Genomic DNA, 144,179 nt, shown 5'->3' on the forward strand with positions numbered 1-144,179 from the left:
AGGGGACAGAAACGGATGCCAGCCTCTGAGGTAAAGGAGAACTGAACTTAATAGACAGTTGAGCAGCCATTGCAAGGTAATTGTGCATGGAACAGGTCTGTGAATAGTATGCACTTGTAAGGCTTTGGGTTTCATAGCTAAGTGGTTGAGCTAGAGACTACAGACACCCAACATACTAAAGAGACAGATTGGCCATGTATTAAAGGACTATTGGGCAAATCTATTAAGACTGGTGTTTTAGACACCACTCTTAATAAAGGCCCTGCGCTGGTGGAGGATCCGCTGATATTACGAAGAGGCGCCGGCCTCTGCATAACTTCCGTGCACCAGCGCCAGTCTAAGGCTACTTTCACACTTTCGTTTTGGGCGGATCCGTCATGGATCTGCAAAAACTGATCCGTTAAAATAATACAACTGTATGCATCCGTCATGAACGGATCCGTTTGTATTATCTGTAACATAGTCAAGATAGATCCGTCATGAACTCCATTGAAAGTCAACAATGGGAGACGGATCTGTTTTCTATTCTGCCAGATTGTGTCTGAGAAAATGGATTCGTCCCCATTGACTTACATTGTGTGCCAGGACGGATCCGTTTGGCTCAGTTTCGTCAAGTGAGCGGAATGGAGACTGATTGGAGGCAAACTGATGCATTCTGAATGGATCCTTTTCCATTCAGAATGCATTAGGGCAAAACTGATCCGTTTTGGACCGCGTGTGAGAGCCCATGACGGATCTCACAAACGGAAAGCCAAAACGTGAGTGTGAAAGTAGCCTAAATGTAAGATAGCTTCCTTGCTGTCTTACATTTAGACCATTTTCTATGCCTAAAACAGACTTAGAAAATGGTAAATGAGACAGGTCTGCTGGCCCGGGGAGAACTTGCAGATAGTGGTGCAACTAGCTGTTGCGCTGCAATCTGCGCCTGAAATATGCCTAATTTAAGATTGTATTTTAGATTGATAAATGACCCCCTATATATTTAGAGATATTGTACCCCATTAGCTGAAACAGAAAGATAGCTTGGTTTATTAGAGAGTGAATCAGAGAGAGAGCCAGAGAGAGAACCCCTGGCTTGTTCACCTCATATTCACAGTCTCAGGATATACTGTCCACCACAACCATGGACAAGAATTGTGCCTACTGTAGACTGTACTTAATAAGAACTGTGTATTTGCACTTTGCCGAGAAGTTTCAGTAAAGACAAATATCGGTATCACCAAAACCAGCCTTATCATGGCTTGCTAGTCACCAACACCAAGAGCACCCCAAACCACCCCTAGGCAGGAGACCGTCACCAGTCTCCAGGGAGGTTCATAGCCACTGGGTGGACTACCACCCCCACCACCCCCTATTACAACTCCCACCCTCTTGTCTTCTGCCTGGTCTCGCTGCATCAGTACCCAGTTTTAATTGGTGAATACAATCCCATTATGCAGAGATGAACTTTTTATTTTATTTTATTAGCATTTTAGGTTCCACAGGGGGTTCGGTCAAGCTTCCATCAGTTTAGACAGTAAGCATAGCACGCCATACTGTCAAAAGTATGTGACCCTGAGGAAACCCATTATAAGTAAGGCACTGCTTAGAATCATCATATGACAGATCTGAGAAAGCATCATGGCCTCTGTTAGAAATGGAAGCCTTGTGAACATAGTCTTACAATATTTAATGTGGATTTTAGAAAATGTGTTGTAAAGGTAACATAAATATGGTCCAAACACTCCAATTTGAGTGGTTTCAGACATAATTATTATTGCAAAAAAGGTGTATTTTTAGTGTAAAAAATGCCATGGCCACATGTTATCTGTAAGTCAATAAAACATTCTGAAACACACTATAAACATTTTTGTGAAATTTGTTTTTCAATTGCCTTTCATTTTTGGATATTTGTTCAAAACATAGTGGGAGATTTATCAAAATTGGTATGAAGGGAAACTGGCTTAGTTTCCCAAAGGAGCCAATCATATTCCACCTCATTTTTCAGAGCTCCTCCTCCATCCTTCTCCATCCTGATCCCACACACGCCCCTTTCCTCCCATTGACACCCGGTATACCCACTTTCTAAAGTGAGCATGGTGTAAAAGTAGCACTTTTGCACAAATTATTTTACCTTTCTACACCAGAAAGAAGGCTTAACCCTTAGAAGTCATCTATTTAAATATGGCGCTTGCTTGCAAGTTCCACTGGCGCCATAGCTGCCGGGTTTCTGATGTTTCATACAACAGACACCCTGGGCTAAAGTCTGCGATCAGCTATAATGTCGATCGCAGATATTTAACCACTCAGATGCCTTGGTCAAATGTGACCACAGTATCTGAGTGGTGAAAATGTGGGGGTGATGCACTGGTAACAGCTTCCCCTGGTAATGCTAGGCCACAGCCTGCCTCCAGCAGACTATACGAGTATGTCCACACGCCCCAAAGCACAGCACCAAATATGCACCAAATAGTTGATTCCACAGGTTTGCATTGCAAATGATGAAATCAGTATTTAAAACCAGCAACGTAAATTGAAATTTTTCTGATTTAAAACCCCCACCACAGGACAAGCTATGTGCAGATTTTGTTAAAGAGATTTTTCGCAGCATATGGATGATGATTTTTAAGATTTTTTGCACTTTGCTGATCTTGTAAGGCTATGGCTACACGGCGACCCAAAACTAAGTGCTAGTTGTCTGCAACTTGTTGTGCAACTATTTCAGAGCTGGAATTTGTATGTGAAAGTGTAACGTGTGGCGCGACTTACATTGAAGTCAATGGAGTCAAGGCACGACTACACAGTGATACAGATCTTTTTGTGGGGTCGATTTTGCGGCACACATGTGACTGGCGCTGCAACCCTATTTATTTCTATGGGATCACTGCTACACTGCAATGTCCCACACAACCAGGGTCGCCATGTAGCTGCACCCTTAAAGTCACGTACAATAAGCAACTTGTCGCACAAAATCCAGCAGTATTGGATTTTATGCAACTATGGCGTCATAGTCGCAACATGTCACACTGCGACACCATTGACATACAGTATATGAAATGTCAGGCAACATATGTCCCTAATATTCTGTGAATTTTCCATATGACACTCCGCTGCAGAAAATCAATAGCATATATGCCCCATGTGGCTGTAACATTACAGTTTGCTATGCCAGGCAATGATGGATCCCATGCCTCTAATTAATATGCCAATATTCAGTGGTAATTTATATAAATTCGAATTAAACTGTATACACCACTGCATGTACAGCTCAAAAACTCTACTGAGATAGGAGACAATACTTATGATAAAATCCTGTGTGACAGACTAATGCATTATTGATTTTTTTCCAGTCTCTCCCGATCTATTCCTCATACTCTGCCTGGTGTATTGACCCTGAGTGCGCAGAAGATATTGGCATGCTCTGGAATTTAATTAAAACGACCACAGAAATGGACAGGTAAACGACAGGCTTAAAACAGTCAAATCGTGCAGCAAGCTGTTGTGCTGGCTATCAGTCATGGATTATTAACCCACTAGGCCGATTAACTGATGCAGCAGACAATTTAATGCTGTCAAATTACCAGACCAGATACAAAAATCTGGACACACAGTCACTGATTGCAGGGCTGGGATGAGAAGCAAACTAAAATTATAAAAGCCATCTCTTAGGCTGAGGCTACATGGTGGCATATTGCACACAACATGAAAATTACACGACGTTGCTTCTAATGATTGTCAATGATGTTGCAGTGTGACACGTGGCAACTGTGACAATCAAAGAAAATCCATCACTGACAGAATTTTGGGCACAGGGAAAAGCCAAGATAAGGCTTTGCTATCATAGAGCACAATGCAAATCACTGCAACTTACCTGCAACTTACCTACAGCGAGAGAGAGGCAGAGAGACACACAGAGATGTAACCATTAGCAGTAGAACGTTTTTTTCTCAATCTCACACCAGTGCTGGATTCACTACCACACTGCCCACTACTGCTGTGTAATGTCCTCCATGCTGCTCCTGTAAGAAACAGTCATGTAATGTGTCTAAGTTTCATTATCCTGGTAAACTGTGTTAAAATGTAATGTATAATGCCATTTCAGTAATACAGATTAATGTAAATGCCTGCAGTATTCGTTTGGTCAGTAGATGGCAGCATAGGACCAATTTGCATTGAAGTTTACCATAGAGAAAATGTATTAATGTGATACTGGCTCTTTAAGGCAGCAGTTAAGTGTTGAAGTGATACGCCCCTTATGATGTCAGCCTGCCTCAGTGTGAGCAGGAAGAAAGAGGAAGAGAGACTGGAACTATAACGGCTGCCATGTTGGCAAGATAGAAAACAAGTTCTGTGCTGTGTAAGACGTGTGTGGAGATACTAAAGGACTTTCCTGTGCAGCCAAGCTGTGTGAACTTCAGTCTAGAGACGGATGGAGTATAAAGGAACCGTGCATTTAGTGAAGCCAAGTTAAAAAGGACTGTGCAGCAACTAACCTGTGGAGCCGACATTCTGTGCAGCAACTAACCTGTGGAGCCGACATTGGACTGAGTGGATTGCTCCAAACCGTAAAGAGACTCACAGTGCTGTCGAGGTACCGGACAGTAACTGTAATAATCCTGGATTATATTCAACTGGTTTTCCGGCCTGCTGAGGAGGACTTCTTTGTGGCGGATCCTGCGCTGGTTAAAGGAAAAGGACGACATCGGGCCCCACCGTGCACTTCCACAAACTGTAAGAGGTCCACTTGGACCACTGGGATAAGGGGGGTGCGCACCCGCTTGAAAGTTAGGGTCAGTTAGGGATAGTTCCTGGGACTGTTCGTTCTTAGTGTCCGCACTGCGAATACGGACACAGCAAAGGTGAAAATTGTTGCAGTATCTGACTTGTATTGTTTATACTGTTTTGAATATTTTGCTTGTCTTTATCTCTGTAACTTCACTGTTAACCTGCTTTTATTAATTTATAGTAAATGCAATTTTCTTAATCTTAACTTCTGCGTACGCACTCTTTTCTGGTTGCGGAGTCAAACCACCTGCCTTGCTCTCGGTTCACACTCCTTCTGAGGCTATGTCACAGAGAGATGGGGAGCAGGATCTCCCCTTCTCTGTGTGCTGTGTATATGGGAGAAATCATAGCAGCTACTATCTACCCAGTTTGAAATTGAGCTCAGGGAAAACTGACAATTAGAGATGGAGCATACAGGGGGGTAAACTGGTGGAAAATGGCAAATACAAGTCATATAATAGCCAGAGAAAGTGATATTTCTCATGACTCAACAGCTTACTCTGAAAGGTCCTCTCTATAATCTGACCCTGTATGAATGTCATGTCGAATGATAGTTTAAAAAAATCCTGTAGTCTTCTAATAGAATAATCTCCCTCTATTGGAAGTGTCTTATGTCTCCCAGTTATGTCTTATGTCTCCAGTGCCATAATAGATGACTGTTTTTAAGCTATACCCTCATCTAAATCCTCTTTTAGTGTTCTAATTACATTTGATGGCAAACTAAGCTGTAGAAACCAGTGCTGCTGCTGCCAAGGCTAATAAGATAATGGATTGCATGAAAAGGGGCATAGACATAGTCTTGCCACTTTACAAATCACTAGTCCAGGGGTGGCCAACCTGTGGCTCTTGAGCTGCATGCGGCTCTTTGCTTCTTCAAGTGTGTCTCTAGCTGTGGAGCCGGGAAGCAGTCAGACGGCTTACTCTCCACCCCATGCTCAGATCTCTTTACCTGATCTGGCACTGTTGCTACTTTGAAGTTCCAGCTCACTCTCCACTACATCCTGATGCACACAGTGTGAGAACGTAGTACGTGGAGACACGCGCTTTGACCTGATGTTGTGCTCATCGGGTCACAGTCGAGAGCGTGTCAGACCTGCAGAGTAGCAGGTGCTCGAGCAGGAGCCCAGTGCCTGTTCAGGAGAGGGAAGAGATTTTTTTAAATTACAGAACTGAGCATTGGGGTTTGATCTAAGCATGGGAGGATCTGATCTGAGCATAGGGGGGTCCTGATCTGAGCATAGGGGGGTTTGATCTGAGCAATAGGGGTCTGATCTAAGAAATGGGGTTCATATCTGAGCATGGGGCTCAGATCTGAGCATGGGGGGGTAAAATCTGAGCATGGGGGTCAGATCTGAGAAGGGGGAAGATCTGAGCATGGGGGAGGGAGATCTGACACTGGGAGTCTGATTTGTGTTGTCTGATCCGAGCATTGGCGGTCTTATTTTAGGGATCTTATTTTAGGTCAGATGAGGATTGGGGATCTGATTTAGGAGTTTGATCTGAGGTCTGATGAAAAATATATTTTTTCTTTTTTTCTCTGCTAATGAAAAATAAGGAAAAATTTTTTTATCAGACCTCAGATCAGATGGAAAATATTTTTTCTCTCTTATTTTTCTTTTTTAAAACCTAGGTGCAACTTGTAGGGCGAAAAATACGGTGACTAATGTGTAAATGTACACGTGGAGTACTGTGTACAGTTCTGGTCTCCTGCGAACAAGGCAGACATAGCAGAGCTGGAGAGGGTTCAAGGGAGGGCAAATAAAGTAATAACTGGAATGGGTGGACTACAGTACCCAGAAAGATTATCAAAATTAGGGTTATTCACCTTAGAAAAAAGACGACTATGGGGAAATCTAATTACTATGTATAAATATATCAGTGGACAGTACAGAGATCTCTCCCATCATCTATTTACCCCGGGACTGTGACTGTGAAGAGGTGACATCCTCTGCGCCTGGAGGAAAGAAGGTTTGGGGTTTGAGCAGTTACCCCATATTTGCCACTATATTTCTGTGGTTTTGTTTTATATCTATTGAATGTGCCTTTACCTGGCATTTAAACATTCTTTTGCACCTGGTAACCTCCATCAGACCGTCTGATATGGGTGTGGCTTACAGTCTTGCTTTATTCACATTGCATTAGTTGTCCTGCTACTCGATTGTGTGGAAGCTTGGCTGTGAGCTGGATTTCATCACCCTCAGACCGTGTTCACACCGTAGGACCCTTGCCATGCCGAGAGACCGTGACGAGGTGCATGATGGGCAACGAAGTGTTCCTGACAGGAAAATATTGGCAAAAGTCTCAGCTTTTAATATCTGCTTGTATAACTAGCTAGTATAGTCAGTGGCATATGCGTTTGGTGCATTTTTTTTGGTGATTTAACCCTTTAGGGACCCATGATGTACCGGTACGGCAAGGATCTCGAGTCCTTAAGGACCCATGATGTACCAGTACGTCATAGCTTTAATTCGTGATTCCGGCGCCGCGGGGGTTAATTGGAACGGGATGCAGGCTGAAATCATTCAGCCGGCATCCCGTAACAACGCAGGGGGGGGGTCATTTGACCCCCCGTATCGGCGATCGCAGAAAACCGAAGGTCAATTCAGACCTGCGGTTTTCTGCGTTTCCGGTCCATTCGGGTGTCTGGTGACCCGATGAACCGGAAAAAGACTGCAATCGGTGGCGTGATTACACACCACCAATCGCAGTATGAAGATTTGAAGAGGCGGTGCTGGCCCTGGTGCTGAACACTGCTGTCCAGGGTGCTGATTGGTGCAGGGGAGAGAGGCGCGAGATTCAAACTTCCTGCGCTCCTCTCTCCCCTCCTCTTCCTGTCCAGCACCCTCACCGTGTAGCACCGTTCAGCACCAGCTCCTGCGTCCCCCTAATCGTAATCCATCACCCTCCTGCACCCATCGCCACTCAGGTAGGTTAGGGTCAGTGAGGGAGAGGCACCATTAGGAAGGGAAAAGTTAGTTAGGAAAAAAATAACTTTTACCCTAAACTTTCTTTGATCCATCTATCAGACCCCAGACCCCCCCCCCCCCTGCCACTTGCCGCCCCCACCTGTTCGTCGCTCAAAACCCAGGCTCATTTTTGGCTAGACCCGGTGGCTGGACGCCGGTCAGTGCAGCCGAGATGAGGACATTTTGGGGCCTCGTTCTGCATATGGGTCTAGTCTAAAAACCCTCCAATACTGGAGTGGGGACATCCTATACCAGACCCCACTGTACAGTATGGCCATGACACGTCCCCGGTTTGAGGCCATCCGGAAATGTCTGCATTATTCCGATAATGCAGCATGTCCCCCCCGAGGTGATCCTGCCTATGACCGTCTGTATAAGATACGGCCGGTCATCAATCACTTTGGGGCCAAATTCATGGAGGCCTACGTACCTGGAAGGGAGGTCGCGGTTGATGAGTCTCTCGTTGCGTTCAAGGGGAGACTCAGTTTCCGCCAATATATTCCCACAAAGCGGGCGAGGTATGGCGTGAAGCTATACAAAATTTGTGAGAGTACCTCAGGGTACACTTACAAATTTTGTGTGTACGAGGGGCGAGATTCCCGTATTCAACCCCCAGAATGTCCCCCCACTCTGGGTGTTAGCGGGAAACTCGTGTGGGACCTTATGTACCCACTGCTGGATAACGGTTACCACTTGTACGTGGATAACTTTTATACCAGCATTCCCTTGTTCAGGTCCCTTGCCGCCAGATCCACGTTCGCTTGTGGGACCGAGCGGAAAAATCAACTCGGCCTCCCTGCCCACCCCCTCCAGGTACCTATTCCCAGGGGTGAGACCCATGCACTTACCAGTGGAAACCTGTTGCTGGTCAGGTATAAGGACAACAGGGATGTCATTATGCTGTCCACAATCCACGGTAACAGTACCACCCCCATCTCTGTGCGAGGTACCGCGGCAACGGTCCTCAAGCCCGATTGTATCGTCGACTACAATCAGTATATGGGAGGAGTTGATCTCTCTGATCAAGTCCTCAAGCCATATAATGCCATGCGCAAAACCCGGGCATGGTACAAAAAAGTTGCGATCTACTTGGTACAGGTTGCCATGTACAACTCTTTTGTACTATCCCGAAGCGCTGGCAGCACAGGGACATTCCTCCAGTTCTATGAGGTAGTCCTCAAGGCCCTGATCTTTTCGGACCGGGAAAGAGCAGGCCGGAGTACCTCGGGAACTGGAGGCGCCCGGATCGTCCCTGGCCAACACTTTCCAGGTGTGGTCCCCCATACTGGAAAGAAGGGACGAACCCAAAAAAGATGCAGAGTGTGTCACAAGAGGGGGATACGGAAGGACACCACCACTCAGTGTGACACGTGCCCCGATCATCCGGGCCTCTGCGTTATCGATTGCTTCAGGGAGTATCACACTTCCATGGAGTACAAAATTTTTATAATCCCCAACAGTCCACTAGAGAACATAAAAAACTATGGCTCTCAGACTTTGGAGACACGGAAACAGAGCAGGCATCCTCAAACTGCGGCCCTCCAGATGTTGTAAAACTATAACTCCCAGCATACCCAGACAACCTACAGCCATCAGCAGGGCATGGTGGGAATTGTAGTTTTACAACATCTGGAGGGCCGCAGTTTTTAGGATGCCTGCTTAGTGTCTCCAAAGTCTGAGAGCCATACATATTGGGTATCGTCGCGTGCGTAAAAGTCGTCGCTATAAAAATAACTTTTGACCAAACGCCTCGGATGAACGGTGTTAAATATATAAAATAGAAACGGTGCCAAAACACCCATTTTTGGGCAAAATTTCCATTTGAATCCTTTTTGCCGGTAATAAAGCAAGGGTTAACAGCCAAACAAAACTAAATATTTATTGCCCTGATTCTGTAGTTTGCAGAAACACCCCATATGTGGTCGTAAATAGCTATATAGCTGCACGGCAGGGCATAGAATGAAGGGAACTCCATACGGTTTCTGGAAGGCAATTTTGATGGACTTTTTTTTTTTTTACACCATGTCCCATTAGAACCCCCCCCCTGATGTAGCCTAGACTAGAAACTCCAAAAAAGTGACCCCATCTAAGAAACTACACCCCTCAAGGTATTCAAAAGTTACTTTACAAACTATGTTAACCCTTTAGGTGTTCCACAAAACTAAATTGCGAATGTAGAAACAATTTTAGAATTAAATTTTTTTGTTACCTTGCCTCAAAAAAGTGTAATATAGAGCAACCAAAAATCATATTTACCCCTAAAATAGTCCCAAAACAACAACCACCTTATCCTGTAGTTTCCTAGATGGGGTCACTTTTATGGAGTTTCTACTCTAGGGGTGCATCAGGAGCTTGAAAGGGTACATGGTGTAAATAAACCCGTCCAGCAAAATCTGCCTTCCAAAAACCATATGGCGTTCCCCTTCTTCTATGTCCTGCCGTTTAGCCAAATAGTAGTTTACGACCACATATGGGGTGTTTCTGCAAACTACAGAATCAGGGCAACCCATTTTGAGTTTTGTTTGGCTGTTAACCTATTTTTTCCAATAATAAAGTAAGGGTTAAAATGGAAAATTTTCCAAAAAATAGAAATTTCTAAATTGTTTCTCCATCTGCCATTAAATCTTGTGGAACACCTAAAGGGTTAACAAAGTTTGTAAACCCAGTTTTGAATACCTTGAGGGGTGTACTTTCTTAGATGGAGTAACTTTTTTGAAATTTATATTCAAGGGGTGCAACAGGGGGCTTCAAATGGGACATGGTATAAACAAAACCAGTCCTGGAAAATCTGCCTTCCAAAACCCATATGGTGTTCCCCTCCTTCTATGTGCTCCCGTTTGGCCAAACAGTAGTTTACGACCACATATGGGGTGTTTTTGCAAACTACAGAATCAGGGCAACCCATATTAAGTTTTGTTTGGCAGTTAACCCTTGTTTTACTCCTGGAAAAAATTGATTATATTGGAAAATTTTCAAAAAAATAGAAATTTCAAAATTGTTTTTCCATCTGCCGGTAACTCTTGTGGAACACATAAAGGGTTAACAAAGTTTGTAAACCCAGTTTTGAATACCTTGAGGGGTGTACTTTCTTAGATGGAGTAACTTTTTTGAAATTTCTATTCTAGGGGTGCAACAGGGGGCTTCAAATGGGACATGGTATAAACAAAACCAGTCCTGCAAAATCTGCCTTCCAAAACCCATATGGTGTTCCCCTCCTTCTATGTCCTCCCGTTCGGCCAAACAGTAGTTTACGACCACATATGGGGTGTTTCTACAAACTACAGAATCAGGGCAACCCATTTTGAGTTTTGTTTGGCAGTTAACCCTTGTTTTATTCCTGGAAAAAAATTGATTATATTGGAAAATTTTCCAAAAAATAGAAATTTCGAAATTGTTTCTCAATCTGCCATTAACTCTTGTGGAAGACCTAAAGGGTTAATAAAGTTTGAAAAAACTGTTTTGAATACCTTGAGGGGTGTAGTTTCGGGATGTTTCTATTAATTAAGCCTCACAATATGACTTCAAACCTGAACTGGTCCATAAAAAGTGGGATTTTGAAGATTTCTGAAAAATTTCAAAATTTGCTTCTAAACTTCTAAGCCTTATAACATCCCCAAAAAATAAAATATCATTCCCAAAATGCTACAAACATGAAGTAGACTAATGGGGAATGTAAAGTCATCACAATTTTTGGGGGTATTACTATGTATTACAGAAGTAGAGAAACTGAAACTTTGAAATGTACTAATTTTTTTAATTTTTTGGTAAATATGGTATTTTTTTATGCAAAAAAATTCACTTTTTTGACCCAATTTTAGCAGTGTCATGAAGTACAATATGTGACGAAAAAACTATCAGAACGGCCTGGGTAAGTCAAAGCGTTTTAAAGTGACACTGGTCAGATTTGCAAAAAATGGCCAAGTCCTTAGGGTGAAATAGGGCTGAGTCCTTAAGGGGTTAAGGAAAGAAGGTTTGTACACAAACATAGAGGAGGATTCTTTACTGTAAGAGCAGTGAGATTATGGAACTCTCTGCCTGAGGAGGTGGTGATGGTGAGTTCACTAAAAGAGTTCGAGAGGGGCCTGGATGTATTTCTGGAGTGTAAGATTAATACAGGCTAAAGCTACTAGAGATGGGTTGTTGATCAAGGGAGTTATTCTGATTGCCTGATCGGAGTCGAGTCGGGAAGGAATTTTTTTCCCTAAAGTGGGGAAAATTGGCTTCTACCTCACAGTTTTTTGTTTTTTTTTGCCTTCCTCTGGATGAACTTGCAGGATAACAGGCCGAACTTGATGGACAGATGTCTTTTTTCAGCCTTATAAACTATGTTACTATGTAAACTAAGTAGAGTGCATACCCTGGTCTGTTCCCCAAGTTTAGACCCCTTCTCTGGAGTATAATACAGACTTAAAATCATGCATGTACACCAGCAGAATAGTGATTACAGTTCTGGAAGATAATACAGACTGTAACTCATAATTATTATACAAGATAAGTAATGTACATACTGTATATAGCACTAACAGTGGTTCCATGCTGGTTTCATGGAATTTTACTGCTCAGATTGCAGAAACATCAGGAGCATAGTTGATGTAAGGGCATGCCGGGAGTAATTTCCCAGCAGCCAGAGAGTCACCTATTGTCTGCCAGTAGCCTTTATTATTGTGTGTCTATGAGTCGTTTTAAAATGGGGTAGTGGCAAAAAACATGTGCTCCATTGGGTAACAAACTAGCTTTCCAAAGGTCTAGTTATGTGGTTGTATTGATAGTATCGAGGTGGACTGGCCAATAGACCTTATTCCCTTACAGGGAAATTTCCCAGTGGGCGAATCCCCAGGGGGCTGCCCAAGCCCTCCTCTCTGCTTCTGGCCAGGTACATAATGAGCTTTCAGCAGTAACTAACACTGTGAGAATCAAATGTGGCCACATCCCACCTCCTAATCACCCTACTCCATATCTTAATCAAAGGCGACTGTTAGAGGAGGACAGAAAATGGCAGATATTAATGACCACCACAAAGGGACAGATTTTGGGGCAATATATTGTGCTGAACTGTGGTATATGGTTGTGCTGGGATGGTATTTTGTGCTATGGTATTGCTGACACCATCTATTTGTGTAGTAGTAATGCACTCTGTGCCCCCTTTGTAGTAGTATTGCCCTCTGTGCCCCCTTTGTAGTAGTAATGCCCTCTGTGCCCACTTTGTTGTAGTAATGCCCTTTGTGCCCTCTTTGTAGTAATAATGCCCTCTGTGCCCCCTTTGTAGTAGTAATAATGCCCTCTGTGCCCCCTTTGTAGTAATTTTGCCCTCTGTGCCCCCTCCATGGTAGAAATACCCTCTGTGCACCCACCATGATAGAAATGCCCTCTGTTAAATAAAAATAAAAAACTACCTACTCAACTTGTCCCGTTCCTGAAGTCCACAGTCCTTTCTCCCCTACAGACACAGATAGCTCTGCAGCACTGTGTGGGCGGAACTTATGCAGATTTCCGGTCTGCAGGCTCCACCCACACAGGCCGGCAGTGCGATCTGTGCCTGCAGGCTGAATGGTGGAGCAGGGAGAAGTCTTCCTGCTTCACCATTCAGTGCGGAAGAGACAGAGCGCAGGGAGCTGAGTGACAGGACCACAGCTCCCTGTGCTCCAGCAATGAACGCTTCCATCTATACTCATGGAAGCTCTCATTGCTTCTAGGCTCTGGCACCCCCTGAGAGCCGGCACCTGGGGTGGACCCAAACCCCCCCGGGCACGCCACTGCCCCCGGAGCCTCTTTGTAGTAAAAGATGTGAAGAATTATGCTTCTGAGCATTTCTGCAGTTTAGTTAATGTGAGTTTTGTTACTTCTGTATGCTTATTACATGCCCCTGATCTGTGGTTTGAATAGCCACGTGTGCAAGCAATGACATGCAGAAGCCCCTGCTGGCGGCTGCACCACCAATTAGTGTTCAAAAGTAATCACAATGGGTGAGACAAACACAGATCCTGACTTCAGTCTCAACAGGAAATCTGGCAGCTGCGTGATCTCACTATTGTTGATGGTTATCATATGGGCGGTTTGGGCCACATTAGCACCCCAGGGCTGGGCAGCCGCCTAAGCCAGCCATATGATAATTTGTAGCTAACTACTTCACATGTATGAAAGTATTAGGTGAAAACTGCACTGCATGAACCATAATCCAGCTTTGATCCTGAGTACCCAACCACATTTGTCTGCAGGGCCGTCAATATGCACAGATTTCTCATGGCTAATGGAAAAGCATGCCTGGCAGCACCCTTACTAATTTAACAAGAGACTGCAAAAGGCAGGTTCTAAGAAAATTTTTATGAGCGTAATATTTGCTAGTTGCAATCAGTGAAAATTGATTAAACAATTATACTGACACAATAGGTATCAACATTGAAATGATCTGTTACCTGAAAACTCATGAAGTCATTTTCTATTCGCTTTGTAGGGATATTTTTAGAGATGAGAAAAGTCTAGAAAATTTTGATTCTGCAGTTTCACCTAAGTTTCATAAGAAATTTGATTTGTTACAAATTAATTTGTCTAGAATCGGTATAAATCAGGTATACCCAGGCCACTATGCGTTAGGGTACGGCCACATGTAGCTGCTGTGCCTCAGGCAGGTTGCAGCCATGCTCCAGTGAAAGACAGTGTGGCCAATTAGCCTAGCCTGCAGCTGCCTTTCATTTAATAACATAGACCGCACTGTATAGTTCGTCTTCATTGTTAATGGCCACGACACCTTTAATACATCTTAAAACAGGGGCTGTACCCACTTCTCCAACCCCAGCGCTCTCCTTCCCTACAGGTGAGAGACCTTCTTCTACCATCTGCTTTTCCTCCTTTTTCACATCATCTAATATCGATGAGGCTATGTCATCAGGAACATCCAGCTCCTCCTCTCTCTGCATCTTTCTGACTTTTCTAGCACATGGAGACTTTGAAAGATGATTTTGAAGAAGTAAAGCCAGCAAAAGATAAGAATGGTCACCATTAAGACCTGGCCGCCCTAAGTAGTGCAGACTGGATGGTATTGGTTGGCACACTGGCAGTGGAATAATAAAGGCTTCCATCTTAATGGTATTGAATTACATATCTTAGTTTACGGCTGATGTAGGAATAAGTAAATGTAGGAATAAATAAAACTGACACAGAATAAGTCTCCCTGCACTCTCCCTCTCCAATATTCATCTGTTAATAGTTTTTCAGCAATGCTGTCCCCAGCATATGAGCATGGGATGAGGGTTTTATAGGGTTGTGACATCACAGGGCATGCTTATCTGCAGATTGGCTGGCTCCTCTACACTTAGTTTCGCTTTGTAACATTGGCAGCCGCCATTTTAGGAAAACCTGATTCATTACCACGAAGTGTGAGAAAACTTGGATCTGTTGCAAATCAAAGTTTTCCTAAACTTCGGACCAAATTCTGCTTCAAATGCTTCACTTCGCTCAACCCTAGATTTTTTTACACACACTGATGAGCAAAAGGGTAACAATGTTTTGGCCTTTAGAATTTCAGGCTCCATATCTCATCATCCACTACAGCTTCAAACGTGAGACCATAATTTTATAGACAATCATCTTGGCTATCTCATACATAAATTGGACCTGCAACTATTTAGCATATGATTTGTTATGCAGATTATTGTCATGTAACTGCATTGTTACTGTTTTGCTTCTGAAATTCTACATTAAAATTTTTATTATTTTGTTAGTATTTTGTAAATCCATCTTTGGATTTCAATACTGCCTGAATCCTTCTGGGCATGTTCTTAATCAGATTCCAGCATGTCTTGACCGAAATCTGTTCGTTGCCGTGCTGGAACACCATGTCATCCTTTTCATACCCATAGTACTCAAGTGTACGAAGTAACTCGTCTTGTAGGATACTCATACATAGCTCAGCATTGAGACCATCAATGCTGCTCAAGTATCCAACACCTTTGGCTGGGAAACAACTCCATATCATTAGAATTCCTCTACCAAACTTGACAGTTCCTTCAATTTCTTGATCTGTTAGCCCATCAGAGCCCAGTGTATTGACTTTTGTCTCATCGCTCCAAATCACCCATTTCCAAACTTCTACTTTCCACTGCTCATACTTTCTTGCAACTGAACCGATGCTTCTTGATATTGAAGTCGAGGTTTCTTCAACTTTTTTCGGGTGACCATTCCAGACTTGTGTAATGCGCGTCTGTGATCTCACTATTATGAAGCATATGAGTGGATGGTGAGATATGGAGCCTGAAAGTCAAAAGTTGAAAACATTGTTATCCTTTTGCTCGTCAATGTTCTCGCATTGTTCAGACTGAATGTCTAACTTATACACTACCATGTAGGGAGTTCACTAGATATTACAGCCTAATCAGATTACTGAAAAAAACATAAAGAAATAGATTGCGAAAATCGATTTATGGGCTCACAATAATTATAGGTGACACTTATGGGTCATTTACATGAGTGCGAGAGATGCATTTAATAAAAGTCAGATAACCAAGGTCACATGTTGCTTATAACTAAGTCAGTTGACATTTTACAGAGTAAGGGCAATCAAATTGCATTGGCCCCTGAAACACAGGACTTTCACATTAAGTATAGACAGTGGCAGATCTCCTGACTTGCCCACATTCAGGAATGCGTATTAAGTCATCCCCCTCTCCTGTTGATAACATACAGTTGCCAATTAACCCCCTAGTGACAAACCTGTTTTGGGCCTTTGTGACCAAGCAATTGTTTTTTAAATTTTTCATTGTTACATTCTAAGAGCTATAACTTTTGTTTTTTACAGGTTTTTTTACACCCTTTTCAGGTACACATAACTCACTCATTAACTGTTATTAAACAGGAAAACAACAGCAATACTACCACTGAGTTTTTACATTATGAATTTTGTGGTGTTCATTTTTTGGTATAAAAACCATGATACTTTTATTCTGTAAGTCAGTACAATTACAGCAATACCATATATATATATATATATATATATATATATATACTGTATATATATTATTTTTTTTGCACAATAAAAACCTTTTTTTCTTAAAAAAAAAGAAAAATGTGTTTTCATTGGTGCATCCCAAAAAACTACTTTTTTTTTATTTTACTTTCTACAGAGCTGTGTGAAGGCTTGATTTTTGCAGAATGACTTTATTCATTTTATTTTATTTTTTGTATAGTGCATGTCATTTCAGGTGTGGTGATACCAAATATGTGGAGGGGATTTTATTTTTGCAATTTGTTCCATTGAAAAGTCATTTTTTTTATAACTTTTTTATTTTTATAAAATTGTATTTAGTACTAATACATTTTATTGAATAGCTCAGGGGCTATACTAAATTTAATTATATGCAATTACAAATTTATTCAGATCAAGGTGCTCGTTTGAAAAATCTAGAATATTTTTTGTGGGAAAACCCCTTTAACTGGCGACTACATGCACCAAAATGTAGCCAAAGTCCCTCTCTATTCATTTTTATGACACTGACATATGAGACTCTCATAGGAATGAATACAGAAATGGACTTCCTGTCTACAAAGCAGACTCTGTGTGATCCAGTGATTCTCATTGGTGGTCACATGATCTAACTGCCAAAAATAATGTAGGTTTAAAAAGATCTATAAATCAATATATAATTTTGTTAAATGATTATGTATACCTGCACCCTTACAAATGGGGCCGGCAAACATTTTTTTTCTAGGAGTGTCTCTTAAAAGCATAGATTTTTACAGAGCTTTACTCTATGACATTTCAAATTCTTTCAATCGTTGCCTGGCAACAATTTACTGGTCCACGACATGTTAAAAATGTGGTAGCTTGCAGTTATTATGCGCTCCCGCCGTGGGAGGAATCCTGTTCACTCAGCGGTGGGACCCAGCGCAGAGCGGAGAGTCCCCCCCCCCCTGCTCTCTGCAGCAGTATCGTAGGGGGATAGGGGGAAAAAAGACGAGGGAAAAAATTAGGAGGAGGAAAGGTGCCGGTATCGGCTGATTCCGCACACTTTTTCTAATTGGTTACAGGCATTAGCGATTAGCAAGCGTAGTTGGGGAAAAGACACTGAAATGCTGTTCGGCGTTATTTTGTTATTTGGATGCGATGGGGAAGCGTATAGGATGGCTCCGTTATGACAAGCAATTTAGACAGAGGAAGTCAGTGCGGCCCAATATGCGGTGGGATCACAAAGATATTGGGCTCTGGCTAAGAGTAACGGCGCCATCAGCGGTCGGGGCAGCCCTCTCGGGGGGAGGTTGGGGGGCCCGGGCAAGGGAGTTTTGCGGCGGCATCAGCAAGAGGTTTGTGTTTCCTATTTATCTTGCGCATATTTTGAGACTTTTAGTTCGTTCCTCGAATGGGTAGTGGTTGACGTGTCAGGTTGTTCGTCCATTACTTAGATGATTTTCTGTGCCTGGGGCTGGCAGGTTTATGGGTCTGTTCGTTGTTGTTGCATACAGTACAGTCAGTTTCTGAACAGTTTGGGGTGCATCTGGCAGTGGAAAAGACGGTAGGGCCTGCGACTGACTAAGTTGTGCTTCATGGGAATTGTGATTGACACGGTTAAAATGGAGTGTAGGTAGCCGGAAGACAAGTTGTTGAATTTGCAGCAGGAAGTTGGTTGGGCGAGGAGATTGGCAAAGATTAGATTGTGGGATTTGCAGTCCTTGTTTTGCTTGCAGATTATGCGGGAATAGCCGCACCGCATAATTTTTTTCAGTTGTGTAAAGAGTTAAGTGGGGATTTATAGAGGTTTATAATGGCGGAATGTTGGTCATGGGTGACGTTTGTAACAATTTTGACTTCGAATTGTATTCGGACGCTGCTGGGGGTGGGTGGGTTATGGGGCATATTGCCATGGTCAATGGTGTGCAGGACGTTGAAGAAATTTGGTTCTTTTGGAGCTTTTTCCAATTGTCATAGTGGAAGTGTTGTGGGAAGAGCGATTTGCAAATAGGAAAGTTCGCTTCCACTGTGACAATCTTGGGGTAGGGTAGTGCAGGCGATCAATAGTTTGACGGCATCTTCTCCCCCGGTGGTTAGGATGTTGCAATATTTGGGGCTCAGATTTGGGGGAATTGGTGAGTAATAGTGTTAATAGAGCTGGGGGGTTGAAGCTTGAGGATATAGACATGTATGCGGATAGGGTGGTGGTTCGAATCAGGAAGTCTCAAACAGATCAGGAAGGAAAGGGTAGGCAGTTGACTTTGTTTGAGGTCCCAGGTTGTTTTCTTTGTCCTGTTAAATGCTTACAGCGCTATGGGGGGGGGGGGGGGGGTTGGGGAGGGCCCCGTTCCTCTTCTTAGGCATAAGGACGTATCGTTCCTGTCATGGTTCCAATTTCTTGCCAGTTTTAGGAGATGTTTGAAGATCTTAGGGATTAGTTAGGAGGGTTATACGGGGCATTCATTTAGGATTAGGGCATCAATGGAAGCAGCTCGTTTAGGTTTAAGTGAGGATATGATAAAAAGAATAGGTTGTTGGAAATCTATTTAATTTCAATCATATGTGAGAGTGGGTGGGCTGCGAGTAACGATCATTGTAATGGTTAACGTTTCGTGTTTCTTTTACTGATCTTAGGTTTACAGGTGGCATTGGTTTGGATCCTGGGACATTCGTTCGTGTTCTGGGGGGGGCGATAAGGGCGGACATCAGACAGAATGGGTGCCAACTGGGTTTCAGGCGGGACGTGGCAGTGTTGCAGTGGCTGGGTATTAGAGGTATGTTATGGGGTGGGGTGTTGCGGGAGGTACATCACTGAGGTTGGATTGTCCCCCTAGACAATTTAGTGTTACATGTTGGGGGCAATGATTTAGGGGCTCGGCCATTCCGGGAGTTAATTCGGGATATTAAATTTGATTTTCTGAGGTTGTGGGCGTTATTCCCAAAAATGATTATGGTGTGGTCGGACATCGTGCCGAGGCGGTATTGGAGGGGTGTGAGATCGGTCGAGCGACTTAATAAAGCTCGGATCAAGGTGAATGGGGCGGTGGGTAGATTTGTGGCAAGGAATGGGGCGGTTGTGGTGCGGTATTCAGAATTGGAGGCGGATGGAGAGCAGATGGGGTGCACCTCAATGCTGTAGGTATAGATTTGTGGGTATTCAGGGAGGAATCAAAACAGCTTTGAGAATGTGGAGCGACGCGCAAACTTAAGTGGGTCAAGTTGCGCATTGTTGGCAGTGGGGAGGTCCTCGAAGTTAGGTGAATATGATGGTAGTTGAAATTGGGAGGGCCCCACGAGTGGGGCTGGACTCTCATGATTGAACTGGAGTGGAGGAATTAGGTGTCCATCAGTTGGAGCCTCCAAGCTGGCGTTCATCGGCTGGGGGCAAGATGTAGTTGCCAGCTTATTTGGGTGCTGTGGTGTTATCGGGGCTTCTAGGACATACCTCATCATTTACTCAGGTTTCTGCGGGTTAAGGTAAGGTTATTTATGTTGGATGCTTATTTGTTATTTAATAAAACAGCTGCTGTCGCCAATTCAATCCGAACCGTTGTCTGGGTGTTATTTCAATGGTGGGGGGTATATAAGGTGGGGGTTAGTGAAACCCGAGCGGTCTAACCAATACCATTGTCAAGTGGGGCCGGACTGGGGGAGAAGAACTAAAGGGATGCCATCATGACGATGATTTGGTCAGTGAGGGAAGCAGTAAAGAGTTAATGGGTCCTATAGTTAGTTAAGGGGAGGGCGTTGCTAGGGTAATGGGGGAGTGCTTGGGAGGCTATATATAGGGGGTACTGGGGGTAAAGGAGCACCACTTTAGCTGATTAGCCAAGCAAAGTCCCGCCGATTGAATAGGAAAGGTAGGTTGGGGAGTTCCTCATATTTAATAGAGTGAGAAAAAGGGGTTAATAATAATAGGAACTATCAATAGTTTTTGTTTGATTTAAAAAAATAAATAAAAATATATATATATATATATATATATAAAAGGGGGGGTTAATTTTACAGTTAATTGTCACGGCAGTCGTGACGGTGGGGGGTTCCTTGAAGTTGGTGAATATGGTGGTAGTTGAGAATGGGTGGGCCACACAGGTGGAGCTGGACTCCCATGGTTGAACTGGAGTGAAGGAATTAGGTGTCCATCAGTTGGTGCCTCCAAGCTGGCGTTCATCAGCTGGGGGCAAGATGGAGTTGCCAGCTTATTTGGGTGCAGTGGTGTTATGGGGGCTTCTAGGACCTCCCTCATCATTTACTCGGTTTTCTGCAGGTTAAGGTTAAGTTATTTATGTTGGATGCTTATTTGTTATTTAATAAAACAGCTGCTGTGGCCAATTCAATCCGAACCATTGACTGGGTGTTATTTTAATGGTGGGAGGTATGAAGGTGGAAGTTAGTGACACGAGCGGTCTAACCAATACCATTGTCATGAAACACGTCAATGTGCATTTAAAAATCTGCTTTCATGTAATAATTCTGTAGGATTTGTTCCTGCCAATTATTATGCTAACATGTTTCTAAATTTGGAAGTACAATAAAGACTTGAATGTTTAACCGGAATGGTGCCAGCCCTCCTTGCAGCTTTTGAAAGGTGAGGTTAGGTGAGTTGACACTCCTTCTAAATATATTGCCTCAAGAACTGACTGTTGCCTTGGTACATAATATATTCCACCCCTTGACTTGTTACTAAGTTTAATACTGGGGCATTATTCTTTTTAATTCTCAAATTGAAAATGTTACGGATAGCTTACACTCCAGAGTAAATCCGTACAGCGTCTCCAAAAATCCAAGTAAATATGAAAGTGTTGTGAATATTTAGCTCCCAATTCCCCCTAAACAGGAGCCAAGACTTCAGGAAGGGGTAAAACGATCTCTTTTATTGATGGCCACAGCTCGGCCTTTTATGGCAAATCCTCCGGCAAGGGTTACTCCCACGGGGACCTTGTGGAGGACAGGCACACAAAATACAGTCACCAATTAATATACAGTAAGATGAAATACACTCCCACATGAAAAGTAAAATCCCTCCTCTCTATCCTGGAGATAATTGGATAAAGGGGCCAGACATAGTTCCATGCAGTTGACGACAAAGCCCGTTGTGTTTTCAAGTGTATCACAGGCAATGCCCATTGTGTTCGCTAACTGCGTCACAGGCAAAGGGGGTGGTTTGTGTACATTTAAAGGGCGAAATAGGGCTAACTACACGAACAGCAGACGAAATACAAAAGGCTGGGCATTCCTAAAACAGGGGTTGTCACAGAAGATATTAACATTACACGAACACAAGAAGATATACGTTATAAAGTGATGAAAAAATAATTTATTATGGATGTCTTTACAGTACCTGGACAATTTATACTGTACATATGTGACATGTAAAGATACAGATAAATATTAGGAAGCTTCTTATACAAGATTAAGTAAACCAAGAGATAAGCCAGCACAATACATTCTGTATGTCAACTAAGAAGGATTAATTTCTCTATAGAGATCCTGAAATACACTATTATATGGCACATAGCTAAAAATATGACTTTTCTATAAATATTTACAAGCATTTGCTTCTGTGTGTCAAAACTAAAGACATTTTCTGGGTTTTATGTCAATGGACAGATACCCTGTTAATCGCTACTATTACCTAAATACAAATCTTATACACAACTAATAACTATCATATATCTTGTTGACATAGAGCACTGACACTCATGAAAAGGTATGTAACATACTAGTAAACATAAAAATACCACATTACATGTGGCGAATGCATGTTACTGATACTACCAAAAATACAGAGAACATTAAGCAGGTTAGAAGCAACAAGTACAGTCTTGCCATAAATGTCATTCATTGTATTTTAATTTGGGGTCAGCATATGTTTGGAAAGCTTTGCAGACATACAACTTAAAAAAAAAAAAAAATTGCTGCATCCCTTACTCTACATTGACATCTTCATTGTGAAATCCAGCAGGCTGTTCCAGTGGAGGAACATCCTTCCGGAGATCACCATCTCTGGCTTTAGTCCTGCATGCAGGACTTTCTCTCCAACGAAAAGCCAGCAGTTATGCCAGAAAGTGGCGGGATCCCCATCAGATCTCATTGTAGTCAATGGGGATTTGGTGGTTAACCGCATTATCTGGCTATGCCAAATATGGTGAACTTTGGTGGATTTCAAAATGCAGATGTAAACGTTGCTTAACCAATTGGTTTATTTATATACTGTGCTGTTGTCCTTGCCTATTGTCAAAACTATATATCTGTTTTCTAATCCACAGTACATACATCACATGTGAGAAGGAAGTTTATGCGTTCAGTAGAAAGGTGCTAAACATCAGATCTAAGTATATCAACTAATCATAATGGTGTGCCACAAAATTAGAAAAAAAAAATTTACACAAATTTGGCGTTTAGGTTACATGTTGCCACCAGGGTAACATGCAAAGTACACTATAGTAATATTCACAGTTAACATTTTCAGCTGAAGTTTTAGGCTACTTTCACACTCGCATTTGGTGCGGATCAGTCATGGATCTGCACGAACGCATCCTTTCAGATAATACAACCGCATGCATCCATTCAGAACGGATCCGTTTGTATGATCTTTGTATCCGTTTGGCTCAGTTTTGTCAGACGGACACCAAAACGCTGCAAGCAGCGTTTTGGCGTCCGCCTCCAAAGCGTAATAGAGGTGAAACGGAGCCAAACTGATGCATTCTGAGCAGATCCTTATCCATTCAGAATGCATTAAGGACAAAACTGATCCGTTTTGGACCGCTTGTGAGATCCCTGAACGGATCTCACAAACAAAAACAAAAACGCCAGTGTGAAAGTAGCCTAACATGTTACATATCTGTGTGTAACAAATGAAGGGGTAAGCTACAAAATGACTGTATCTCCAATCAGGTTAATGGGAAAAAAAAACACGGGATCACAAAATCTCAGCAATTTTTCCCTGGATTTGGTTCTTCAGTTTAAATGATGTACTTATTCCTGAAAAATAAAGAGAAAAATAATAAAACAATATAATGCATGCAGAATATATTTTAGCACACTCATAAAAACAAATGGTTTTTCTCTTAGTTTCGGAGACTAAAGCTACAAAGACCGTCACTCTCTCTCTAGCAGCACACCCTTACATTACATGGACAGCACACTTATTGCAATAAAAACTGTGTAATGTTTGATTTCCCCTGTGGTGGCGCTTCAGGTAAATAGCCTAGCTGCCAAGTTCTCCTGCAGATTTCAGGTGATAATTGCAGATTTTAACTGATCAAGATTTTTGAAGGTGTATACTTTTAATATCAGCCATATTATTCAGTGTTTCAGCTGCACAGCTAGATGCATTTCACTCAGAAACAGGGTATCTCCCTTCTGTGGATTTTGCCAGCACTGTACTGCTGTGACATCATGTCCCTTACTTCCCACTATGTTTGTTTTCAACTTTGGAGGTCACAGAACAGATAAGATGGGAAGAAATCACACTTACAAACAGGAGATTCCGATAAACTTCAAAAGCTGTGTAGAAGCAGTTCTTTTATCAGTATCAGGAGCTCAACTAACTCTGGAATGCTCTCATTTCTGAGTCTCTGTTACTAGGTACGAATCTTGTCTGACAACAGGCAGGGGACTGCAAATTAGGTGGAAGTGAGACCCCTAGTGGCCATGACTTTACAACCTTTTATCAGGTGCATGCAACCATATTTCTTAAATTAAGTGACTTAAAAATCTGCTAATTATACAATTCCCTATTCAATTTAATGAAAATGTGTGAAAGTACAGTGACTCTTTAAACTGAAATGTGTTATAAAATGTTTCTCTCAGTCAAAATAAATGTTCATTGTACAATGTTGAAGAATAGCTGGGCAGAATTAGAGGGTAATATTTAGACATATGAATCATTCACTAACAATGATTTATAACTCCAGATTTAATTTTAACTAAAAACATGTTAACTGTTTAGATTAGAGCAGATTAGTCATACCTCTGTTTCTGCAGTCTTTCTGGATAAAAACCACACTTGCATTGGATCTGTTTTACCCTTCATGCTCACTGGTCCTCTATATTGTAAATGAAACTGGGGGTCGGCATTTTCTGGACTCATAAGACATCTGAACAATTAAGATAAAGAGAATATTAGACCAAAGATGGAGTTCAGATAGCATCTACAAAACATCTACAATAATAACACCACTTAATATTGCATCTGATGTAGTGGGGGGCTGGTAAAAAATTTAAAACAGGGTGGAATTGGAAAAAATCTAATTCCACCACAGTTTTATAGGTTTCATTTTTACAGCATTCTTATGCATTTAAACTGACCTTCTAACTTCATTCTCTGGGTCAGAACAATTACAGCGATACCACATTTTTATAGTTTTTCTCGGTTTTTAAAGTACCACAGCGCCATTCAATAGATGGATCCATGATTATTATATGAGCCACATCCTAGGTACATTTGACCTATGGATACACAGTGGTTGGCTCATCCTGGACCCATTGCACTTTTCACCGTATGGGACGTCTAAGGGGCCATCTGGGTCTGTCAGAAAGACATGGGTCTTTCACATTTTCCCATACAGGGTTTCCTGTTTCACAGGGTCACCTGATGTTTTCCACAATTTTACTATTCTATTTAATTAGCTGCCTTTTTTTTAAAATATAAGATTAAAGGTTACGTTTTAACGCTACAAATCTCAGGGTGGATGGAGTGGGAGTAACACCAATCTGATATTGATGGCCTATCCAAGATCATTAATGTCAAAATATTGGAAAACCCAGGAGGATTTGTCACATTTAGTGATGAGCGAACTTGTGTTTCTAGTTCAGCATACAAGGTTCAAAGTTATGTTCCGTGGTAGTGGAATCCATAACGAAATTCTTAGATAACCCAAACCCAAACCTTGTACACCGAACTTGAAACACAAGTTCACTCAACACCAGTCACATTCTCAAGTTCAACAGACTGCATACCTTTGCAGCTGATCATCACTGATTTCTGTTACTTCTAGCTTCTACCAACCTGCCAAGACTGGTGTTGTTAGTTTTTGGTGCCCAATAGCAGTGAACTGTCACGTGGGAAGTCCTGTGTAAGTGGATGATGTGACGTCCTATTGACACTAGTATTGGAAACTACCCACCTCACAGATTACTGCTATTGGGTGCTGAAACTAATGGCACCAATAGTGGCCGAACGGGAAATGCTATAAAAACAAGAAAAACACTGCCTACGTCAGCAATCATTCGAATACAAAGTATGTAGTCTGTGAGGATGTGACAAGTGCACAGTATGCAATGCTTCCTGATATGACAGCGATAATCACGACATCATGTTTCACAATACGTGTAATATTGTAATGCGGCTTACCGCGCATATTGATTGTCTATTCAAACAATGTGGCACCCTGGCCATAAAGACCTGATGCTCCATTAATTTCAGGGGGAAGGCTTGCGGGCTGTGTGCATGGGCGTAGCTATAGGGGGTGCAGAGGTAGCAGTTTCTACCGGGCCCAGGAGCCGGAGGGGGCCCAAAGACCTTTGTGCCACATAAGAAGACACAAGTATTATAGAAAGTGCATGCTGTTCAAGTTACACCTCTGGCTGGAGGGAAGGGGTAATGTCAAGAATTTGTACAGGGGTGTGCCGTTTCAATGTTTGCCTTAGGCAGCACAAAGGTAATGTGCTTCCCTGCCCCTGGCCATAAAGCACTGAGGGACGGGGGCCCAAGCTTAACTCTTGCACCAGGGCCTTTGAGTCTTTAGCTACGCCCCTGGCTGTGTGGTTCCCCTTCTCATGATCAGTGGGGGTCCCAGCAATAGGTCCACCATTGATCTGTTATCCCCTATCCTGTAAGTAGAGGATAACTTGCTACAACCGGAATACCCCATTAATATGATCTCACATAGAAAGGTGAAGGGAGGTAGAAGGGCATTATGAAATAAAACAAAGCTGAATTTTATAGTCTCGACAACCTTGGCATTAGGTGTATATTCTTGTTTTTGACTGTTCTTTATTATTCCTTGAAAACATGCCATTTCATATTTGGAAAGTCAAAATCTTCAGCTTTTAAGCTCCATGATCAGTCACTTAGATTAATGATCTCACTAGTCATTTTACCACACACATTTATTTTAGTGAATAATTGTGCAATTCTCCATTCCATGCCCGGTATAGCTATGTCTCATAAATCTGTCATGATGGGCTTAGTATCTAGTTACTTGTGTCTCCATATACTCTTCAGCTGAAGATGAGAAGAAAATCTTTTCAGTTGGAGATTTCAGCCCTTAAGATATAACACCCCATTAAGCTTTTATTGTGCATTCCTTTCTTTAATCTAGATAAGTGCTAGATGTCACTGCCTGTCTGATCGAAAGTCCTTAAAGGAGTTGTCTGATCCCAGAACAAATGTTAGTGAGGGCTGGGAGAATATTTAAATGAAATAATGAATGCATTTAGGGATGAGCGAATCGACTTCGGATGAAACATCCAAAGTCGATCCCCATAAAACTTTGTTTCAATACTATATGGAGCATGAGATCCGTACAGTATTAGAATGTATTGGCTCCGATGAGCCGAAGTTATTACTTCACGAAGTCTCGCGAGACTTCACGTAATAACTTCATAAATTCATTTATACTGTAAAAAAAAACTGAACTCAGGTTCGGTTCCAAGGTACTTCGGAGCCAATACATTCTAATACTCAGAGGTGGCTCTTCCATTAGGCCACTTAGGCTGCCGCCTAAGGCTTCGCGCTGGTGGGGGCCTCGCTCTGGCTCTCACCCGACACCGCCGCAAGTACAACTATTGGCTTCCGCCCGGGGGCAGACTGATTTTTGGATGTGGTCCATTGTGAAAGCGTTCATCTCCATAATCATCTGTATCAGCATCCTTAGGACAGAGATACAGATGGCTGTGCTGTGGGACAGGGGAGGGAGAGGCGTCTCCCTTCCCTGTTCCTCTGAAGGAGAGAGGCACTTGATACTGGCATGGGGGGGGGGGGGGAGAGAGGCACTTGATACTGGCAAATGGGGGGAGTGGAGAGGCACTTGATACTAGCACATGAGGGGGAAGGAGAGAGGCACTTGATACTGGCACATGGGGGGGAAGGAGAGAGGCACTTGATACTGGCACATGGGGGGAAGGAGAGAGACACTTGATACTGGCACATGGGGGGTAGGGAAGGAGAGAGGCACTTGATAATGGCATATGGGGGGAGGAGAGAGGCACTTGATACTGGCACATGGGGGGAAGGAGAGAGGCACTTGATACTGGCACATGGGGGGAAGGAGAGAGGCACTTGATACTGGCACATGGGGGGAAGGAGAGAGGCACTTGATACTGGCACATGGGGGGGGAGAGAGGCACTTGTTACTGGCACATGGGGGGGAGAGGCACTTGTTACTGGCACATGGGGGAGAGGCACTTGTTACTGGCACATGGGGGGAGATAGCCACTTGTTACTGGCACATGGGGGGAGATAGCCACTTGTTACTGGCACATGGGGGGAGAGGCACTTGTTACTGGCACATGGGGGGGAGAGGCACTTGTTACTGGCACATTATTATGGGGCACTATGGGGGCTTCTACTAAGGCCACAAAGAAGGGGTATTTTATATGGGGGGCTCTGTGTGGTACTAGTATTATCAGGGGTATTATCTGTTTCTATAGTATTGGGGTGCACAGCAGCAGAGTATTGGCGGTAGTAGGATGATTTGTCCAGAAGATGGGAAGATGATGGAAAAGTAGTAAACTAAGATTTTTTTGGTTGTCAATCTGCAGAGACGGAAAATGGCGACAAAATGGTGGTCTGGTCTGAAAGGAGAAGACGAGGACAGAGAACATCTACATCAAAGGAGACGTTACTGGATGTAAGAGGTATGGGGCGCTGTATTTCTGTAGTGATCGGATCAGGGGAGTAACGATCAGGTTGTGACCGCGGGGTGGAGGCGGGATATGGGCGTGGTTGGCGGCAGAGCATGGGCGTGGCTGGAGGCGGAGCATGGGTGGGGCCTCTATTTTGCCCGGGGTCCCTGAGGGTTCTCAGTCCACCCCTGTGCACAGGCACGTCTTCTGAATGTTGCCAGCCCTGCCCCCAGAGTGCTGCGCAGCCACACAGGGGAGAAGAGGAAGAAGCCAGGGCCCTCACCTCAGTCCGTGTCTGGCTGCCGCCCACAGACAGACAGTGGTGCCCAACCAGTGAATATAAGCCCAAGGTGTGTGCGTGTGTCTCACTGCTGCCGCCCTGCCCAGTGCCCACTCCAGTATACCCTGTACTGTCATGTCACTCACTGTGAATGTTAACCCTGTACTGTTAGTCACAATACAGGGTTAATATGCACAGTGATGTCACATACAGTACAGCCAGCCCGGGGTTAATATGCAATGTGACATCACAGTACAGGGTTAATATGCACTGTGACATCTGAGTATAGCCAGGGTTAATGCAAAGTGTTAATATGCACTGTGAATATAAGCCCTGTAATGTGTTGACAACAAGCCCCCTCCATGTATCTCTTTGGGAGAGTCGGAGAAACACGAACGCTGTATCTCTGTCTCTCCAATAGAGATGAATGGAGGAGGCGTGCCGCTCTGAAGCCTAGCAGAGCCGGCGTTCTGGGCGCTGGGCAGCAGATTGGGGCGTGCCCCCCATGATCAGACATCTTATTTCCTATCCTGTAGATAGAGAATATCTTGTGTTCGTGGGGGCCTCATGTTTGAGTTTCGCCTAAGGCCTCACAAAGTCTATAGCCGCCTCTGCTAATACTGTACAGAGCTCCTACTCCGTACAGTATGGGAACAAAGTTTTATGTAAATCGACTTCGGATGTTTCATCTGAAGTCGATTCGCTCATCCCTAAATGCATTCATCTACTGAATGCCCACCCGACCACGGATGTGATGTCACGCTTCCAGTCCACCTGGGACCAGAGGGAGTAGAGATGTGAGCCTTATTTCCAGAAAGGAGCAGCATTTAGTAAGTGGGTGCATATATATTTTTTTCATTTAAACACCTCCCCAGCCTTTAATATAATTAGTTTTGGGGTCAGACACCCCTTTAATGGTATTATACTCACTCGCAGTTGAAAACAGAAAAAAAAAAATTTGCATGATTTTTTTAAATTTGTCGTGAAGGAGTGGCACTTTCAGGTGTGAATGCACTTCTGTCCTAGGATTAGCACTCATGTACACTTTTGTCCCACCTCCTCTCATCGGTTTCTGGTGCACACAGAGTTAACTAGGAGCAGCACACTATATGTGCAGGGTCTGCTCTCCTGAATATAGATGCATAATGGCATAGGTAGGTTTAGAGTAGGAGCTGCCTGACAGACCACAGTGGTGCATAGATGTGTTTTGATCGAAATATATTGGCTAAGAGTCTTAGATTTTATAATTAGAGTGAGGGCTTAGTCCAGATGTTATGTTTGCATTTATTGCTATAGTGCATTATTTTCCGTGAATTACTCACGGTTGAACACAAACAGCAGAGGACCCGTGTGCAAAGAATGTTCTTTCAGTCCTCTCCCAAAATTTCTGATTCCAGATGTTGCTATGTGGTGGCACTGTTAATCGAAGACTTTTTGCCTGAGTGACTTCTGTGTGCAACGTGTCACTGCAGGGCGATCAAGTTCCAGTGTTTAGGAATGCCAAGTAGTGATGTGGCCTGATAGTTTTGTGTCACGGTGCTCCTACCCGGATACTGTCACTCCCCAGGGTTAGACTCCATAGCAACAAAGGAGTCCAGACTAGGTAAAGTTTAACGGTTTTACTTGAACAACCTTGCAATAAACTGGTATCATCAAGACGATATTTGAACTTTCTCTTGGCTCCAGCAGGCTCACAGTAAACTGGCAGGTGAACTGAAATACTTTGCTTTCTCTCTCTGCTATGCTAATCTCTGAGTTCAGTCTGGTTACCGGACTTTTTAGATGTCCTGGTACGGTTGAGTGGGGTGGCCATTGACCCCCTCATAATACTCAGTCTATAAACTGCAATTAGTGGGGGTGCTTTACTAGGGGCGCCTGCAGCAGAGGGGTAAAATGCTCCCTCACTGCGCCATGTTGTGTGGTCTCCTTCCAATTCTCAACTAACTACAGCTTCCTGCAACCCCTCCCTTGGTAGAAAGCGGGACTATCCCACTTCTGCCCAAAAGGGGGGGGGGGAGAAAGAAATGGTAAGTTCCATTCTGTCTAAAGATCTCTGCCAGATACACTACCACCTGTTGGACAACCAGGCACATTACATGAACATAACAGTTTTTGCATATAACACTCTGGTGGGTGGTTGTACAGTTGGTGGTCCAAACCAATGTGTGCTGTATATGCCTAGTTCTGGTCACAAATTACTGCCTGACAGCTGTGTACATTTTTGGCACATGTCACCAAGGCACTAGCTAACGTCATTTAATATTTACTAATGAGGAAAGTAGGGTCCTTACAGGCTCTGGCTTTCCAGAAAAAAATACATTCCTAGTTCTCTCAGTCAACAGCACGTGTTCATTTGTCAGACCTGTCTACTCCTAGTGCAACTTTCCTCTGGTGGTTGGGACTCCCTGGCTAGGCAAATGCTTGCACATCATCAAGAGTCATCCAATCACAGAGGTGCATAAACAGCAAGGTCTCTCATTCGCTGACTGGGGAGGAGTCAAAAGTGTTGACTCATGCAGAGGATTACTGTAGGGGGAGGCCGAGGCAGTGGCGTTTATAAGATATTTGACACCCAGGGCTGGTACTTTCTCTGCCCCCCTTTCCAAATGCAGTGAATGGGGCTCAGCTGCGAAACCAAGCACAGCCACTATCAAATGGACAGCTCTGGTGAGCAGAGAGAAGGCAAGAAAATGAAATGTCCCCCTCCCCATGCCAAATTCTCAACCCACCCCCTCCTCCCAGCCTCATTGTTAAAGAGATATGTGAAAGAACATTACATACATCGCTAGGAAACATACAGGAGAATACAGCAACACATACATCTTACATCCAGTGATGTCTCTATTGACATAGATGTTCTATTTCCTCATCTTTTCCATTCGGAGATCAGACTGCCTTGGCCATGTCTGCTCTCTGCAGAGTTTACCGCATGAATCTCTTTTCTACCAACTTCCTGTGCACCTAGCCTTTCTGCTGCCTGAGGCGAAAACTGAAATGGCACCCCCTCTTTCCCAATGTAAATTTCTTAACCTAACTCCTTCCTTTCAGCCCATGGCCCTTTGGCTGCCCCCCTCTTGCCCCAACCTGGTGCTGCCTGAGGCGATCGCCTTACCTGGCTTCATTGGTGGTGCCCCGCTGCCCTCACAGTAGTATTGCCCTCATTGTATAACCTTTACAGTAGTTTTGTCCAGATATGTGCCCCCTCACAGTAGTTATGCCTATATTGTGCCCACACGGTAGTTATGCCGACACTTTGCTCCCTCACAGTATTATGCCCTAACTGTACAACCTCACAAGAGTTATGCCCACATTGTGCCCTCTTAAAGTATCTTATCCCTTCATTGTGCCCCCTTCACAGTTGTAATGCCCTCTTTGTTCCCCTTCACAGTAGTAATGCCCTTTCTGTGCCTCTTCACAGTTGTAATGCCCTCTCTGTTCCCCTTCAGAGTAGTGATGCCCTCACTGTGCCCACATAACAGTAGTAATACCCCCTGTGCCCCATTTACAGTAGTAATTCCCATTGTGTCACTTTAATAATGATAATTCCTACTCTGTGCCCCATAATAGTTATGCCCCCCTCTTTACAGGAGTAATGCCATCTATGCCCCCTTCATAGTAGTAATGCCCATTTTGCCCCCTTCATATTAGTAATGCCCATTGTGCCCCTTCACAGTCGTAATTCCCATTGTCCCCCTTAATAGTAATAATGCCCTCTGTGCCCCTTTGTTGTAGTAATGCCCTAAATGCCCCCTTTGTAGTAGTAATGCCCTAAATGCCCCATTTGTAGTAGTAATGTCCTCTGTGCCTCCTCCATGGTAGAAATGCCTATTGTGCCGACTTCACAGTAGTAATGCCCATTGTGCCCCTTTCACAGTAGTAATACCCATTGCACCCCCTTCATAGTAATAATGCCCATTGTGCCCCCTTCATAATAGTAAAGCCCATTGTGCCCCTTCACAATAGTAATGCCCATTGTGCCCCTTCACAGTAGTAATACCCATTGTGTCCCATTCATAGTAATAATGCTCACTGTGTCCCCTCCATAGTAGTAATGCCCATTGTGCCCCTTCCACAGTAGTAATGCCCATTGTACCCCCTTCATAGTAGTACTGCCCATTGTGCCCCCTTAATAGTAGTAGTGCCCTCTGTGCCTCACAGGCCGGCAGCACCATCTGTGCCTGCAGGGCTGAATGGTGGTCTCCCTGCTTCACCATTCAGCGCAGGAGAGACGGAGCGCGGGAAGCTGAGTGACAAGAATAGATGTGCCTATGTCCTCTGAGTGAATGGAATGAAGGTCAGTTATACAAGTTGCTGCTCATAGATGAGACTGCCCAAGAAAAGCAGAGTACAGCTCTTGGTTATATCCTGCAGGTCCACAGAGATTAATAGAGTTGTAGGGCGCAAGAGTAAGCATCACTCCCTTCACTTGAAGGACTCTGGGATGCCTAATCTCATGATTAGTGGGGGACCCAGCAGTTGGACCTGCACTGATCAGACACATCACATATCCTGTGGATAGGTTTTAAGCTTTTATGGTGGACCAATCCCTTTAAGCAAATGCATGACACAACATATGCTAGTTAGTCTGTAAAACTGGCTCCAGCTCTCTTAAAGTTAAGGCTACTTTCACATTTGCGCTTTCCCTTTCCGCTATTGAGTTCCGTCATAGGATCTCAATAGCGGGGGAAAACGCTTCTGTTTTGCCCCATTCATTGTCAATGAGGACAAGACTGAACTGAACGAAACTGAATGCTCCAGAATGGATTCCGTTCCATTTGGTTGCGTCCCCATCGCGGAAAGAATAACCCTGCAAGCAGCAGTTTTTCTGTCCAGGATGTGGTGCGGAGCAAGTCATGACTCACAATGTAAGTCAATTGAGACGAATCCGTTTTCTGCAACACAATAGAAAACGGATCCGTCCCCTATTGGCTTTCAATGGTGTTCATGACGGATCCGTCTTGGCTATTTTAAGGATAATACAACAGGATCTGTTCATATAGGATGCAGGCAGTTATATTAGAGTACTTTCACACCAGTGTTATTCTTTTCCGGTATTGAAATCCGGTAAAGGGTCTTAATATGGGAAAAAAACGCAGTTTTATCCTAATGCATTCTGAATGGAAAGCAATTCATTCAGTATGCATCAGGATGTCTTCCGTTCCATCCCTTGTACAGTATTCGACCGGACAAAATACAGTAGCTCGCTGCAGTATTTTTTCCGGCCAGAATCCCAGAACAATACCGCAGTTGCTGGATCCGGTATTAATTTCCATAGAGAAGTATTAATGCTGTGTTCTGGAAATTGCAGCATCGCCGGATATGGTTTTCCAATCTGCGCATGTGCCAGGATATAGGAGGAGCTAGTTTTGCTTTTGATCTTTGAAAAAATATAAATACCGGATCCGTTATTCCGGATGAGACGGATCCAGTATATCACCGGATCTGTCTAACGCAGGCATGCTCAACCTGCGGCCCCCCAGCTGTTGCAAAACTACAACTCCCAGCATGCCTGAACAGCCTACAGCTATCAGCCTACAGCAAGGCATTGTGGGAGTTGTAGTTGAGGGCCGCAGGTTGAGCATGCCTGGTTTAACGGATCCAAAAGGGGAAAAAAAAAGCTAGCCGTTTGTATATGGCTTGCTAGATCAGGCAGGCAGTTCCATTGCCAGAACTGCCTGCCGGATTCCAACAACGCTACTGTGAAAGTACCCTTATCAGAACGAAAGCGTTTTTGCTGATCCATGACGGATCCAGCAAAAACACTGGTGTGAAAGTAGCCTAACATACAATATATCAATAAAGAATGGTTATAGCACCCAGTCTAGGCAGCTGTGCTCAGTAATGGTGGGACTAATAGCTTACTTGCATAGATCAAACCCACACTACCACTTTATCACCCTCTAATACTGGAACTCCCATTAAGAGACACTTTGGACACGTTCACTCAAAAACTGAGTTTTTTCTATTAAGTAAAGTTTAGTATGATTAAGCATTTATAGTTCATTAAATTCTTTTTTCTCAATTGTATCTTTACCTGTATGTATATTCTGATACATTTATCTTCCCCTTCTCTCCAGTTGTCTCCGTTCTGCTAGTCAAATTGACGGTGTTTCCAAACAGGCAGTAGCGTGGCATCCTCTGACCAATAACGCCTGTCACCACTTCTCCTGTATGTATGCCAATTGTAATCTAGGAAGACAGAAATAAGTTCTTTGTAATTAAAGTAACTCTTTTTTTGTATTAGTCCACTGTAGTCAATAGATAAGTATCTATAATAGATCATTTCTGTCCTGAGAGGCTGGCTGGACACACGAAATGATGATCAGTTGTCCATGTGATTGTTCACAACATGTACAGTGTCCAATTGCTACACAGAGCTCCACTTAAAGAGGCTCTGTCACCAGGATTAACACTATTAAACCAGACCTGGTAGAGCTCATCATGCTGATTTAAACAATACCTTTCTTTTGTCTGTACGATAAACAGCTGCAGAGAAATCTGTGTTTTTATTCATATGCATTTAAGCAATTCGAGCACCAAAAAGCGGGGCTGAATCATCTGAGTACTGCTATGTAGCACCCCCTGTACCCTGCACACTTCCCCCTTAACTTGATTGACAGGGCTAGAGATGCTGAGGGCAGAGTCCTGTCCAAGAGCTGTGTGCTAGCATGTAAATATCATATATACTATATACTATAGCTTGACCACACTGAGATCTGCCCGGAGAGCTAATATACATATTACTGCTGTATTCACAAGCACAATACATGATTATAGACACCAGTAATGTGTGTTAGCCTATAAGCATAGAAAAAACATCTCTCTCTATGTGGTAATGTTATAGCTCAGAAGTGAAACTGTTGGTTTTACATGTAGAGATCCCAGATTTGAATCCCACAAGAAAAGTCTATGTCCTTATTATATTGAGAATAATGTTTTTTTAGGAAGTTAATAAATATAACTTGCTTCTTTATAATCATGCATTGTGTCTGTGAATAAACCAGTCATAGGTTTTAGCAAAAGAAAAAAAAAACACTATTCTCAATATAGTAAGGTCTTTATCAGTATATAATTATATATTATTTATTATATTATAGCCTTTTAATATGGTTTTAAAAGAGAAAAAAAATATAGAAAGAAAACATTCATCTCTCCTGGGACTTTAAACCACACATACATACAGGGGCGACCAATAAACCACTAAGCTAAAACACTACCACATAGAGATATCAGTTTTTTCTATGTTTATAAGCTAACACATATTCCCAGTGTCTGTATGATCATATATTGTGCTTGTGAATACAGCAGTAATATGTACATTAGCTTTCTGAGCAGATCTCAGTGTGGTGAAGCTATAGTACATAGTGATATGATATGCCCACACACAGCCCTGTCAATCAAGGGTAGAGGGGAAGTGTGCAGAGCACAGGGGGTGTTACAGAGCAGTGCTCAGAATATTCAGCCCTGCCTCTTGTGCTCTAATTGTTTGTTTGCATATGCATATAAAAAAAACGCATATATCTCTGCAGCTGTTTATTGTACAGACAAAAGAAAGGTATAGTTTTAATCAGCATGACGAGCCCTACCATCCTGAGGATTGCACATATGGTATTAACACCAGCCTTACAAACAGTAGTTAGGTGTTGGCTGCTGGATGCTCCACCCACTCCCTCAATTGCTGCCTCAATTAGCTAGTGCAGAAACTGGAAGAAGCAGCATCAGATAGAAGGAAACGGAGCCTAACCACCTCCCTCTAAGGAATCATATTAGAATTTATTCTGATGGTAAAGGAAAACATATTAGGCACTGGGCAGTCATAAAAGGGGGCCACCCTTTGGCTCTACTGGGAAGAAAACACTGTTTATTCAGAGAGTACCTTGGGATAGTTGACCTGTCTACCCCATACTGCATCCTCATATTTGATATTACTGTATGACAATAACTGTGCCTAACTTTACAAGTGCATACGTGAATTGAATAACAAGCTACTCTAGTAAAGACTGTTTGTTGGTTCACTAACATCAGCCTCATCATTGCACTGTAGCACCTTTTGCATCACCATAGCTTTCCACGGGCCACCCACAGGATGCCTGCATTGCACCTCAAAAACTCATCTCCACCAAGGGTATCCCACCTAACACCAGGAAAGTGCCCCAAAACCAGCGAGTGCCCCTAAGGGAGGAAAAGGTGCTCCCTTCCCATCATTTCATGGCTCTATGGAGTGTGGACTGCCACTGTGAATAACCATTACTCCCATTTGCTACCACCACCCCTGTCCTCCTTCCTGACCGGCCCTGTTCACATGCCAGACTAACCTGGCCTTTTAACAGTCATTTTTTTAAAATCATTTTTGTTTAAAAAACTATGGGGCACATTTATTAAGACCAGCATTTTAGATGTCGGCCTTAATAAGGCCCTGCACTGGCAGTGAATACGCAAAAGTCATTTCTAAATGTAAGACAGCTTCCTAGCTGTCGCACATTTAGACCATTTTCTACGCCTAAAACAGGTGTAGAAAATTGTAAATGAGAGGGGCCTGCTTGTCTGTCCCCTTCCCCGCCACACCTACTTTTTTAGACCTGGCATGAGTGGAGAAAAGTTGCAGATTGAAGGTCCTTTGTGCCGCAGCAATCTGTGCCAGAAATACTTCTAATATAGGTGTATTTCTGTTTAATAATTGACCCCTATGATCTCATGTATGGACAGCTTTAGCTTCTGTAGGAGATAATAGGGACACATCTACAAGCTTGCTCAATATGCTCTTATTTAAATTGTTACAAATGTCAGTCTAAAACAGACTACGCATTTCAATAATTAGTACCCAATGTTACATATGTGAATGTAAAAACTGGTTTATATGACTAAAGATATTTGTATTTGTAACTAATAGCCTTGTAGTACAAAGATTACAAAATGTGTTCATTTCCAGGTTGCCTTTTTATACAGGGTCTCAGTCTGTTATATGGCCTACACTTATGATAAGTTATCAGTGATTAGTTGGGATTTGACATCCGGGGATGGATCAGCACTGTGAATGGGTCAAGCTGGCAAGGTTCAAGGACTGACAAAGAAATCCTTTGCTACTGAAAAATACCTATAACATGGCTACTTACCTGTACAGATTCCCCATCTATTTGAACTTGTCCAGCAATTTCCATCATGTCTAATGCCAAGTGGCAAATAGACCTTGCATGGTGGACACATCGTTCTGGAAGGCCACTCACTGTCATGTATTTGTCACCAACGGTTTCAACCTTAAAATAGAATTACACATCATTTCAAGCTGCAATGATATCTAAGTGAACTGTATAATTGGGCATGACAAGCAGATTGGGACCAGGAACCATTGATACAATCCCTTATAACAGGGGCGAGGGGCCCATCTGTTAGATGTAGAGAGAGACCCCACCAGATTTCATTAAGACTTTTTAAGACTTTTGCTAGATAGATAGATAGATAAATAGTAAATATTTTATATATATTTGTGGCTGAGGTGATAAAATATGTTGTCCCTTTCGCCTAAGAGAAGAGTGCAAGCTTTTTGCAGTGACAATGCTTTGTGCTATTGACAACTGGAGTCCCTATTTCTCTCCATTGCAGCTAAGATTGTAATGGTGTCACAGGTGCTTTAGTCTATACAGCTTAATGCCGCACACATTCTTAGGGGATGTCAAATCTGAAAGCTGTGAGGAAGACCCTGGACTTATTTTATTTCAAAGGGGGTTTGTTGACTTTAACCCCAATTTGAATTAATCCCTGGAAAGTGTTTAACATAAAGTAAAAAATCTGCACATAAATTCCCCCACCATTCCAGTGCCAAGGCTCCTGACCCTGCTCCTGTAAGTCCCCAGGGTGTGACACCCATAGGGGGTCATGTGCACCATTGCAGCCATTCACTAGCCTCAGTGGTGATGTGGCGCCAAGTGGCACTCGTCCAGAAATCACACTCTGGAGACTAGAAGGAGCCTCGGCACTGCAAAGCGGTAGGAGATTAGGTGAGCAGATTTTTACTTTATGATAAACACATTCCAGGGCCTAAGTGAAACTGGGCTTGAAGTCGGAAAACCCCTTTAAGGCATTTAGTGGCCCATTTAAGATCTGTGCATCGCTTGTAATCAATGTTGTTGCCTATCCGTAAGTAGTCTGAACACTGCTTCTGACTTGTAAGCCTTGTTAAACTGCCATATTGTTGAGTGCATTTGACCTGTCTCTGAGCCATTTGTAACTGGACCTTGTCCCACTTAGTGGGAAATGGCTCCATTGCATCAGTAGGGGCTGTCTCTGTGGTTCTTACTATATACCCTAGCAATCATTTAAGGGCTCAAACCGTTATCACCTTGTGTGTTTTATAAAGAACATTAGACCATCAAAGCTAGTAATGGGTTACCCGTATAATGCCAACCTTTGTATCTTTTATCCTGTCCCCTGGCACTTCATGTCTTCATGATTGACAATTGCAATCAATAAAATAAGTAAGAAATGTTAACTACATTAAAAGGAGTCTGTCACCTAGAAATTTACTGACCAATGCTTTGTAGGGCTAGCTTAGCTGAATGTAACGATATATTTCACGTAGTGATCTGTTGCTTCATTCTGGAGCAAAAGTACTTTTAATCCATATACAAATGAGCAGTTAAGTGCACTGAGAGCGGGCCCAAGTCCCTCTGTGCACCCTTGCTACTCCTGCTTCCTCTGCCATACCCTCCCTTTCCTTCATGGCCAGGTAAGTTGACTATGCAGGATCCTGGCCCTGTCAGAAAGTTGGTGCACTCAACTGCTCATTTGTTTATGAATGAAGCAAAGGATCACTAAGTAAAATGCATCATTACATTCAGCTGAGCTAGACCTGCAAAATATTGTGCCTGGTTTATCCGTGAATTTCTTGGTTATAGCAACATATATGTAATGTTCTCAGTCGATACCACATGGTGAGTTTTGTCAAATCATTTTATGAATAAATATATTTATGTTTTATTTACCGACAACTAAGAATATATTTGATATCACAATTTATAAAGCAGAGCTAATCTGGGCACAGCAGGCATGTGATGATTCAATGCAAAAGAATGTGCCTACAATTTGTGCTACAGATTGTAATACAAAAGATGTCATGGAACTTCCATTACCCATTACCGTGGATATCATTTAGATGTAACGCTAAGTATGATACTTAAACTGCATACGAGAAACCTTCTGATGCAGTAGACTTGTTTCTGCTTAAAGAGATATTTATACACAAATGTACAGTATGTAATTCGCATTCATGCTTTAAACATTACCATAATGGGACTGTAATGTCATGTCGGATCCGTCAAATATTTCGAATATTTTATACTTCTTACCGTAATGACAGCAATAGCAAATAATGTTGGAGGGACACTGACATATATGGCTATGGGTAAATGCATGTTTGATGGTGTTAACGAACAGCGTGTTCAAAAATACACTGTACTGTTGCATGTGTTATGCTTTTTCATATTAGAATGCTTCCAAAAATTGTCCCTTATCGGGGGCAGATGATGTTTAAACACGCACACAGTGTTATGTGATAAAAAACAATGACCTATTGGGTTCAAGCATCTAAAGATTATGCTTTAACAGGGGGAGAGCCATGTTAATGTCATGATAAACAGTGGCTTTTCTGCACAAGCATACAAAAATTATGCATTAAAAGGGGCAGAATGCCTGTCCGTATTTATACATGCACAAGTATTAACTGTAAAAAGAAACAGTGGCTTGTTCTGAACAAGCCTGCAAAAATTCTCCCTTTTAATTGGGAGCAGCAACAGTACAGTATGGATGTGGAAAAGATGAGGTCATAATGGCATCTGCTTGCAATAGCAATGGCAGCAGTAGCAACATAGCATAGAACAGACAAGGCAGTAGATGTGTGTGGCTATTTAGGGGTACTGGTAGTAGTGATGGTTGTTTAGCAGTAGGGGTAAAGCAAGTGGTGCCAGGGGGATTAGCAGCAGGATCTAGCAGCTGCAGTGGCGGCAGCAGTAGCAGCAGCCATATGGTATGGAACATAATAGTACGCAGTCAGACAGCGGCAGTGGCAGGATGGGGTGCCATCAGCATGTGCAGATCTATTTATTGGCTTCAGCCGGAGGTGTTTGAAAATCCTCATGGATCCATGCCTCGTTCATTTTGAAAAAACTGCTTGTTGTTTTGTACACTGGTGGAAAACAACTTTGGGTGACACAATGCTACCTACCACCTTTAAAAAAAAAAAAAAAAAAGGACAGCTGGGGAAATTTACAAATACAATACAGCAGGATTACATATTGGTGAAGATGCGGAACTGTGCCACTACGGACACCTGGTCAAAAGTCTCAGTGATGGGATATGGCAAAAACTACAGCAGATGGCATTGAGCAGAATTGAATTTTACAGAAGAATGCATTTTGTTGAAGGTGTGCAACTGCACAACTATGGACACCTGGGCAAAAGTACAACTGATGTAACATTGGAAATACTGCGGCTGATGGCATACAGAAGAATTAAATTTCACAGATGAGTTACATTTTAGGGAAGGTATGAACATGCACTACATTTACCACAACTAAGCGGTACCGCCAGCAACTTGGCCAAGTGTCAGTTAAGCTAATTGCTTGCCGCAAATAGTTTTCTCATGGACACAAATTCCATTATGGTTTGAATATAATAAACTGGCACTCTTCACTTGGTCGGACACACAGAGAGCAATGTATGTAAAATGTACATTTAAACGTCAATCGTAGAGGTAGTTTCTTTTTAGTAAAAGAAAAATCACTTCAAAAGAAATATCACTTAAAGAAAGAGGAGGGGTATTACCCTTCCATAAAATGGTACAAAAAACTGATAAAAATAGTACATATAGTTAATACATGGTAAAATTATAAAATTGCATAGATTAATACATGGTGGGATTATAAAAGTGTGTATCCTGGTTTCACCCTTTTAGTAATTGTAGTGACGCGTCAATGGAAGATGTGGTTTTCCTCAATGGTAGCCTATAATCAGGCGCAAGATGTTTTTTTGTGAATGGTAATGTGCAAATATATAGGTAGCAGAGTGAATGGTCATTCAGCGAACATTTCCACCATATATTTGCTATCCATTAATCCAATCCCCCAATAGAAAAATCGGTCATAAAGATGGCTTTCAATGCAATAAGTTCGATGGTTAGAGGGTTAATAGTCTATTGTTGCCTTACTTTAGGTGTGGAACTGCACCACTATGGACACCTGGGCAAAAGTACAACTGATGTAACATGGGAAATACTGCGGCTGATGGCATACAGAAGAATTAAATTTTACAGAAGAGTTACATTTTAGGGAAGGTATGAAAATGCACAACATTTACCACAACTAAGCGGTACTTGGCCAAGTGGAAGTTCAGCTAATTGCTTGCCGCAAATAGTTTTCTCCTGGACACACATTCCATTATGAATGTCTCAAAATGGAGCAGAGGACAAGAAGGAGGAGGAGTCTGAACAGAAGAAGAAGCAGCTGATGATGATGAAATGGACACTTTACTGCTTGGGGATGTGGCCTGGCTGCCACAAAGAAGACCGGGAGAAGGAGGATAGACTTGTCCCAATGTAGAATGCTGGCCAGTCCTATTTTCCTACAGGATCCAGTGACGCTGCCTCATGTGCTGCAATAGAGCCCTGGTACCTATGTTTATGTTGGAAAGCCCATGGCATTTTTTTAATTCTGCGGATATTTCAAATGGATGTGGTTTTGTGTGCTGAACAGAACTAAATGCAGCCAAGATTGGCCTTGGACTGGCATATTTTGAGCTTGCACCCACAGTATCAGCAGCATCACTAGTTCCTGACTTGACCAGATATATTTTGTGTTTTTGGACGTATGTTGCCAATGCTCTTTATTGTCACCGCGGCCACCACCCTTTTCCTCTCATGTCTACTCCTCGGCACCACAATTCAGTTCCCGAGTCCTGTCCAACACACAATCATTATCATATTCCCAAGTCCTGTCCAACACTGGTATTGTAAATTTACTTTGGAAATGCAAATTTTGCAGTGCAATTATGTTGAACTATATAGTCTGTTGCAGTAATGTGATCACTAACATGAATTCTAACAATGCAATGTCTGCAGTAAAATGTATTTAAACTGTGCCTTCAATAGCACAGATATAAGAACGCAATTTTTGTAATAAAATATCTTTGAACTACAAGGTTAAATGCAGTAATGCGTTCACTAACACGGATATAACAATGCAATGTTTACAGAAAATAGTTTTTGAGTTATACATTTAATATTAAGGATGTAACAAGGTAATATTTGTAGTAAAATTTGTCTTTGAACTACACATCTGATGCAGTAATGTATTCGCTAACATGGATATAACAATTCAATGTTTGCAGTAAAATGTCTCTTAACTATGTATTCAATATCATAAGTATAATAATGCAATTTGTATAGTAAAATGTATTTGAAACTACACAGTCTGATGCAGTAATGTGTTCACCAACACAGATATAACAATGCAATGTTTGTGATAAAATGTCTAAACTATGCTTTCAATATCATGGCTATAACAATGCAATTTGTGTGTTGAAATGTCTTTAAACTACATAGTCTGATGCACTAATGTGTTTGCAAATATGGATATGACAATGCAATTTTTGCAGTAAAATGTCTGAACAATGCGTTCAATATCAGGGGTATAAAAATGTGGTTTTGTAGTAAAGAAAATCTGGAATTAAACCATAGGAGATTTTTTCATTTTTGCGTTTTCATTTTTCTTCCCTATCTTCCCTGAGCCATAACCTTTTTATTTTTCCATTCACATAGCTGTATGAGGCCTTATTTTTTGTAGGACTAGTTGTACATTCTAATGCCACCATTTAATATGGCATACAATGTAGTAGGAAGCTGGAAAAAAATGCAAATGCCTACTTGTTCTTGAGGCATTTTCCCTTCAGTTTTGTCTTCAGCAAGTGAAATGTATGCTCAATCGGATTCAGGTCAGGTGATTGACTTGGCCATTGCATAACATTCCACTTTTTTTCCTTAAAAAACTCTGTGGTTGCTGTTGCAGTATGCTTTGGGTCATTGTCCATCTGCACTGTGAAGCGCCGTCCAATGAGTTCTGAAACATTTGGCTGAATATGAGCAGGTATTATTGCCCGAAACACTTCAGAGTTCATCGTGCTGCTTTGGTCAGCAGTCACATCATCAATAAATACAAGAGAACCAGTTCCATTAGCAGTCATACATGCCCACGCCATGACACGACCACCAGCATGCTTCACTAATGAGGTGGTATGATTAGGATCATGAACAGTTCCTTTCCTTCTCCATACTCTTCTCTTCCCATCACTCTGGTACAAGTCGATCTTGGTCTCATCTGTTCATAGGATGTTGTTCCAGAACTGTGAAGGCTTTTTTAGATGTCGTTTGGCAAACTCTAATCTGGCCTTCCTGTTTTTGAGGCTCACCAATGGTATACATCTTGTGGTAAATCACTCTGATGAACTCTTCTCTTGATTGTTGACTTTGACACACATATACTTACCTCTGGAGAGTGTTCTTGATCTGGCCAACTGTTGTAAAGGGTGTTTTCTTCACCAGGAAAATAATTCTTTGGTCATCCACCACAGTTGTTTTCCGTGGTCTTCTGGGTTTTTTGGTGTTGCTGAGCTCACTGATGCTTTCCTTCTTTTTAAGAATGTTCCAAACAGTTGCTTTGGCCACGCCTAATGTTTTTGATATCTCTCTGATGGGTTTGTTTTGTTTTTTCAGCCTAATGATGGCTTGCTTCACTGATAGTGACAGCTCTTTGGATCTTATCTTGAGAGTTTACAGCAACAGATTCCAAATGCAAAAAGCACACTTGAAATTAACTCTGGACCTTTTATCTGCTCATTGTATTTGGGATAATGAGGGAATAACACACACCTGGCCATGGAAGAGCTGAGAAGCCAATTGTCCCATTACTTTTGGCCCCTTAACAAGTGGGAGGCACATATGCAAACTGTTGTAATTCCTACACCATTCACCTGATTTGGATGTAAATACACTCAAATGTAAAGCTGACAGTCTGCAGTTAAAGCACATATTGTTTGTTTTATTTCAAATCCATTGTGGTGGTGTATAGAGCCAAACATTTTAGAATTGTGTCGATGTCCCAATATTTATGGACCTGACTGTATACTGGGCTGTGTTTTTATTGATACCATTTTGGATTGTGTGTAACTTTTTGATCACATTTTATAAAAAATTTTGGGCAAGAGAAGCAATGAAAAAATTGCAAATTGGCTATTTTGACCTTTTTTCCATTACGCCATTTACCGTATTGGAAAATAATTTTTATATTTTAATAGTATGGGAGCTTTTGGACGCGGTGATGGTCATGATTTTTATATTTTTTGCTACTTTTGTATTTGTTTTTTTATTCTAAGAAAAGGTGGGTGATTTAAGCTTTTATATTGTTTTAATATTTTATATATTTTTAAACAGTTTTTTTTTACTTTTTTCATTATTTTGAAGCTGGTATTTAAGCCTACAAAACCATATTTTTTTTTTTTATTCTGAACCCTCGAGTCTTCTTGACCCATAATTTGAGGAGAATTGGTTATTTCTTATGTTGGCTACCTGCTGGCCAAAATAAGAATTGCAGCTTCAATACCCTGGGTCTCTTCAGAGAGACCCAGCATATTGAAACAAATTACAGTCATCCTCATTGGCCGCAGAGGATGCCAATTTTCACCCTTTAGATGCCATGATCTCACTTGATCACGGTATCTAAAGACTTTAATGACCGCAATCAGCATTATTGCCAGTCGTGGTGATTAGCCATGGGTCTCTGCTATTTGGAACAGCGGAGACCTACCGCCCATGAAGCCCGCTGCACACGCGAACGGGCGCCATTGTTTGCACTTTGCTTCAGTGCCGTACAAAACAGGACCTGTAACCTTCCTTGATATGTAAGTGAGTTTGAGCAACTACTTGCTTTCACCATGTGACAACAATTCTGGAATATCTTTTCTTATGACTCTATTTTGTACAATTCCTTTATTATTCCTTCTAAAAGATATGAATGAATTGCAAGCAGTCTGCAGTGAAGTTCCAGGTGGGTGCTACCATTTGGGGGGGTGTTCTAGCACCGTCTGACACTAGCAGCACTGATTGGATCGTGTCAGACTATACAGGTAACCCCATCCGTCCCCGCCCTCACACACACACACACACACACACACACAAACTTTGCAAACTGCTAGCAATTGATAGCATAGTTGCCCCAGAATTGTTATTAAATGGGGAAAGCACTTTGAATGGTCTAATAAAATCATGTACAGTACATATAGTGTAGAGTGGAATATGCATTATAACAACAAAAAAAGTTCAGCTTTTCTGGTTTACGAACAGATTAAATAAAATAGACTAAAGTACTAGACATCCAAAATAGTTTCATTGTTTTCACTGAAAATGTAATAGATTTTTACCTTATAGACAAAAGGATTCTTTCTCGAGTCAGTTAAAATATCAAATCGTGTGTATACGTCATTTAGAAGGTTTACAATCTTCATGGCTCCTTCCCCGGAAGCATGCTTGCTGCAGAACGCATTAAATCCTACAATGCCACTAAACAGAATTGTGACATTGTCATATCGCTTGGCTGCAACTGGGCGCTTATGTCTGAGCTCATTAGCAACAGTAGGTGGAAGCACAGAATACAGCAAGCTGAAAATAGAAAGAAAAAGGACACTGAAATGCAATAGACATGTACCGACTGTCGGTAATTACATAATGGAGAAAGGCTGACTAAAGGTCCCTTTACACGGGCCGAGCATTGGGCAGATAAGCGCTAACAAGTGTTTGTAGGAACGCTTGTTAGTGATGATCCGCTGGTGGACAGGTGTTGCCGATTACCCGATGAATGAGCGAAATGCTTGTTCATCGGGCAATAAGATCATTTGTGCAGTCACCGAAATCGTCGTTTTCTGACAGCAAATCGTTCCATCTAAACGGCAATCTGCTGGCGGAAAACATTATTAGGGATCGCACCACCCCATACTGTGGAGGAGATCACTGCATGTATCACTGCAGGTCTCCTTAACTGACGAGCAGGCTATTGTAAGGAAGGAACGCTTCCTTCCCGACACCATCTGCTCAATTGAGCAGTGTAAAGGGGCTTTTAGGGTACGGCTACACGTTCAGGTTTCTTCATCCTCAGGGTAGGTCATCAATACCAATCAATACTGACTTCTGACACCCCCACTGATCAGACGTTTGAAAAGGCTGCAGTGCTGTCAAGGAACCATGAACCGGACGTACAACAAGAGATAAGTGGAAATAAGAAGGCTTTATTGAAAATCAAGCTGTAAGGCAAAAGTCCAAACGGATGGCTAAACCGAAGCAGGGTCTTGCGAAGCCAGAGGTCAGGAACCAGAAGGGTAGTCAGACGAAGCCTGGATCGGGAACCAGCAGGGTAGTCAGATGAAGCCTGGATCAGGAACCAGCAGGGTAGTCAGACGAAGCCAGGATCAGGAACCAGAAGCAGCAGCAGTCTTAGAAGCATGTGAACACAGGAGGACCAAGCAAGGAACTGAAGCCACAGACCTCCTATATATATGAGCTAGGCATCCAGCTCCTCCCAGTGGGAAGGAGAAGCCGCAGGGTGGAAGGCTACAAGAACCCCAGAAACCAAGATGGCCGCCAGCACATGTCAAACGAAGGAGAACAGCAAGAAGGTAAGACCATGACAGTACCTCCCCCTCAAGGGCCCCTCCTCCGCGGAGTAAAGAACGGTTTCTGAGGGAAGCGTGCGTGGAAGGCTCGGAGCAAGGCAGGAGCATGGACATCTGCGGAGGGAACCCAGGAACGCTCCTCTGGACCATAACCACGCCAATGAACCAAAAACTGCACCCGACCGCGGACCAGGCGTGAGTCCAGGATATTGCTCACCTCATACTCCTCACGATTGCCCACTTGGACCGGACGAGGCCGAGGAACCGAGGAAGTGAAACGATTACACACCAGTGGCTTCAACAGGGAGACATGAAACACGTTGGAGATCCGCATGCCAGGAGGAAGCGCAAGGGCATAGGCTACCGGGTTTACCCTGCGAAGCACTCGGAAGGGACCAACAAAGCGAGGCGCCAGCTTGGGAGTGGGCACTCGAAGGTTGAGGTTGCGGGTGGACAACCATACGCGGTCTCCGACCTGGTAGGAAGGAGCGGGCGCTCGTCTGCGATCAGCCTGGAGTCTCTGGCGCTGCGCAGAGACCTCAAGGGACCTCTGGATCTGTACCCAAGAAGCACGTAGGACGGAAAGGTGATCCTCCACAGCCGGAATATCCTGGGGAGAGAATACCTCCGGTAACACGGCAGGTTGGAACCCATAATTGGCCATGAAGGGAGACGTCCCAGAGGAAGAGTTCACCGCCGTGTTCCTGGCAAACTCAGCCCAAGGCAGGAGGTCAACCCAATTGTCTTGGTGATCGGAGACATAGCAACGAAGGAATTGCTCCAAGGCCTGATTGGATCGTTCTGCGGCCCCATTGGACTGAGGGTGGTAGGCCGAGGAGAAAGAGAGATGAATCCCCAACTGGGAGCAAAAGGCGCGCCAGAACCTGGACACAAACTGACTCCCCCGATCCGACACAATCTCCTTGGGCAAACCGTGCAACCGGAAGACCTCCCTGGCAAAAATCGTGGCCAACTCTTGTGCAGAGGGTAACTTCTTGAGAGGAACACAGTGGCACATTTTGGAAAACCGATCCACAATCATGAGAATGACCGTATGGCCTCGGGATGCAGGGAGGTCCACAATGAAATCCATCCCCAGGTGTGACCATGGACGCTCCCCGGTGGCTATGGGTTGCAAAAGGCCCAACGGAAGGTGCCGAGGGGACTTACTCTGGGCACAAACGGAGCATGCCGCTACATATGCGGCGATGTCGGAACGTAGAGAAGGCCACCAGAACAGACGTGAAACAGCCCAGGACAGCTGATTCTTTCCAGGATGCCCCCGCGGCCTTGGAGTTATGGTAGGTTCGCAACAACCGAGTGCGCAACTCCTCAGGCACAAAACATCTGCCGTTGGGTCTCCCAGAGGGAGCACCAGATTGAGCCGCCAAAATCTGCTCACCCAGGGGAGAGGTCAGGCTGGTGCGAATGGCGGCCAGGATCTGATTCGGAGGTATGACCGAAGTCGGAATCGACTCCTCCCCGGACAGCTCGGAGTACTGCCGTGATAAGGCATCCGCTCTGATGTTCTTGGAACCGGGTAGGTAGGAGACCACGTAATTAAAACGTGACAAGAACAGAACCCATCTGGCCTGACGTGGTGTCAATCTCTTGGCCTCAGAGAGGTAGGTCAGATTCTTGTGGTCCGTCAGGATGAGAACCGGAACCACCGAGCCCTCGAGCAAGTGCCTCCATTCTTTAAGGGCCTGCACGATGGCCAATAACTCCCTGTCACCAATCTGATAGTTGCACTCCGCGGAAGACAGTTTCCGGGAGTAAAACCCACAAGGAAGCAGAGGACCCTCTGGTGTTCTACGCTGAGACAGAAGGGCGCCTACTCCCGTCTCAGACGCGTCCACCTCGAGAACAAAGGGCAACCCAGGGTTGGGATGCGACAGAATCGGAGCCGACACAAAGGCGGACTTTAGAGCCTCAAAAGCTCGGATGGCCTCGAGCGGCCAGACCTGGGGATTACTGCCCTTCCTGGTCAGATCCGTGAGAGGCTTGGCTAGCATGGAAAAGTCCCTGATGAACTTCCGATAATAATTGGCGAAGCCCAAAAAGCGCTGCAGGGCACGAAGACCACTGGGCTGGGGCCACTGTAAGACAGCCGAAACCTTCTCAGGATCCATGGAGAACCCCTCAGCGGAAATGATGTAACCTAAGAAGGTTACCTGGGATCGGTGAAATTCGCATTTCTCAAGCTTACCGAACAGCTTGTTCTCTCGTAACCGTTGCAACACTCGTCTGACATCCAGAATGTGGGCCTCCATGGATTCAGAATATACCAAGATGTCATCCAAATAGACCACCACACACTGCTGCAACAGGTCACGGAAAACATCGTTGATGAATTCCTGGAAGACTGCGGGCGCATTGCACAACCCAAAGGGCATAACCAAGGATTCATAATGACCGGTCCTGGTGTTAAACGCGGTCTTCCACTCATCGCCCGCCTTGATCCTTACCAGGTTATATGCCGCCCTCAGGTCGAGTTTGGTAAAGACCGTGGCCCCTTTGAGGCGATCGAACAGTTCGGAAATCAAGGGTATCGGGTAAGCGTTCTTGATCGTGATGCGATTGAGACCCCTGTAATCAATGCAAGGCCTCAACTCACCGCCCTTCTTTTTCACAAAGAAAAATCCAGCCCCTGCCGGGGACGAGGATTTGCGAATGTGTCCGCGTGAAAGCGCCTCCCTGACGTACTCCCTTCATGGCCTCATTCTCCGCTACCGACAGTGGATAGACTTTGCCACGAGGAGGAACGGCACCAGGTTGTAACTCTATGGCACAATCGTATGGGCGGTGCGGAGGTAGGGCAACCGCACGCACCTTATCGAATACATCCCGGTACTCCTCGTATTCAGGAGGCAACAGAGAGTCCGAGGAAGTACACAGCAACTTGACAGGCCCATGGATGCAACTAGCCCCACACTGCGGTGACCACGAGAGGATCTCGGCAGAACTCCAATCGAAAGTCGGATTATGCTTCTGGAGCCAGGGGTACCCCAAGACCACCGAGTAGTGTGGAGACGAAATAACCTGGAGACAGACCGACTCTCTGTGAACGGCACCAATGGCCATCCCCACTGGAAGGGTCTCCTGAGTCACGTGTGGCGGCAGAAGGGGTCTGCCGTCTATCGCCTCAAGAGCCAGTGGGGAACCTCGAGGCTGCAGAGGAATGGAATTGGCGGCAGCGAACACACTATCAATGAACAAACCACCAGCACCAGAGTCCACCAACGCCTGGGTCGTCACCGAGCCCCCGACCCAGGAGAGGACAACAGTAATCAGTGGTTTGTCAACACGGGAAACCGGGGACGAGGAGACTCCACCCAAGATCTGCCCCCGACAGGATCTCAGGTGCGAGCGTTTCCCGGACGGTTCGGGCATGCCAACCGAAAATGCCCACCGAGACCACAGTACATGCATCGGCCCTCGCGTCTCCGGAGTGCCCTCTCCCCCTCGGACAGGCGAGCAAACCCCAGCTGCATGGGTTCACCCCCAGACAAGTCATCCCCAGGAGGCGTGGGAGGAGAGGGAGGCACGGGTGGGACAGCAAACGTAGGCGCCAATCTGTTAGAAGACCTCCGCAGGCTCTCCTTAAAGGAAGGTCTCTCCCTGAGTCTGGTGTCAATCAAAATCAGGAAAGAAATAAGAGACTCGAGCTCCACTGGTAGGTCCTTAGCTGCAACCTCATCCTTCAAGGCATCCGAGAGACCATGAGAGAAAGCAGCAACCAGAGCCTCATTATTCCAGCCCACCTCTGCTGCCAGGGTACGAAACTCAATGGCGTATTCAGCTACGGATCGTGAACCCTGTCTGATGGACATAAGGAGCTTCGCAGCAGAGGCAGCACGAGCCAGCACATCGAATACCTTCCGAAGAGAAGCAACAAAACCGGAAAACTCGAGCAAAAACCGGATTGTTGTTCTCCCATAAAGGGCTGGCCCAGGCCAAGGCCTTGTCCGAGAGCAGCGAGATCAAGAAGCCCACCTTTGATCTCTCAGTAGGAAAGGCATGTGGCAGCAACTCGAAATAAATGCCCACCTGGTTAAGGAAACCTCGGCACTGAGTTGGCTCTCCCCCAAAGCGCTGTGGAAGGGGGGCAGAACCGGTCATACCCCGAAACACCGCAGGCGCAGCAACAGGTGTCGGGGTAGACTCTGGCGCAACAACCGGAGCGGCAGTAGGAGCGGGCCCAGGAGCGACAACCGACCCATCGGCAACGGAAGCTAAATGAGCCGTGCGTTCAAGCAGGGTTTGCAACGCCACAGCGAACCGACCCAACAGGTGATCCTGCTGATCAAGTCTGGCAACCAGCGTAGGTAGCGAGGATGGCCCTGTACCATCAGAATTCATGGCTTGGTCCTAATGTCAAGGAACCATGAACCGGACGTACAACAAGAGATAAGTGGAAATAAGAAGGCTTTATTGAAAATCAAGCTGTAAGGCAAAAGTCCAAACGGATGGCTAAACCGAAGCAGGGTCTTGCGAAGCCAGAGGTCAGGAACCAGAAGGGTAGTCAGACGAAGCCTGGATTGGGAACCAGCAGGGTAGTCAGATGAAGCCTGGATCAGGAACCAGCAGGGTAGTCAGACGAAGCCAGGATCAGGAACCAGAAGCAGCAGCAGTCTTAGAAGCATGTGAACACAGGAGGACCAAGCAAGGAACTGAAGCCACAGACCTCCTATATATATATGAGCTAGGCATCCAGCTCCTCCCAGTGGGAAGGAGAAGCCGCAGGGTGAAAGGCTACAAGAACCCCAGAAACCAAGATGGCCGCCAGCACATGTCAAACGAAGGAGAACAGCAAGAAGGTAAGACCATGACAAGTGCTCACCTATGCCTCCTCACAGCAAACCAAGCACAATGCTGTACGATGCTGTATAGTGACTGTGCTTGGTATTGCAGCCCAGGCCTATTCACTTGAAAGGGACTGAGCTCCAGGTAGGCCAGGTGACAGATGGACGTGACATTACTCGCCTAGAAAAAGGTCACATCGCCCACCAGAGCACCATGGTCTATTCAAATAGTTGTTAGTTGATCGCCAGGAGGTGTCCAGATTGCATCCCTACTAATCAGATATTAATGACTTCTCGACGATAGATGATCAATATTCTACTTCTTGAAAACCCCTTTAATACTATAATTTCTTTAATGATCTACACCTCATTTTGGCTTTCAAAATGTCATCTAAAAAAGCTGACCGTGAGGTCATACACTTATAATCATCTTCATTACATTTCTGATGCCACCATTACATGCTGTCACTGCTAGCATAAAATGCAAAAGAAACTCTTACGTATCAGTCTTCTTCTTCTCATCTTCCAGGGCCCTAAGGGTGTGCTGCAGTCGGTCAGTAAGTATTTCCAGTTCTTGAGTCAACTTATATTCTTCTCTGAACTGTTCTCCAAGAAGTACTAGGTCACGAGTTGCATCATGAAGGGGGATGTCACTGAGATACAGGCCTCTTCTTGTCAAGTCATCCAAGTTCATCACACTTGAATTAATTAGATATGTCATCAATTCAGCATATTACAGTTTACAAGTTAAGCCAATACATATTTTTGTAAAAATTACAGCTCTGCTAATGCACTTCATGAGTGCCTGTTGCTAGTCTAATGGAAGCGGTACTACGCATTTGGAATTTATTGTCTTCTGACAAGGGCAAACACAGGATTATAAAGCTCAGGAACACATTTGGGAAACCAAAATGGACCTCATTATGGTTGATATGTCAACTTTTTACATTTACTACATTCATATTTACTACATACATTTACTACGTTCGTATCACATGTTTTTTATATAGGATAACATTTAGCAAAATCATGTCACTGTCTTCCTGGCAGCAATAGAGTTACAGTAATTAAACCCCCTACAGCCCTGAGCCATAAATATACGGTACTAGCATCTGGTAGTTAACACGATGCATTGTACCGGGATAGAGTGGTGCTTAAACTTACATCCATGCCATCAATGAGTGTCAGCAGAAAGCATGCTGCAATGGCTGCTTTCAGTATGGCCATTTTACCCCTTAGATGACTGCATCAGCAGCTAAGCAGTTAGAGGGACGGGACTCTCTCTTTCACCCCCTTGGTGACTCTGCAACATAATTACTGGGTGCCAATGTGTTTCTATGACAAATGGGGCCTATTGAAAGATCCAGGTCCGCCATCATTATACTGCTTCTCCCCATCTCCCAATCACTAATCAAAGACACGGGAAGATAAAAAAGAGCACCGCTGTCACGATCCAGAACTGGCAGATAAACTGTAATATTACTCTTAGGAAGCTCAGTTATACATTTTGAGAGGCAGGACTGGGGTAAGGAGGCACAGGCTAGCGCAGGGAGACCAAAGAAAGGATGAGAACCTTACCTCTGCCTTTTAAAATTATGCATGGTCTTCAGCGTTCAGTAGAATGCCCCCCGGGTGCCCGCTCTCAGGGAGGTGCCAGAAGCAATGAGTGCTTCCATCAATACAGATCCTGTCACTCACCGCTCAGCCCCTGCGCTCCTCCCCTCCTTCAGGCCAGCGTCGCACAGAATGGTGAAGCAGAGAGACTTCTTCCTGCTCCACCATTCAGCCTGCAGGCACAGATCGCGCTGCTGGCATGTGTGGGTGGAGCCTGAAGCCCGGAAATGTGCATAAGATCCGCCCACACAGTGCTGCAGAGCGATCTGTGCCTGCAGGGAAGAGAGGTATGTGAGCTTCAGGAATTACAATTGTGAAAGGGGCACAATGTGGGCAGAGAAAGGACCCCCCCCCCCCCCCAGGTGCCAAACACCCTAGGCACACCACTGCTGAAGACAGATTCTTCTTAGCAATGCAGAATTAGAGGATTACTAAGGGGAGACTTCATACAGTTTTCTAATAAAAATTTACATATTCCCCTAGAAAATTGCATTAGAAGAACACTTACACATACTGCCCTTACAAATAAAAAAAATGAAATCACAGTTACACTTGAAGAGCTTAAAAGGTTTTGTATATATATATATATCAATACCTTGGAGAGCAGAGGAAAAGAATGTTATCGGCTTCCGGCAAGTAGATCATCTGTCCTTTTAGGCGTAGACAACTTATTTCGGTTAGAGTCAGTTCATCCTCGGTCTCTGATTTTTCCACATCAAGCAAACCTTCCTTTATTAAATAACATGATATTAATGAAACATTTCAGTAATTTAAACTATATAGGTTGTATTAGATAGAAATATAGCAGACATCCTTAAAGGGGTTTCCACCTTTTAGTAAGTGATTGCTTATACCCAAGATAGGCCATCACTAGCTGATCGGTGGTGGTCAGCCTGCACTCTCGCCGATCAGCTATTCGGGTGTAGCTCCATCACGGGAAGCAGATACTCTACTTTGTAGTGGACTGAGCTTGTTACTTTAGTACTGCTCCCATTGACTTCAGGGACCTTCACTGATCAGCTGAAGATAGTCCATCACTGAAAAAAGGTGGACAACCCATCTAATGCAAGCAAGACATAAGATAATTGGCCAGTACAACAACGTTGTCATTATGTGTAGAATGCTTTGCATCCTGCACCCCCACTGATCAGCTGTTTGAGGGGAGTTCTGTGGCCACCTTCCAGCTTAACAAGCACAGCACCATCCATTGGATAGCGGCTGTTCTTGGTATTGCAGCTTGGCCCCATTCACTTGAATGTATCTGAGCTGCACCTTGGCCATGTGACCAATGAACATGACGTGGCTGGTCTAAGAAGAGGCCGCAGCCTCTTCAGACAGCTGATTGATGGGGTGCTGATCGCCGGGTGATGTGACGATCTGTTGTTTCCTGTATTAAACTGACAACAAAAGTCACGAGACCAGCTATTCTAAGAACATCCCTTTCATCTATATTAATGGAAAGTCAGCAATTAAACGTTTGACCATCACAATAAAAGGAAGGGCCACTTCATTACGGCTGCTGGGCACTGGGTGACATGTAAACATTGTACAGCAATCTTGGGTTGCTGTGATCCTATGTAGTCCAAATAAAATTTTGCTGTAAATTTTAAAATGTATTTTCCATTTTGTTTTTCCTGTGCTGAGATGTTTGAACTGTGGGTAAACATAACCTTATTAGGACATTTTTCTGCTTGAAACATAGTATAAATGAGAGCTGGCTGTGAACTAGAGTGTGAACAAATTAAAATGTAAATTCATTTTTGCAAAGATTTCCCTTGGGCTCCTCAGCAACAGGCTTTTTTCTGATCATAAACATTCCCAGTTTGCAGCTAACAGAAAATTAGGAATCTTTCCAAAAGAGAAGCTCAGGTGTAAGTTCACATACAATTTCTAAATGACATTTTAAATGGATGGTTCTTGTGGTGTCATAATGGGGCTAGTCATCAAATTAAAAGGGGTATTCCAGCAAGAAAAAGGAATTCTAATAAATGCAACCTAAAAAAAACGGAGGCAGCGAATAAGGGTTCATGAACACGTCCGTTGGGTGTTTAGCGACCCGCAAATTCTGGAAACGCAAAACACGGAAACCGTCCGTGTGCATTCCACATGTTGTGGAACGGAAGGGCCAGCCCTTATTAGAACAGTTCTATCCTTGTCCGTTTGCAGATCGGCCATGAGGACATACAAAGAATGCCTACTGAGTCATTTCTTCTTTTTGCTGCACCATTGAAATGAATGTTTCCGCAAACAGGCCGAAAAAAACAGAACTGACATGGAAAAAAAATGCACTCATATGTATGAGCCCTGATATACATTTATATGGTAAACCAGCATTTCACCTCTTTTTCAATGGACTCACAGCTGGACAAAAGCTACCTGCTAGGACTGTGACAACATTATGAGAGGGGGAGAGAACACAGTGATATATAGGATCTAGGGATGAGCGAAGAAAGCTTCGGATCATAGATCCAAAGTTGCTTAGCTCAAAACTTTGTTTTAATGCCCCCCTTAAGGCTTTTAATATTAGGGACTGGGTCACATAGTCGTTTAGCCATTTTGATTTTTTTCTCTGTTTTCTACCATATATTTTCAAAAAGTTCCATAATGACAATAGGGGATTTAAACATTCCATTATTTCCTACCAAATTTATCTACACTAACCAAAAATATAAACGCAACACTTTCGGTTTTGCTCGCATTTTGCATGAGCTGAACTCAAAGATCTGAAACATTTTCTACATACACAAAAGACCCATTACTCTCAAATATTGTTCACAAATCTGTGTTAGTGAGCACTTCTTTACCGGAATAATCCATCCCACCTCACAGGTGTCGCATATCAAGGTGCTGATTAGACAGCATGAATATTGCACAGGTGTGCCTTAGACTGCCCACAATAAAAGGCCACTCTAAAATGTGCACAGGTTTGCCTTACTGGGGAGGGGGGGGGGGACCAGTCAGTATCTGGTGTGGCCACCATTTGCCTCATGCAGTGCAACACATCTCCGTCGCATAGAGTTGATCAGGTTGTTGATTGTGGCCTGTGGATTGTTGGTCCACTCCTCTTCAATAGCTGTGCGAAGTTGCAGAAGATTGGCAGGAACTGGAACACGCTGTCGTATACGCCGATCGAGAGCATCCCAAACATGCTCAGTGGATGACAGGTCTGGTGAGTATGCTGGCCATGCAAGAACTGAGATGTTTTAAGCTTCCAGGAATTGTGCACAGATCCTTGCAACATAAGGTGCTGGTCGTGGATGAATGGCACAACAATGGGCCTTAGGATTTCGTCACAGTATCTTTGTGCATTTAAAATGCCATCAATAAAATGCACCTGTGTTCGTTGTCCATAACATATGCCTGCCCATAGCATAACCCCACTGCCACCATGGGCCACTCAATCCACAACGTTGACGTCAGCAAACCTCTCACCAACACGACGCCACACACGCTGTCTGCCATCTGCCCTGAATAGTGAAAACCGGGACTCATCCGTGAACAGAACGCCTCTCCAACGTGCCAGACGCCATCGAATGTGAGCATTTGCCCACTCGTCGGTTACGACGACGAACTGCAGTCAGGTCCAGACCCTGATGAGGACGACAAGCATGCGGATGAGGTTCCCTGAGACGGTTTCTGACAGTTTGTGCAGAAATTCTTTGGTTATGCAAACCGATTGTTCCTTCAGCTGTCCGGGTGGCTGGTCTCAGATGATCATGGAGGTGAACATGCTGGATGTGGAGGTCCTGGGCTGGTGTGGTTACATGTGGTCTGCGGTTGTGAGGCCGGTTGCATGTACTGCCAAATTCTCTGAAACGCCTTTGGAGACGGCTTATGGTAGAGAAATGAACATTCATTGCATGGGCAACAGCTCTGGTAGACATTCCTGCAGTCAGCATGCCAAATGCACGCTCCCTCAAACGTTGCGACTTCTGTGGCATTGTGCTGTGTGATTAAACTGCACATTTCAGAGTTGGCTTTTATTGTGGGCAGTCTAAGGCACACCTGTGCAATATTCATGCTGTCTAATCAGCACCTTGATATGCCACACCTGTGAGGTGGGATGGATTATCTCGGCAAAGGAGAAGTGCTCACTAACACAGATTTAGAAAGATTTGTGAACAATATTTGAAAGTAGATAAGTAAAAAGGATAGACGGCTTATTTGAAAGTAATGGGTCTTTTGTGTATGTAGAAGATGTTTCAGATCTTTGAGTTCAGCTCATGCAAAATGGGAGCAAAACCGAAAGTGTTGCGTTTATATTTTTGGTCAGTGTAATTCAACGTGATTCCCTAACAGAACTCGTGTTTTGTCATTCAAAGGAGTTGGCATATCCTCAGGATTTGTCACTTCTTCCTAATCAATAGGCTCTGACTACCAGGACCACCATCATTCTTTAGAATGAAGTTGCTGCAGTGTTAACCAAGTGGCTCCTTTACTGATTTTCCCTGCACATAGACAACCTCAACTACAACATTTGCCCATTAGCTTTCAGAATCTGGGGGTCTGATCCACCCCCCCCCCCCCCCCCCCCCCATTCCCACCCCACACACTGATCATCATATTGCTATACTGGCCACATGCCTAAACATTATTGGATAGGACTATCCTTTTCAAACAAAAAAAAATCCTTCCTTCTTTTGATGGATACCACATCAAAGAGTTACAACATTTTAGTGGTTATATGGTTCTCCTTCATGTCACAAACAAACTAGACAATACCCCTCCTCTTCAGATATGTTTCTCAAATTGTTTCTGCTCATTTATTAAGGCTGGTGTCCTTTGTTATAGCTCTATGTACATGAGGTATATTATACAGCCACAGTCATTATGTATAGCAGATGATTACCTGATATTAATTTTCTTCTAATCTTGCTGCTTGGCTGCTTTTTAGCTCATCTTCATTAGGACACAGCTGTGATCTGTGACTACTGAATAGCTACAGTGCATACTGGAAGTCTGAAGTAGTCTAAGCCACACCTCCTGTCTCCTTATTGGTTCATGCCACTGCTATCTCCCTCCTCCCGGCAGCTCTGCCTCCTCAGATAGGTTGCAGTGTGTAAGCACAAGTCTATCTCAGGCACACCAGGAAGTCTGGGTGTGATTTCCATTACAGTAAGGACAGAATGGTTATGTATAGAAGGCTGAATTGCCAATTTAAAAAAAACATCAGATAATTTCTCTACATGTGCAGAGGTAAATGCGCATTAGTAAGCTGGAACCTAAAGGGCAGGTTACCGGTTACACTTTTTTTGTCATGTTTTTGATTCACAAATCCTTACTTTCTCATGCAATGCAGCATTCTCATATTCAACATGTTAACTGATTGAACTTAGCTAATGCCATGTCTGTACATTTTCAGAGATTCACAGTGAAGAATATATGTGCACCCATAACTCCACTAATCACTCTTACCTTACTTCTCAGGACAAACACAGTGTTGATATGAGACAGGATTCCATGGAAGCTAATGTCAATATGGGGTCGTACCAAGGAGAATACTGACAGCAGGTTACAGTTTCCAGGCTGGAGCTATACATTTCAGAGGAAAGGAACATTAATATGGATGATCTGTGTTATACATAGAAGAAAGGTATGACAAATCAGCCTAGAGAAAATGCCACAAATAAAACAATTGGTCAATTATTACAAACTGTTCCTCCAACTAAACCATGTAAGAATTGTCTAACATATACGTCCCTATTTGACACTAGACCGGATCATGGAGTATTTACAATGTGAGAGACTAGTGTACTCTACTTGCAGAAATGTGGTGACTACACGTGTACGTCTGTTGTATCTGCTCTAAGAATCTAGGGCTATTAGCTTGCAGGAAAAAACAGCCTCTCATTACTTGGCAGCTTGTATTTAACTAATAACAGGAAGCAATCCTAGCAGAGAAAACAAGGCCAGCATTCCCAAAGGAAAGGTTTAAGAATGTTCTTCATGTTCTCTTTTCTGGTATGTATTCCCACTATTAGTTAAAACTGATAAACTAAAATCTGCCCCATTGCATGTTATTACGGCTCAACTATTTCTTACAGATGTTAAAATGGAATTAAAGATAGATACCTGGGGAAGAACTCTGTAGATGGCATTTCCACACTGGGTGACAACAAGATCTCTGTCAAACATTATATGAAAAGGGAACGCTTTGCAGAACGTGTAAGGACTGATACGGGATTCTTGAGTTCCATTTTCCTCAAATCTGTCCAGGTCTTCATAAAAGTCTTCCTCTTTGGAATCCTTTTCTTCTATCAAGAATTGTGTGTGGTCAAACTCCTCATTTCTTTGTTGAATGACCTTAATAAAACATCAAAAAGTAGACACATTTTGATGTTTTATATTACAAGCGCATAATGAAAAATATTAAAATTCCAGATAATGGAAGTTACGCATAAATTTGCATGAGAGGCCTAGGTTAGAAATCGGGGGATACTATATCTCCTTATGGAGAGCGCCTAATTGGCAGAAATCCCAGAAATCCAGAGCAGCATTGCCTGGCCTATAAGACTCCTGTACTGTACCGCACATGGATACAGAGATCTCCCCATTCATTGCTCTGCTAGATTTATATTAAGCTGAAAGCTCAAGGGGAGTGTAATTTCTGCTTCAGCTGAGGGGGCGTGTCCATGATCTCCCTATCACGGCTCAGGAGGCAGTTGAAGGATGAAACTGAGCATGTGCAGCCTTACCAGTAAGTAGGTCAAAGGAATAAGAAAAGAAAAAAAACAGCAGGTGGCGCTATACAGATACATTTTATTTAATATCTCACTGGCTATACAAAATTTTTAATTACATGCAATTACAAATGTTTTCAGATCCAGGTGCTTCTTTAAAAATTGTTGAATATTTTTCCCAGGTCAACCCCCTTTATGAGACCAAACAGTGAAGTGAGTCAATTTAAAAGTTAACTTTATTGCAGTTTAAAATTAAATGCTAACACATTTTGGAAAACTACTTTAAAATGTACTGAAAGGGTTCAAGATAAATCCCTTTCTTACAAATAAAAGGGAATCAGTTCTGGACTATCAATTAACTGAAGAATAGTAGAGTCTAATGCTTGTCATACACATAACATAGCTTATTTGGCTGACAGCCATCACTCTTGATCCCCTCATACATGTCTGCTTGGCTCAGCCAAGTAAGCATGTCTTCTCAGTAGGAAGGAGAGAAAACACCACTACCAGACTCCCAACTGTGGTTTATCTGCCCTCCTCCCCCCCCCCCCCAAAAAAAAAAGGATCTTCTCTGACATGTTAGCGGAGGTCCTGATGCACACTAGATGGTCAGCCAGTTGGCTGGCTCGGCTGACATATGTTTAATGTGTATGGCCAGCTTTAAGCTACAAGTTGCTGACATTGATAGGGTTGTCACAGCTAGGTGGCCCCTTCTTACCATGAAGCTGTAACAGGGGCATAGCTATAGGGGTTGCAGAAGTAGAAAATTCACACCTGGATCCTAGGGCCTGAGGGGACCCAGAAGCTGTGTAAGAAGATGACAATATTATAAATGGCACATGGTAAGTGGGGGAACTGTTACTGTGCATTTTGGCATGGGAGCTGTGTGCAGCCGATGCAAGGGAAACATAGTATTGCCTAGTGCCCATAATGAGTGCAACAGCAAAAGTTACTCTTTGCTGCAAGGAGCCCTGCACTGAGATGTCCATGTGTTCCCTGACAGGCATACAGAAAAGGGTTATCTCACTAGATTCTAACTATTTCACATTACTCAGCTTAATGGTCATATGTTCCCATCTTTCCATAGCCAAATCATACTCATTTGGTCCATGGGAGCAACAGTAAAGCAGACAGAAATGACAGCAGAAGTACGACACTGCTAAAACCAAACCTTAGGTGTTGCATTGCAGCTCCAAGACATTTCCAAAATATGCCAACTGATTTCCATGTATGACTGTATTGTATCTTTAACAACTGCTTTAATGGGCATTTTCAGAAGATGGAAGACAGACTATGAGAATGACTGTAGGGTACTATAAACGTATTCGCTCTTTCAATGGCAATATAAGCTCCAAGCACAAAATGTCAATAATACCCTAAGAAGCAGAACAGCAATGTGATCGTACCGACAGCTGTTTCGAGTATGACACCTCAGTGAAGTAACACATCAACAGTCACGTCAGTAACAGCTGTCTGTGGTTAAGATCCACTCTTCAAGTACATGCTTAGTCTTCATGTATTAATATTCATTATGCTGATTATGTCAGATGCTACTCTACATTTATTTCCATGATTTTATGCAAAGGCTCCGCTATTTTTTATTAGTCTGTATTTTATGTTTCAATCATGGAACCAGGTCAACTAACAATATTTAAGGCAATTAATTCTATGCAAAGTCTCAACCATGTAAATTCTGAATGAATAGAAGCATATTCCTCCCAAGTAAGGAGACTACTTAAGAGAAAAACACTCTGGAATAGTAATGAATTAATAAAAGTGTGACTGATAGTATATAAAGCAGATGCCCAAGCATTTCTAAAAATATTTTAATTAACTGCTAATTTTTAATTTGGTGAAGAGCCTCCTAATACTGGAGAAGATGTCAAACATAATTACTAAAATATTAGATTAGATGTCATTTTTTCAAATTATTCTATGCTGTACATGAAGAGGTTTCCCCACTATAGGTGTCACAGACATTCCCGCGATCGGTGGAAGGAGATTGGTCAGACTGGCAACACGTGGTTTGAGCTGACATGTTTTTCGTTTGGATCAAATGAGGTCTGTTGTTTCTGGTGCTTGCCACACCTTCTTTCCCCAGGTGTGGCTATTGTGGTCATTTAACCATCTCTATTTATTGTTGTTTCTCACACTATGTTATGTTTATAGCTTCAGTTTTAGTTGTGGATAGCTGGTGTGTGGATCTTGGCTGAGTTCCTGGTGGTGACATAGCCATTTGAAGTTAAGTGTTTTCTTTCGCTTTTGTATTTTGTTTGGGTTATTTTGTGTGTTGCATTTCCCTGTCATTTGTATTAAGGCCTGAGGGAGACTCCTGTTCGTCCTTTCTTTTTGAGTAACAGGTTGTCTCAGTCCTGACATTAGTACCAGGGTCCTATTTGGTGAGTTAGGACATCAGGTATTCCTGTGTATGAACTCACATACCTCTGGGGTCTGTTCCTACTGGTAGGTATTCAGGACTTTGATTAGAGTTTTACTAGGAGGTATCCATCTCCTTTCCTTAGTTTCCAGGCCTTATTCCCACACCCCTTTCCCTCCTATGTTTGGTGTTGTGTTTCCCTTCCACACCCAAACATGACAATAGTGTAAGATAACTATGACATGCCTTCACTTTCACACTGGTGGAGGCCTGACTGCTGGAAGCTGACCAATCCTCAAAATGAAGAGGTTTCAATTCTAGGGTACTACATATGCAGGTCATTGAGAGGCATTTACTAATGTCTTTACGCCCCAATAGTGGTGTAAAAAAGTAGCAAATTATGGCTTAAACCATATGTGCAGAATAATTTAAAACCTTTGAATTTGTGAGAAAAGAAGCAGGGCTTAGTAAAAAAGGTGGGGCTTAGCACGGCCCACCAGATTTAATATAGCATGCCAGAAACTTGCATAAGTTATGGCTGAAGTCTATGCCAGCCCCTGAAATACAGTATATGAGTTGGCTATCCAGTAGTGCTACTCCTGTGTGCAAGCCATACTGCATTACCAGGCTGGATAGCCCAAAGGTGACGCTGTCGGAATAAAGAAAAACATGATAAGCCGGAACGTGAAAACTCACCTTCATATCTATTTCTGTTCCATGGATCTGCTGCGCCACTGTCTTGGTGATCCCAATAACAATATCTTGAAGTCCTTCTCTCTCTGAATAGTAGTGTAATATAAGTCCTTTCCCCTTTTCTGCATCTGTACATCTAAATGATGGAGCACGCATACCTGGATAGATGGTACCCAAGTGATCGTGCAGAGCATCTAGGTTCTAAAAATGTAAAAAGAATGGTAAAATGAGATTTATTAAAATAAATTCTCCTCTTACCACAACAAATAATGCATAAGAATATCTATAAATGGAGGACTGTTCAGTGATTGGTGGATTATCATAAGGGAAATCAGGTCCATTTCCTCTTGGCACCCACTGGTAGCCAGCTGTTTTTATTGTGCAATATAGGAATTCAAATATCACTTATTCTATGGTCAATAAATCTTCATGTGATCTATTCCTAGGGTGACCGTCCATGAGGCAGGTGGGCGCTAAAATTGATCTGTACAGACCAAAAAAAGGGATTTATTATTAGACAGTGGACAATGTGAAAACTACAGGTTTTATATTTTTTTTAAACCTAGAAACATGGAAAATTACATATAACATCAATAAAAAATTCCTTAAACTTTTGCACATAACATACAAACTAGATTTAAACAACAGGTCCTTATCTGATGAGATATCTCGCTTTAAGGAGAACAGAGATCTACTAAGTAGAATACCACAACAATCTTACCACAGCATTTCATTTGCTGTTATAGTGTATACTGGATGCCGCTATTCATTCTTCTCACATTTCAGCTTAATTGATTTCCTTTTTAGTTTGCAGCCCTTAAAAGCTCACTTGAGACTTCTTCACTGATCCGAGAGTCACTGACTGTCATCTTGTTTTTCATAACCGTTATTGATTTTTTTTTTTACGTTTCAGAAATAACATGGTTTATCTATATATGTGTGTGCGTGCGTGTTTTAGTATTCGTGGTCGCAGCAAGTGCCAGAAAAATGATTATCTGCTGTAATTTATAACTTTCCGTTGAGCTTTTTTGTGTGCAACAAAACAGGAACTGACCTGCAAGAACTCTCTGACATTGGATCCAAGTACCCGCAGAATTGTGTCATATCCAGATTCTTGGCAAAAAACAAAAAACATATTGCCAAACATTTGGAGAATATCGCTGGCATTTAGATCTGTAGAACAATAAAAAAAATTAAAAAAAATAAAGCTTGATTTAAAGTGTACACAGGACAGTTTAGGATTATGGGAAAAGAAACATATAGCACAATTCAAACCTAAGAGATACATTTGCCATATACTGTGTTACAAAGATGGTACAAAAATCCCTAAGTAGAAACAGGTATGAGACACTAGGAAAAAATCAATCTAAAAAATAGATCACAATTATTACAACAGTCTAGAAAATACAGGCAGAATACCTGTTACCTTCAGCACTAGTCAGGGCCAATTCTGCTGCCTGAGGTGAAAAATAAATTGGCGCCCCCTCTTCCCCCTCCCTCGGTGCTTTGTGGCTAGGGGCAGGGGAGCACCTAGCCTTTCTGCTGCCTGAGGTAAAAATTGAAACGTCACCCACATGCTAAATTTTCAACCTAACCCATTCCCTCCAGATCGGTATGGGTCCAACACCTGGCAACCCCTCCGATCAGCTGTTTGAAGAGAGGGCAGCGCTCATATGAGAGCTGCTTTCTCTGCTCTGTTTACCTGCTCACCTCAGCATTTGCAGTGATGAGCAGGTAAACAGAGCAGAGAAGGCAGTGCTCGCTAGAAAAAAAAAAAAAGAAGGAGACAACCCCTTTAAAGACATACATAAAAAACAGTACATACAGCCCTACAGAATGTACAGGGTAATACAGTTCACATACCTCTTTCATCCAGTGACGTCTCCTCTCTGATGTACATGTTCTCTTTCTTCATCTTCTCCATTCAGACCAGACCACCATGATGATTTCTTTCAGCCATCCCTTCTCTCTGCAGAGTTTGACAAACAGACATCTTAGTTTCCTACTTTTCCATCCTCCTCCTCACTTTCTGAACACCACATCCTGCCACCTCTAATACTGTGCCTGCTGTGCTCCCCAATACTATACTGCAGTTCCCTTGAAAATACTGGTACCACACAGATAGTGCGCCAGTACAAACAAATTCCTGCTTACCTTTCAGATCAGACCCCCATATCAAAGCTCAGAGGAGACCCCTCATCTCAGACCAGACCTTCTTTAGACGTCTATGTCAGACCCCATATCAGACCTCAGATCAGACCCCTATTAGACCTCCTCGTCAGAAACCCCCCATCTCAGACCAAACCCCTCATGTATCAGACCTCGGACCAAACCTCCAGACCCCCATATCAGACCCCATTAGACTTCCAGACCCCCATATCAGACCTCAGGCCAGACCTTCAGACCCAAATTAGACCTGCAGACCCCTATATCAGACCCCCATTAGACCTCCAGACCCCAATATTTGACCTCTCTAGACCCCCAGTCAGACCTCCAGACCCCCATTAGACCTTTCCAGACCCCCAGTCAGACCTCCAGACCCCCAATTAGACCCTTCAGAACCCCATATCAGACTGTAAAATAATAAAGTAACTTACCTCTTCTGCCGCTACTCTCCCTGTCCTGGCTCTCTTCTATTCTCGGGGCCCATGCTGCAGTCACTTGACCTCCTGCAGCATCAGGTCACAGCGCGCTCTGTACGTCCTGATGCTGCAGGCAGCCAGGACACAGCGGCGCGGAGAGAAGAGCGAGCAGGAGGAGGGGTAAGTACAGCGCTCACAGTGCTTCACTCCCCCACCACCTGCATGCTAGTAAGCTCTTCCATAATGGAAGCGCTCACTAGCGCCGATGCCAGCCCTTCAAAGCCAGCATAAGATGCTGCCTGAGGCGAGATTCTTATCTCGCCTCATGGCAAAAGCAGGCCTGGCACCAGTTATCCTCTAGACCAGTGATGGCGAACCTTTTATAGACCGGGTGCCCAAACTGCAACCCAAAACCCACTTATTTATCGCAAAGTGCCAACACGGCAATTTAACCTGAATACTACAGTCCAATATAGTATATCTTCCATGTATTTTATCACTTATCTATAATAGCCTGCCTACATTCAGTGTGCTGCCTGTGCTGTTCATAGTGCGTTCTGTGCTGATGAATGGCAGAAAAAGTCTAAGGAATATTGGTACACTATAGATGTTTTCCAGGGTGTGGGTGCCACATAGGTTTGCCACCACTGCTCTAGACACAGTCAGTGTTAGCAAGTCTCCACTGATATGTAAACAGAAAACAGAGGAGCGTTGCTAAGGCTCAAAATGGGCCACTTTAGAGCTATTTTTCTAAAAGAAATGTACAATTTCAATAATTAAAGTATATTATAAAAATGGTCAGCATCAATGCCCCTATACATTACAAAAATAAAAAAATAATTACCGTCACACTTTAAGTTCATTGGACTGTGGGAGCTGTGGATCTTATTATCACTGTTTGAAACCTGCCAAAGTGATATTTGCAAGCTTCACAGATATTATACCTAAGGCCTCATGCACACGGCTGTTGTTTGGGTCCGCATCCGAGCTGCCGATTTTGTGGCTCAGATGCAGACCCATTCACTTCAATGGGGCTGCAAAAGATTGCTTCATGACTAAATATTTTGTCACAAAGTGCATTTCTTTGTATCTAACATAGTAACATAGTTTATGAGGCCGAAAAAAGACATCTGTCCATCTAGTTCAGCCTGTCATCAGAAACTGTGAATGATAAAACTACGGGGTTAACACGACTATAACTTAACTTCAGTGTTTTTCTATAGAAAAAAAATTGCAAAAAAGCTTGTGATTATGAAAAACATCTGAAAACTCCAGCATGAACCGGAGCTGTAATGTCTATATTAGCTCAACCTGACAAGGTTACTAACGAAAGCAGTGGTCTTGATTTTGAGCTAAATTACTACGAGCGCAATGCTCAACTCGATTTTATCCTAAACTACTAACCTATGAGAACAGTACCCTCCTTGATTTTGTCCTAAATGACTTCCTTATGAAAGAAGTGCTCTCCTCAGTTTTGTCCCAAACTACTACTCCATGAGAGCAGTGTTCTCCCCGACTATGTATCCTAATCTACTTCCACATGATACCAGTGCTTGGATCGATTATGAGGAAATCAATGGCATTACATGAAGTCATAGAGGTCAACTCTGGCACACTCTACGATATGTTTTACCCATAGGTTAAAATTTTTAACTGATCCAATTTTTACCTCCACAATCTACTTGGCCATGTTTTAAATAAAGAATGAGCGCCTCATTACCCTTCTTTAAACTCACAATGTGGTGGGAGCAATGATGGGGAATGGCGATTGCGTCGCACCCCATCATTGAACCCCTCAGATGTCACGTTCATCACTGATGGCAGCATCTGAGATTAATATTAAGGCCTTTCAGGGATTAATCATTAAAAAAAAGTTGTACTTACCTTATTGATTTGAGCACGAAGAGGCTCCCGCAGTCATCTTGCTTGAAAATCCAGCGGGATGACGTCATTACGCTGGCCGATGTGGTGATGTCATACGTCACCGTTTATGAGATTTCGTAAAGGATGATCAAGCAAGATGGCCGAGGCAGCCTCTTTGCTCTTAAATAGATGAGGTGAGTATGATTTTTTACCACCATTTCAGGGAAAATTGATTCGTTACCATGAAGCACAAGGAAGTTCGCCTCTGCTGCGAATCGAATTTTCCCAGAAATTCAGATCGAAGTCCACTTCAGATACTTCACTACAGATGTTTCGCTCAATACTAAATGCAGGGTATTACAAATTTGTCTCTTTCACTTGAATTGGATAAAGCTGCAATATGCTGCTACTAAGTAGATGGTGGGCAGGTAGATAGGCCAACGTAAGAAATGAAAAGGGCTGCTGTGCTTGCATAAGCACCACAGCCCCTTCAAACATCTGATCAGATGGGAAGCCTTATCCTAAGGTCTCCTGCACACGAACGTGTCCTGCCCATTGCCATATTGCGGACTACATTTGCAGATCCCCAAAACACGGGCACCGTTCCGTGGGCATTCACTTCAATGGGTCTGCAAATCCGGAGATGCGGAATGGTGCGGAACGGAAGCAAGGAATGGAACCCTACGAAAGCACTATGGAGTGCTTCTGTGGGGTTTCGTCCCGTACTTCCATTCCGCAAAAAGATAGAACATGTCCTATATTTTTGCAGAACGGGCGGATCGCAAACCCATTAATGTGAATGGGTCTGTGATCCGCTGCGGCTGCCCCACGGTCAGTGTTCGTGCAAATTGCGGGCTGCAGCACGGCCACAGGGCACACACGTTCGTGTGCAGGAGGACTAAGGATAAGCCATTAATATCCCAGAAAACTCATTTAAGATGCATTGGAGCAACAACATTTAAAAAGTACACATACCCTACCCTAAGGATACATGCACACGAACGTCGTTTGTTTCCGTGTCCATTCCGTTCTTTTTTTGCAAAAAATGCGGACAGCACACCGTGTGCTATCCGCATCAGTATGTCAATTCCGTAGCCCCGCGAAAAAAATATAGAACATGTCCTATTCTTGTCCGTTTTAGGCATTGTTACAATGGATCCGCAAAAAAAAAAAAACGGATGGCATACGGATTTCATCAGTTTTTTTTTGTGGATCTGCAATTTGTGGACCGCAAAACACATACGGTCGTGTGCATGTAGTCTAATGCTACATGTTAGTCTTCAGTTATAACTTAAGTTGTCAGTATATGCTCGGACATATTCTTTTGAAATACAGAGATTGATTTCACGGTAACGCCACATAGTTCAGCGCTAGATATATATTTTACAATATCCTGGGACTAATATACAGCTACCAGTCCAAACCTATTATAAGCAGCATAACAGCTCCATGGAAACAAAGGTCTGCAACTCCATTATATTTTCCATTGCATTTGGGAGTTTGTACTCGGTTGGTTTATTAGTTTACATGGTCCACCCTCATAGGACTCATAAGTCACATTTACATGTAACATTATTATTTTTTTTAAATCAAGGGGGACATTTGTCAAGACTCCACGATAAATGGATCAGATTCCATGCTTTATATACAAAGGGAAAACATAAGTGGATTTCAGAAACGCTGTCTTAAAATGCCCCGTGGCTTAGGCTGCAGATGATATTTAAAAGTCTGTCTTGAAAGAATGCAACGTTGTCTTATTGTAACGAGCTCAGTAATAACACTGCAAGTTAAATATATTCACTACATAAACTTCAGGTTTATTAAAGAAACACAGAAGAGTAAAAATATACTGGAAGCCATGAACGTGAATTGCCTTCCTCCCAAACTTCCTGTAACAGTTATCGCAGTTTTACAGTAGTCCACGTGTTACTTACTGAGCACTTTGCATGCAGCTGCTACAAGGTCATAGGTTTTGGAGTCATCATAAATGATTCTCACCAAGAACTGCCCCTCTTCATCCAGTTGTGCTTCTCGTCTAGAAATTTAAAGGGCAGCTAGGTTATAGCATCCTTAAAACATTACATTTTTCTTATTAACAAGATTCAAACAGTTCGGCAAGGCCTCGTGCACACGACCTTAGTTTTGGTCTGCGTCTGATCGGCATATTTTGCAGATCGCACGCAGAGCCATTCATTTCTATTGGTGAGTAAAAAAAATCTGCATGTGTGGTCTGCATTTATGTAACCGATCCTCAATATATAGAACATGTCCTATTATGGCTGTTTTGTGGACAATAATAGGCAGTTCTACTGATAGGAGTGAGAAAATTGTGGAATATTGTATCCGTATTTTCTGGAGCTGCAGTTTGTGGACTACAAAATGAATACATTGTGTGCATGAGGCCTAAATCAATAACTGGCTGCAGCTAACATTACTAAGGCCCCTTTCACATGGGCGAGTTTTGCAATGAATCCGGACTCATTAATTTCTATGGGGCTGTGTACATGAGCGATTGTTTTCATGCATCACTTATGCGTTGCATGAAAATCGCAGTAGGGTCTATATTCTGTGTTATTCACGCAAAGCAGGCCCCATAGAAGTGTACGGGGCTGCGTGAATGTGCAAACATCCAATGTTTGGTATTGTCACGTCCGTAATAACCTGCTCTATAAAAATACCACATGATGTAACCTGTCAGATGAACACTAAGTAACAAAAAATAAAAACAGCGCCAAAACAGCTATTTTTTTGTTACCTTGCCTCACAAAAAGTGTAATATAGAACAACCATAAATCAGAGTTTCTATTCTAGGTGTGCCTCAGGGGGTCTTCAAATGTGACATGGTAGCTTAATATTATCCCAGTGAAATCTGCCTTCCAAAAACCATATGACGTTCCTCTGGTTTCTATTATGTAAGCCTCACAAAGTGACTTCAGACCTGAACTGGTCCTTAAAAAGTGGGTTTTGGAAATTTTTTGAAAAATTTCAAGATTTGCTTCTAAACTTCTAAGCCTTCTAACGTTTCCAAAAAATAAAATGTCATTTTCAAAATGATCCAAACATGAAGTAGACATATGGGGAATGTAAAGTAATAACTATTTTTGGAGGTATTACTATCTATTATAAAAGTGCAGAAATAAAAATTTGGAAATTTGCTAATTTTTCCACATTTTTGGTAAATTTGGTATTTTTTTGTATAAATAAAAATGAATTTTTTTGACTCATGAAGTACAATATGTGACAGAAAACTGTCTCAGAATGGCCTGGATAAGTAAAAGCGTTTTAAAGTTATTGCCACATAAAGTGACATATGTCGGATTTGCAAAAAATGGCCTGGGCAGAAAGGTGAAAACTGGCCCAGGGTAGAAAGGGTTAAAGAGGGTTCTACTTGCTGTTCATTTTTGCGCTTACTATACTTGAATATACTTTTTGCTTTTGATCAACTTATTTCATGTGTCTCACTTGTGCATTCCTCTGGCGTAGTCCAGGTTTTAGGACTATATATGGACTGACACATTAGAAAACTAAGCACATTTTTCTGGAATGATTTAGCTTCTATAAATCTAAGCATGCCAGTAAGTTAATTATTATTTAGAATTTTGGGAATGTCCATGAACAACAGCCTAATAAAACTGATATGTTTTTAAAACGTTGCTACTGCTCCCTTACCATCACAACCCTGCTAAGGGTGGGTTCACACATAGGTCCTTGGGTTCGTTTCTGAGCTAAAGCGAGAAGAGGATTGAGCACGAAGAAGGAGGCTTTCTTTTATATTTTTTCATTCCCTTTTATTCCACGTTGTTGTGGTAAAAATAATAATAGTTGTAATCAGCTCACATCAAAGTTTGTGTAAGGAAAAAGGTAAGTCCATCTTCCCTCAGCCGCAGCCAGAGAACCACCCAAATGCTACCATCTTGATTGAATTCTCCTGAGCATCTCCTCCCTCCTCCTTGCCCAGTCCGTCTTTTATTGACTAAACAAAAGGTGTACAAGGGGCTGGCCCAAGACAAGGATACAGGAAGTGATGACATATCAAAGGACAGGGAGGGGCAGACAATGTGGCAGGGCAGACAATGGACACACCCCATCCCCGTATAAGGAAGGATGAGTCATGCCCATTACCCGACCAGCCAGGTGGCCGTCCACCCCCATCACTGTCAGCATGGACCTCATTTAATACTGCTCCAGAGTGATCAGTATCTAATAAAGATCATTCTACTGGTTCTCATAGGTTTGAGATTATCTGCGAGGCATTGCTACGGCTATTGTCAGTATACGGTACAAGTATACCGACAAGGCAGATATGCATGTCTTAAAAGCAGATATATCCAGAAAGGGATAGCGCTCCAAGCCCACGAGAAGGTTTTCATACTGACGGTTTTGCCACTGGTCCCGATTCAGCCAAAGTACCCTCTGCTAGAGTGCTCTTTGGCTAAATCCGACACAGGGAGACAGATGACAATCTATAAAACACACACACATCCTAAGATAAAATGTCCGCATAATAAAATTTCCACAACAACGTCTTGCTTTGGGCTTATAAAAACTGCCACAAAAGACTACGTGTGAACCCTCCCTAAAGGTAATGTACGCATTGCATACAGTAAACAATCATATATGGTTGGTTGCTAAGTCTATTAGTAGTGCGGGATACTTAATATTAGAGTATGAACTTTCAATGTGATTTTCTATTTATGCCAGCAACATAATTTCTATGACTTCAGCAAAATAATCCTACAATACATAGATAATTCATTAGAGGGGTTGTCTAATCATGGACAATCCCTTTAAAATGAGTCGCTGCTCATAATTCTTAAAGGAATTGCCTTCCTCCTTAGCTCCAGCAGTTCCATTGCTTCGCTACTTGTTAAGATTGTGTATGTGTACCCCTTTCTCACAGTCGTTCATTGAACAAGCCTTTGGCCTCTTTCAGACAAGTGTGTCCAGTGTGGAAAACAGTGTTGGAGCGCGATTTCCCATTATGGACACTGCTCGTTTCACAAGATCGTACGCCATTATAATGATTTACAATGCCGTCAGTATAATTCAGTAGATGCAAGGTCGGACAGAGACACCCAATATTGTAAATCATTATAATGCCGTCCAATCCTATGAAAGGAGCAGTGTCTATAATGGGAAATCACGCTCACAAACACAGGGAGCTTTCCATACTGGATATGTTCATCTGAAAGAGGCCTATGTTCAGAACCAAAGGGGTTGGCCAACATAACATCAAAATTAGCCACCGAGAGGAAAGTGTGTACACCAAAAAAAAAAAAAAAAAAAAAACCATTCATCTATTAAATGGCCCACGATCGCAACACCATGGCTGAAGTAATAAGGTCACGAGGCTGCTGCAGCCAATCACTGGCCTCAGAGGTGACATGTGCAAGAGTGGCACGTCACAGCAGCTGTAATGTGACCTCACCACTTCTTGCCCAGTGTGGAGTCAAAACAGCAAGGATGAGAGCCTTGGTGCCTAAGCGACAGGTCTTTGAACCGATGAGTGGTGTGTTGTTTTTTTTGGGTAAACATACTTTATTCCTGATGGTTAATTTTGCTCTTATGTCAGACAATCCCTTTAAGAGCTGCTGCAATGTCTAAGAAGAAAAAGGAGGACTTTTTTTTAACAAATATTTTATTGAAAGGCCGCTTTATTCCTCAAGAATAAGAGGGATAAAAAAAAAACCAGAAAAGCGGAACAAAGGAGAGTAAACCATTTTGTCTTCTTGACTCTATTATCCAGAGTGAATTTACAACTGGCAACCACAGGACCACAAAAGACCAAACAGATCTTAAACATGTACATAGTACATGAATATCAGTGTCTGATGAATTCTTTATATCAAGCACACATGCATTAGAAATAATGTAATACAGTAATACACGCTGTATAAAGAATAGTAATACACACTGTATAAAGAAAAGTAATACACGCTGTATATAGAAAAGTAATACACGCTGTATATAGAAAAGTAATACATGCTGTATAAAGAATAGTAATACACACTGTATAAAGAATAGTAATATACGCTGTATAAAGAATAGTAATATACGCTGTATAAAGAATAGTAATACACACTGTATAAAAGAATAGTAATACACACTGTATATAGAAAAGTAATACACGCTGTATATAGAAAAGTAATACACGCTGTATAAAGAATAGTAATACACACTGTATAAAGGATAGTAATACACGCTGTATATAGAAAAGTAATACACGCTGTATAAAGAATAGTAATACACGCTGTATAAAGGATAGTAATACACACTGTATAAATGATAGTAATACACACTGTATAAAGGATAGTAATACACACTGTATAAAGGATAGTAATACACACTGTATAAAAGAATAGTAATACACACTGTATATAGAAAAGTAATACACGCTGTATATAGAAAAGTAATACACGCTGTATAAAGAATAGTAATACACACTGTATAAAAGAATAGTAATACACACTGTATAAAGGATAGTAATACACACTGTATAAAGGATAGTAATACACACTGTATAAAGAATAGTAATACACGCTGTATAAAGAATAGTAATACACGCTGTATAAAGGATAGCAATACACACTGTATAAAGGATAGTAATACACACTGTATAAAGAATAGTAATATACGCTGTATAAAGAATAGTAATACACATTGTATAAAGGATAGTAATACACATTGTATAAAGGATAGTAATACACACTGTATAAAGAATAGTAATACACGCTAAATAAAGTATAGCAATACACACTGTATAAAGGATAGTAATACACACTGTATAAAGGATAGTAATACACACTGTATAAAGGATAGTAATACACGCTGTATAAAGAATAGTAATACACGCTGTATAAAGGATAGTAATACACACTGTATAAAGGATAGTAATACACACTGTATAAAGGATAGTAATACACACTGTATAAAGGATAGTAATACACGCTGTATAAAGAATAGTAATACACGCTGTATAAAGAATAGTAATACACACTGTATAAAGGATAGTAATACACACTATATAAAGGATAGTAATACACACTGTATAAAGAATAGTAATATACGCTGTATAAAGAATAGTAATACACATTGTATAAAGGATAGTAATACACATTGTATAAAGGATAGTAATACACATTGTATAAAGGATAGTAATACACACTGTATAAAGGATAGTAATACACACTGTATAAAGGATAGTAATACACACTGTATAAAGGATAGTAATACACGCTGTATAAAGAATAGTAATACACGCTGTATAAAGGATAGTAATACACACTGTATAAAGGATAGTAATACACACTGTATAAAGGATAGTAATACACGCTGTATAAAGGATAGTAATACACGCTGTATAAAGAATAGTAATACACACTGTATAAAGGATAGTAATACACACTGTATAAAGGATAGTAATACACACTGTATAAAGAATAGTAATAAACGCTGTATAAAGAATAGTAATACACACTGTATAAAGGATAGTAATACACACTGTATAAAGAATAGTAATACACACTGTATAAAGAATAGTAATATACGCTGTATAAAGAATAGTAATACACATTGTATAAAGGATAGTAATACACGCTGTATAAAGAATAGTAATACACGCTGTATAAAGGATAGTACTACACGCTGTATAAAGGATAGTAATACACACTGTATAAAGAATAGTAATATACGCTGTATAAAGAATAGTAATACACATTGTATAAAGGATAGTAATACACATTGTATAAAGGATAGTAATACACATTGTATAAAGGATAGTAATACACGCTGTATAAAGGATAGTACTACACGCTGTATAAAGGATAGTAATACACACTGTATAAAGGATAGTAATACACACTATATAAAGGATAGTAATACACGCTGTATAAAGGATAGTAATACACACTATATAAAGGATAGTAATACACGCTGTATAAAGGATAGTAATACACACTATATAAAGAATAGTAATACACACTGTATAAAGGATAGTAATACACACTATATAAAGGATAGTAATACACGCTGTATAAAGGATAGTAATACACGCTGTATAAAGGATAGTAATACACGCTGTATAAAGAATAGTAATACACACTGTATAAAGGATAGTAATACACACTGTATAAAGGATAGTAATACACACTGTATAAAGAATAGTAATAAACGCTGTATAAAGAATAGTAATACACACTGTATAAAGGATAGTAATACACACTGTATAAAGAATAGTAATACACACTGTATAAAGAATAGTAATATACGCTGTATAAAGAATAGTAATACACATTGTATAAAGGATAGTAATACACGCTGTATAAAGAATAGTAATACACACTGTATAAAGGATAGTAATACACGCTGTATAAAGAATAGTAATACACACTGTATAAAGGATAGTAATACACACTATATAAAGGATAGTAATACACACTATATAAAGGATAGTAATACACGCTGTATAAAGGATAGTAATACACGCTGTATAAAGAATAGTAATACACGCTGTATAAAGGATAGTAATACACACTGTATAAAGGATAGTAATACACGCTGTATAAAGGATAGTAATACACGCTGTATAAAGAATAGTAATACACGCTGTATAAAGGATAGTAATACACGCTGTATAAAGAATAGTAATACACGCTGTATAAAGGATAGTAATACACGCTGTATAAAGAATAGTAATACACGCTGTATAAAGGATAGTAATACACGCTGTATAAAGGATAGTAATACACGCTGTATAAAGAATAGTAATACACACTGTATAAAGGATAGTAATACACGCTGTATAAAGAATAGTAATACACACTGTATAAAGGATAGTAATACACACTATATAAAGGATAGTAATACACACTATATAAAGGATAGTAATACACACTGTATAAAGGATAGTATTACACACTATATAAAGGAAGTGTTCATTGTGCTTAAACCAGGATTAGCAGCACCCACATAAAGTCATTCATAGGCAGGAAACATTTTCATGTCTTTATTTTCCTAAGGAAATCGAGTAGGCAGTCATTTCAATATTGTATTTGTCTCTTGTATTTCTCTACCTAATTATTAACAAGATAATGTCAATTACAATGAGTGATTAAAGCAATCTATTTTGAACCTACAGTATGTCAAGAAAGGGGAACTGATAGCAACAAAGATGTGAGGCCATGTTGCTGAAATGTGCTCAGGACATAAATGACTTCCATTGCAGCTGGTGGCAAGTTACATCAATGGTAATAAAAGTTCTAAGGTGCACATTTATTGAGACTGGCGTTTTAGACGCCAGTCTTAGTAAAGCCCTAAGCTGCTAGTGGATCTGCCAAAGTTATGAAGAGGCGCAGGCCTCTCCATAACTTTGGCGCATCCAGCGCCATTTCTAAATGTAAGACAGCTTCCTTCAATGCATTCCCATGTATGTGAACGAAAACGATCTAGGTATCTGTCATAAGGTCTACAAAATATTCCCTAGAGTTTTCTTTGAAGTCTTTGCCCTACCCTTTGCTGAAGGAGTCCAAATCTCCTGCATGCAGTAACTTCTTCCCCTGAAGATGTCAACACTGGAGCACATATTTGGGAGAGAAAATCCAGCTTTCTTTGTGCATATTGCTCAAGGTGTGATTTCAATCCTAATAGAATTTCTTTGGATAACAGCAGGGGCGGACATACTGCTGGTTCAGCTGCACAGGGGCCCGCAGTGCCAGCAGAGGTGTTTTTTTCTTAAATTTATTTTTATTATTTTCTTCACTCCCTTCCAACAGGGTATAAGAATTCTAAATGCCAGTACAAAGGAACGGAGGTCAGTATAGGCCATGGCGCTCAGTGGTGTTGCTTGCCATTTCTGAACCAGTGTCTTGCATTCAATCAGCAATATTTCTACCACTGGTTGGAGGACAGAGGCTGACTAACTGGCCTCTCCCCCTCAACTGCTGCCCACATTTCCTTTTCACAAGGGCTGTGGTGGCAGTTAACATAGGTGGCTATACTAGGAGAGTGTACAATCCTGCTCATCTAGATCTTAGGGCGCCTTTTCTCCTTGTGAAGAGCTCCAGAGCGGGTATAGGTAATCTTACAGGTGAGACTACATGGCAAAAAGGTTATGCATATTTGCTTTCTTCTGAAAGAAGGAAAACTGCCTCTCTAGTGGCACCTAGTGGAGGTAGCTGCACTATAGTCGATTAGGGCTGCAGCAAACGATTATTTTAGAAGAACAGCCAGCCAGAATGTACCATATTGGGTATAGCTGGATACTGCCGGCTGCTGCAGCGATTGACTGTAATGGGGTCCGGCCTTGTTACAGCATTCAAGCTGAGTTTTGGCTGGACAAAAAAAACCACTTTGGACGATACCCAGCATGTATGCCGGAACATGGCCACCTTATAGTCAATGAGAGCATATAGCTGGTTGTATCCGGCTATACCCAATACGGTATACTCCAGCAGGCTGTTCTTCTGCCAGAATGTGTATCTAAGGTATGCCCTTCAATGCCATCCATTGCCAGCCCAATTGCCATATCTCCCACTCCCCAAGTGCCATCAAATCAGCACCCTCCTTGCCATGTCCCCCACTCCCCCAGTGCCATCCATTGCCATGCCCCCCTTCCCCAGTGCCTCAATGCTATCCACCATGTCCTCCACCCCCAGTGCCATCATATCAGCCCCACCATGCCATGTCCATCACTCCCCCAGTGCCATCAGCCCCTCCATTGCCATGCTCCCCTTCCCCAGTGCCCCCAAGCCATCCACCATGTCCCCCACTCTCCCAGTGCCATCAGCACCTCCATGACATCCATTGCCAGCCTAATTGCCATGTCTCCCACTCCCCCAGTGCCATCAGATCAGCCCCTGCCTCCATGCCATGTCCCCCACTCCCCCAGTGCCATCTGCCCCTCCATGCCATCCATTGTGTCCATGTGCCTCCATGTGCCGTCTGAGCGTGAGCTGCAGGGAGAAAGTCACCCTCCCTCCCGCCCCTGCAGCTGACAGAAGTAGATTTTTACCTTCATTTTTTCAATCCCCCATCGGGTGCTGAGTGGGGAGTGGTTGGGGCATGGCCTAACTGGGTCAGGGCGTGGCTTAGCAGGATCGGGGGAGGGGCTTGCCTATTCTCATCCGCAAAATGGACAAGAATAGGACATGTTCTATTTTTTTTTGTGGGGTCACGGAACAGAGCAACGGATATGGGTAGCACACGGAGTGCTGTTCGCATCTTTTGCGGCCCCATTGAAATGAATGGCTCCACATCTGAGCTGCAAAAAATCCGGCTTGGATGCGGAACAAAACAACATTCACGTGCATATCTCTATGATCTGAAGTTAATCAGCACAGCAGCAGCCACTACTACTACTACTGCTGCTGCTATTGCTTCTACTACTACTACAACCACTACTACTGCTACTACTACTACTATTACTGCTACTAATACTACTACTACTGCAATCGCTACTACTACAGCTGCTACTGCTGTTACTACTGCTACTACTACTGCTACTACTACTACTGCTGCTACTGCTACTACTACTACTACTGCTGCTAGTGATGTCCCGAACTATTAGCCGGCGAACATGGCTTGTTCGCGTTCGCCATGGCGGGCGAACATATGCGATGCTTGGTCCGCCCCCTATATATCATCATTGAGCAAACTTTGACCCTGTACCTCAGTCAGCAGACACATTCCAGCCAATCAGCAGCAGACCCTCCCTCCCAGACCCTCCCACCTCCTGGACAGCATCTATTGTAGATTAATTCGGAAGCTGCATTCTCAGTGAGAGGAGGGACAGTGCTGCTGCTGCTGATCTAATAGGGAAAGCGTTAGCTAGGGCAGTGTTCTGTGTCTACAGACTCATCTGCTGTAAGGACAGCGTCCTGACAGCGCCCCAAAAAGCCCTTTTTAGGGCTGGTACATCAGTCAGCTTTTTTTATTTTTATATATATATATATATATATATATATAGAGAGAGAGAGAGAGAGAGAGAGAGAGAGATACAAACCGGATTCCAAAAAAGTTGGGACACTATACAAATTGTGAATACAAACTGAATGCAATGTTGTGGAGGTGCCAACTTCTAATATTTTATTCAGAATAGAACATAAATCACGGAACAAAAGTTTAAACTGAGAAAATGTACCATTTTAAGGGAAAAATATGTTGAATCAGAATTTCATGGTGTCAACAAATCCCCAAAAAGTTGGGACAAGGCCATTTTCACCACTGTGTGGCATCTCCCCTTCTTCTTACAACACTCAACAGACGTCTGGGGACCGAGGAGACCAGTTTCTCAAGTTTAGAAATAGGAATGCTCACCCATTCTTGTCTAATACAGGCCTTTAACTGTTCAATCGTCTTGGGCCTTCTTTGTTGCACCTTCCTCTTTATGATGCGCCAAATGTTCTCTATAGGTGAAAGATCTGGACTGCAGACTGGCCATTTCAGTACCCGGATCCTTCTCCTACGCAGCCATGATGTTGTGATTGATGCAGAACGTGGTCTGGCATTATCTTGTTGAAAAATGCAGGGTCTTCCCTGAAAGAGATGACGTCTGGATGGGAGCATATGTTGTTCTAGAACGTGAATATATTTTTCTGCATTGATGGTGCCTTTCCAGACATGCAAGCTGCCCATGCCACACGCACTCATGCAACCCCATACCATCAGAGATGCAGGCTTCTGAACTGAGCGTTGATAACAACTTGGGTTGTCCTTGTCCTCTTTGGTCCGGATGACATGGCGTCCCAGATTTCCAAAAAGAACTTCGAATCGTGACTCGTCTGACTACAGAACAGTCTTCCATTTTGCCACACTCCATTTTAAATGATCCCTGGCCCAGTGAAAACGCCTGAGCTTGTGGATCTTGCTTAGAAATGGCTTCTTCTTTGCACTGTAAAGTTTTAGCTGGCAACGGCGGATGGCACGGTGGATTGTGTTCACTAGCAATGGTTTCTGGAAGTATTCCTGAGCCCATTCTGTGATTTCCTTTACAGTAGCATTCCTGTTTGTGGTGCAGTGTCGTTTAAGGGCCCGGAGATCAGGGGCATCCAGTATGGTTTTACGGCCTTGACCCTTACGCACAGAGATCGTTCCAGATTCTCTGAATCTTCGGATGATGTTATGCACAGTTGATGATGATAGATGCAAAGTCTTTGCAATTTTTCGCTGGGTAACACCTTTCTGATATTGCTCCACTATCTTTCTGCGCAACATTGTGGGAATTGGTGAGCCTCTACCCATCTTGGCTTCTGAGAGACACTGCCACTCTGAGAAGCTCTTTTTATACCCAATCATGTTGCCAATTGACCTAATTAGTGTTAATTGGTCTTCCAGCTATTCGTTATGCTCAAATTTACTTTTTCCAGCATCTTATTGCTACTTGTCCCAACTTTTTTGGGATTTGTTGACACCGTGAAAATTTGAATCAACGTATTTTTCCTTTAAAATGATACATTTACTCGGATTAAACGTTTGATCTGTCATCTACGTTCTATTACAAATAAAATATTGACATTTGCCATCTCCACATCATTGCATTCAGTTTTTATTCACAATTTGTTTAGTGTCCCAACTTTTTTGGAATCCGGTTTGTATATATTGCAGTTGCCTGCCCGTGTGTGAGAGGCTGCAGGCTCACAGACAGTACTGTGTGCACACCATTCATACAGGGTGTCAGACAATACCTTGCAGATAAAAAAAGTCAATGTATTATTTATCTGTGATATAATCGCAGTTGCAAGCCAGTGAGTGTCTGGCCCACAGACTGTACTGTGGCCACTGGCTTGGCCACTGGCTAGGCCACCACTCATACCGTTACAGGGTGTCACTAACAAATTCCAATATCTTGCAGATAAAAAAAATTCTATGTATTATTTATCCGTGATATAATCGCAGTTGCAAGCCAGTGAGTGACTGTCTGGCTCACAGACTGTACTGTATGCACACCATTCATACAGGGTGTCACAGACAATACCTTGCAGATAAAAAAAATTATATTTATTATTTATCTGTGATATAATCACAGTTGCAAGCCAGTGAGTGTCTGGCCCACAGATTGTACTGTGGCCACTGGCTAGGCCACCACTCATACCGTTACAGGGTGTCACTCTCAAATCCCAATACCTTGCAGATAAAAAAAAATCTATTTATAATTTATCTGTGATATAATCGCAGTTGCAAGCCAGTGAGTGACTGTCTGTCCCACAGACTGTACTGTGCCCAGTGGCCAGGCCACCACTCATACCGCTACAGGGTGTCACTCACAATACTTTGCAGATAAAAAAAAATGCAAATAATTTTTTCACTGTGATATAATCGCAGTTGCAAGCCAGTGTGTGTCAGGCCCACACAGACTGTACTGTGCCCACTGCCCACCACTTATATAGGGTGGCACAGTACCTTGCACGCATAGTACCACTTATTAAAAAAAAATGACAGGCAGAGGCAGGCCACCCCGCAGGGGCCGTCGTGGTGCTGTAATTTCCACTGGCCCTGGAATAATGCCCAGTGTTCAGAGGCCATGTACCCTAAACCCGAAAAAATTCTGAGAACATAGTTGACTGGCTTACACAGGACACCCAATCTTCAACAGCTTCCGCTAAGAACTTTGACGCACCATCCTCCTCCAGCTCAGCTGTGGTCACCTGCTCTCAAGTTACCACTCTCCCACCCGCCGCCACCACCACCACTACCACCACAGCCGCTTCACTTGATCCGTCAGAGGAGTTATTTACACATCAGTTGGATGAAATTAGTGATGCGCAACCATTAGTGCCAGAGGATGTAGATAACAGGGATATGTCTCAGTCAGGCAGCATTACACACATGGACGTACAGTGTGATGATGATGATGTTGTACCCGCTGCTGCTTCCTTTGCTGAGGTGTCAGATACAAGTGAAATGGTTGATGATGACGATGTGTCATCGTCTGCTCGAAGAGAAGAAGAAGAGGGGGAAAGTTAAGAAGGGGAGACAGAGAGAAGGAGGAGACGAGTTGGAAGCAGGGGGAGGTCATCGCAAGGAGCTAGTAGCACAGTCAGACAGCATGTATAGGCACCCGGGGTCAGCCAGACAGCACGCCAATCAACGCATGCTGTTGCCACCACCAGAATGCCGTCATTGCAAAGCTCAACAGTGTGGCATTTTTTTTGTGTGTCTGCCTCTGATAACAGCAATGCCATCTGCAACCTGTGCCAAAAGAAACTGAGTCGTGGGAAGTCCAACACCCACCTCGGTACAACTGCTTTGCGAAGGCACATGATCTCACATCACAAACGCCAATGGGATCAACACATGAGTACAAGCAGCACACAAACTCAAAGCCACCATCCTCCTCCTGGTTCAGCATCTTCAGCCACCTCAACCACTGCTGTCCTCCTTGCCCCCTCTCAACCACCCGCCACTCCGCCTGTCACCTTCAGCAGTTCCATCTCATCTGCCCACAGTCAGGTGTCTGTCAAGGAAATGTTTGAGTGTAAGAAGCCAATGTCACAGAGTCACCCCCTTGCCCAGCGTCTGACAGCTGGCTTGACGGAACTCTTAGCCCGCCAGCTTTTACCATACCAGCTGGTGGAGTCTGAGGCCTTCATAAAATTTGTCGCTATTGGGACACCACAGTGGAAGGTACCCGGACGAATATTTTTTTTCAAAAAAGGCAATCCCAAACCTCTACTCAGTTATTGAAAAGGAAGTCATGGCATCTCTGGCATACAGTGTTGGGGCAAGGGTCCATCTGACCACTGATACCTGGTCTGCAAAGCACGGTCAGGGCAGGTATATCACATACACTGCGCATTGGGTCAACCTGCTGACGGCTGCCAAGCATGGAATGCGTGGCTCTGCAGCGGAGTTAGTGACACCGCCACGACTTGCAGGCAGGCCTACTGCCACCTCCTCTACTCCATCCTCTTCGATAACCTCCTCGGCTGAGTCCTCTTCTGCTGCGGCGTCTGGCTGCACATCAACTGAATCCCCCAGCTCCCCAGGGGCTATTCCACATCCCGGATACGACAGTGTCATGCTGTCTTGGGATTGACTTGCCTGAAAGCAGAGAGCCACACCTGACCAGCACTACTGTCCACCCTGAACGCACAGGTGGATCAGTGGCTGACCCCGCACCAACTGGAGATCGGCAAAGTGGTGTGTGACAATGGAAGCAATTTGTTGGCGGCATTGAATTTGGACAAGTTGTCACATGTTCCGTGCATGGCTCATCCCATTTGTTTTCTTCCTGGAGCGTGCCCTGTGAAGAGTGCTGGATCAGGCTGTAGATGAGCGTGAAGAGGAAGAGTTGTGGTCACCATCACCACCAGAAACAGCCTTGTCATCATCGCTTGCCGGACCTGCGGCAACGCTGCAAGAGGAGTATGAGGAAGAGGAGGAATGTGGCTTTGAGGAGGAGGAAGACCAACCACAGCAGGCATCCCAGGGTGCTCGTTGTTGTCACCTAACTGGGACCCATGGTGTTGTACGTGGCTGGGGGGAAGAACAGACCGTCAATGACATCAGTGAGGACGAGGAACGGGAAATGAGTAGCTCGGCATCCAACCTTGTGCAAATGGGGTCTTTCATGCTGCATGTCTGTTAAGGGACCCTCATATAAAAAGGATGAAGGAGAACAACCTGTACTGGGTGGCCCTGCTACTAGACCCCCGGTATAAGCAGAAAGTGGCGGAAATGTTACCAAATTACCGAAAGTCAGAAAGGATGCAGCAGTTCAAAACCAAACAAAAAAATATGCTTTACACAGCTTATAAGGGGGATGTCACAGCACAACGGGAATCTAACTAGGGAAGAGGTGAAAGTAATCCTCCTCCTACCATGACCACGGCGGCAAAGACAGGACGCTTTACAGATGTGTTGTTGATGGAGGACATGCAGAGCTTTTTCAGTCCTACACATCGCCACAGCCCTTCGGGATCCAGCCTTAGAGAACGACTCGACCAACAGGTAGCAGACTACCTCGCCTTAACTGCAGATATCGACAGTCTGAGGAGCAATGAACCCCTTGACTACTGGGTGTGCAGGCTTGACCTGTGGCCTGAGCTATCCCAGTTTGCGATAGAACTTCTGGCCTGCCCCACTTCAAGTGTCCTGTCAGAAAGGACCTTCAGTGCAGCAGGAGGCATTGTCACTGACAAAAGAAGTCGCCTCGGTCAAAAAAGTGTTGATTACCTCACCTTCATTAAGATGAATGAGGCATGAATCCCGAAGGGACTGACAGTGGGGGATACGTTTGACTAACAAAAGGCCTGATGACATGCCTTGGCCTCAAAATGGTCCCCATGCTGCTGTATTTAATGTCTGCATACCGGATGACTTTCGTGAATTCTCCGCCACCAACTAGGGTTCAAGCCGCAATGTTTTAGTCACCCTTCTGCCTGGAAAACATAAATTTTTCCGGCCGCTGCTACAACAGCGGCTGCAACAATACCATTGTTTTTCAGGCATGTGTACATGCCTAATTTTTCTAGCCTCTGGTGCTGCACTGTGGCTGCAAAAACAAAACAAACAAAAAAGGCACATACAAGTGTCAATTCCCCTTGTGACCGTTACCTTGTTGTGGTGAAGGGGCTTGCGTATCACAATAAAGCGATCATCACCTCTATGAGTGTATTGGCAATGTTGCCACACCCCAGATGATAAGGCCATTTCTTCATTATGATCAGACCAAAAGCGATCGGCTGGATAGTTTTTCATAGAAAAAACATTAATTTTCTTTTTTTTCTTTTTTTTTTTTTTAAGTTGTATGGGTTGTTAATACATAAAATAAAAAAATCATAATAAAGTCTCTTAATAGTTTATTAGAAATAATGCAGACATTTTAAAAATCCCCATCAATTCCAATACAAAGCAAGTACAGAGCTCACAACTTAATTATTTCAGGATGTCGTAATGGTTTGTTAATTCGACAATGGTTAATCAATTCGACACACGTCCCTGGATAGGGGATGTAACAGGGATTAAACTGATAGGAATAGTACTAGTTAAGACACCACTCATATAGGGTGTCACAGCACATTGCTCTGTGCACGCGCAGTAGCCCCAACTTGGGAGTAAGAGGACCGACCAAGCTGCTTTTTCCATCTCCCATTTCCTAAAATCAATTCAGTTTGGTGTATCAGAGTTGGGTCTGTCACTGTGAAGGCAGTCGAAGGTACCCGGCCTAAATTTTTTTTCACAAAAGGCAATCCCACCCTGATATGGGACGTAACAGGGATTAAACTGATGAGAATAGTACTACAGAAAATACCACTCATATCGGGTGTGACAGTAAATTGCACGCCGCAGACGCAGTGACCGTGGATTAAAACAAAGGGGAGGGAGCCAGCGTTTTTTTAACCATCTCCCCGTTCGAAAAATCAATTCAATAAATGTACCCCAGATTGGGGACGTAACAGGGATTAAACTGATGAGAATAGTACTACAGAAAATACCACTCATATCGGGTGTGACAGTAAATTGCACGGCGCAGACGCAGTGACCGTGGTTAAAACAAAGGGGAGGGAGCCTTTTTTTTTAACCATCTCCCCGTTCGAAAAATCAATTCAATTCACCTTTCGGGGACCCTTGCTGTTGTACGTGGCTGGGTGGAAGAAGAAACCTTCAATCACATCAACGGGACATGGCTAGCTTGGTATCCAACCTTGTGCAAATGGGGAGTTTGCGGTTGGGCAAATGGACTGTTTGCGGTGCATTAAAAGGGGAGTTTGGGCTGTCAATGTCTGTGAAGCGGGCATAACCCTTACACTATCTCACACGATCAAATATTATTGTGTACGTTCACTATATATATATATATATATATATATAATAATTACTGCCTGAAGAAAATAACAAAGTATTTATTAATCTCAAGTTAAAAACGGGAATAAACTGTATATCACTTTCCGTGACTATCAGGCTCCAGACTCGGGTGATGTGGTATAGGAATTTACATATATCCCCCACTTAACCTAAAGTCTGGACTAAATCCCTATCCAGCTAGCACATTGGTGCCAATAGTCACTGGGAAGGGAATCAGGACACGGTTCTTATGTTTGAACCAGGCACGGGTGCGTAATTGGAGCAGTCCTACCTAGCATGAGTAATAGAGCAGCTTTAAGTGGGTAATGAGCTGGGTGCCAAAGCAGTCCAGCAAATAGCATCCACCCAGTATAGTTAGAAATGTGGACGCTCACTCAGCTGCCTACAACAGCCTACCCATTCATGCTGTATCACACTGGGTCTCGGTATCAGACCGCATACACACTCACAAGTCAGCTGTTACGCTGCTTGACAATCAATCTACACCCTGCCTGTGGAGCCATTGTCGTCGCCATAATGCCTTCATAACTCTTGAATTTCATTTTGACACGAAATATCTTCCTTTTTGATCAACGTATCTACCACCAGCTCAGGGGGGTTGCGATGGGCAGTCCTTGTGCCCCAACATTCGCAAACCTCTTCCTGGGCTGGTGGGAGAAGGAGGTGGTGTTTATGGACACGATGGAACAATACACATCCTGTATCCAGTTATGGATTAGATATCTGGATGATGTATTGATACTGTGGAATGGTACTAAAACTGGATTTTGGGAATTTGTGGAGACCCTGAATACCAATAGGGTCGGCCTTTTTTTCACATCTGAAATGCAAGAGAGCCAGATTACGTTTCTGGACCTGACCATTTCTCTGGGTAGGGACAGAAGAATTACCACCAAGCTCTTCAGAAAACAAACTAATAGTCTCCTACATTGGGAGAGTGGACACCCCCTGGCCTTGAGAAGTGGTTTTCCGAAAGGACAGTACCTCAGGGCCAGGAGGAATTGTTCAGAGCTTGGTGAGTTTAAGGCCGCAGCATCGGACCTGAGATGTAGGTTCAAAAATAGAGGTTATCCAGAACACACTTTGAAAAAGGCATATCATCATGCCATGAGTGCGAATCGGAATGAATTGCTGGTCCCTAAAATTAGAACTAATATTGATTCTGCCCCGCGTATCCTAGCAAATTTTGATAAGGCCCACCGCCAGGTCCGCGAAATCCTGGAAAACCATTGGTCTATTCTCCAGTCGGATCCAGACATCGGATCATCTATAGCTGACCGCCCTTCGGTCACGTATAGACGTGGTTCCAATTTACATGATCGATTGGTGCACAGTCTTTATACTCGCCCTACGCCTGAAACTTGGCTTAAAAACACAGCAAAAGGCAACTTCCCCTTTGGTTCTTGCATTATATGCAAATACATCACTAAAGGAGCTTTCTTTACCAGTTCTTCTACTGGAGAGAAATATAATATTCGGTCCTTTATTAGATATACCTCGGTGGGTCTAGTATATCTGATAACTAGCAAATGTGGCCTACAATATGTAGGCAAGACCAAGCGTGAGCTTAGGAGGAGATTTGGCGAACACCTATCAGACATCCGCAACGCACGGGATACCACGGTGTCTCGTCATGTGCGTGAGACACATGACGGGAATCCAGATGTGTTGCGTGTTCAAGGGATTGCTTTGCATAATAGATCCACACGTGGCGGAGATGTGGATGCACCACTACTCCGCAAAGAAGCTATGTGGATCTTTAAGTTACAAACCATCCAGCCAAGAGGACTGAATGAGGCAATTTCATATGCTTGCTTCATCTACCCCAGATGTATTACACATGTATGGATATATCCATGGATATTTGCGTTCATACACATACTGAAGTGTGTTACTGTCCCCCTTTACCTGTCTATCCCCAAATTTCTACCTGGTTCATGGTGAATCACTTTAGCCATAGTATACAGGTAGGGTGATTGACATGCAGGGTGATTATGGGCGACACAGTGTTCATTTTTAGGCTTGTGTTTTTCTTGCTATGGTTCTATGGTCGATACTTATGTATACTACTCTGTCATCTGCTATGATCCCCTGATATATCGACAATGGAGCGAGGCGTTTATATGATATAGATTGAGCCGCAAGCTTCGATTCCCCCGTATACATGAGCGCTTGTTGCGCTGACTAGGAGGTGTGTGCAGTGATGTGGGATCTGGGCGGAGCAGGGGGCAAACGTCAGATGACGCGCCTCTGGAGGATTTGCACAGAGTCAACACACACCCCCACAATAGGCGGGGCTTACCTGATATCTTCTCGGCGTTTGAGCGGCCGTGTACGGCCATCATAGCGCCGGAGCCTTGACACGCAAAAGTGTTAGGCTACTTCTGTTCTACAGTGTAACGGATCACCTGGCACCCCGACTGAGTACCTCCGTTGCTGGATGCTCCTAGCATTTCCTGAGGTCTCCAAGCACTCTGGCAGACACCACCATCACCGAACCGAAGAAGCATATAAATCCTCTCAAGCATATGAATGCTGTAGACAGTGGAATAGGAAACCATACGAATAGGTTTACGCTCCTAGCAGTCAAACTGGAACAGCATACCATAAATCCTCCCCCCAAGAATGAGACGACACTTCACTTTGAGGGTTAAACAGGAACTGCCTGTACTTGCACGTACAGCCTCTTTTATTCACAAACCACCAACAAACATAGTACTGCCCACAGGGTTTTGAAATACAACCAATCAATATATTACAACACATACAATGTAAGTACAGCAACCAATCGTTCACGCCCCTAGGGGACCAGAAGGGAGACTGCGACACAGGACAGATACAACACATCCCCACAATGCATCATGGGTTCCTCGTCTCTGCCCTGGAGACAACCGAGTAGCAATCCAATTATCTCTCAGGACAAAGGGAAATCGCCAATACACATGTGGAGACAACAGGACAGACATCACCATTTAAACACACAATGGGACAATGGCACAATGGGACAATAGAACAATGGGACAATAGAAACACACCCAGCATATTCCTCCCCTCTGTCTATCCACTCAACTATCTCCCAAGCTGACAAGTTACACTTATTATAAATTGTTACAACTTTGTGAGTTTACATTGTCCATACATATAACTTACATCAATTTAACCAGTATAACTTGGGGACAAACCTATCCAAAATTCACTTGAATAGGTTCAGGGGTTTAAAAGTTAGTATGGGCCATAATCCTGAGGCAAGAGGCTGGTAAACAGGCCTCTCCAAAACCCAGGAAGAGGTTGGTTTCGCCACATACAGGCTACTTTCATGTATTAAGAAATTCTCGCTCCTGATGATATGTGGCTTATAGGTCCACATTGAAACGCGTTGAGCCGTTGATATTGTATTAGGACACGGCTCCACAGGCAGGGTGTAGATTGATTGTCAAGCAGCGTAACAGCTGACTTGTGAGTGTGTATGCGGTCTGATACCGAGACCCAGTGTGATACGGCATGAATGGGTAGGCTGTTGTAGGCAGCTGAGTGAGCGTCCACATTTCTAATTATGCTGGGTGGATGCTATTTGCTGGACTGCTTTGGCACCCAGCTCATTACCCACTCAAAGCTGCTCTATTACTCATGCTAGGTAGGACTGCTCCAATTACGCACCCGTGCCTGGTTCAAACGTAAGAAAGATGTCCTGATTCCCTTCCCAGTGACTATTGGCACCAATATGCTAGCTGGATAGGGATTTAGTCCAGACTTTAGGTTGAGTGGGGGATATATTTAAATTCCTATACCACATCACCCGAGTCTGGAGCCTGATAGTCATGTAAAGTGATATACAGTTTATTCCCGTTTTTAACTTGAGATTAATAAATACTTTGTTATTTTCTTTTAAATACGTTCTTCAGGCAGTAATTATTGTAACCCTTACACTGCCTGATCGATACAACATCATACCTGATCGTATACACACACTGGATATTTTAAACCACGTTGTTCAAAAAAATTTAGGATTGTTAGGTGATTTATGCCCTTTATGGATTAAAACCCAACTCTGCGTCAACTATGTAATTTTCCATGGGAGTTTTGCCATGGATCCCCCTCCGGCATGCCACAGTCCAGGTGTTAGTCCCCTTGAAACAACTTTTCCATCACTATTGTGGCTAGAAAGAGTCCCTGTGGGTTTTAAAATTCGCCTGCCTATTGAAGTCAATGGTGGTTCGCCCAGTTCGCCCGTTCACAAACATTTGAAAAAATTTGCATTCACTGTTCGCGAACGGAAAATTTTATGTTCGCAACATCTATAGCTGCTGCTACTATTACTACTACTGCTACTACTACTGCTGCTACTACTACTATTACTGCTGCTACTACTGCTACTGTTACTACTACTACTGCTACTACTACTGCTTCTACTACTACTACTACTGCTGCTACTACTTCTACTGCTTCTACTACTGTTAATACTGCTAATTCTACTACTATTACTGCTACTAGTACTACTACTATTACTACTACTGCTAATGCTACTACTACGACTGCTGCTAATACTCCTACTACTGCTGCTACTACTACTATTACTGCTATTACTACTACTGCTATTACTACTAATGCCGCTACTGCTTCTACTACTGATACTATTACTACTGCTACTACTGCTACTACCATTACTGCTGCTACTACTACTATTGCTGCTGCTACTACTACTAGTACTGCTACTACTACTATTGCTGCTACTACTAATACTACTACTGTACATACTATTGTAACAACTGTGGAGGTATTTGCTCATGGAACCACACTGGTAGCATACACATATCTACATTGTCTGTTTACAGCTGGTAAAATATTTTCTTTCTATTTGGTAATATTGATAACCATGAATCTGTTTAGGCTTCTATTTACACTAGCATTTTTCTCTATTATTTTGTTATACTGCTTTTAAATATAAAAAAAATAAAAAATAAAATAATCTACAAAGGTTTACCCATTAATGTCACCAATGATTTCTATGGGATTTTTCCTAGGCATTTCTACACGGTATTAAAAAAATCCTTTATATTCACTATTGAGGTCAATAGAGCAACTGGTCCTTAGGGATGGTATTTGTTACCTTTAATTTAGGATATATTATGCCTTTTCGTTATTATATTTGGGCTACTAGTATAAGCCTAATGCTTGCTATGCATATTGGAATACAATTGGTAGAAATGATAGATTTATTATTCCTACTAGAAGCTTAGAGGCTATTTTAGCCAGGAATTGTTTAAAAAAAATATCATAGACTTCTGTCTGCCAAAAATGTGATTGGCCCGGCTGGAAAATTTCGTCTCTATTTGGCTGAAATGACATGTATGACATGATCTGCCTGGATCTCTCATGTGTATGGCCAGCTATAGAATTACCTAGACATTTAGAGCTAGATAACAGCACAATGCAGGCAAAGGCAGCGCTCATGGTGATTGCATTGTCAGCAGGCAGATTACATTTTGATGACCTGCTCCTCACTGCCTACAGTGAAGTGCACCTCAGTATATGGGTAGAGAGTGGAACCATGAATCCAATCCTTCATTATTAGGCTACCTGCACACATTGCAGATTACTCATGGTAAAACCGCAGCATAATACAGTACCAGCGAAGAGAATGAGATTACTGTACACAAATCTCATGTACGTTTTGCTTTTTCGTTCTATGTGAAAACTGACCTGCTGTGCAGATTTTTAAATACGCAACATGTTAATTGTTTATGCAATTTTTGGTGTGAATTTCACCCTTTTCACAGAGACAACTAGGGGGCACACTAGAGATTAACAAGAGTGCTAGCCGCAGTATTAATCCCTTAAGGACCTATGACGTACATGTACGTCATTTATGTCCAGGCCTAAAGACCTGTACTTCATGGTGATTGGGCGGGTGCAGGAGCTGCGCCCGCCCAATCAGCGGCAGGTTTCTGGCAGTCACTGATAGACCCCTGCTGCATGCGCCAGCATCAGTGAAATCACTGATGCCGGCGCATTAACCCTTCATGTGCCACGGCCAGCACTAACCGCGGCACGTGCGATGTCTGGCGGGGATAGGAACTGCCATCGGGTCCCCGTGCTGCTGTGACGGGACCCGATGGTATGGAAGGCAGCCCGATGCCTTCCTTAGGCATCGGGGCTGCCTTCCGGTGGAGAGCCTGTGAGATTCAGTCCCCTGGATTTTACAGGCAGGAAGCTGTATGTGTAATACACACTGTATTACACATACAGCCAATGCATTCCAATACAGAAGTATTGGAATGCATTGTAAAGGGGATCAGGCCCCAAAAGTTGAAGTTGGGACAAAAAATAAAGTGAAAAAAAAAAATGTTGAAAAAATAAAGTTTTCTCCCCCAGAAAAATTCTAAGTTTCAAGTTAAAAAAAAAGTAATTTCCCCAAATAAAGTTAAAAATAGGGAAAAAAAGAAAAGTATACATATTAGGTATCGCCGCGTCCCTAACGACTGGTTCTATAAACATATCACATGACCTAACACCTCAGATGAACACCGTCAAAAAATAAAATAAAAACTGTGCTAAATAAACAATTTGTTTGTCACCATACATCACTAAAAGTACAACACCAAGCGATCAAAAAGGCGTATGCCCGCTAAAATAGTACCAATCTAACTGTCACCTCATCCCGCAAAACATAAAAAAACTATGGCTCAGAATATGGAGACAAAAAACATATATATTTTTTTGTTTTAAAAATGGTGTTATTGTGTAAAACTTAAATACATTTTAAAAAGGATACATATTAGGTTACCACATGACCTAACCCCTCAGGTGAACACCGTAAAAATTTTTAAATAAAAACTGTGTAAAAAAAAGCTATTTTTTGTCACCTTACATCACAAAAAGTGTAATAGCAAGCGATCAAAAAGCCATACCCACCCCAAAATAGTGCCAATCAAACCGTCATCTCATGCCTCAAAAATCATACACTACGTAAGATAATCGCCCAAAAACTGAAAAACTATGGCTCTCAGACTATTGAGACCCTAAAACATGATTTTTTTGTTTCAAAAATGAAATCATTGTGTAAAACTTACATAAATAAAAAAGTAGACATATTAGGTATCGCCGCTTCTGTAATAACCTGCTCTATAAAAATTTCACATGACCTAACCCCTCAGGTGAATACCCCCAAAAAATATAATAATAATAAAACGGTGTGAAAAAAGCCATATTTTGTCACCTTACATCACAAAAAGTGTAATAGCAAGCGATCAAAAAGTCATACGCACCCGAACATAGTGCCAATCAAACCGTTATCTCATCCCAAAAAAAATGAGCCCCTACACACAGGGCCGGTGCAAGGATTTTTGCCAACACAAGCGAAGCTACATTTTGGCGCCCCCCCCCCCCATCGCTTCTCCTCTCTGTGGTCCTGGTATCTTCTCTCTGCTTCAGACAATCGCTGGTTTAAGGACCATATTTTTCGCCCTCTAAGACACACCTAGGTTTTAGAGGAGGATAATAAGAAAAAAATATTTTCCATTACACCTCAGGTCCGACCAGCAATCAGACCCCCAATGTTAATCAGACCTCAGCTCACAGCCCCAATTAGACCCCCAATGTTAATCAGACCTCAGATCAGAACCCCATGTCAGACATCAGCCCCCAATGTCAGCCATCAGACCCCCATGTCACATTTCTCCCCCTCCATGTCACATTTTTCCGCCCTCACCAAGGGTGCGCCCTAAGGCGGCCGCTTGGTCTGCCTTATGGTAGAACCGGCCCTGCCTACACAAGACAGTCGCCCAAAAAATAAATAAAACTATGGCTTTCAGAATGTGGAGACACTAAAAAATCATTTTTTTCAAAAATGCTTTGTTATGTAAAACTGAAACAAACAACCTGCTCTATAAAAATACCACATGATCTAACCTGTCAGATGAATCTAGTAAATAAGAAAAATTAAAAACAGTGCCAAAACAGCTATTTCTTGTATTACACATAAAGTGTAATATAGAGCAACCAAAAATCATATGTACCCTAAAATAGTACCAACAAAACTGCCACCTTATCCCGTAGTTTCCAAAATGGGTCACTTTTTTGGAGTTTCTACTCTAGCGGTGCATCAGGGGGGCTTCAAAAGGGACAGTCCAGCAAAATGGCATTCACAAAATGATCCAAACATGAAGTAGACATATGGGGAATGTAAAGTAATAACTATTTTTGGAGGTATTACTATCTATTATAAAACAACTAATTAAATCGAGGACACACATATACAATTATAACAAAAATACTTTATTAGATAATAAATATTACAACATACCATAAACCAGTGTTTCCCAACCAGTGTGCCTCCAGCTGTTGCAAAACTACAACTCCCAGCATGCCCGCACAACCAAAGACTGTCCAGGCATGCTGGGAGTTGTAGTTTTGCAACAGCTGGAGGCACACTGGTTGGGAAACACTGCCATAAACAATGATAAAATAGAATAGCAGCAGTGCAGGCAAGCTCTGCGATAAGCAGCTCAACCGCCAGATACTGGGTATAATGGATCCAAAATCAAAAGGAGGACAAGGGAAATAGTATATGCCGCAAGAAGCAAGCAATGTAAACCCTACCCCCAATACATGTACAAGCCTCTGTCCCCCACAGATGAACCAACAAAAACTGCAAGATAAAAGCCAAAAGTATGGCACCTATAGCTGGCCCATAAACAGTATGGCGGGACCACAGTAGTAGTAATAAACATTAAATCAATAACAAATTGCTAAAGTATATTACCTCAAGTGGATAGGAGGCACAATGGATCGAACCCAGGTCTGGCAGAGAGCACACCCCGACGCACGTTTCGCTCCTCCGCTTTCTCAGGGGGCCCTCCGCAAAAAAGGATCGCATACGGAAACCATGCAGAGATGTTTTTTCGGAAACAAAAAAATGGACCGCAAAATACATACAGTCGTGTGAAAGAGGACGAAGGGTGAGATTTGCGGCAACAATACATCAAGTTCGCACCAAAAGCCGCAAGTAACCCATGTGGCTTTTGGTGCGGATTTGGCATGTAAATGCACTAAAATCCACATGGAAATGCATGTTTCCAAGGACTGGTGCAAGTATCCTTAAAGCGGTTTTCTCATCTCAGACAATAAGGGCATTTCACTAGGCCACAATTGTTTGATTGGTGCGGGTCCCACCGCTGGGGACCGCACCTACACTGAGAATGGAGCAGGGAAGTTGGTGGCTGGAGGACCCTGGGTTTTCCGGGGTCCGGCCACTGCCAAACTCTCTCCCCATAGAACCTAATGGGAGTCCACCGCGCTTGAGCGGCCACTGCTCCCATTCATTTCTATGGGGCTGATGGAAATAGCCACGCCAGAGCTCGGCTATTTTCGGCGGCCCCATAGAAATGAATGGAGGGCAGCTGCGCATGCGCAGTGCGCCCTCCACAATCTTCATGGCTTCGTTCTAGATGTAGGTGCAGGTCCCACCTAGCGATATGCCCCCATTGTCTGAGATGGGAAAACCCCTTTAACCAGACAAAGCTCTGTACTCTTGATGGCGCCTTTGGCTGGTATTACAGCTCAGTCCCATTCATTTAGATTGCACTGAGCTGCAGTGACCTGTAATACCAGGTACAGCCACTACCAAAAGCATGGCACTGTGTCTGGCAACCAATGAAAGAGAACATCACCCACTGGAGCACTGTGACCCCCATCAGTCAGCTCAATGGCCTATGCCAGGAATGCCCAATCTGCGGTCCTCCAGCTGTTGCCAAACTACAACTCCCAGCATGCCTGGACAGCCTACAGCTATTAGGGCGTGCTGGGGATTGTAGTTTTGCAACAGCTGAGGGCTACAGGTTGAGCATCCCTAGCCTATACTGATGATAGATCTGCACTCTGCAACATTGCAGTCCGAAAAACTAATTTAAGACTAGGAAAAAACATCTTGGAGATTACTCATTTCTAATCTCTGGTATAATCTACTAGAATTAATGGTCTCCTGTAGTGAAGCCACAACTAAAGTGGGTTTAGAATGATAGAAAAGCATAAAAGACATGCTGGAAAAATACAGTGGTGTATATGATGTGTGAATAGGAGGTCGTGCGATGCCACCTGCATAAAATAGGGTCAGGAGAACATTCCTTTTACGGGAACAGCATGGGAGTATACAGTAACAAATCAATGCACGGGAGAACTTTTCCACTTTAGCAGGAGAAAGAACTTTTACACTTACACTGAATGTCATATGAAGCTTAAATGAAATGTTTCACCCTAGGCGAGAACTTCAAGTGGGGTGCATTAACATTCTCTGTGTAGACAGGTCTGTATTGCACACAATCTTATCACATAAACCAAAGTGTAATAAACCAGACCACCTAAACGGAAGCAAAGTGACTATACATCCCTCCGCAGTGAAGTCATCTGGAAGCAATTCGTATATCAATAACTGAAATCTGGAGCAGGGCTGGGTTTACATGGAAAGCAATACATTCCCGTTCCCTCACTACACAAGCTCCAGTAAATTTCTAGATTTACCCTGTATTCGGACAAACAAACTTTATGCCATCCTGTAAGCTGTAACACTTAAAGGGGTTTTCCAGGAATAAAAAAAATGAAAATACTTAAATATTATTTTATAATAAATATATTCACAAATACCTTTCATTACTTAGAATTGCTCATTTTGTCTAGGAAGCAATCATTAGGAGAAATAAAATGGCCGCCGTGCTATCAGTACGCACAAAACCCGTCCAAATCACACAGGAGGACAAGTTACTTCACCACAATGAGCCATAGTACTGCCTCATCCTCCTCTCTGCTCTGCTTGTCACGAATCATGATCCTGAATACAGGTGAATCTCTGTGGGAATGGAGATGATGAGGAGACATGAGAGGAGGGTGAGGTATGGCTAATGTGCAGCAGCACTTGTATGTAGTCTTCATTACCACAGCAACACATTACCCCAGTCTGTCCTGTCCGTCCTTTCTGTACTTCATGTCTGCTCATGAACTAAATTCCCCAGAGATTCAGCTGTAGAACTAAATTCCCCAGAGATTCAGCTGTAGTTCTTATCATCTGTATTCAGGATCACATACGTCCCAACCATCCAGGATCCAGCGGTACAGTGCCGGATTTCAGTGGCTGTCCTGCGGTCCAGGCGGGGGAGGTATGTCCTGCTTTCAGCTGTCTCAGTTTCCATAGAACGCAGAGACAGCTGATTATAATGGTGAAGCAGGGAGCCCTCCGCTCCCCACTTCACCACTTACCTCAGCTGCCCCTCCCCCACTTTCCACTAACCTCATTATCAGGAGAGGGGGCTGTGGAGCTCTGAGGGGGACTTGTTCTTTCACAGTGTCCTCCTCGGTCTGCAGTCACTGAAGGACCTGCGATGACGTCAGTAGGCAAAGCTCAGTAGTTGAAGGACCTGCGATGATGTCACGTCCATGTGATCAATGGAGAGAACATACTGCCACTGATTCAATGTAAGAGGCTGAGAGCCTGGGATATGCTGGGAGCTGTAGTTCTCCTTCTTGGAGGGAGGGAGTGGTTATTTTGCTAGCACTGTAGCTTTGAAGGGAGGAGAGTGATGTTATCGACATGGCACTGTATGTAGGAGGGAGGGAATTATTTTATTTACAGGGGACTGTACATTGTAATAGTCTGTAGACAGATAGTGATGTTATGTACATGGGACTGTATGTTAGAAGGGCTGAAAGGAGGGGAGCAATGTAATTTACATGGGACTGTATGTTGGAGGGAATGATGTTATTTACATGGGACTGTACATTGGAATAGTCTGTAGATAGTGATGTTATGTACATGGGACTGTATGCTGGAGGGGCTGAAAGGAGGGGAGCGATGTTATTTAGCCTATAGGTAGTGTTGAGCCTATAGGTAGGGATGGGCTAACTTCTGTTTTCAAGTTCAGCGTACAAGGTTAGGGTTATCTAAGAATTCCGCTATGGATTCCGTTAGGACGGACTATAACGTATGGTCCGTGGTGGTGGAATCCATAACAGAATTCTTAGATAACTCTAACCTGAACCTTGTACGCCGAACTTGAAAACAGAAGTTAGCTCCTCCCTACCTATATGCACATGGACGCGAAAAATGGCGGTGTGAGGGCAGTTTAAGTAACAGTCGTCACAGTCCCATTTTTATAACCAATTAAAGTCGATGAGGCTGGTCACATGGCTGTTTCTTTAACGGCCAAAGAATAGCAGCTGTCAGAAAGTAGGACATGTTGTGGGATTAGGTGTTTAGTTATTTTTGGGAGGAGTTAGTGGCCTAGTGTGGAAAAATTTGCCGAGGCACGCTTTGTGCCCCGCACATAATGTCCCTCTTCCCTCTTTTCAAAAGTTGGGAGGTATGGGATCAAAATCCCCGACAAGTAGAGAGGAGGATGAGGCAGCTCTTTACCGCAGTGCTGTAAAGTAACTTGTCCTCATGTGTGATCAGGACAGGTTTTGTGTGAACTAATGGGACAGCGGCCATTTTGTTTCCCCTGATAATTGCTCCTCAGACAAAACGAGCCATTATAAATAATTAAAGGTATTTGAGAATATATTTATAATAAAGTAATAATTAAGTATTTTCATTTTCTTAATTCCCGGAGAACTCCTTTAAAGTGGTCCTGTCACCCCTCCTGACATATCTGTTTTAATAGCTACGTGCATTCCCTGTGTAATATCTATTTTAGAGCATCTATTCTTATGACTCTATGGTGTGTCATTCCTCGATTTTTCCTGCTAGAAGTTTATGAATAAAGGTACAACTGGGTGTTACCATGTGGAGGTGTGTCCCTCCAGAGTCTGATACTGTCCAATCAGTGCTGCCAGTGGCGATTTTGCAGGGACGCACCTTCAACTGGTAACGCCCAGTTTTAACTTTATTCAGAAGCTTCTAGTAGGAATAATAAAGGAATGACATGACACAGAGCGATAAGAAAGGTGGGGAGAGTTATCAAACTGATGTAAAGTAGAACTGGCTTAGGCTACTTTCACACTGGCGGTAGCCTTTTCCGGCAGGCTGTTCCGGCAGGAGAAAAGCCTGCCGGATCCATGCTGCCATAAGTCCACCGTGCTGGCGGAAGTCCGCTCTGGCCCAATTCACTATAATAGGGGAGGCGGCTGGCTAAAAACCGCAGCGTACTGTAGTTTTATTCCGGCAGCCTCTCAGCATGTTTTCCGTGCTGCGGCCAGACCTCCGGCCCATCCCCATTATACTGAAAGGGGCCAGAGTGGACTTCCGGCGGTACGGTGGACTTGCGCCGACACAGCCTGCCGGAAAAGTGTACAGCCAGTGTAAAAGTAGCCTTAGTTGCCCATAGCAACCACTCAGATTCCACCTTTCAATTTCCAAAAGAGCTGTGAAAAATGAAAGGAGGAATCTGATTGGTTGCTATGGGCAACTAAGCCAGTTCTACATTATACCAGCTTGATAAATCTCCCCCAGTGTTCCAAAATTATTATTGCATTGGGAATGCAAGTAGTAACTCAAACAGACATGTGACAGGTCCTCTTTAACGCCAGCTCCACAAAAACACATAAAACCCATTGTTCAAATATTATATTGCTCTTCTACTAGTGTTTTGCAAGGTCTCTCCTGGCATATAAGGTAGAATTATGGGATCCACACTGTAAAAAATTCATAGAAGATCTTAAAAGGTAATAGATTTGGTGATCTCTCTTAACCCTTTCAGAACCAGGCAATTTTCATTTTTTTCATTTTTGTTTTATCTTTTTAAAAAAACTTTTTATTTTGCCATTCACATAGTCATATGAGGGCTTGTTTTTTGCAGGACAAGTTGTACTTTCTAATGGCACCATTTACAGTTGCAAATAACGTACTAAGAAGCGGGAATACAATTCCAAATGGGAATTATAAAAAAAAAAACACAATTGTCACGGTTTCCTATGTGGTAAAACTAACCTGTTAGGTTCATTCTCCAGGTCAGTATAAGTACATTGATACCACATATGTATAATTTTTTTTTGCGATGTGCACGACCGTTGTTTGGTTCCGCATCCGAGCCGTTGTTTTTGCAGCTCGGATGCGGACCCAGTCACTTCAATGGGGCCGCAAAAAATGCGGACAGAACTCTGTGTGCTGTCCGCATCTGTTGCTCCGTTCCGTGGCCCCACAAAAAAAATAGAACATGTCCTATTCTTGTCCATTTTGCGGACAAGAATAGACATTTCTACAATGGGCCGCCCATTCCGTTCCGCAAATTGCGGAAGGCACGTGGCCGTTTTTTAGCGGATCCGCGGCTTGAGGACCGCAAAAAACGGAACGGTCATGTGCACGAGGCCTAATACAGAAAAAAAATTATAAACTTTAGAATTTTTTTTTCTTTGCATTACCATATTCTGACCCCATTACTTTTTTATTTTTAAGTCTACGGAGCTGTGTGAGGGCTTATTTTTTGAAGGGCAGTCTTTACCTTTCATTAATACTATTTTGGGGTGTGTATCACTTTTTGATCACTTTTTTTTCCAATTTTTATGGGAGGTGAAACGACCCAAAAAACGTGAATTGGCCCTTTTAACTTTTTCATTGTTTTTGACGTGTGGGATAAATATTTTTATATTTTAATAGTGCGGGCGGTTTAAAAAACATTTATTTATTTTTGTAGACTTTTTTTTATAGTAGGGAACTATAAGAAGCAGATTGGTTCTCTCATAGATTCCAATGCCACAGGCAGGGGCTCCATAGGAACTAGTGTGCGGCAGCCTTGTATCACTCAGGAGTACAGAGGCTGCCGCACACACACTCCAGCTTCCCCGATCCTTGCTAGGGGAAGCTGGTGCACTGCCGCGAGTACGCCTCTTGGTCACATTTGACTACGGCATCTGAGGGGTTAAATTGCATACATTAGTCCCAAGTGCCTGCTGTTTAAAACAGCAAGCCCCTGGCAGCTATGGCGCCCGCTGTGCTTGCGACTGGGTGCCATCTTTAAACCCCCACCTAGCGTCATCATTTTACTGTGGAGCGTCGGGAAAGGGTTAATACTAAAGATGGAAGTTAGATCGAAAAGACTCCTGATTGTGATCTTATAAATGTATATTAATTATCCACATTTATCAAGAGCCATATGGTATTTCATGCTATTAATAATTAGTATGTGGGGGGAGGAGATTTTTAATGAACTATCTATGTGCGGTCTGGGAGGATTTTTTTTTACTGTCATGAATAAACGTTTGCCCAGGGGGTTTGGTCTGCTTTCCTTTATATATATATTTCTTTTTTCTTTAACCTTACTACTATGAGTGGGGAAATTAATGGAAACCATACTTAAGGAGAGGATTGTGGAACATCTAAAATCTCATGGATTGAAAGATGAAAAACAGCATGGGTTAACTTCAGGGAGATCATGTCAAACTAATCTTATTGATTTTTTTGATTGGGTGACTAAAATAATAGATGGAGGAGGTGCAGTAGACATCGCTTATCTAGACTTTAGAAGGGCTTTTGATACTGTCCCACATAGAAGGCTTATCAATAAATTACAGTCTTTGTGCTTGGACTCCCATAATGTTGAATGGATTAGGCAGTGGCTGAGGGACAGGCAACAGAGGGTTGTAGTCAATGGAGTATATTCAGACCAAGGTCTTGTTACCAGTGGGGTACCTCAGTGAGTACATAGGCCCCAAATCTGGCAACTAAAATTTAATATGGATAAGTGCAAGATAATGCACCTGGGACGTAAAAACCCAAGAGCAGAATATAAAATCAGTGATACAGTCCTAACCTCAGTATCTGAGGAAAGGGATTTAGGGGTCATTATTTCAGAAGACTTAAAGGTAGGCAGACAATGTCATAGACCAGCAGGAAATGCTAGCAGAATGCTTGGGTGTATAGGGAGAGGCATTACCAGTAGAAAGAGTGAAGTGCTCATGCCGCTCTACAGAGCACTAGTGAGACCTCATTTGGAGTATTGTGTGCAGTACTGGAGACCATATCTCCAGAAGGATATTGATACTTTGGAGAGAGTTCAGAGAAGAGCTACTAAACTGGTACATGGATTGCAGGATAAAACTTACCAGGAAAGATGAAAGGCCTTAACATGTATAGCTTGGAAGAAACACGAGATAGAGGGGATATGATAGAAACTTTTAAATACATAAAGGGAATCAACAAGGTAAAAGAGGAAAGAATATTTAAAAGAAGAAAACTACTACAAGAGGACATAGTTTTAAATTAGAGGGGCAAAGGTTTAAAAGTAATATCAGGAAGTATTACTTTACTGAGAGAGTAGTGCATGCATGGAATAGCCTTCCTGCAGAAGTGGTAGCTGCAAATACAGTGAAGGAGTTTAAGCATGCATGGGATAGGCATAAGGCCATCCTTCATATAAGATAGGGCCAGGGGCTATCCGTAGTACTTAGTATATTGGGCAGACTAGATGGGCCAAATGGTTCTTATCTGCCGACACATTCTATGAGAATTACAGTCAGTGCAATCCAATATTACAATTCCTCCAGACAGTAATATCTTAGAAATGACCATTATATTCTGTCAGTACAAAGCAGCTAAGCAAAATGTGCCAGAATTCTGGCTTAATTTAGACCTAATGTTTGTCATGCATGCTACGCACCACACTTTCTGCCCTTCACCCAGCAAGGAGTGGCTCAGTGGAGAAGGAGGTGGCTTGATGGAATCCGGCGTTGTCTGAGACATGCCAACATTTTGGCTAAAGCAAGCCGAGAGGGTGGTGTAAATTCAGACAAAGGTATCTTGCAATATTTATCATCCAGCATGAGCCACTTTGAACCATTTAGCGCCTCTTTAGATTGCCTGTTTACATATTGTCATAAATTAGATGCATCCTCTGGGGATATCATAGGCCAGTGTAAAACGCTGTTCTATATAGCATGGACTAGGTTTATCTACGTTTCTATGGTTAGCATCTGCAGCACGCCAGACCTGCAGGGTATGGCGAAGTAAGGTCACGGTTATGGGCAATCGAGGGTTACTCACTGTTTGAAGGAGAACCCTGGGCAGGCATGCGGCAGTGAAGGAGAGGTAGACACAAGTTCCTCTGGGGCACACTCTGTATGTAGGGACCAGGCCTAATGGTGGATGAGGTGCCCTGGATGTTGCAGGTGTTTTGAGTGCCTGGGGCAAGGTCCCTTTAAGGATCATGACAAAAGTGCCTGTAACGGTGGCACACCGGTTTCCAGTAGCAATAAGTGAGGTACACAGATGGTATGGTAAACCAAACGTTGCTTTACTTAAAACAGTCCAACTTTGTACAATGAGATGGTAATGCAGTCCCTTACATCAATGCTCCACAAGAAGGCTTATGATAATAATGGCAGGTAATAATCTGGCAAGATACTCGGAGGGTAATAACAATACGCACACTCAGACCAGGCTGTAACTTCTCCTCAGAAATAGTGTACACTGTTCCTCTTGAACTCCTGGCTGGCTTTCTATTCCAAGGCCCGTATGCCTAACTGCTGGCTTTTATCCTTAGTACTTAATCTTCTTCCCTTATTGACCCTTGCTCTCACTTTGTAGTTCCTCTGCCCATCAGCTTACTTATCTGAGCTGGTTGCACTGGCACTGCTTGGCTTGAAGGTAGCTGTTGGTTGCTCCCAGGAGGACCATCCCTACTACTGGGGTTACTTCTTCTGTGCTAGCTGGATTCAGGATCTCCAGGCAGGCTGTACTTCTCCACTAGCCTCCTGGTGGCAACTAGAAGCCTGGACTATCTAGCTTCATGTCAGGAGGAGGCCCTCAGCATATCTCTGGCTGGTGCCTTCTCACTTCTGTCTCCACAGACTCCTGACTATGTCCTAACTCCTCTCTGTCTGGGCCTGAACATTTATACTAGGGGCTCCCTATCTCCCTCTAGTGTCTAGGATGCCTAACTACACCCCAATAGGCCTACTATGCATGTAACAGGGGAAACATCACATGTGAAAGCACATAGAAAATACATTAAAATGCATGGATAAACATAATGCCACTGTCCCTTAGGAGTAGGAGTCACACATGACCCAATTGACCCTGGTGTAGTGCCCACCCCTACCTAGTGGGACACTACATACCCCCATGCTACGACGTTGCCCGTCCTCGGCGCAACATAAAAGTGGCCCTGCCCAGCTGGATACTGCACCTGAAAGAGAAAAGAGTGCAAACCAGGAAAATACATCTACATTTGCAAAATACATATATATCAGGCAGTTCCACTGGCTTAGGTACAAGTTCGATGAAAAGGGGCATCGTTCTCTTCTCTCAGGATAATGTAAGGGAACAGGGGGGCACTGACCTGGCGCAGCGTTTTAATAATACCAGGATAGTCCATAATAAAAGTAGAAATGCAATTGTCCATAATAAAACAGTAGTAGTCCATAGAAAATGCAGAACAAAATGTAAGTTTTCGGAGGCTCGAGGTATATAAATGAGTCCGTACCCAGGTTTCCTGTTTTTATAGATAGCTAGTGCAAGTGATAAATACTGGAGGATTGCCAAGGTAGTATAGCAGAGCAGCATCTCTGGGCACATTTCCTTGAAGTTACAAAATCTCAGAGGCCACATACATTAGAGTCATCTCTGGGCGCTTTTCCTTGAAGTAAAAGTTGCATATAAAAGTCACAGCACATAAAAGAAGTCCACATTATTAAAATGGCATATAAAAATAGTGCTGCAATGTCCTTTAATCAACCTGAAAAGGGGGTTAAAGGGTTAAAGGTGCAAATAAAAACAGGCACAACTTGGTTTTAAGTTCTGGAAGCAGGCAGGAAATCCTGTTAACAATATGGCCCTGTAGCAATTGGTAATTTCAGTGGCCCACCACTACCACTGAGCCGTGGATGAACTGACAGCAGCAACATGGGAACAATACGAAGGACTCCTGTCCTGAAAGGGTTAATCCACTTGAATAGTGTCCCTTGACAAAGATGAAACAGTATTATGGCCTAGCAGGCCTACTCACAGGGTTATATCAAATCCACTTGGTACAACAGTGGCACTCCCTGGTTTCATTTGTGAATTGGGCCTGTATTGCGAGTGAACAGGCAGATGGGCCCACAAAACAGTATTGGGGGGTAATTGCAGCATGAAGGGACCCCTAATTGGTATTGGCCCCATAGGCCTAGGGGTGATTACGGTCGTTGGCCGCATCGGCCCAGGCATGATAATCGTAGGCTGCTCCACTGGTCTGGATACCGCCACTGCAAGCAGTGCCGTAGGTTCAGGGATGACTGACTCTACTCGGCGGTGTCCCGTATAGGAGAGTTTCCTTGGGGGCCCCACCACAGGTGCGGACACTATAGATGGTCGGCTGGCAGGGACAGGTACCCTTACCTCAGACCCAGAGACGTCCGAGTCCTTAAGTCGACTTTCCTCCTTCTTAGGTGGGGACTGGATCCTGGCGGTAGCAAGCCGGCGTAGGCCTCGTAGCTGTAGCTCCAGTCGGACGATCTGATCATCCATGCTCTCGGGCCCAGCGTCGCTGTCCTCTGATGTCGCCGCCGGCACAGGTGGAGAAGTTGGCGCATCCTGCGCAGCTGCTGCAGGTTCAGGTGATGCGTCTGCTCTTTTCCCTTTGTGGATATTATCCAGGGCAGCATGGAATCGCTCTAGGTTTTCAAAGTCCCAAATAGTTTTCTCTCGGCGAGGCAGCTTAGGGGAAGGATACAGGCTCACCCATTTTTCCACCACTGTTGGTTGCCAGAAGACGTTCGGGCCAAAGAAGGAGCCTCGCTCCTGAAAGGTATTATAGGCCGGTTCTGGAGAGCGCTCAGGTTTGCGCTCGCAGCCAGTATAGTCCTCATCTTCTTCCCAGTCCTCCGGATTCTTTTTAGGACGGGTCACAGCGGTGGCGTAGGGGCCTCGCAGGCCCTCGTCAGGGGTAAATTCTACCTCCTCTCCCTCGCGGAGGTTGTGCATGTGTTCCGGGAGGTAGCTCCACTTAACAGACCTCCGATTAACATAGAGATCCCTGCCGGTAGTATAATCCTTTATGAAGCCGAAGCCTCTGTCTTTATCAAAAGCCACTACAACCCCATTCTCCTTTTCAGGCGGGGTTGGTTGTCAGTGTGGTATTCGTGCACGGTCTTTGCCAGTTCCTCAAAGTAAATTTTGGTCCTGGTCGTCTTCTTTATCGCGGCCTCCCGTTTCTCTGCCATAAACGCCGACTATTTAAACGAGGGCTGATAAAAGTCTCTCCATGAGCCATAGTAGGGCTCAGGCCGCTTCCTCGGTGGCGGGCAGGTGGGTCTCTCCAGTCCCGGGGAGTAGGCCGGTGGAGCGTCCTCTTGCTCCGCATCATCAGGATTCGTTTTTAGTCCAATAGGTGCTGACATCTCTGCAGAGCATTCTTCACTGGTCAACATGCTCAATCCCTCTTCGGAGAGCAACAGGGTGGCACAAATAATAGCAGACAGATCCTCCCATTGTTCTGGGAGGCCGCCCCCCAGGTACTCCTGCATAGGGGAGGCGGGGTCCATCACAGCAGACATGCAAATGTCCAGACAGGGCAGTGGCGCGGACATATAGCCTTTCCCGCAGAAGGCGCCAATTTTTACTGCCAATAAAGTATGAAGATGACGCAGCTATTAAATCCAGTCAGGTTAAGTGGCCATCTTTGAGCAAAAACGCTGTCTATTCACTGACAGCAAGCGTTGGCTGAATAAGCGGCAAACAGTCCATGCGATATACAGTTTTCACACCGCAAATTATTACAATCCTTTGGCCCAGCAATTTCAAATAAACGGTTAGGGCTTAATCACTTTATAGGCATATAACGGCACACAGTTTTTATATTTCACAATGGCGCAGGAATGATCGTATCCTGTTCGTGACGCCAATTTATGCAGCACGCCAGACCTGCAGGGTATTGCGAAGTGAGGTCACGGTTATGGGCAATCGAAGGTTACTCACTGTTTGAAGGATAACCCTGGGCAGGCATGCAGCAGTGAAGGAGAGGCTGACACAAAGTTCCTCTGGGGCAAGGTCCCTTTAAGGATCGTGATGCCAGTGCCTGTAACGGTGGCACACTGGTTTCCAGTAGCAATAAGTGAGGTACACAGATGGTATGGTGAACCAAACGTTGCTTTACTTAAAACAGTCCAACTTTGTACAATGAGATGGTAATGCAGTCCCTTACATCAATGCTCCACAAGAAGGCTTATGATAATAATGGCAGGTAATAATCTGGCAAGATACTCAGAGGGTAATAACAATACGCACACTCAGACCAGGCTGTAACTTCTCCTCAGAAATAGTGTACACTGTTCCTCTTTAACTCCTGGCTGGCTTTCTATTCCAAGGCCCGTATGCCCAACTGCTGGCTTTTATCCTTGGTACTTAATATTCCTCCCGTATTGACCCTTGCTCTCACTTTGTAGTTCCTCTGCCCATCAGCTTACTTATCTGAGCTGGTTGCACTGGCACTGCTTGGCTTGAAGGTAGCTGCCGGTTGCTCCCAGGAGGACCATCCCTACTACTGGGGTTACTTCTTCTGTTCTAGCTGGATTCAGGATCTCCAGGCAGGCTGTACTTCTCCACTAGCCTCCTGGTGGCAACTAGAAGCCTGGACTATCTAGCTGCATGTCAGGAGGAGGCCCTCAGCATATCTCTGGCTGGTGCCTTCTCACTTCTGTCTCCACAGACACCTGACTATGTCCTAACTCCTCCCTGTCTGGGCCTGAACATTTATACTAGGGGCTCCCTATCTCCCTCTAGTGTCTAGGATGCCTAACTACACCCCAATAGGCCTGCTATGCATGTAACAGGGGAAACAACACATGTGAAAGCACATAGAAAATACATTAAAATGCATGGATAAACATAATGCCACTGTCCCTTAGGAGTAGGAGTAACACGTGACCCAATTGACCCTTGTGTAGTGCCCACCCCTACCTAGTGGGACACTACACATCAACCAAACCAGTGGTGGTGAACCTATGGCACGGGAGCCAGAGGTGGCACTCAGAGCCCTCTCTGTGAGCACCCGCACCCTCGAATAAGTCTCTGGCGTACCAATATGCCCTAGACTCTTCCTGCCATTTATCAGCACAGGGCGTGCTATGAACATCAAAGGCAGCGCATTGAATGTAGGCAGGTGGTTATAGCTAAATGATAAAGTACATGGAACATATACTATATTGGTATTCAGGGTAACTTGCCATGTTAGCACTTTGCGATAAATAAGTGGGTTTTCGGTTATAGTTTGGGCACTCGGTTTGCCTTAACTGAACTAAACCTTTATCACGTGTGAACCATAATAGTTTAAATCATTTGAAATCCTCGAAATAATAATCTACATTGAGAAATTTAGTAAATGCATTACTCATCTTGTACTGACACTTGTACTGAACCCTAGCGCTGCATTCACAATTCTGCTGGTTGTGATTTAAAAGAGTCAACGGGCTTATCAAGCTCATCATTAGACATTACAGTCTTTATGGGTAGAACGAGAGATCCTACAACACATCAGATCACACCATAGCAAACAATGTACTAGTAAGGATTGACAGATTTAAACTTCGGGGCCTATAGAATTGTGAATGAATCTCTGAATAAAAATACAGAATGTAACCTGTGCCTCATCAAAAGATAAGTAATGCAGTATATTAATTCTACAGTCGTGGCCAAAAGTTTTGAGAATTACATAAATATTGGAAATTGGAAAAGTTGCTACTTAAGTTTTTATAATAGCAATTTGCATATACTCCAGAATGTTATGAAGAATAATCAGATGATTTGCATAGTCCTTCTTTGCCATGAAAATGAACTTAATCCCCAAAAAACCTTTCCACTGCATTTCATGGCTGTCATTAAAGGACCTGCTGAGATCATTTCAGTAATAGTCTTGTTAACTCAGGTGAGAATGTTGACGAGCACAAGGCTGGAGATCATTATGTCAGGATGATTGGGTTAAAATGGCAGACTTGACCTGTTAAAAGGAGGGTGATGCTTGAAATCATTGTTCTTCCATTGTTAACCATGGTGACCTGCAAAGAAACGCGTGCAGCCATCATTGCGTTGTATAAAAATGGCTTCACAGGCAAGGATATTGTGGGTACTAAGATTGCACCTCAATCAACAATTTATAGGATCATCAAGAACTTCAAGGAAAGAGGTTAAATTCTTGTTAAGAAGGCTTCAGGGCGTCCAAGAAAGTCTAGCAAGCGTCAGGATCGTCTCCTAAAGAGGATTCAGCTGCGGGATCGGAGTGCCACCAGTGCAGAGCTTGCTCAGGAATGGCAGCAGGCAGGTGTGAGCGCCTCTGCACGCACAGTTAGGCGAAGACTTTTGGAAGTTGGTCTGGTGTCAAGAAGGGCAGCAAAGAAGCCACTTCTCTCCAAAAAAAACATCAGGGACAGATTGATCTTCTGCAGAAAATATGGTGAATGGACTGCTGAGGACTGGGGCAAAGTCATATTCTCCGATGAAGCCTCTTTCCGATTGTTTGGGGCATCAGGAAAAAGACTTGTCCGGAGAAGAAAAGGTGAGGGCTACCATCAGTCCTGTGTCATGACAACAGTAAAGCATCCTGAGACCATTCATGTGTGGGGTTGCTTCTCATCCAATGGAGTGGGCTCACTCACAATTTTGCACAAAAACACAGCCATGAACACACCCTCTAACAGCAACTTCTTCCAACAATCCAACAACAGTTTGGTGAAGAACAATGCATTTTCCAGCAAGATGGAGCACCGTGCCATAAAGCAAAAGTGATAACTAAGTGGCTCGGGGACCAAAACGTTGACATTTTGAGTCCATGGCCTGGAAACTCCCCAGATCTTAATCCCATTGAGAACTTGTGGTTAATCCTCAAGAGCCGGGTGGACAAACAAAAACCCACTAATTCAGACAAACTCCAAGAAGTGATTATGAAAGAATGGGTTGCTATCAGTCAGGAATTGGCCCAGAAGTTGATTGAGAGCATGGCTAGTTGAATTGCAGAGGTCCTGAAAAAGAAGGGCCAACACTGCAAATACTGACTCTTTGCAGAAATGTCATGTAATTGTCGATAAAAGCCTTTGAAACGTATGAAGTGCGTGTAATTATATTTCACTACATCACAGAAACAACTGAAACAAAGATCTAAAAGCAGTTTAGCAGCAAACTTTGTGAAAACTAATATTTGTGTCATTCTCAAAACTTTTGGCCACGACTGTATATACAAAATATTATGTGTTGAGATATGAACATGCACTTTTAAATAACTTTCCGTTTTTTTTCATTCCTGAAGGAAAAGATTGTGGCATACTGACCCAAACATTAGCATTAGCTCTGCTACATAAAAAAAAACAAAAAACATTACAAGTATATAGAATGACGCTCCAGCCAACAACTTACTTGATATCCTCCCATACTTCTTCTCCATAGTTCCTTATCACCAGCAGCTCCAAGGCATGATTGACGAATCCATACTATAAATGAAGAAGACAAGAAATGTGCTGTTATAAGTAGGCAAATAAACATTTCATTTTGTGGCGTCTATTCTTATGACTGTATGTTGTGCTGTTCCTCTGTTATTCCTTATAGAATTTATGAATGAATTGCCTGGAGTCTGCAATGAAGGTCCAGATGGGTGTTACCAGTTTGGGGGGGGGGGTCCCTGCACAGTCTGATACTATCTAATCAGTGCCACCAATGGCAGATTGTGAAGTGACTGGTAACATCCATCTAGACCTTTATTGCAGACTGTTAACTTCTAAAGGGAATAACAGAGGAACGGCACAACACAGAGTCATAAGAATAGATATTTCGGAATTGACAGATAGGTCAAAAGGGTTACAGGTCCTCGTAAAGAATCTTTTCATACTCTGTCTTGATTGTCCATTTAGTGTATGCGCAGAGAAAGCTCCTGGGGCATCCGTCCCCCGTGAATGTACATGTAAAAACAACTGCATACCACCCGATTTTTTTTTCGTGGTTATCTCTACATGGGGTCTGCTGCACTATTCCATACAAGTAAAAAATGGAAATAAATAAATAATAAATAAATAATAATAAAAAAATTGACGTGCAAAAAGACCTCTAATCAGCGGCATTCAGTGTTATGGGGTCGTATAGGTCCATAGGTCAGAATGGCTGCATAAAAACCCATCAACACCTGTTTTCCCAGACCATTCCCCTCACTGTGTCACATACCCCCCCCCCCCCCCCACACTTGTCCAACCCTGAGGGAACACTCGCCAGACAATGTACTCAGTACAGGGCATCTGCGTTTCCCTGCAACCGGCCTGCCCTGGTTAAGTTCTATAGGGAAAGGAACCATCTGGTGACCCAGGCATTTCTGTCTTTGGCCTGGCTCATCCACTTGAGAGGGGAGTGGTCGGTCACCAGGCAGAATTTTCTCCCCAACAAATAATGATGGAGAGACTCGAGTGCCCACTTGATAGCCAGGCACTCTCTCTCCACTATACTGTACATGGTCTCGGCTGGGGTGAGCTTACAGCTGAGGAAGACAACGGGATGCTCCTCCCCACTGGCACCTGCCAGTATCCTTTCGTGAGGTCCAAAACAGAAAAATACCGGGCTTGTCCTAACCTCTCAATGAGCTCATCCACCCGGGGCATGGGATAAGCATCGAATTTGGAAACCTTGTTAAGTTTTCTAAAGTAGTTACAAAACCGCAACGTCCCGTCCGGCTTGGGTATCAATACTATAGGACTGGCCCACTCACTTTTTGACTTCTCAATGACGTCTAGCTGCAACATTAGCTGCACCTCCTCAGATATGGCTTGTCGCCGAGCCTCGGGTACCCTATATGGTTTTAATCAGACTTCTGCCTGAGGCTCAGTGACAATGTCATACTGGATTATGGAAGGGCGTCCAGGGAGGTACGAGAACACATCCGTGTTCCGACTAACGAACTCCCTAGCCTCCTGAGTCTGTTTAGAGGAGAGGCTGTCAGCAATTTTTACTGTGGCAGCTGCCTCTCTTGCATCAGACAGAGGGACCGGTACCTCTTCTCCTAGAAAACCTGGCCGCGGGCTGTCTTTTGTACAGGTTTTCCTATCTTTCCACGGTTTAAGTAAATTCACATGGTACACCTGCTCCAGCTTTCGCCGCCCTGGCTGGTGTACCTTGTAGTTTACCTCTCCAACTTTTTCGATTATTTCGTAGGGTCCCTGCCACCTAGCCAGGAACTTACTGTTGTCGGTTGGTACCAGAACCAAAACCCAATCTCCTGGGTTAAAGATCCCGACCGAGCATGACGATTATAGACCCGACTTTGAGCTCTCTGAGCTGCCTCCGTATGTTCTCTTACAAAAGACAACACTGTTTCCATACGTTCCTGCATCTGGGTGACATATTCAATACTTTTATACAAGGTAGATTGTTGCTCCCACGCCTCTTTGGCTATGTCCAACAGACCATGAGGATGTCTGCCATATAGCAGTTCGAAGGTCGAGAACCCAGTAGAGGCCTAGGGCACCTCTCGCACTGCGAACATAAGATAGGGCAATAGGAGGTCCCAGTTCTTCAAATCCTTAGACATCACTCTTTTTAACATGTTTTTAATGTTTGGTTAAACCTTTGTACCAGGCATTCAGTTTGCTGATGATAAACGGACGTCCATAGCTGTTTGATGTGCAGCAACTTACAGAGTTCCCTCATCACCTTGGACATAGTTAGTCAAAACCTCTTTAGGTAGCCCCACTCGGGAAAACATCTCCATTAACTATTTAGCTATAAGTTTAGCCAATGTATGTCACAGCCTCCGGATACCAAGTGGCGTATTCTAGGACGACCAAGATATGTTGGTGTCCTCTAGCGGACTTCGGTACTGGACCTATGAGGCCCTTAGCGATTCGCTCAAACGGTAACTCGATGATCAGGAGAGGTACTAAGGGACTGCGGAAAAGGTGCTGGGGGCTAGTTGTTTGGCAGGTCAGGCAAGACTTTCGTCTACCTCTCTAAACACACTGGACCAGTAGAATCATGGTAATATCCGGTCCTGTGTTTTCTGCATTTCAAGATGACCCCCAAGAACATGTTGGTGGGCTAACTCTAACACAAGTTTGCGATAAGCCTGGGGCACTACCAACTGTTCACTATGTTCACCCCGCAGCTGGTTTACCCGATACAGCATATTCGACTCAGCCCCATGTTGTTGTGGTTCCCCATCAATTATTACCACATTCTTCCAGGCTCAGGATAGGGTTGGGTCCCCATGTTGTGCTGTACCGAAATTTTCCCCGGAGACGTTGAGGTCCTCCAACTCAGGACCTGGTGGCAAGTCTTCGACGTCTACCACCATTACACTCAGCAGGGTTGTCTCCCACTCTTCCACCGAAGTGGCAGTCGCCCCTACTGCAGGCCCTTCGGCCTCAGGTTCCCATGGTTCTGGCCTTCCTTATGAACAATGCCAATCTCCTGGGTTTACCCCTGACTCGCGGGTATCAGTAACTCTCACAACCGGCCATAGGGCCGGGAAGCCAGGAAAGTCTCTCCCTATTATGAGTTTATAGCGTAGATTTGTGTCGACTGCCACCTCGTGGGTCCACCTGCCATCTACCCTGGTTAAAAACACCAGCGCGGTGGGGTAGTCTTTTAAATCTCCATGGATGCACATCACCCCGACTTTCCGGCCAGTATACTCAGTGGACCACACGAGGATAGCCTTAACTAGGGTCATCAGGCTCCCTGTGTCCAGCAGCGCCTCCGCTTGAGTGTCTACCACTTTCACCTGGAACAAGTGGTCTAGAGGTTCCAGGGTACCTGTTGCACATAGTTTCCTGGCATATACGGTATCGTATATGATGGTAACCACAATTAGTGTCCATGGGCTCAACCCGATGAGGACCACCCTTACATGGCCAGGCTCCTGACATTGCCAGCAGACTAATGGAGCCAAGCCCATAGTGGGTACATCCCTGGTGGGTTTAATCGGGTCAAATCCCCGGGCCTGGGGTGGAGATTTCAGGAGTTTGACTGCCCTCCTCCCAAAAGAAACCCCCTGTAGATTCTTAGTAGCCTCATAGCATTCCACCAGGTCCACCATCTTCATGGCATTGCCAGGAGACACCTGGCCGATCCAGTGCTGGAGAGGGGATGGCCAAGCCCTCCAGAACATATTAGCTAATAGTCAATCCAGAATAGCCGTGGGACTCAGCACATCAGGCGGTAGCCACTTTTGCAGGAGGAAAAAAAGTCATAATACTGGGGTCTCGCAGGCTCAGCCGGGTTAAACCCCCACTGATGTACTCGCTAGGTCCCCAGTCTTGCCAGAATCTCACCCTTTACTTTCTGGTAGTCGGCCGCTTGATCGTCCAGCAAGTCGAAATACACCCGCTGAGAATCGGATGCCAAGAACGGAGCGACGACCTCAGTCCACTGGTCTCGGGGTAGTTTCTCCCTTGTGGCCACATTCTCATACATTGCCAGGTAGGTTTCGACGTCATCTAAGGGTGTCATCTTGGGAATCGCCGCATGGACCACTTTTCGGACATCATGGAAGCTTTGGGATGTTCCTGCCATCTTTATAGCCATCACGTGTTGTAACAGCAGCTGGTTTGTTTCTTGCTGCTGCCTGTTAGCCTCCCGTTGTTGCAGGTAGATTTTTTCGCTGCTGCTTGTTAGCCTCCACAAGAGCCTTCATTATGGCCTCCATTTTGTTGAAGGTCACGGGATGAAATCTAGCGGGTTTAATATAGGACATACAACCGTGCCCGGAGCAAAAATGAAAAACAATACTTCGGCAATCACGCCTGCCTCACTGCGCTTGCACGCATCCTCCACCAATTCTGGGGTTTCGCTCTGGTAGATAGGGTCCTATCCTAAGGCCCTAAAACCCCTTTAAGGCCTGGACCACCAAGAAACTTTTGTAGATTTTAACTATTAAATGTCAGCTGAAGCCCGCAAGATTATGCAGCTCCAGGAGTTTCATAACCTTCAGCCTTAGTATCTTCGAGCCTCTGAAGAAGCTATCAAAGTACCAGGTATAGGTAAGGTTAGCTTCACTTTACAATGTAAAGTAGCACAGACTGGAACTTTAAAAGTTGTTTATTAAAAGATCTTTGTGCTAAAAACTTACAGGGCCCAGTCAGCGCCCAGGGGACCCACTTATGAGCAGGATTCAAAGTTTATTTTTTAGGGAAAATAAGATAGAGACTTTCTGCTATTTGGTTCTACTATAAGGGTTCTCCTTTGGGCACAAGATTTGAGACACAGTATGATGGAACAATCCTTTGGTTGCTACCCAAGTAAAAAAAAAAAAATGACATAATGCCATTTGTAGAATCTTTTATTTTACCTTTTATGTGTTTTTATGAATTCTAGTTACTTCTTGAATTGTCTCTCCATGGTGTAGCTGTGCTTTTATAAGGAATAAAGTAACAACTGATTTTTGGATATGACTTGTCTCCTGCTAGGAAACATCTGGTGGTTATGGACAGATGCTCCAAACAAGCTCAGCACAGGTAACACGATGCAAATAGTGTTTGATTATTCTACTGGTTAGAGGCTGGAAAATAAATCAGTGGATGACTATGCCAGATATCTATGCTCTTGTGGAGATGTAACAGGGGCTTGCAGACATGCTACCACCAAATCTCTGTTCAGCTGCCTGGGAAGAGAAGATGGTGGCTATGCACTCAACTGATGATTCCCTGGAAAGTAGCTCAGGATTGGGGGAGCAACCTGGATTTTTTTTGTGAAAAATATATTCTACAGTACAAAGTAGGGGACCATGTATAACAGTGTCTCTAAGACATATTTCTAAAATTGTCGTTTGTGGATAATCACAGTTATCACAAACTTCTGAGGGGCAGGGGCATTGCTAGGGTCTCAAAAGATCCAGGGCCCAAGCATCAATGCCCAATTCTCTAAGTTGAACAACTGCAGCACATACCTCTCACATCCAGGGCCTCCCAGGTGACTTCTCCTCTGATGTAGATCTTCTCTGTCATCATCTTCTCCATTCGGTCCGGACACTTCTCTCAACCACCTCGTCTCTGCAGAGTATGACGCACAGACACCTTTGCTTCCTTTCTTTTCTGTACCCCCAAATACTAAATATTTAAAAATGAGTGCCCCCCATAGTAACAGTACTCCTCATAGTCCCACCAATAGTAATTCCCTTCTAGAATGCTCTCATTAGCAATACTGCCCCCTACTAGACCTAACAGTGATAATGCTCCACAAGAGTGCCTCCATTAGTAGAAGAGCCCTCCAGTATTAATAATACCCTCACAGAGCCCCCAGTAGAAATAAAGCCCCCTATTGTTCCCCCAGTGGAAATAAAGCTCTCTACAGACCCCTCAGTAGTAATAAGGCCCCCATAGTGCTCTTAGTAGAAATAAGACGGATCCCTCCTATAGAGCCCCTAGTAGTAATAGGAACGCCTAAAGTCCCCTTGATTTAAAATGCCCCCACAGTGCCCCCAGTATTTATACGGCCCCTTACTGTTATAATGATCACCCTGAAGCGCCCCAAGTATTTATAATGCCACCTGCAGTGCCCCTTTAGTTATATTGCCCTCTATTGTTATAATGCTCGCCCTGACGTGCCCCCAATATTTATAATGCCGCCTGCTGTGCCCCCTGTAGTTATATTCCTCCGTTTAGTGTCCTCAGAAATTATAATTCCTCAGCACCGCTGCCATACAGTCCCTAAATAGCACTATTTCCCTCCCTCCGGGATAGACTTCCATATAAATACCATCACACCATCTCTCCAGCCCCCTCCACTATATAGTCCCATGTAAATAACATCCCTGTCTATCTAAAGCCCCCTCCAAAATACAGTCCCATGTAAATAACATCACACCATCTCACCTGCCCCTTCCAACATACAGTTCCATTTAAATAACATCACCCCCTCCCCAGCCGCCTTCAACATACAGTCCCATGTAAATAACATCACCTCCTCAATATTCAGTCCCATATAAAAAACATCACTCCCTCCCCCAGACACCCTCAACATACAGTCACATGTAAATAACATTACTCCTTAACATTCAATACCATGTAAATAATATCACTCCCTCCCACAGCTGCCTTCAACATGCAGTCCCATATAAATAACAATTAACCCTCAACATACAGTCCCATGTAAATAACAGTAAACCTCCAAATTTCAGTCCCATGTAAATAACTTCCCTCCCTTCAGCCCTAACATACAGTTCCAGTTAAATAACTACAACTCCCAACATTGCTCTGCCTCTCACACTGAGTAATCTACCCCTCACTTACCTCTCCTCATGTAGCAGATCTCACCTTACCCTCTTCCCAGGGCTTCTCTTCACTGCTGAGCCGTCCTCTCCTGCACTGGTCACATGATGGTGACATCATCACAGGGCCTTTTCAGCTACTGCATTCAGAACTGATCACATGACCTGTGAGGTCATCACAGGTCCTTCATCTCTTGCAGTGCATTAGATTCAACTGTAATACAGTTATATCTAGGCGGCAGGCAGGACATTCGGGCCTGGGACAAAACATCAGGGGCTCAGGCCCCGAATGTTTTGACCTAGCAACGCCCCTGCTGGGTGGAAATGTGTAAACCAAGATCAGGCAGATGTTTTTGCCATATTTTTTTTCCAATGATATGATGTTTTTTAGATCAACGCGGATACTTTTTTTTGGTTCATCCTCTATTGATACATAAAACCCTCTATAATTTTTTCAGTGCAATAAGAGTGTCTACTGTATGTTCCAGCTGCATAGACAACAACCAGGGGCGTAACTAGAAGTGACTGGGCCCCACAGCAAATTTTTGTATGCCCCCCCCCCAGACAAGGGCCGGGGGGGGTGCGCAGACAAGGGCCAGGGGGGGCACAGATAAGGGCCAGGGTCTCAAACAGAGACCGGGGGGGGGCACAGATAAGGGCCAGGGGCACAGACAAGGGCCAGGGAGGGGACACAGATAAGGGCCAGGGCCCAGGGGCGCAGACAGGGGCTAGGAAGGCACAGCCCATGGCCTGGGGGCCACAGGCCAGGGTGGGCACAGACAAAGGCCACAGGGGCACACATAATGGTCAGCCACTGCTCTCCCAAAAGAGCCAACCAGGGAGACACAGTCACAGGGGCCAGGCAGGGTTGCGCAGCTGTGCTGACAAGGGCAACTTGGGCAAGGGGGGCACACAGGCAGCGGGCACAGGGGCCATAGGGCAGGGCTGGCACAGAAAAAGGAGGCCCACAGTCCCTGGGCACACATAATGGTCAGCCTCAGCCACTGCTCTACTGAAAGAGCCAACCAGGGAGCTTAGGGAGGCACAGTCACAGGGGCCTGGCAGGGCAATTTGGGCAAGGGGGCACAAAGGCCGTGGGCACAGGGCACACATGGGCAAGGGGGGCAGACAGGCAGCAGGCACACATACCTGAAAAGCCCAGTGAGTCAGTCACTGATGCACGCTCTGCGCTGCTGTGCCGCTCCTGTGCCGCTCCTGTGCCGCTCCTGTGTGTCCTCTTGCCTAATTGGCTGAGCTTTTCTCCCGCCCGCCTGCTGCTTCCTCTGGTCAGGAGTCAGGAATGACGGTGGGCGTGCCAGACTGTGCTGTGCCTAACTATAACAGAGCGGCTTCCGGCTTGAATCCTGTCACGGGGGGGGGGGGGAGGGGCGGGAGGGATTGGATGATGATGGACAGGTCACAGGCCAGGCCCCCAATGTCACCGGCACCGCACTGTGAAGGGGCCTGGCCTGAAAAACTGACTTAAAGGCAGCTAAGTTGAGTTGACTGACATGCTGCCGGGCCCCTTGTCAGCCCGGGCCCCGAAGCAGCCGCTTCCCCTGCTTCCCCGGTATTCACGCCACTGACAACAACATATATACTATGTCCACAGTTTCCCAAAAATAAATGCAAAAACCCATAAAATACACAACCATATTCCATACATGATCAGCTTAAAGGGGTTATCCAATGATTAATGTAAAAAAAAAAAAGTCATATAGTACACACCAGTCTCCAAACTTAGAACCGGCCCTGTACCTCACATGGATCCAGAGATCTCCACATTCATTGCTCCAATTGTTCTGCTGGATTTATTTCAGGCTGTCAGCTTCGGGGGCGTGTCCTTTCTCAGGGATGTGGCAATTTTAAGGGAACCTGTCACCTCCCAAAACCATCCCAAGCCGCCTGCAGTACCTGCGTGTAGCCAGCAGGGTGTTTCTGACAATGCCTTTCTTCCTGAAGGCAGATGCATCAAAAGTACTGAAAACGTTGTTTTATCCCCTGCCCGACGCGCTTCTCCACACATGCTTGAAGTCACGGGGGCAGCGGCCTTCTTGCTCCAAGTCCCGGTAACCACGCCCCCTTCGCTGTGACTGACAGCGCTTATGCAGAGAGTTCGGCACAGCCAGCCAAACTGCCGGCTGTCAGTCACAGCGAAGGGGGCGTGTTTACCGGGACTTGGAGCAAGAAGGCCGCTGCCCCCGTGACTTCAAGCATGTGTGGAGAAGCGCGTCGGGCAGGGGATAAAACAACGTTTTCAGTACTTTTGATGCATCTGCCTTCAGGAAGAAAGACATCTTTAGAAACACCCTGCTGGCTACACGCAGGTACTGCAGGCGGCTTGGGATGGTTTTGGGAGGTGACAGGTTCCCTTAAGGATGGAACTGAGCATGTGTGTCCATCTCAGTGAGCAGGACAGAGGAATTAAAAATAAAGAACAGCAGGTGGCGCTATACAGATAGATTTCAGTGAATAACTACATTTTATATTACAAGCAATTACAAAAGTATTCAGATCCAGGAGCCCCTTTAATCAGACGTGGCATTTAATACAGCATCGCTTAGTAATAAAAGATGCCAAAAACGACAGAGAATAACGCTCGAGAGAACTGTTTTCACTGCAGACACACGTATTCGGGGAGTTTTGAGAAACATTACGCCTACGACAAAGAATTGTACAAAATATAGTCAACAGACCGTGTTATTCTGACGACTGGACGCGTAAGTAAAGCACGCTAAAGATATACGAGGGCTCGTCACCTGACGCGTAGGAATCCAGTCCAGGGCCTTCTCGAAAATGACAACGCAGCTAATGCACCGACGTGAACTATTAAGACAATGCCCCCTCCGTGACATCACAGCCATTTTCTAACATATTTCCCCGCACACCAGTCGGTGCCCTGTTGCATCTCTTTGTTCATATCATTTGGCAGGAAAACAATGAGAGAGAATCGCGTTATGCAATTTTCAGCTCAGCATCTCCTCTGTAGCCAGAAACGCGTCATGTTTTACAGTAAGATACAAGGAGGCACAACAGGAGCAGTGATGCAGATGTGCCGACACGAAACGCGATAACAGTGCTATTAATCAGTGTGCGACGGGGGAAAAAACAGGACGTGCTTTACGTGATCATGTAGAACATATCCCCCCCCCCAAACAGTATTGTAAACCGTGCAGCTAAAACACAAAGCTAAGCAGTGGTGACACTGGGTGGCACAATGTCCCAATTATACAAGCAGTGCCTGATCCAGACAGATAGATAGATAGACAGACAGACAGAATTGAAATGATTGTCCATACCTCCAGATCATAATCCCCATTCACTTTACACAAAGCACCTACCATTCTGCCAGTGGTTTCCCCTTCTCCCTTTCAAGAAGACAATGGTATATAAAGAGTTACTAAGTGACAGCCTCTGCAGCTCTAACGGAGCTTAGTCCAGCAGCCGAGCCGAGTCCGACACAAAGCCCCGCCCCCTGGTGACGAGCGGGCGGCGGCAGCCAATAGGAGCTCAGTCTCCAGCACTGAGCAGAAGATGCCTGACAGGGCTGTGAGCGGTGACAGGGAGGAAGGAGACATCCTCGCCTCCTCTTGTTGCTGCAGCAACAGCCAAGAGACGGTCTGCTGCGTTGTGGGAAGGAGAAGGTTAAATCAGAAGAATGGGCAAGAAACCTCACTATTTCCAAAGGAGTTACAAATGATGCAACTATGACATGATACGAAATACACCCTCCTCAGGGGTCTACACATTACCACAGAGCTGTATCACAACTCCCATCAGAGTCTTCTGAAGGATACAGGGTGTGCATGGCTTAAAGGTGTATACACACTATGCTTTTAGGGACCCTGACACCATGGGGGATGTGTTAGTTTATCCATAAGACTGTTACTCCCAGCAGAACTGGCGGAACCAATCAGATTCCACCTTTCATTTTCCGAAGGAGCTGTCAAATATGAAAGGTGGAATCTGATTGGTTGCTAGGGGCAACTAAGCCAGTTCTACTTTACACCGGTTTTTAGTGATGAGCGGCAGGGGCTCTATTCGAATTTGCGATATTTCACAAATAATTTGTAGAATATTCATCTTATATTCACTAATTTCAAGAATTCAACGTTATTTTATTGAATGCGAAAAATCGGCAAAATGTAAAAATTGCGTAATGCAAATTCGTAACGCGAAATACAGGCGTGGGTCACTTTGGCCAAATTTTTCAAACTGGTATAAGTTTCCTGAGACTGGAGAAAATGGTTGGCACGGCAGAACATTACAATAGCTTTATATGCAGATAGATATGTTCCAATATATTCGCGATTGCGCTAATCGGCAGTGATTAGAATATTTTTTCGCGCTACGTGGAACTTCACATTTTAGTAGGTCTGACTACAGATTACTGATTGGTGCACTAAGTATTGTTGTGAACTTGGCATTGCTTCCTTCTCATTGGCCCACAAGCAAGAAGCAGAGAGTAATCATGTGTTCAGATGGACAAAATGCAGAATATTCTAAGGCCCCATGCACACGACCGTTGTTTCATTCCGTGTCCATTGTGCCGTTTTTCGTGATTTTCTGCGGACCCATTTGAAAACTCGGCTAATGCATCGTTTGTCCTCCATATCCGTGATTCATGTTTCCAGTCCGTCAAAAAAATATAACCTGTCCTATTTTTTTCACAGAAAACGGTTCACGGACCCATTCAAGTCAATGGGACTGTGAAAAAAACGCGGAGGCACACAAGATTGTCATCCGCGTCCGTTTTTTTCCTATCATTTGCATGGCAAACTTCAGACTTTTTTTTACTTTCCTTCATGTCTGGTGATCCTCCAAAAATAAAGGAAGACACACGGAAACAAATCACGGAACAACGGAACCCCATTTTGCGGAACGGAACACAACGGTCGTGTGCATGAGGCCTAAATATTTGCAAATTCTCAAAGTGGCGATATTGGGGATAAAAATTTGTTATTAGAATATTCGTGCTCAACACTACCAATTTTAACAAATGACCCCAATATTCTGTATAATCTGGATTATCCCCACGTCCAGTACAGCCCTATTACCCCCACCCAGTCGTCACCGAGATCAGCGTCACACACCAGATTCTCAGCTTGTCTGCTGTCCTGTTTCCTACATTGTAGGAGCCATTTAAAGGGCATCTGTCAGCAGATTTGTACCTATGACGCTGGCTGACTTGCTGCATGGGCGCTTGGCAGCTGAAGGCATCTGTGTTGGTCCCATGTTCATATGTGCCCGCATTACTGAGATAAATGATGTTTTAATGTATGCAAAAGAGGAGCAACGGGGGTTTGACCGTTACTCCTAGAGGCTCTGCTCTCTCTGCAACTGCCACATCCTCTCCACTTTGACTGACAGGGCCAGGCAGTGAAAACGTCATCACATCTGGTCCTGTCAATTTTTAAAAAATGTTTTACTCCCCCTAGGAGCCTTGAACATGCAGTCGGTAGATCTTTTATACCATATGCTATAATACTTTAGTATTGCAGTCTATGGTAATCCCTGCCAGGACTTAAAACGGCTTTCTGGAGTACAATATTGATGACTTATCAGGATACGTCATCAATATCAGATTGGTAGGGGTCCAACTCCTAGCACTCCCGCCAATCAGCTATTTTAAAGGGCCTTTTCATAGCATACCACGCCCAGCCATGTACATGGTATAGCAGCTGTGCTTGGAACTGCAGCCCAGGCCCATTCACTTGGCACACACAGCGGACACATGCGGCACACACCACTGACCCACCGGACAGATGCGGCACACACCACTGACCCACCTGACACATGCCGCACACTCCACTGACACAATGGACACATGCGGCACACTCCACTGACCCACCGGACACATGCGGCACACTCCACTGACACAATGGACACATGCGGCACACTCCACTGACCCACCGGACACATGCGGCACACACCACTGACCCACCGGACACATGCCGCACACACCACTGACACAATGGACACATGCGGCACACACCACTGACCCACCGGACACATGCCGCACACACCACTGACACAATGGACACATGCGGCACACACCACTGACACAATGGACACATGCGGCACACTCCACTGACACAATGGACACATGCGGCACACACCACTGACACAATGGACACATGCGGCACACTCCACTGACACAATGGACACATGCGGCACACTCCACTGACCCATCGGACACATGCGGCACACTCCACTGACACAATGGACACATGCGGCACACTCCACTGACCCACCGGACACATGCGGCACACACCACTGACCCACCGGACACATGCGGCACACACCACTGACCCACCGGACACATGCGGCACACACCACTGACCCACCGGACACATGCGGCACACACCACTGACCCACCGGACACATGCGGCACACACCACTGACCCACCGGACACATGCGGCACACACCACTGACCCACCGGACACATGCGGCACACGCGGTATTGCGATTGTGAGGTCACGGTTTATGGGCAAGCGAGGTTACTCACAGTTCTGTAGGAAAACCCTGGGCAGGCATACAGCAGTGAAGGAGAGGCTGGCACAGGGGTCCTCTGGGGAACACTCTGTATATAGGGACCAGGCCTGATGGTGGATGAGGGACCCTGGATGTTGCAGGTATTTAATGTGCCGGGGGCAAGGTCCCTTTAAGAAACGTAACGCCAGTGCCTGTAACGGTGGCATGCCGATTTCTAGTTGTAGTAAATGAGGAACACGATGGTAAGGTAAACCAAACTTTGCTTTACTGGAACAACAGTTTAACTTTGTACAATTCGGTTTCAGTTCCACATTGCAGCAATAACGATTAGCAGGCTTCTTATAACTGGCATATAAAGTTCTTTGCAAGATACTCAGAGGGTAAAATCCACACTCCCAGACCAGGCTGCACTATTCCTCAGTTATTCTGGCTGGCTGTATTCCAAGGCCCGTATGCCCTAATACTGGCTTCTATCCTTGGTAGCAATCTTCCTCAGCTTACTTGATTAGCTGGTACACTGGCTCTGCTCGGCTTGTGGGAACTGCAGGTTTCTCCCAGGAGGCAAACCCTTCTCTTGGGGTGACTCTTCTGAGCTAACATAGGCTCAGGGACTTAAGGCAGGCTAGACTGCACTACTAGCCACCTGGACTGCACTGCACTCCCCTGTCTGGGTCTACCTATATATACACGCAGGACTCTCTAGCTCCCTCTAGTGTCTAGGAGGCTGAACTACACCCTAACAGGCCTGATACCCAGATAACACAGGGAAATGAACATAAAACATCACATTAATGCAATAGACATATTAACCCTTGTGTAGTGCCCACCTTTACCTAGTGGGACACTACACTGACACACTGGACACATGCAGTACACATCACTGACATACATGCTGTATCCAGTTTCTCTGCAGCACCACCACTGGGGAAATTAAAAATGGCACAACGCCCATTTAAATCAATGGGTTGTCCATATAATACAGGACAGGAGAGCTCCTCCAGGGTAATAGACTCTCTTTGTAACCACTCTCCACTCTGGCCAAGAGATGAGGATCCTGAACAGATGAGGACCCTCTCTCCTAACTAATAGGGTATATGAAAATGTGGTGGCAGAACTGGACAACCCCTTAGATATCAGTGCCATACAAGAAATGTAAACTGCATGGTGTGAACCAGGAGGAGCTTAACAAGGGCACACACTACATACACTTAGGGTACTTTCACACTAGCGATTTTGTTTTCCGGTATTGAGTTCCATCCTAGGGGCTCAATACCGGACACAAACTGATCAGTTTTATCCTAATGCATTCTGAATGGGGAGCATTCCGTTCAGTATACATCAGGATGCATCAGTTCAGTCCCTCTTATGTTTTTTGGACGGAGAAAATACCGCAGCAGTTTTCTCTTCAGCCAAAAATCCTGAACACTTGTCAGTGTTCCGGAAAAACGGATCCGGTCTTGCAGTCTGCGCATGCGCAGACCTTTAAAAATGTGAAAAAGATGAATACCGGATCCGTTTTTCCAGATGACAATCGGAAAGACGGATCCGGTATTGCAATGCCTTTGTCAGACGGATCCGGATTCGTCTGACAAATGCATCCGTTTGCGTCCAGATTGCCGGATCCGGTAGGCAGTTCCGGCGACGGAACTGCCTGCTAGAATCCTCTGCCACAAGTGTGAAAGTACCCTTAAAGAGGTATTCGGGTTACTTTAAGTTAACCCTATATCCACAGGGTAGGGGATAATTATTAGATTGGTTGGGGTTCTACCGCAGGGAAATGGCGAAGCGGCTGGTCAGGCATGCGTGTGACCGCTCTATTCATTTCTATGGGAATTCCGTAGATAGTGTTCTGCTGTACTCTGCTATCACAAGAACTCCCATTGAAATGAATGAAGCGGCCACACGCATGCTTGACCAGCCCCTCTGTTCATTTCAGGGGGGTGCTGCAGGGGGTATGGGGCCCCCATTCTTATTATTAATGGGGGTCCCTGTGGATAGGGGATAACTTATTCTATCCGGAATACCCCTTCAATGGCCAAATTGCCTATACATCCTACCTGCTTCATCACTTCTTTCGATGAAGGTATGATAAGACTCTAGCAATGTCACTATCTCAGACAAGATGCTTTCTTTGGTTGATCAAGCTGTGAGCTGATATTGAATACAAGTAGAATCGTCCCTATCTGTTTGGGTTCACATCAGCCTGTAAGGCCCTGCCGTGTAGGGGGAGCAGCTCAGATCCCTGTCATAGAACACATGGGACCATTGGGTTAAAAGCTCCAGTGCAATAACTACAAACGCCTGGTCTGATTAGTATCACAGCAGCGAAGTCTAGATGTATTCCTCTGCCTTTTCCCTATTGCTTTACTCTGCAGGATGTGCAACCTCTAGTAGCCTAGCAACACTTGACTTCCTGTCTAGATAATCCAGACTTTTATATACAGCGTTTGTCTCTGGAGGTCATTGTTGTTAACCCTATAAGGAATAGGCCAATTTTCATTTTTGCGCTTTTGATTTCTCCTTTCTGCATTCCAGGAGTCATAACCTTTTCATGAGAGGGCTTTTTTTTGTGGGACAAGTTGTATTTTCTATTGGCACCATTTAATTTACCATAACAGGTTTTGGAAATTTTTTGTGGGATGAAATAGAAAAATTATATTTTTATTTTTTTTGCAGCGTTCACTACACGCTAAAAATTACATGATGACCTTATTCTGCAAGTCAATACAATTACAGTGATACCACTTCATGTAGTTTGTTATGTTTTACTGCTTAAAAAAAATGAAAACCTTTAAATCATTTTTTTTTCGTTGCATCACTATATTCTTAAACCTGCTGTATATTTCCATCTTTTGCAGGTAACCTGTAGCATTTATTGGTTCCATTTACCATTTGTGGGTTTCATATGGTTTTTGGATTACTTTCTATTCAATTTTTTTTAAGGGATTGTAGAAAAAACAGCATATTGCCCCAATTTTGTGTTCAATATATATATATATATATATAATATTTGGATATTTTAATAATTTGGACATTTATGGGCACTGTGATATTTTTTATTTCTTTCTTTATTTTTATATGTAAAATTGAAAAGGGGAGTGATTTCAATTTTTCATATTTATGTTTTTCTATATTTTTAACCCCTTCAACCAGGGGCCTGTTTTCACATTCCTGACCAGGCCATTTTTTGCAAATCTTACATGTGTCACTTTATGTGGTGATAACTTTAAAACGCTTTTACTTATACAGGCCATTCTGAGATTGTTTTCTCATCACATATTGTACTTCATGACAGTGGTAAAAATAAGTAAAAAAAAAAACATTTTTTATTTATAAAAAAATACCAAATTTACCAAAAATGTTGAAACATTTCCAAATTTCTAAATTTTAATTTCTCTACCTTTATAATAGATAGTAATACCTTCAAAAATAGTAATTACTTTACATTCCCCATATGTCTACTTCATGTTTGGATCATTTTAAAAATTACATTTTATTTTTGGGGGACGTTAGAAGGCTTAGAAGTTTAGAAGCAAATCTTGAAATTTTTCGGAAAATTTCCAAAACCCACTTTTTAAGGACCAGTTCAGGTCGGAAGTCACTTTGTGAGGCTTACATAATAAAAACCACCCAAAAATGACCCCATTTTAGAAACTACACCCCTCAAGGTATACAAAACTGATTTTACAAACTTTCTTAACCCTTACAGGGCTCCAGATGGCGACCAAAATGGTCGCCAATGCGACTTAGAATTACAAAATGGCACACACACATCGAATCTCCATCGCCAGCCCGGCCAGAATAGCAACAAACCTCATTCTCCAATCAGATGTCCGGTCACATGCAGGTGAAAGACTTTGGATTCTGCTCACTGATTGGCTAATCTGGGACTCCTGCATTGTGATAGGCTGTCGCCGATGGGTGGGCAGGGCTTGGGATGGCGGGCGTTTTGATGGACAGCGCAAATAGGCTGCAGTATCTATCGGAGCGCTTGTGTGAAGGTGAGGGAGCCGGGGTGGTCACAGTGCTTGATCCCATTCTGAAACTTCCTAAGGCAGCCGGAGGCTGGTGCAGGTACAGGTAGTGTTCGCCTGGGCAGTGCCCTGTGCAGGGGGTGGGCAGCAGGCCTGTAGTGGCAGCACATGTCTGACCAGTCACCATGGCAGGGGTCATTGAAAGGGTATATGAAGGCATTCACCTGGCACCTTCATGGCATGCTGGGGGAAGGATCTTTAATTCTATTATATCTGTGTGACCAGGCTCTGAGGCTGCTGCAGTGGACAGTCCTGTGCCTCAGTGTGACTTGTGGAGGAAGAGTACTGGACAAGCAGGCAGGGAGGAAAGCTCAGTTAAATCATGTGCAATATCTCAGGGAGCAAGTCACGTTGCCCTGGCCTTGTGTGGAGAGCCTCCACTCCGAAGTATGTCATTGCCCTTCTTTTCCATCACACGCCCAGCTCCATGTCTGTACAGATGTGCCGTCACTAACTACTGTAGACCTTATTATAGAGAAGCCATAGGGGTAATGTGCCTAGTAGAGGGGCTCCTGCCAGTCACAGACCACCTGGAACTGACCCCTCCCCCACCCCACTTGTGCCGTTCCTTTCACCGTAGTTATGCCCCAGGTCATTGAAGGACTGGTGAAGATATCTTCATGTATAGACTGCTAGGTGTCTGGGAACCCCTCCAATAATGAAAAAGTGGCCCCATACACTATGGAGCTCCCTGAAATAAATGCAGCAGCAGGTAGCATATGCACCTGCCACCCCATTCATTCTCTATTGGACTGCTGGGGATAGCTGAGGACAGTGCTTGGCTATTTCTGGCGGTTGCATAGAGAATAAATGTAGCGCCAAGGCGCACGCTCCACCAGCCTCTCCATTTATTTCGGGGTATGGGGCAGTACCAGTGGTCAGAATTATAAAACTATCCTGTGGATTACCAGAATACCCTTTTTAAAGGGGTTGGCCCATCTCATACTTTGTTGGCATAGGATAGGTACGGCCCCCAAAGTGAACGAGGGCGCACCATGTATGCACGCCCATCCTTTATTGACTTTTATGGGAGTGCCGAAACTTCCTGAAACTTCCATAAACGTGAATGGAGAGGTGATCATGTTTGCGTAGTTCACTATCTATTCACTTCTATGGGAGTTCTGGAAATAGCCGAGAGCGCCTGCCGCACAGGCGTGGTGCTCTCTTCTTAATTTTGGGGGCCCTATTCTAGAGATAGGTGGGAAACTGAGTGGGCTGTAGCTTAGGGCTCTTTCACACTTGCGTTGTCCGTGTACTCAATTTGCGTGTACTCAATTTGCCGGAATTACACGCCAGATCCGGAAAAACGCAAGTGAACTGAAAGCATTTGAAGACGGATCAGTCTTCAAAATGCGTTCAGTGTTACTATGGCAGCCAGGACGCTATTAAAGTCCTGGTTGCCATAGTAGTAGTGGGGAGCAGGGGAGCAGTATACTTACCGTCCGTGCGGCTCCCGGGGCGCTCCAGAATGACGTCAGAGCGCCCCATGCGCATGGATGATGTGTCCATGCGATCACGTCATCCATGCGCGTGGGGCGCCCTGACGTCACTCTGAAGCGCCCCGGGAGCCGCACGAACGGTAAGTATACTGCTCCCCCGCTCCCCACTACACTTTACCATGGCAAACAGGACTTTAGCGTCCTGGCAGCCATGGTAACCATTCAGAAAAAGCTAAACGTCGGATCCGGCAATGCGCCGAAACAACGTTTAGCTTAAGGCCGGATCCGGATTAATGCCTTTCAATGGGCATTAATTCTGGATCCGGCCTTGCGGCAAGTGTTCAGGATTTTTGGCCGGAGCAAAAAGCGCAGCATGCTGCGGTATTTTCTCCGGCCAAAAAACATTCCGGTCCGGAACTGAAGACATCCTGATGCATCCTGAACGTATTTCTCTCCATTTAGAATGCATGGGGATAATCCTGATCAGGATTCTTCCGGCATAGAGCCCCGACGACGGAACTCTATGCCGGAACAGAAGAACGCAAGTGTGAAAGAGCACTTAGAAAACCCCATGCTCCTAAGCATCCCAACTGTATAATATGTATTTTAAATTTGGCAACAAAAAATTTCATTTGGCTCCTACATTTTTCAGGTTAGGAGCCAATGGTTCCTTGATATATTTTTTAGGCTGGAGCACTGCCTTAGGTGTTCCACAAGAATTGATGGAAAATGGAGATGAAATTTCAGAATTTCACTTTTTTGGCAGATTTTACATTTTTTATCCATTTTTTCCAGTAGCAAAGCAAGGGTTAACAGCCAAATAAAACTCAATATTTATTGCCCTGATTCTGCGGTTTACAGAAACACCCCACATGTGATCGTAAACTGCTGTACGGGCACTCGGCAGGGCACACGGCAGGGCACAGAAGGAAAGGAACGCCATACGGTTTTTGGAAGGCAAATTTAGCTGAACTGGTTTTTAGATGCCATGTCCCATTTGAATCCCCCCGATGCACCCCTACAGTAGAAACTCAAAAAAGTGACCACATTTTGGAAACTACAGGATAAGGTGCCTGGTACTATTTTGGGGTACATATGATTTTTTAGTGCTCTATATCACGTTTTTTGTGAGGCAAGGTAACAAAAAAATGTATGTTTTGGCACCGTTTTTATTTTTTATTTTTACAGCTTTTAACCGAGGGATTAGGTCATGTGACTTTTTTATAGAGCAGAGCAATTTTTGTGATGTAATGTGAAAAAAATTGCTTTTTTTTTTTACGGTGTTCATCTGAGTGGTTAGGTCTAGAGTTGAGCGAACACCTGGATGTTCGGGTTCGAGAAGTTCGGCCGAACTTCCCGGAAATGTTCGGGTTCGGGATCCGAACCCGATCCGAACTTCGTCCCGAACCCGAACCCCATTGAAGTCAATGGGGACCCGAACTTTTCGGCACTAAAAAGGCTGTAAAACAGCCCAGGAAAGGGCTAGAGGGCTGCAAAAGGCAGCAACATGTAGGTAAATCCCCTACAAACAAATGTGGATAGGGAAATGAATTAAAATAAAAATTAAATAAATAAAAATTAACCAAAATCAATTGGCGAGAGGTCCCATAGCAGAGAATCTGGCTTCCCGTCACCCACCACTGGAACAGTCCATTCTCAGATATTTAGGCCCCGGAACCCAGGCAGAGGAGAGAGGTCCCGTAACAGAGAATCTGGCTTCATGTCAGCAGAGAATTAGTCTGCATGTCATAGCAGAGAATGAGGCTTCACGTCAGCCACCACTGCAACAGTCCATTGGCATATATTTAGGCCCAGCACACAGGCAGAGGAGAGAGGTCCCGTAACAGACAATCTGGCTTCATGTCAGCAGAGAATTAGTTTGCATGTCATAGCAGAGAATGAGGCTTCACGTCAGCCACCACTGCAACAGTCCATTGGCATATATTTAGGCCCAGCACACAGGCAGAGGAGAGAGGTCCCGTAACAGACAATCTGGCTTCATGTCAGCAGAGAATTAGTCTGCATGTCATAGCAGAGAATGAGGCTTCACGTCAGCCACCACTGCAACAGTCCATTGGCATATATTTAGGCCCAGCACACAGGCAGAGGAGAGAGGTCCCGTAACAGACAATCTGGCTTCATGTCAGCAGAGAATTAGTCTGCATGTCATAGCAGAGAATGAGGCTTCACGTCAGCCACCACTGCAACAGTCCATTGGCATATATTTAGGCCCAGCACACAGGCAGAGGAGAGAGGTCCCGTAACAGACAATCTGGCTTCATGTCAGCAGAGAATTAGTCTGCATGTCATAGCAGAGAATGAGGCTTCACGTCAGCCACCACTGCAACAGTCCATTGGCATATATTTAGGCCCAGCACACAGGCAGAGGAGAGAGGTCCCGTAACAGACAATCTGGCTTCATGTCAGCAGAGAATTAGTCTGCATGTCATAGCAGAGAATGAGGCTTCACGTCAGCCACCACTGCAACAGTCCATTGGCATATATTTAGGCCCAGCACACAGGCAGAGGAGAGAGGTCCCGTAACAGACAATCTGGCTTCATGTCAGCAGAGAATTAGTCTGCATGTCATAGCAGAGAATGAGGCTTCACGTCAGCCACCACTGCAACAGTCCATTGGCATATATTTAGGCCCAGCACACAGGCAGAGGAGAGAGGTCCCGTAACAGACAATCTGGCTTCATGTCAGCAGAGAATTAGTCTGCATGTCATAGCAGAGAATGAGGCTTCACGTCAGCCACCACTGCAACAGTCCATTGGCATATATTTAGGCCCAGCACACAGGCAGAGGAGAGAGGTCCCGTAACAGACAATCTGGCTTCATGTCAGCAGAGAATTAGTCTGCATGTCATAGCAGAGAATGAGGCTTCACGTCAGCCACCACTGCAACAGTCCATTGGCATATATTTAGGCCCAGCACACAGGCAGAGGAGAGAGGTCCCGTAACAGACAATCTGGCTTCATGTCAGCAGAGAATTAGTCTGCATGTCATAGCAGAGAATGAGGCTTCACGTCAGCCACCACTGCAACAGTCCATTGGCATATATTTAGGCCCAGCACACAGGCAGAGGAGAGAGGTCCCGTGACAGACAATCTGGCTTCATGTCAGCAGAGAATTAGTCTGCATGTCATAGCAGAGAATGAGGCTTCACGTCAGCCACCACTGCAAGAGTCCATTGTCATATATTTAGGCCCAGCACACAGGCAGAGGAGAGAGGTCCCGTAACAGAGAATCTGTCTTCATGTCAGCAGAGAATCAGTCTGCATGTCATAGCAGAGAATGAGGCTTCACGTCAGCCACCACTGCAACAGTCCATTGGCATATATTTAGGCCCAGCACACAGGCAGAGGAGAGAGGTCCCGTAACAGACAATCTGGCTTCATGTCAGCAGAGAATCAGTCTGCATGTCATAGCAGAGAATCAGGCTTCACGTCACCCAACATTGGAACAGTCCATTGGCATATATATCTAGGCCCCGGCACCCAGACAGAGGAGAGGTTCATTCAACTTTGTGTAGCCTCGCAATATAATGGTAAAATGAAAATAAAAATAGGATTGAATGAGGTAGTGCCCTGGAGTCCAATAATATATGGTTAAGGGGAGGTAGTTAATGTCTAATCTGGACAAGGGACGGACAGATCCTGTGGGATCCATGCCTGGTTCATTTTTATGAACGTCAGCTTGTCCACATTGGCTGTAGACAGGCGGCTGCGTTTGTCTGTAATGACGCCCCCTGCCGTGCTGAATACACGTTCAGACAAAACGCTGGCCGCCGGGCAGGCCAGCACCTCCAAGGCATAAAAGGCTAGCTCTGGCCACGTGGACAATTTAGAGACCCAGAAGTTGAATGGGGCCGAACCATCAGTCAGTACGTGGAGGGGTGTGCACATGTACTGTTCCACCATGTTAGTGAAATGTTGCCTCCTGCTAACACGTTGCGTATCAGGTGGTGGTGCAGTTAGCTATGGCGTGTTGACAAAAGTTTTCCACATCTCTGCCATGCTAACCCTGCCCTCAAAGGAGCTGGCATTGACACAGCTGCCTTGGCGACCTCTTGCTCCTCCTCTGCCTTGGCCTTGGGCTTCCACTTGTTCCCCTGTGACATTTGGGAATGCTCTCAGTAGCGCGTCTACCAACGTGCGCTTGTACTCGCGCATCTTCCTATCACGCTCCAGTGCAGGAAGTAAGGTGGGCACATTGTCTTTGTAGCGTGGATCCAGCAGGGTGGCAACCCAGTAGTCCGCACAGGTTAAAATGTGGGCAACTCTGCTGTCGTTGCGCAGGCACTGCAGCATGTAGTCGCTCATGTGTGCCAGGCTGCCCAGGGGTAAGGACAAGCTGTCCTCTGTGGGAGGCGTATCATCATCGTCCTGCATTTCCCCCCAGCCACGCACCAGTGATGGACCCGAGCTGCGTTGGGTGCCACCCCGCTGTGACCATGCTTCATCCTCATCCTCCTCCACCTCCTCCTCGTCCTCCAGTAGTGGGCCCTGTCTGGCCACATTTGTACCTGGCCTCTGCTGTTGCCAAAAACCTCCTTCTGAGTCACTTCGAAGAGACTGGCCTGAAAGTGCTAAAAATGACCCCTCTTCCTCCTCCTCCTCCTCCTCCTGGGCCACCTCCTCTTGCATCATCGCCCTAAGTGTTTTCTCAAGGAGACATAGAAGTGGTATTGTAACGCTGATAACGGCGTCATCGCCACTGGCCATGTTGGTGGAGTACTCGAAACAGCGCAACAGGGCACACAGGTCTCGCATGGAGGCCCAGTCATTGGTGGTGAAGTGGTGCTGTTCTGTAGTGCGACTGACCCGTGCGTGCTGCAGCTGAAACTCCACTATGGCCTGCTGCTGCTCGCACAGTCTGTCCAGCATGTGCAAGGTGGAGTTCCACCTGGTGGGCACGTCGCATATGAGGCGGTGAGCGGGAAGGCCGAAGTTACGCTGTAGCGCAGACAGGCGAGCAGCAGCAGGATGTGAACGCCGGAAGCGCGAACAGACGGCCCGCACTTTATGCAGCAGCTCTGACATGTCGGGGTAGTTGTGTATGAACTTCTGCACCACCAAATTCAGCACATGCGCCAAGCAAGGGATGTGCGTCAAATTGGCTAGTCCCAGAGCTGCAACGAGATTTCGCCCATTATTACACACACCACCAGGCCGGGCTTGAGGCTCACCGGCAGCAACCACTCGTCGGTCTGTTGTTCTATACCCCGCCACAACTCCTGTGCGGTGTGGGGCCTGTCCCCCAAACATATGAGTTTCAGAATGGCCTGCTGACGTTTACCCCGGGCTGTGCTGAAGTTGGTGGTGAAGGTGTGTGGCTGACTGGATGAGCAGGTGGAAGAAGAGGAGGAGGAAGCCGAGAAGGAGGAGGTGGCAACAGGAGGCAAAGAATGTTGCCCTGCGATCCTTGGCGGCGGAAGGACGTGCGCCAAACAGCTCTCCGCCTGGGGCCCAGCTGCCACTACATTTACCCAGTGTGCAGTTAGGGAGATATAGCGTCCCTGGCCGTGCTTACTGGTCCACGTATCTGTGGTTAGGTGGACCTTGCTACAGATGGCGTTGCGCAGTGCACACTTGATTTTATCGGATACTTGGTTGTGCAGGGAAGGCACGGCTCTCTTGGAGAAGTAGTGGCGGCTGGGAACAACATACTGTGGGACAGCAAGCGACATGAGCTGTTTGAAGCTGTCTGTGTCCACCAGCCTAAATGACAGCATTTCATAGGCCAGTAGTTTAGAAATGCTGGCATTCAGGGCCAGGGATCGAGGGTGGCTAGGTGGGAATTTACGCTTTCTCTTAAATGTTTGTGAGATGGAGAGCTGAATGCTGCCGTGTGACATGGTTGAGACGCTTGGTGACGGAGGTGGTGGTGGTGGTGTTGGTGGTACATCCCCTGTTTGCTGGGCGGCAGGTGCCAACGTTCCTCCAGAGGCGGAGGAAGAGGCCGAGGCGGCAGCAGCAGAAGAGGCCGAGGCGGCAGCAGCAGAAGAGGTAGCAGGGGGAGCCTGAGTGACTTCCTTGGTTTTAAGGTGTTTACTCCACTGCAGTTCATGCTTTGCATGCAGGTGCCTGGTCATGCAGGTTGTGCTCAGGTTCAGAACGTTAATGCCTCGCTTCAGGCTCTGATGGCACAGCGTGCAAACCACTCGGGTCTTGTCGTCAGCACATTGTTTGAAGAAGTGCCATGCCAGGGAACTCCTTGAAGCTGCCTTTGGGGTGCTCGGTCCCAGATGGCGGCGGTCAGTAGCAGGCAGAGTCTCTTGGCGGCGGGTGTTCTGCTTTTGCCCACTGCTCCCTCTTTTGCTACGCTGTTGGCTCGGTCTCACCACTGCCTCTTCCTCCGAACTGTGAAAGTCAATGGCACGACCTTCATTCCATGTGGGGTCTAGGACCTCATCGTCCCCTGCATCGTCTTCCACCCAGTCTTGATCCCTGACCTCCTGTTCAGTCTGCACACTGCAGAAAGACGCAGCAGTTGGCACCTGTGTTTCGTCATCATCAGAGACATGCTGAGGTGGTATTTCCATGTCCTCATCATCAGGAAACATAAGTGGTTGTGCGTCAGTGCATTCTATGTCTTTCACCGCTGGGGAAGGGCTAGGTGGATGCCCTTGGGAAACCCTGCCAGCGGAGTCTTCAAACAGCATAAGAGACTGCTGCATAACTTGAGGCTGAGACAGTTTCCCTGGTATGCATGGGGGTGATGTGACAGACTGATGGGGTTGGTTTTCAGGCGCCATCTGTGCGCTTTCTGCAGAAGACTGGGTGGGAGATAATGTGAACGTGCTGGATCCACTGTCGGCCACCCAATTGACTAATGCCTGTACTTGCTCAGGCCTTACCATCCTTAGAACGGCATTGGGCCCCACCATATATCGCTGTAAATTCTGGCGGCTACTGGGACCTGAGGTAGTTGGTACACTAGGACGTGTGGATGTGGCAGAACGGCCACGTCCTCTCCCAGCACCAGAGGGTCCACTAACACCACCACGACCATGTCCACGTCCGCGTCCCTTACTAGATGTTTTCCTCATTGTTATGGTTCACCACAACAACAAAAATATTATTTGGCCCAATGTATTGTATTCAAATTCAGCGGGATATAAATTTGAGGCCTAGTATTTAGGCGCTGGGTGACCGGTATGGATTTACTGACAGAATTAGACTTAGAAATGCACAGTAGCGGGTGTGTGAAGTTATTCTGAATGACCCTATGTGCACCTTGAATATTATATACCCTTTTAGGGATAGATTTCAAATAGCTCTGATATAGCAGAAACCACTAAATTATGAAATTGCTAAATTGGGAATTGTATTTCAACCCAGAACAAAAAATGTGCTTTGACGGACACTAAATAACTTTCCCAGCCACAACAGTACAGCGGTAACGAGAGATTTAGCGGGATATAAATTTGAGGCCTAGTATTTAGGCGCTGGGTGACCGGTATGAATTTAGCGACAGAATTAGACTTGGAAATGCACAGTAGCGTGTGTGTGAAGTTATTCTGAATGACCCTATGTGCACCTTGAATATTATATACCCTTTTAGGGATAGATTTCAAATAGCTCTGATATAGCAGGAACCACTAAATTATGAAATTGCTAAATTGGGAATTGTACTTCAACCCAGAACAAAAAATGTGCTTTGACGGACACTAAATAACTTTCCCAGCCACAACAGGACAGCGGTAACGAGAGATTTAGCGGGATATAAATTTGAGGCCTAGTATTTAGGCGCTGGGTGACCGGTATGGATTTAGTGACAGAATTAGACTTGGAAATGCACAGTAGCGTGTGTGTGAAGTTATTCTGAATGACCCTATGTGCACCTTGAATATTATATACCCTTTTAGGGATAGATTTCAAATAGCTCTGATATAGCAGAAACCACTAAATTATGAAATTGCTAAATTGGGAATTGTATTTCAACCCAGAACAAAAAATGTGCTTTGACGGACACTAAATAACTTTCCCAGCCACAACAGGACAGCGGTAACGAGAGATTTAGCGGGATATAAAATTGAGGCCTAGTATTTAGGCGCTGGGTGACCGGTATGGATTTAGTGACAGAATTAGACTTGGAAATGCACAGTAGCGTGTGTGTGAAGTTATTCTGAATGACCCTATGTGCACCTTGAATATTATATACCCTTTTAGGGATAGATTTCAAATAGCTCTGATATAGCAGAAACCACTAAATTATGAAATTGCTAAATTGGGAATTGTATTTCAACCCAGAACAAAAAATGTGCTTTGACGGACACTAAATAACTTTCCCAGCCACAACAGGACAGCGGTAACGAGAGATTTAGCGGGATATAAATTTGAGGCCTAGTATTTAGGCGCTGGGTGACCGGTATGGATTTAGTGACAGAATTAGACTGGGATATGGCCAAAAAATAACCACACTATTGCTGGTTAAATGCACTTGGTGACGGGCGCAGCTTGCCCCTGATGTAGTATATGGCCAAAAAATGAACAGACTATTGCTGGTTAAATGCACTTGGTGTCACAGCTTGACGAACCACACTACTGAGGGTTAAATGCACTTGGTGACGGGCGCAGCTTGCCCCTGATGTAGTATATGGCCAAAAAATGAACAGACTATTGCTGGTTAAATGCACTTGGTGACGGGCGCAGCTTGCCCCTGATTTAGTATATGGCCAAAAAATGAACAGACTATTGCTGGTTAAATGCACTTGGTGTCACAGCTTGACGAACCACACTACTGAGGGTTAAATGCACTTGGTGACGGGCGCAGCTTGCCCCTGATGTAGTATATGGCCAAAAAATAAACAGACTATTGCTGGTTAAATGCACTTGGTGTGACAGCTTCACCCTGATGTAGGCTTTAGCCAAAAAACAACCACACCATTGAGGGTTAAATGCACTTGGTGACAGGCGCAGCTTGCCCCTGATTTAGTATATGGCCAAAAAATGAACAGACTATTGCTGGTTAAATGCACTTGGTGTGACAGCTTCACCCTGATGTAGGCTTTAGCCAAAAAACAACCACACCATTGAGGGTTAAATGCACTTGGTCGCAGCTTGGATGCACTTGGTCGCAGCACCGCACAAGACACAAAATGGCCGCCGATCACCCCAGAAAAAAGTGACTGACAAACGGTCTGGGCAGCCTAAAAACAGTGAGTGAGCATTTGAATTTCAGCAGCTCAATGATGCACAGCTGCAGATCGATCGATTAATCAAGTGAAGTCCTTTGGAGGAGTTAATCTGCCTAATCTCGCCCTACTGTCGCATCCGCAACCTCTCCCTACGCTAATCAGAGCAGAGTGACGGGCGGCGCTATGTGACTCCAGCTTAAATAGAGGCTGGGTCACATGGTGCTCTGGCCAATCACAGCCATGCCAATAGTAGGCATGGCTGTGACGGCCTCTTGGGGCAAGTAGTATGACGCTTGTTGATTGGCTGCTTTGCAGCCTTTCAAAAAGCGCCAAGAAAGCGTCACAAAAGCGCCAAGAAAGCGACGAACACCGAACCCGAACCCGGACTTTTACGAAAATGTCCGGGTTCGGGTCCGTGTCACGGACACCCCAAAATTCGGTACGAACCCGAACTATACAGTTCGAGTTCGCTCATCCCTAGTTAGGTCATGTGATATTTTTATAGAGCTGTTTGTTACGGACATGGCAATACCTAATATGTATTTTTTTTATGTATTTCACTTTAGCATAATAATAGCAATTTTGACACAAAAAAAATGTTTTAATGTCTCCATGTTCTGAGACCTATAGTTTTTTTTATTTTTTGGGCGATTGTCTTAGGTAGGGGCTCATTTTTTGCAGGATGAGGTGACGGTTTTATTGATACCATGTTGGGGGGCATACGCCTTTTTGATCGCTTGGTGTTGCACTTTTTATGATGTAAGGTGACAAAAATGGCATTTTTTTACACATTTTTTTTGGTGTTTATCGGACAGGGTGGATCATGTGATATATTTATAGAGGGGGTCATTACGGTTGCGGCGATACCTAATATGTGTGGGTTTTGTTTTGTTTTTTAGCTTTTTATTATAAAATAAGGGGAAAGGGGTGTTTTTTTTATTTTTTACTTTATTAATTTTATTACTTTACAAATTTTATTAAAAACACTTTTTTTTAACTTTAATTTATTTATGACATTCACTTTTGGGGGTCTGATCCCCTCTGCAATGCATTATAATACATATGTATTGTAATGCATTGCCTGTTAGTGTATGACACTGAGTCATACACTAACAGGTTGCCTCGGCTCCCGTAGAAGGCAGTTCCCGATGCCGTGCAAGGCATTGGGCAGCCTCTGCACGGCATTGGGCTGCCTTGTGTCGCATCGTGTCCCCGCCACAGCAGCGCGGGGACTCGATGCTCTCCCTCACCCGACACAAACTTCTTCTATGTCGCGGTCAGCACGGATCGCGGCATAGAAGGGGTTAATCAGCCGTCATCGGCTTTTACAGGAATGCCAGGGGATACAGCAGGGGCCCGGCTACCACGGACTGCCGGGCCCCTGCAGTGATCACTGTGACGTACTAATACGTCAAATTGCGGGAACTCAGTGGTTCCCATGACGTAACAGTACGTCAAAGGTCGGGAAGGGGTTAATAACATTTTTATGCTGTCATTTTTAATTTTTTAAAGGACTTGAAAATGTGATCTTCTGATCGTATTTACCATAGACTGCTTTAGAATACTATTGAAAACTGTGAGATTTTGACAGGCTGCCTGTTAAACCATACCTGTGGCTTCTTACTATGGCAGGCCTGGGAGCCTTTACAAAGCCCTGGGCTATCATAGCAACGGTCAGCACCCCATAATTTCACTGAGTGGGCTCTGATCAGAGGACAGAGGGAGCCCCCCTCCCTCTGTCCTACCCCTTAGATATTGCAGTCATGTATGGGACATCTGAAGGGTAAAATGACCAGGATAGGAGTCATCTAAAATCACGGTTACTGCCAGCAGATGCTAGCTGTATTATGTAGCCATGTAAGTAGAACGATTAACTTATGAGCCCGCTCCATACATCTGCTTAATGCAAATGACGTACAAATACGTGATTTTGTATTAACCACTTAAGGACCACAGGTTTATACCCCCCTAGTGACCAGGCCCTTTTTTACAAATCGGCACTTCACAACTTTAACGGTTTATCGCTCTGTCATGCAACTTGGCACCCAAATGAATTTTACCTCCTTTTCTTCTCACAAATACAGCTTTCTTTTGGTGGTATTTGATTGCTGCTGAGATTTTGTGGAACGGAATTGCAGACCCATTCATTTCTATGGGGACAGACTTTGTCCCGCTCGGATCCGGAATTGCGGATCTGCACTTCCGGGTCCGCACTTCCGTTCCGCAAAAATATAGAACATGTCCTATTCTTGTCCGCAATTGCGGACAAGAAAAGGCATTTTCTATATAGTTCTGGCAATGTGCGGATCCGCAAAATGCGGAAAGCACATTCCTGGTGTCCATGTTTTGCGGATCCGTGGTCCGCAAAACACATACGGACGTCTGAATGGAGCCTTACAGGGGGCTGATCAATGACAGGGGGGCGACAGGGGGTGATCAGGGAGTCTATATGGGGTGATCAGGGGTTAATAAGTGACCGGGGGGGGGGGGGGGGGTAGTGTAGTGTGGTGCTTGGTGCTACTTACAGAGCTGCCTGTGTCTTCTGGTGGTCGATCCAAGCAAAAGGGACCACCAGAGGACCAGGTAGCAGGTATATCAGACGCTGTTAACAAAACAGCGTCTAATATACGTTTCTGATGCGATTTTTTTAACATCTACAGCCTGCCAGCGAATGATCATCGCTGACATGCTGTAGTTTAACTACTCAGCTGTGCACTGCTGTAAACATGCGCGCATGCGCGCGCGCGTTCACGCGAAATCTCGGGTCTCGCGAGATGACGCCAATAGGCGTCGCTGAGACCTGAGAGTAGCGCCGCACTGACGCCAATTGACGTTAGTGTGACGGCAGGAGGTTAAAGCGGTTTTATCACTTCAGCAAGTGACATTTATCATATACAGAAAGTAGATTTAGCGTAGGACCCGCCTGACCTGAGACCACCTTGGCGCTTGGTAGGCGAGCACAGATGTGTTTTGATCAAAATATATTGGCTAAGTGTCTCAGATTTTATCATATCAGAGTGAGGACTTTGTCCATATATAATGCTTACACCTACTTTACTAATCGCATTATTAGATCCGATAAACAACAACACACATATACGTACATCACAAAATATTTTATTAGTTCATCACATAAAAGACAAAACCATAGACATAGATAATAATATATATGAATAGCAGCAGTAAAGTGGCAGCACTGCGAATCAGCGCCCCACCAAGGTTCCAATATGGAACTATCCCCCAAGCGCACCTCACCTACTCGCCTGAGTAAGCCAAATGGCTAAAGTGAGAAAAATTCTCATGCACAGGCCAGGTGGAAGTGTGGGCTTTCAATGATGATACAATTGTTGCCATGCTAGCTGTATTATAAATGTGAATGGATGCAGTGTGTGGATGCTCCACCCCAGCAGCAGCTAAATAGCATGCAACATACATCCAACGCATAAAAAATCATAACCAGCATGGGAAACACATATAGGAACAAGTAAAGGGGAACCAACCTTGGGACCTTGGTGAGCGCACCCCTGACGCGCGTTTCGCTCGCATTATCTTATTTCTGTGATTTTCTTCAATAATATGGCCAGTGACATCCGCAAATTTATATATCATACCGTGCAGGATGTTTTTACCTTTGTTTTTTCTGTGATTTTTTTTATACAGAAAGTAGAGATGAGCGAATCGAAGTTGATGAAGTGGAATTCGATCCGAATTTCAGAAAAAGTTTGATTTGCACCGAATCCGAATTCCCTCACGCTTCGTGGTAACAAGATTTTTTCCTAAAATGGCTGCTGCACATGTTAGGACATGGAGCAAGGAACTCTGGGAAGGCGGGATAACCCACTATGCCATGAATGCAGCCAATCAGCAGCCAGCCAGTCCTGTGATGTCACAGCCCTATAAATAGCCTCAGCCATCTTGGATTCAGCCATTTTCCAGTGTACTAAGTGCAGGGAGAGACATCAGCAGGTACTAGGGACAGTGATAGAAAAGACTTTCAAACTTTTATTTTGCTGTATAGACGTTCAGGGAAAGGATAGAGAGGAATAATTCCACAGCATTTATGTTGAACAGTGTTCAGTTGGGGAGGTTACAGCCTGGATAATAGGAACAAACCTATTACACCTTGCTGCACTGACTAGGGATCCAAATTGCCATTATACAGCTCTGTAATTCCAGCAAACCGTTCTTGTTATTGGGGTGCAAGTGCTGTTTGATACAGCCATTAACAGGGTTTATTACAAATAAATATTTCTACGTCTTATTTGCCCTTGTGCGGTGCAGTTATATGTTCTAAAGCATTTTTTGGCTTGTATAAGGGCTCTTTCACATCTGCGTTATTGTCTTCCGGCATAGAGTTCCGTCGTCGGGGCTCTATGCCGGAAGAATACTGATCAGGATTATCCTAATGCATTCTGAATGGACAGTCCGTCCTTCAGGATGCATCAGGATGTCTTCCGTTCCGGAACGGAACGTTTTTTGGCCGCAGCAAATAGCGCAGCATGCTGCGCTTTTTGCTCCGGCCAAAAATCCGGAACACTTGCCGCAAGGCCGGATCCGGAATGAATGCCCATTGAAAGGCATTGATCCGGATCCGGCCTTAAGCTAAACGTCGTTTCGGCGCATTGCCGGATGCAACGTTTAGCTTTTTCTCAATGGTTAACATGGCTGCCGGGACGCTAAAGTCCTGGCAGCCATGGTAAAGTGTAGTGGGGAGCGGGGAGCAGCATACTTACCATCCGTGCGGCTCCCGGGGCGCTCCAGAGTGACGTCAGGGCGCCCCAAGCGCATGGATGACGTGATCGCATGGATCACATGATCCATGCGCATGGGGCGCTCTGACGTCATTCTGGAGCGCCCCGGGAGCCGCACGGACGGTAAGTATACTGCTCCCCGCTCCTACTATGGCAACCAGGACTTTAATAGCGTCCTGGGTGCCATAGTAACACTGAAAGCATTTTGAAGACGGATCCGTCTTCAAATGCTTTCAGTACACTTGCGTTTTTCCGGATCCGGCGTGTA

The 144,179-nt window shown here is 44.2% G+C and overlaps 1 protein-coding gene across 1 annotated transcript; it reads right to left on the reverse strand.

Moving 5' to 3' along the window:
• Positions 1 to 23,382: 23,382 nt before the first annotated feature.
• Positions 23,383 to 121,520, reverse strand: GUCY1B1 (guanylate cyclase 1 soluble subunit beta 1). The gene is made up of 14 exons (XM_044298879.1): positions 121,387 to 121,520; positions 111,220 to 111,293; positions 70,055 to 70,155; positions 64,730 to 64,848; positions 63,679 to 63,876; positions 59,998 to 60,228; positions 59,341 to 59,457; positions 54,521 to 54,654; positions 52,812 to 53,009; positions 46,262 to 46,499; positions 37,915 to 38,055; positions 34,836 to 34,990; positions 24,644 to 24,770; positions 23,383 to 23,652 (listed from the first exon to the last, which is right to left on the reverse strand). The coding sequence occupies exons 1-14, from the start codon at positions 121,387 to 121,389 to the stop codon at positions 23,647 to 23,649; spliced, it is 1,842 nt and encodes a 613-aa protein (XP_044154814.1). The 5' UTR covers positions 121,390 to 121,520; the 3' UTR covers positions 23,383 to 23,646.
• Between the last annotated feature and the right edge of the window lie 22,659 nt (positions 121,521 to 144,179).

Source organism: Bufo gargarizans, chromosome 1, assembly GCF_014858855.1.
Source record: "Bufo gargarizans isolate SCDJY-AF-19 chromosome 1, ASM1485885v1, whole genome shotgun sequence".
NCBI classification, from domain to species: Eukaryota; Metazoa; Chordata; class Amphibia; order Anura; family Bufonidae; genus Bufo; species Bufo gargarizans.

Bases quoted from the DNA above. Each gene is read 5' to 3' on its own strand.
- GUCY1B1 (XM_044298879.1), bottom strand. The intron at 54,655-59,340 runs GTAAGAGTGATT...TATTTAATAAAG, and splicing joins TGTTTGTCCTGAGAAGTAAG to GAAGGTTTGCTTGATGTGGA. The intron at 38,056-46,261 runs GTAAAAATCTAT...TTCTATTTTAAG, and splicing joins AGAATCCTTTTGTCTATAAG to GTTGAAACCGTTGGTGACAA.